The sequence below is a fragment of the Pezoporus flaviventris genome, unplaced genomic scaffold (assembly GCF_033815535.1).
Source record: "Pezoporus flaviventris isolate CSIRO_AGI_PZ_B2104156 unplaced genomic scaffold, CSIRO_AGI_Pfla_v1 ptg000015l, whole genome shotgun sequence".
Lineage (NCBI taxonomy): Eukaryota > Metazoa > Chordata > Aves > Psittaciformes > Psittacidae > Pezoporus > Pezoporus flaviventris.
The window spans coordinates 7,118,107-7,241,383 of record NW_026892563.1 but is presented as its reverse complement, the minus strand read 5'-3'; the positions used below and the strand labels follow the sequence as shown (position 1 = coordinate 7,241,383).

At 41.1% G+C, this 123,277-nt stretch overlaps 1 protein-coding gene across 6 annotated transcripts; it reads left to right on the top strand.

Moving 5' to 3' along the window:
* The first annotated feature begins 69,448 nt into the window (after positions 1–69,448).
* On the top strand, positions 69,449–120,608 carry TAB3 (TGF-beta activated kinase 1 (MAP3K7) binding protein 3). Of its 6 annotated transcripts, none has more exons than XM_061453332.1 (8): positions 69,449–69,569; positions 71,597–71,734; positions 102,760–102,948; positions 105,976–107,428; positions 110,507–110,667; positions 113,992–114,085; positions 115,234–115,317; positions 117,923–120,608. In XM_061453332.1, the coding sequence occupies exons 3-8, from the start codon at positions 102,847–102,849 to the stop codon at positions 118,069–118,071; spliced, it is 2,043 nt and encodes a 680-aa protein (XP_061309316.1). In that variant the 5' UTR covers positions 69,449–69,569; positions 71,597–71,734; positions 102,760–102,846; the 3' UTR covers positions 118,072–120,608. The 6 variants fall into 6 exon arrangements, 5 of the variants coding, with proteins under 5 accessions (XP_061309316.1, XP_061309315.1, XP_061309319.1 ...); XM_061453335.1 differs by lacking the exon at positions 69,449–69,569 and having other exon boundaries at positions 71,025–71,734; positions 105,976–107,110; positions 107,351–107,428; XM_061453334.1 differs by lacking the exon at positions 69,449–69,569 and having other exon boundaries at positions 71,025–71,734; positions 105,976–107,110; positions 107,291–107,428.
* Positions 120,609–123,277: the final 2,669 nt, after the last annotated feature.

The following is a 123,277-nucleotide window of genomic DNA, read 5'->3' as shown; positions in this document are numbered from 1 at the left end:
ATGTATGGGGTGCCACTGGAGAGAGAGCATTGGGCCAGATGGACTCCTGATGGAGTGTTGTCGCTCTCAAGCTCCTGTGTTTTGTTCTGTTTCTCCAAAAAAAACTCAGGTATTTTTAAAAACTACTATTTGGGGGAGGGGTGGGGCTGGGAGTGGGTGAGAATCAAAAGGAAATGAGAAGGTATTGCCCACATAAAAAAGATTTGCAACCATTTAGTTCAGGAGCACGTCCTGCTTCAGGCTGAGGGCTTGATCTTTGAGCCTCACTGATGTCAGAGATGTGGTTTTTTGCTATCCTGTGAAAACCCAAATAAACTGGATGAACACAGAAGAGTTTCACAAACCAGTTCATACATGTTTTTGCAAATCAATTCAGATGCTCAAATGATCCACAGACAATCTACACCCCTCACTCCCATCAGAAGGCGCAGGCCTTCTTCCCACAAAGTGAAAGAAAATGCCTGTGATGGGACACAATACCAATTCAATCCCTTCCACCAGTGCAGGGCTGGGAAGAAATGTCATACAGAATTTCCTCAGCATGTACTGTTAGGGAAAGAACGAAGTAGGTGGAAAAAAAGAAATGAAAGTTGGAAGAGATCTACAATGATCATCAAGTCCAACTGCTTGACCACTTTAGGACTGGCCAAAGGTTAAAGCATGTTATTAAGGGTGTTGTCCAAATGCCTCTGAAACGCTGGTGGGCACAGGGCATTGGTCACCTCTCTAGGAAGCCTGTTCCAGTTTTTTAGTGACTCTCTGGGTAAAAGAAATGCTTCCTCACGTCTACTCTAAACAGGCCCTGGTGCAGCGCTGAGCCATTCCCACATGTCCTATCAATGGATCCCAGCGAGATCAGCACCTCCCTCTCCATTTCCCCTCCTTGGGTCCTTGGGGAGAGCAATGAGGTCACCCCTCAGCCTCCTCCTCTCCAAACTAGAGAAACCCAGTGTCCTCAGCCTCTCTTCGCAGGGCATGCCTTCCAGCCCTGTCACCAGCTTTGTTGCCCTCCTGGATGCATTCGAGGACCCTCATGTTCTTAAATGGCGGGGCCCAGAACCGCACCTAGTACTCAAGGTGATCCTGCGCCAGTGCTGATTACAGCAGGACAATCATCTCTTTCTCCTTTTTTTTTGTCGTGTTTTCTTGTTACGAGCTCCCAGCTTCCTGGATTCATGCCCTTCTCCTTTTCTGCATGCGCTATGGTACACACTTGCGGCCCCTGCACAGTGTGGGTCTGGAGCAAGCAGCCCAGCTCCCTCTCAGCTTCCCTGACATCTTTCAGCTTATTGACAGCGTCCCGCAGCTCAGCCCCTGCTGCAGGAGCACCTCCACCGGGGCGCACCGAGTGCAGCCCTGCCCATTGTGCACCCTCCCCTCACCAGACCGGTGCAGGCACTCTCCTCTCTACACCCCGAGCTCTGCACTGCAGCCTCGCCTCTCATCAGCTCTGTCTGATGCCGACGCTGCCACCGCCGGGGCAGCCAGAGCAGAGCTCCCAGACCGGGCCGGGCTCTGGTCATGAGACGAGCGCTCCCCATCCCGCCCGCTCGCGCTGCTGGCGCCAACCCCCGCGCCTTGTGAGTCCCGGCTCGCCTCAGCGGAGCTGCGGCTCCTGGGCAAGTTCTGGTGAGGGCTCGAGGTTCCCTCGGTGGATGACGCCGCCCAGAACTGAGGCTCCTGGATGCGGGGCTTCCCCTCGCTCCGGTGCTGGAGGCTCCTCTCTGGAGTCCTCCTTATCTTAAGGACCAGGCTATTAACTGGTTAGCTTGTTTCTTTTCCTCTGCTCAGGCAGAGAGGAAGATTAGTTCTTTCTTAATTTTAGCTGCTGTGGTTAACCTGCTGCCACTTACCCATACACTTGAAAACCTTTCGTCTATCTGATAGGTCGGTCTGCAGCCTCCCCTGCCCTCTGCTGCCTGTGGCGGTGACACACTTAACCGCCGAAGGTGCTACATGCCAGTCGCTTGCCGCACTGCCCCTGCTCACCACCTCTCATCCCAGCGATTGCCACCCAGGCCAGGGCTTGCTGATATGACTTAGGAGCCTGGCACTCCTCTGCCTGCCCTGCAGGGCTGCGCCAGCATCCTGGTGCTGCATGATCCTGGCGCCCAACCGCACAGCACACCAGTGGGTTAGCAGCATGCCCACGCCCTGGGTGCATTTGGCTGGCTGTGACCCATTTCAGCTGCCCATGGGCATAGATGTGCAGTCAGGCTGAAACCCAGTAAATCTTCTCCTTCTTGACACAGGCTCCACTCAAAGATTTCACCGGGAATTTGTTTCAGCTCAGAGGAAGCATATCAACTCATTAGAAAGTGACATAAATCTGTGCAAGAAAAATGGGGTTTGCTGAGACCAAGTAAGACGTAACACTTTTGTACATGAATTTGTGTAAGCTGATAATGCTGCTTACCAGCTAAGGAAGGTGATTACAACATATTTAGTAGCTCATAGCGCCAAAAACATGGCTAAAAAGCACTTGTGGTTAAGGCAAGGATGAGAATTATGGAAGTGAACTGTGGGGGTTTCATAAATACACAATGTTGCTGTTTCAGCCTATTGCCTAAACCCTTACTGCTTGTCAACCCAAGGCTCATATTAGTCAATTTGTCAATAGTTTACCAGTTGTAATGACTTCTTTTTATTACTATTTGAGCATTACAACGGATATACCGTTTATTGAATAGCTGGCACATGGTTTTCAGTAGCTGTGTTCAAACAAGTTCTTCTTGTTTGCTGACATAAACACACTACTTTGCAATATTTTCCTCTCTTTCTCTCTCTCACACCTCCCTATGCACATATGCACACATATAACAATTTTTTATGGTCTTTCTTGCTGACTAGAAGAAGTTAGGTTTCTTTCCCACATGAGCATTTCCAGGAATAACATCATCCTTACCCCAACCTACCAGTATGCCCAAAATGTCAACAAGTATTAAAAATAAAATAAGATTTATATAAATGTGTACTTCTGGAATAGGCAATTAGAAAATTATGTTATTTTACCTCTGTTTCCTTCACACATGCTCTGCTTTAATCTGAAGATGATCCAAAACAAGTGCAGTTTTGCAAGTATAATGTCTTTCAGCCCCTTATCAACTGTATTAATGAGGGTCTTTGTAAACACATTATTTTATTAAGGTAAGGGCAAGCTAAAGTAAATCAATCAGACCTCCATGAGGCTGTAGAAAGATGGTTTGGTCCCTGGCACCCACTGACTTGGTACTTCCGCACACCTGTCTGCCATGATGCTGCCATTAGCATCTCTGCCTCTTCCAGCCGCTACAGCTCACCACTCTGCTGCAGGCAAGGGAGAACCATGTTTCCTGATCATCTCCAAAGTGGTGATATCACCTCAGGAAAGCAAAAGCTCTTTTTTTTTTCAGACTCGGAAGCAGGAAATTAACTGAATGGCTGACCTGTGAAGTGGAATGATCCAGCTCAGAAGCACAGCAGTGGCAAAGGCTTCTTGTGAGGCTGGGGACTGCACTAAGCCAGACCTTGCATGGTCATTCAGGGAACTTGAGGGGCACCATGAAATGCCAAAGCATTTTATGGGAAAAGAAGTCAAGTGCTGTGAAGATTTACACCAGTGTATCTTTATACACTAGCAGTGTTACAACATTAACTTGAGGTTAGAGCAATTTCAGAGCCAGGTAGTATGTCCCAAACTCAGATTAAAACTGCTCAGTATCTAAAGGCTTGCTTTTAAATTTGTGCTACTTTAAGATGTCCTTATTGATGACCTATGGCACACACAGAGACAGAGGCATGGAACACCCGGGTCTTCCATGTGTGTGTGCTCACAACTGTGCATGCACAAGCCCTCTACTGTGCTGAGCCTTTTAACTATTCAGTTCAAAAAAGAACTGAAATCGGTTGTGTCAAAATAGATGAAGCTTGACAATGTGCATTAATTCAGCTTTGTTCTAAATCATGACAGCCTGTGTTTTGCAGCACCAGAGCAGTATTTTATTCCACAGTTGCTGAAGTTCTGTCAGGAATTTTGATCCTTAAAGGAAGTGGCCATAAGCACATTGGCTCTATGTGATGTCTGCTCTTCTTGTTCCTCTGAAACACCTGGCAGAGCTGGCATGGCTTTCCAGCCTTTGCAGAAGGTAATAAAGACATCAAGCATATAACTTAGCTTCTTTCATCTTTTCTCCCGCCACACCTTTTGTTTTTTAACTCATTGGCAAGTTCAAAGCCTTCCTTCAGCAAGATCTTGCAGACAGACAAAGGCTGCTAAGCCTTTCAATGATTTATTGTGCATGTATTTTATTCTGCCTGGGTTTTGCTGGCCTCCTCTTCTACATTGAGCAAACTTATGAGACTAAACAATAGATGAAGGGAAAAAACCCAGTTGCGTCTTTAAGCTTTACGATTGCAACTACCCAGATCAAGCCATAGAGTTCCCTATTTTCTTAATGCAAAGCCGCAGTACTGTTAACACTTGCATGATTTTATCAGGTGCTGTGTGTAGGGGTCCCTACCCTCCTGCTTTCTCAGGATATAAGGATTCCTTTAAAGTTCCCTATAATAGTTAGGATACTTTTCCACTCCCAACAGACATATGTCGATTTCCACCTTGAGGACACCCATTTTTGCCTCATGTCCTGGCCTCGTCCCCTGTGGTGCTGGTGGAATGAACCCTTTCCTGCTCAGGTCGAGCCACACGTGCTTCAGCATTAGGACCTTACCACTTCCACCCAGGTTGCCTGTCCCCATCATGTGCCCATCTTCACCCCCATCCCACACTGACCCCAAACTTCAGACCTGAGTGCCGCAGACAGCCCTCCCCTCAGCCCCCAGCACCAACCCCTTAGTGGCAAGGATGGGCCATTCCCACCCTGCTCCTGCATAGGCTGCTGCCAAAATCACCCTGAGCTTCCTGTTGCATGGCTGATGCTGTGGGGCTGTACATGCCACAACTTCATTACTTGCTTTCCCCCTTGTGCCCATATCTTTGACAAGAAAACACGAACCACAGCTGGTCACAAGATCCAGGGAGTGCTCCCTTACAGCACAACACATTTGCTTAATGCTCTGTGTTGTCTCTCCTTCAGTGTCTGGTGTTGTTTTCCCCTCATACTAATTTACCTACTGAGCCTTATTTTTTTGTGCTTCATTAACATTTACCTTTATGCCACTTCTAATACATAACTTTACTGAAATAGCAGGCTCTCCTGCTCCAGCCCCCCTCTTCCATTCCTGCAGGGGTCTCTGCTTGCTTTCCATATGCTTAGGAAAGTGACTGTGTTGGTGCCATTTAGGTCTGGGGTCCCATATAGGTTTCTCTTTATTCGTTAGCACCTTGGACTGGAGTTTCTGACTTTTCTTACTCTTGACTTCTCTAACTCTGAGTGAATAATTTTTCCTTTTGTGAATGAGACTTTCAGCAAGAGACTCCTTTCTTTTAATGCAGTGATGCAGAAGATGAACATACTTGTAGGAAGATAGGCTGGTTCTCTTTTTTTTTTTGCTTAGGGGTTTTTGATAATTTTGTTTTCTTGCTTGAGGGCTTGGGGTGTTTTGTTTAAAAACAGGGATTGCCACCTTGCTTGCTGCTGGAATTTGTGCTGAGGATGGGGGTTGGCCCATACACCCAACAAGGTTGCATAACCCCCATGGACTATGACTGCCAAAGGTAGCCCAATGACTGCCTGCATAGGGGGCTGGAAATTCCACAGCTTACATCCAGTGGAGGTATTTCACTAAGGTGGCCTGTTACTTTTTACCTTGTTTTAAAGAAATAAGCACACAAAGTCATTACTCAGTGAGTTTGTGGGTATCTCTACCTCACAGAATCAGACCACCAACACTTAGATGGCTTATTGCAGATCTGTCAGCCGCACTTCAAGTATGTTACTGAGGAAATTAGGCACCGATCACAGCTCACTTTGCTGCTCGCTTATGCCCACCTGTCAGCACTGAGGGCAATAGGAAAGCTGTGGTCCCTGGACAAGCAAAGACCATGGTGAGAAGCCCAGATGGTTCCATGTCAGGCATCAGCAGCCCTCGCTCTAGGAGCAGGGCTGGCAGTGGCTGTTGCTATGGGCACCAGAGCAGCAAACAATGACAACATCAAGGCACACTAAGGGGAAAAGGGTAAAACAGGATTATCTCTGTTTCAGTCTGAATACAGCTTCAAATTAACTGCAGTGAGCAATTACCTGTGAAGAAATAATAGTGATGATCCTTCAGTTTAGAAGGAAACCCCTTTAACAATGGTCTGCAAGAGACACTTTTGATTTTGTCTGCCATAAAAGGGCATTTCTTTTTCTTTTTTATGAGAAAAGAAATCATGGCCATGAAATATCCCACATCAGCTATTGCTAAGGCAGCTGTTTCATTATGGCATGCACTAGGTGGTATTATTTTTTCCAGACTGTTGGCTGTTGTGCTCAGCTGGCCTTCCCACCCATTCCTTCCAACCCCAATGGAAGGTTTTCATTCCCACAGATAAGGGAACGTTTGCTCAGCTCCCCTGCACTGAATTTTTCTCCAGCTGGGCTCTGCACATAATCTTAGCACTTTGATCCTTGACTGTCACTGGCAGGATAACTTTGCTGACTTTCATCCAATTTATACAAATTATTTGACCTTTTTCCTTTTGCCTTCAGCCACAAAGCACTCAGCTGCCACACAGAGCATGCCAGCATCCCACAGAAGGAGAAGAGCATCAAGCTGCCTGTTGAGGCACTATTGCCCAACCACTTCCCATCTGCAAATCCCTGATGGTAGCATTGCTGGTTGGGATCTTGTCTTTTGTTCACTTTCTTACAGCTTTCTGCTAGGCAGTTACTGCTCTGACCTGGCTGCTTTGTGCCACCCAGACAGCCAGGGCCATGCATGTGCTTTACCTCTCAGGAGCCTATATATCAGAATAGCCTTCTCGTCTGTCAGGTAAAGGTGTTCAAGGGCCACCTTCTTCTTCTTTCTCCCTTTTGCACTGCTTTGAGTTATTTAAGAAGAGGAACAGCACAGAACTGAGGCTGTGAGGACCAGGGGGGTCTCAGTGAAAAGCTCCTCTCTTCCTTTGTGCCCAGTGCCACATCTCAGTTCCAAGGCTCTGCATCTTTCCTTGGTTCTTTTGCTCCCTCCTTTGACACTTTGAAGGATAGTTTGTGTGGGACTGCACAGAAGATGACAGCAGAACCTATAGCCTCTGTATAGGGTGAGACTTCTGGCATTAAGAAACCTTGCACCTTCTTTCTGGTGAAGAAGTTTTAACCTATATTAATGATGAAATCTAAATTTGGCACTTCCTAAGTCTGAGCATCTAACAGTCTCACTTATAAAAGGAAGGCTATTGAAGTTAGGGCTTCTGGTCTTACTCCTTTCCCTTTATCTTTCTCTTCCCCCATTCTCCCTTTCGCTTCTCACTCTGGAGCCATGAGAGCACTGGTCCTGAGTTGGTACCAGCAGCATCACTTATGTCCCTGGGCACTTTTCCTGGCTTTCTCGGTGCTGCCAGAACAAGCATGAGACACCAGATCATCTCAGCTTTATAAAATCTGTTGCATGTGCACAATGTGACACTGCAAGCAAGCTGTGCCTCCACCAAGTCACAAAAGGATTCCCTTAGAGCGTGCAGCCAGCCACAGTCTGAAATACAGTGCAGAGGAGCAGTGCCTGTGTGTCTGTCCTGATATTCTGCAGCTCCCATTTGTGATTCCACATGGCACTGTCTGGATGTAACAAGTGCTTAGGGAAGTGCTGGTTGCATGAACTAGATGGTCACTTAAAAAGCCCTAGATCCTGAGAAACTGACAGTTACATATGGGTTTTTTTTGTGTCATTAACGCATAAGAAATAGATAAATACTGCAGGTGGGATTCATTATGTGCAGCACATTATCCTGTGACATGGAGAAGAGACATGGGATCATTCCCAAAATATCCTTCCCCACTGAGAAATTACAGCAAGCAGGTTTAAAGCTGCGCAGCATGAAGGATAACCTACTTAGGATGAACATGTGCGTGATGCTATCAGCAACATTGATGCAGTTACCAGACCTCATGTTGGGTTTGATGAAGGGTTTATATCAAATCACAATTGCCAGAAACTCAAGGGAGCTGATAGCCTTGAAGCAAAGCCACCTCTCATTTCCCCAAGGCTGGGCTTTTCCATCAGCCTCAGGATGTTTGCTCACTGCATCCTTCCTCTCCCACATAGTGTGGAAATAAATATAGGAAACAGAAAATAGAGGAATACTTTGTGTTCAGATGGTGTTAGGGGAGACCTGATGTGTGTGCGTGTGATGGTTCACACTTTGGGCATCTCCTATAGAAGTACCTCTGACTGGTCCGCCACCCCACAGGGAAATACAGAAAGTCCAGGGCCACTTCTCAGGGGAATGAGACTTTGTGCATCTCTGGAGCCAGACTGGGGACTGACCTCCATCCAGGGCAGGAATTCCCATGGAGGAATTCAAATTTGTTCATCCCATTGGTGCCTGGCACAAGTGCAGGGTGAGGAGGACACACAGGCACAGCAAAGTAGCCAGAGGGCACTTCATCAGTCAGGGTGGCTTGATTTCCACATGGGTCTAAGCATTCTAGAAGATAAATTCAAGGTGGCAGAGGCAGTGGGGCAGTTTGTTCAGCAGAATGCTTGCAGCAGCAAGCTGCAAGCTTTAAGGCGGAAATAGCTGGATTTATGAAAGGTTCAGGTGGGGCTGAGGCAGGAGCACCAGCCACCTGATGTTTTCCAAGGCAGTCATCCATTAACAGGCAATTTCCCCATCCTTCCCTGAACTCCACAGCCCTCTGCTAAGCTCTGATGTGCATCATTTCTGTAAGCACAAACCAGCAGTTTCATTTTGAGCGCTCGATGGTGTCATCGGTTTCACTTCAGTTGCTCTTACAGCCTGCAAGACCCCAGGTTGTGTGTGGTGCTCCAGTAAAGGCAGCAAACAGTAACACAGGGACCAAGCCACTTGGAACTTGAAATTTCTTCTGTAATCTAAAGGGAAGGAAGAAAGAGAGAGAAAAAGCTCTAAAACTGGGGGAGTTAACAAAATAGTCATAAAACATGTCTGTTCTTCCCCCCCCAGGTAATATTTAATATTATGTATAGATATAGTGCTATAGTGGTCTAGTGTGTGAATCCATGACTGATCACACTAAATGCAGCCACACATGATAATCAAACCAGTCTGCACACAGGGAATATTCTCTTTAGTCACAGCTAAGCAAACAACAAATCTTTCTCTCTTCCGCAGGCAGCCCAGAGCCTTTACCACCCTTTGGTGATTGCACTGCAGTCTGCAAAGCAGCTGGGGGCACGTATGTGTCTGCAGGCAGCAGGGGTTATATAGAAATATATATATATCTAATCAAACTTTTATTAACCCATGACCTTCCAGCTCAAAAAGACACAGTCAAACCACTGGTGATTTGTAATGGTTGCAGCCTCCTAACTGAGCAGAAAATCATTTGCAAACTACTCCTGATTTTCTGCTTTTTCATGATGTGCCAGCGTTCACTGGGGCCCTTGGGCAGCTTTGCTGGCCATGCTGAGCATGATGCTGACTTCTGTTTGCTGCCTGGAGGGGATGCACAGGGAACAGTGGGACCAGGTGCCCTGGGCTGTGCAGCACCTTTACTACCCACGCATGGGCCCACGCCGGCTGAGGAGGAAGGTGTCTCTCACGGAGAAGTGACAGAGACTCTGGCTGGGAAGTCTTTATTTTGGGTTGTTCCTGCGGCTTTTTGTTGCATTTCAACACTTTGAGGCACTGAGCCGTGGAGGGGGGGAGCCCATAACACCTTGTGGTTGGCAGCACTCTCAGGCCAGCTTGTAATGGGAATGTCCTATGAAATCAGTGCTTATTGCTCCTGCTGCCAGGCTGGATTGCTGCAGCAAACATCAAAGTGGAGAAAAACAGGAACAGAGAAGCTTTTTCTTTCTTAAACAAGCAAGTAACAGCAACTCTGTGTCTCAAATATTGGCCAGCTGTACAAAAATCGTGAGACTTGAGGATTTACAAAATGTTTCTGTTCTTTATTACGTTATAGTACAATCCCCAAAAGCTAACCCAACCGCTTTGACTCACATCTGCAAACTATTGCTCATTCACCCAGTCCCACCTGCCCCAGCAACTGCTTCTTATTCACCTGCCATCTCCCGGCGTCTGCCCTGGTATCTCCAGGGGTTCCCCACTACAGCTCTCCCATCCTCTCTCCCAACACCATGGGATGCTGTCTTTGGGGTGCTGCGGGAAGGCAGGAGCCTTCTCACGCTTTGTGGGAAGGATGCTGGATACGTCTCTTTCTCAAAAATCTTTTACTCTGCTTTCTGTCTTTGGTTGCCTTATTCCCTCTCCATCTATTTTGTCAGCAGCCTTTATCTTCTTCTTTGTTTTCGTAAAGTCACTGGGGAGTGCAGTGGAAGGTCCCACTGGCTCACAGGCTTTGGTATAGTGTTGATTATACAATACCCAAATTCCCTAGCAAGACATTTCTGTGGACCCACATGGGGTTGGATGAACTAATTACAGCCTCTGCAGTTCAAAAAAGGAATGGGCAGACACATCAGCCAGATTTCACCTTCTTTGGGAAGGCAGAGCAAAGGCTGTTGGTACACAGCAGAGGGATGTATCAAATACAGACGCTTTTCTATTACTACTGGATGAAGGTAAGTGCAAACAATCAAATATCCCCTCCTATTTTCTGTGGCCCTCTGTGACGCTGATAGAGGGAATCCAAATGTTTCCAAGCAGGCAGTGACTATCTACAGCAGGCAGACAATTTCTAAATGTATTAGCAGCACAGAGTCAATAGAGAAATAGCAGTCCAGCATATCATCCAATTTTCAAATATAAATAACTAGACCACTTTTAATTTGAAGGACTACAGCAGGGAATAAAACGAAGCCTGGAAAATACACATGGCAGTGAACACTGGTGCAATGCATTACCTTCAGGCATGCCTGTTATTTTCTCCTGCTGGCTGCTGTGCCCCAGTTCAGAAAAACCTGTGGTCTCATGTGTGAAAACAGGGCTGAGTACCCAAACAGCCCCACCACACGATGGAGAGGGCAGGCCGCTACATGGATGCTGCCATGATGCAGACATGCAGCGCTGAGCACCCTGTGCAGGATGCAGCCCTGCTTCACCTCCCATCTCCCACTCTGGCACTGCTGGAAGGGAGAGGACATTAAAGAGAGGCTCAGGCAGTGCAGCATGTTGCTGGCTATGCTTTTTCTCTCTCTGGAGACCCTTTGTGGTTCCCATCACTGGCCTCACAAGCAGGAGCACCTCAGTGTCCCAGCCCATAACAGGCACTGATAAGGCAGTCACAGGTAGAGTAAGAAGTGGAATGAAGAATCCTCCTCCTGTCACAGCGACTGCCAGCAGGAGAGAAACAAGCAAGAAACCTTGAGGAGATCCTGGAGAAGAGGGGAAGGGATGATGCCTTTAGGAAAAACTCTCTTGGGGTTTGCCACTGTAACCAAAAGCAGATTTGTTCCTTGTCTACACTGACTGCTGAAGGGAGGACTCTTACAATGTTGTCTGTGGCAGGACATGCCACGGCAGGGGGAAGCTGTCCTCACCCTCAATGGCTGCTGGGATGTTCCCACCAGGCACATGTCCCAAAAGAATGCTGAGGACTCTCCCACTGAGACAGGAAAACGGGTCTGACCCTGGGACAGGCAATGACAAAATTGTTCTGTTCAAAGGAGGAGACCAATCAGGAAGGTTATGTCTTATGTAAATCCACCAGTCTCCATTGAACGGAGTGGAAATGAGCAGGCTTAGCCCAGCTGAGTGAGTTCATCCTGGGGCTCCTTATCCTATTTCACACTCTCCTCACTCCCTTTTTGACCCACCAGTGGATATTCGCAGGGTGCATACAAGGAGGAACATGCTGGAGGTGCTAAGTGTCAGTCTGCCAGATTGGGAAGGTCACCTTCTCAACGCTCACCAGCCCATTAAAAGACAAATCCTCTGAAAATGAATGATGAACATCTGCTTTAAAGCCCACCAGAGGTGAATCTGGCCCTATGGTGGAGGCGGAATATTGCTGCTGGGGAGATGCTTCTTTGGGAGGCCACCAGCAATGCCAGGAGGGCTGGCTGCAACACTCCCAACCAAGAACCTCTGCAGCTGGGCTGTGGGAAAAGGCTGGGTTTGCTTTTCTGTAAGAGCAGGCTGCATGGAACAAGGGAGGGTGCATGGCTCACAGGGAGCTGTGAAAGCCTGCAGTTGTGACACTGCCTGTGCTGTCACAGGAGTGGTGCAGCCAAGGTGATCCAAGCATGTGAACAAGGCAAGATTTTCACTACCTTTCATTATAGAAGTTGGTCTAGCTGGAAAAAAACAGACAAGGTTTCAGGCACACACAACTTTTAAGCTTGCCTAAAAGCTAGTCTGCACTGCTCATTGTTCTTTTTTTTTTTCCCAGACTCATGAAAAATACACTGGAGACAGAGTAAAACATCAGACAGAAATGCGGGATGTCCTCAGATTTCCCAAACGCCCGGTGTTGGTGTGAAAGGGAGGTCCCCTGTGCCTAGGGGGGGCCTGATGCTGAGCCCTTCGATGCTGCTTCAGCAGCAGTGGGGCCTCTCGGCAGCCGCACAGTGCAAAACCAGTGTGAAGCTGCAGCTCTGGAATGGAAAAGCAGGAAAACTGAAGGGGTTAAAGCTGCGGGGGTGAGGATTGTCCCCTGTCTGGCACTCACCTGGGGAACGGGTTTTCCTTAGAGGAACAAAAAAAGAGATGCAACAAAGAGTGTGAAAAGAGCAGCGCCCATAACTGGGAACTGGTAAACTCTTCCTTAGACCGTTATCTCTCATCCAGATCAACCCGTGTTTGTCCCCACGTGGTTTGATATGAGTCACATTGTTATATGCTGAGATCCAGCCAAGATCAGCTATTTTGTATAGTCTTGTGCTACCTTGCTACTACTGATTCACTGCAGTAGAAATGACAGTTTTACAGGAGGAAGAGAAGGGGTTGGAAATTGAGAAGCCCACAAGTACTTAAAACAGGGGATGTGCTCCACCTACTGGCTAGGAACAACAAAGTGAGCCGGGATAAAAGGCAGCATCCTCACAGAGAGCCAAACCAGTGCTCGATGTTGCCATCCTCTTGACTTTTTGCCTTTGGAGGAAAGGCAGGGGAAATAAGAAAGGAGAAAAACATGTGAAGAAGAAAGGAGAAGGAGATGATGGCTGCAAGGCAGGAAAAAATAAGAAGAAACAGCTCTTTTGATTTAAAAAAGAGAGATGATTCAAGCATAAGTAAGCTTGAAGCAACCTTGGCCATGTAAGGCCATTTTGATTTATTTTGTAACTCTAAAAGGAGAGTTCTTTGCATGCTACATCCCATTTTTTATTGATGCCAATGGGGTTTATACCTAAGACAGATGAGGATGCATCCCAGGCTGCTGCATGTTTTCTTTGGCTGCCATCACATTCCTCTCCAAGGCCTAGGAGCTGGGCAGGGCAAAAGAACAAAGTTCCCAGGGCTCCTGCCTCCCCTGCATCCTCTGTGTAGCTGCTCCTACTGTCATTGCAATGTGGAGTGGCAACACATTTGTTTCCTGCTCCTGGTCCTTGGTAGCAAACCCAACTTTGGTTTTGTCATCTTCCTTCCACAGTCTGAGACATTTTTTCCACTCAGGTCAATGTAGCCTGTGAGCAGTCACTGTCTACATAGGATGTGGTTTATCTCATATGACATTCAATCCCCACAAAGTCTCCTGTGAAAGACACTTTTCCAGTTGCCAGGGAGGAGGTGGAGACACAGATCAGACTGAAGGTAATGTGTTCAGAAGTACACAATTTCATAGTCTCTGTGATGATTTAAAAGTAGATATTTAAGTACTATTAGGGTTATTGAAAATCAAATTCCCAGTATGGTCTTCTGGGAATTTCTTGGATTAACCAGTATGAAGACCAGGTCTGATTGTTTGTCAACTCCACGGTGGAGCATCTGCTCATACCAGGACAAGGAGACAAGTCACTGCTAGTCCCTCCATCAGTGAGAAGGGTTGTGCACACGACTGTCGTGGTTTAAACCCAGTCAGGTAACCCGTTCACTCACTCCCCCCCTTCTTTCCCTCCCCCTACTCCCAGAGGGACGGAGAGGAGAATCGAAAAGAATGCAACTCCCACGGGTTGAGATAAGAACAGTTTAGTAACTAAGGTATAACACAAATCACTACTGCTACCACCAATGATAATAATGATAAAGGAAATAACAAGGGAAGAGAATACAACACCTCAGCACCAGCCGACCGATAACTCGCCCCCCAAGCCCGACCAAGCACCGACCGATACCTCCTCCAACCCTGCAGTCTCCCAGCCCTTCCGGCTAACTCCCAGTTACATCCTGGGCATGACGTGCTGTGGTATGGAATAGCTCTTTGGTCAGTTTGGGTCAGGTGTCCTGTCTCTGCTTCCTCCTGGCTTCCCCTCCTCCCTGGCAGAGCATGAGGCTCACAAAGTCCTTGGCCAAACCAAAACATCATTGTTATCAGCTCTGTTCCCAAGTCGAAAGTCAAAACACTGCACTGCACCAGCTACCAAGAAGGAGAAACATGACTGCTTCAGCTGAACCCAGGACAACGACATAGAGGAAGAGAGAAAAGGGACCTGCAACTGTTACTCTAAATCCAAAAGGGAAAAAAGCATTTACAAAGTAGCACTGCTGCAGTGCTCTGAGATGTGAAAGAGGTATCTTACTCACTGCTTGCTTCCTCTTGAGGAACCCCCAAACAAACAAAACGCAAACAAACAAACAAAAGCCACCCAACCTTCCCCTCAAAGCTTCACAAAGTCTTTCCTGAAGTGGGATTTTTTTGCATGTTTAAATTTAAGTAATATTTTTAGTACTTCAAATATATATGTGCATATATACAATCACATATGTGTTATATACATTTGTATATATTGTACTCATGCACATGCATACACACACATATGTGCATATGCCTTCACACAGGGGTCAGGAAGATCATTGCTGCCAAGGTCTACTTTTCAAATGTTTAAGCATATGGCTGCATGCACATAGCCAGGTATTCCTGCACCTATGCTGTCCAGTTGCATACTCCCTCTGTCATAGCATCATGCTAATGAGGACATATGGCACTGGGCTTGCAAACAACTTTGAGCATGGCCAGAGCAAGCACAGGTCCATCTATATCCAGCCATATAGACCTGTCTAAAGATCCCTCCTGCCCTCAAAACCCTTCTGCAAAGCAATTGCCCAATACTGTGTAGTGTATTCATGACAGAGCAGTAACTAACCATAGGTTAATGCAATAACAGTATCATTTAATATCTCACAGGGCAGTATCTGAATATATTTCAGACCTGTCCTGAATACAGATATTACCAGGGGTTGTAATTTGTCTATGCCTTTGCCTGCAGCTGCTCTTTTCTATTATTCTAGCAAATACTGCAGAAATGAATAAAAGCTAAGGAAGACTGGTAGGTTTATGAAGTGCACGCCTGCTACCGTTTCTTTGTCCTCATTATTAATCTACTCTACTTTTTCATCATTCTGTATCGTCTGTCTCCTACTGAAAAAAAAAAAAAAAGATGCTTCCTTTTTCCCTTTGCATTGATATGAGCCTTTAATTCAACCCTGTCTGCTGGCTTTGACAGAGCAATGCTAAATTGTAATCAGATTGAGGCTATGACACTGTTCAGCTGCACACAAAATATGAAGGAAACAGGGAAGAAGGAAGAGGGAAAGAGAGATAAATAAAGAGGAAGGATATATGAGCAAACTCACTGTTTCTGATGTTGCATCCAACTTCACACAGTAGCTCACAAAGGGGCACAGGGAAAGATATTTACTTGGGGAGACACTGCTTCCAGACAAAAAACTGCCCTGTTATACCTCAGTGTATTACCACAACAGGACGGGTAGAGAGAAGAAAGAGAGAACAAGGTCAGCTGGGAGACAGGGTGACTTGTCTTGGGGCTGACAGGAGACCAGAGAGCTAGCAGGGACCAAGGGCATGGCTGAGGGTAGACAGACCTATAGGAGATATAGGTGATGAAGCAAGGAAGGGAAGTAAAACAACAGCGTGGGGAAAAGAACATCAAAATAGAGAAAAAATAAGGGGAAAAAAAGCAAAAGAGCACAGAGAGAGCAAGAGAAGAGGAGCTGTCTTGACAACTTGCAGCACAACTCTGCTGCTGGCTGCTTGGGCAGGCAGGAGTGAGTGGCTGGGGCAGCTCGCAAACCCTGATGGAGCATGTGTGGTGACAGGAGCTGCTGAAAATGAAGCTGAAGTACCCTGAGTTCCTTCTTTTCCCTGTAACCTGACAGGGTCTGAGTAAAAGCAGGTAAGGTTTTTGGGCTCGCTTTGGCACTGTGCTCCACATCCTTCTTCATGGAGGCTTGGGACACCTCAGTCCCCTTCTGCCTCGCTCCTGGGCAGTAAGCCTTACAGATGTGTATCCCAAAATTTTCCAGAATGCCCTTTGTCACAAAGGGATTATTCTAAGTGCAGTTAGTTTTATTTTATCATCACTCTACTAAAGGTGCAAACTCTGGTGGCCTTTTTGCATGATAAGTCTCCGATCATCCATGTGATGTCTATTTTTTTCAACTCCCTTGAGAGAAAATACCTCCCTGTTCTGCTGTGCATACAAAATGACTGATTACACATCAATTAGTACACCCAGCACCCAGGCATACTGTATTAAAATTGTAATCCAAGGGCACAGAGATTGAGCATTATAAACTATTGATAATTTTTTTATATGGTTTTCATCCAAAAAATGTGATCTTTCTTATTTGCCATTTAAAAGGACCCAGGCAGAAATAGAATTCAAACCTATTGATTGCAAAAGCTGTTTTCTACAAAGAAAGCCAGGCTTCTCTTTTTTTCTTCTTCGTGAAGAGGTTTCAACAGGGATTACAGCTTTATGGTGCAGAACTGTGTTTTCCAGGTGAGTTGAAGCGGGATTGATTTGAGGTTTGAAAGTCTGTATCAAAATCTTCCTCCAGTTTAGGCAGCACATGGAGAGCTTTGAAGGCTATCAGCATCAGCCCAGCTCTAATCTCAGCACACCATCAGATATTCAGGGGCAACAGTCATGACAGTGCTCAGCCTCCCCACAGCCTCTACCCACAAGGGGCTGTACCTTGATGCCCCTTGATCAACTAAGCCCCGAAAGAGTGACGCCTGTGGGCATGCGCATGCATACACACACAGATGGGTCTGTTGAGTGACCTTCAGACCCTACAGCCTCCCTAGTCATTGGCTTGAACCTCATGGTCCCTCAAGTAGCCAACTGGCAGACCCTCAGGTCTCTCCCTGACTCCCAAGGCACTCAACCTACTCTATGTCAGCCCAGCCTGATGCTTACTGGTGATACATGTACCTTCATACCATCCAGCAGTGGCCTATACGTGCATGGACACTAAGACCAGTGTGTCCCACTCCAGCTGCTGCCACTCAGAAACACACACACACACACCACACAGTCCCTCCAGAAAATGATCAGAAATTTAATTTAATAAGAAAATATGGACAGACCGCACTGATCAGGTGCAGTGCAGGGCCAGACAAGTGCTGTGACCAGCAGCTTATGTACACAAACAACCCATTTTATCCCTTTCCCATTCTGTTTTTTTTCACACTTGTTTCTCCTCAGACTGCCTTGATCCCTTCCCTTGCCCATTTTAGGTTCCCTCCCCATCCCAGAACAACCCCTAAGTCACATGCAGTGCCAAGATGCTCCAGCCTGCAACCCATAAAGAATCCTTCCTCCCCAAAGGCAGTGATGGGGGGAAGACAAAGATGTCCAAGTGCTTTTTCATGCCCCTGTTGTGATGGAGATCCCCCCTGGCTATGGTCCTGGTCACCTCCTGTGACAGCCTGGAGAGGGGCAGGGTCATGTCCCCCTTTCCCATCTGCCTCTGTCCTCTTTCATGTGTGGGAACACCGGTCTTTCATCCAACACTACCAAGCTGTCATCCTTCATTTAACATAGCCCAACACTACCAAGTTGTTGTCCTTCATTCAACATTTACTTAAACCAGGACAATAACCCAATACTAGCCAGTTGCTCTGAAGTTCATATGAGATTTTGGAAATATCATGAATAACGAACATAATGGTGCTCTAATGGAAGGGGAGGTGATATGTTGGGATAAGATGCCATCTCCTTCAGCAGTTGCTGTTACCTACTGCCAGCATGTTGTGCAGGCAGGCATGCACACACCTAGGACAAGGGAAGTAAAGATTTCTAAAGCAAAAAAGGAAGGATGGAAGAGGTTTGAGGAGCAAGATTACAAGCAGAAGGCAGAGACAAGTTGAGAGTTAGGCTGGCCTCAATCTGATGCTTGCAGAAAGGAAGCAGAGGATGAGGAAGGGGCAGAGAAAGGACAGGGAAGCAAACAGGAACAGAATAAATCTTCTGACAGGGAGAATGATGTGGTCTGCAGGGCTAATTTTTCATCTTCAAATATATGCAGTGAAGAAGAATGTGAAAAATAAATAAGAAAGTGGAAAAAGAAATACATATTAAATGAGGCAGTGCATTCAAACGTAGAAATACAAAAGATCAGAACTTCAAGGACCTGTGTCAAATAATATGATTATACTGAAGTAAATTCTCCAGGAATTCAGAGACAAATAGAACTGTACCTAAAAAGGTATCACTTATGAAAAAACTCAGTGTGACTCTAGTTTGCTAAGTATGAAGTTAAAAGTAACCTCTTTTTGGTAAGTAAGTCATATAGTTGGAAATCTTTCCACAAAAGACATGACATTATATCCATACTGCAGGGTTTGGTAGAAACACCTATAGGAATACAGGAGTCCAGACAGGAGGTCTGCCACTTATGACCAGGGAAAATCACCTTACTCAGGCTCTGCTCCCATTTCAAAGCAGTTCAGGGTCCGACTAGTATGGAAAGGGAGGCTGGGAGGACCAGATGGGCAAGCCTGCCCTGCCACAACACCATCGCTGAGTCACCTTCAGCTCTCACTAAGGTCATGTTAAATACTAGCATGAAATACATTCATGAGAATCCAATTTGGATCAGAAAGGACCTTCAAAGACCAGTTAGTTAGTTCAAATCCCCTGCCATGGGGGACTTGGACTAAAACCCCTTCAAACCTCAAGCCTCACTCCCACCTTTTTATATTCAATTTAATAATTTTATTTTTTTTTCCCAAAAGTTGCTTCCAAAGACATATTACACCAGACCCCATCAAACCCCATCCAACCTGGCCTTGAACACTTGCAGGGATGGAAATTGGCCTTTCTGCTCTGAAACTTAATTTCATTACCCACTTTTATCTTTGGCAGCTATTAAAATGAAGAGCTGGTGAATAACTGTTCTTTTCACTTCTTAGCCTGAATCCCAGCTTTTATTTTTTTTAATAAATAACATGAATCTTTTACTTCTTGGCTTTTATTTTCATTCTTCCAGCTCCACTCTTGAAAACAATTCTCTCTCATCTTCTCCTTCACATCTCACTGGAAAAAGAAGAGAAGCTCAACTTATGACTGAATAATTTTCACAACAAACAGACTTTGAGAGGGAAAAATAAAAGCATGATGGACTAGAAGATGATACTCCTGCTGAGAGAGAATCTAAGAGACCTATTAGAAAAATGCTAACAGTTGTGTTATAAGAATACTATATTTTTAGGACAGACATTAAGAGGAGAACTAGATGCTAACAGGTTGACATGAGAAATTCAGAGAAGTAACAGTTTAAATTCATAGAGAGATACAGTTAATTATGAGATTGATTGATAGAAATGCATGAAAATATGAAAATTAAATACTTGCTGCTTCCCTAACCCATACAGTTACCTGTTTCCCTGGCGGTGTTGGACACCTTCCAGTGGCTGTAGCTTTGTTTATTTGGCTGGCTTAGTTGTAAAACCTGTTAGCAGAGCCTGCCCTGGTGTTAGCCCATAGTTAATCTGCAACAAAACCATCTGAAAGAAGCACTGTCCTTTAGTCTTTGCCAAGTGCCACATCAATGACCTTACACAGCTGATTCCTTCATTTGCTTCCAGGGAGCTTTTGAAATCACCTATGTATTTTGTCTTAGCAATATCCCAGAAGTCAGTCCAGGGCTCCTGAAAATTACTGAAAGACTGGGAGAAGGATCAAGGTAGCTATATTCATGCATACACACACATATATACAGAAATGCTCTGACAGTAGAGTAAAAATAAGAGAGGCAAATGGGAGGAGACTGGAAAGACATTAAGAGGTCAGGAGAGGATAAAGGAGCTTACGGAAGAAGTGGGGTTTGGAATTAAATTGGAGAGGCTTTTGCAAGGAAAATGATACTTGAGGAAAGGTTAGGGCTTACTGGAGAAGATTTCTGAAGTGAGAATATAGTGGAATAATTAGGATCAAGTGAAGGGGAACATAATGAGATTGGATGGTGAGAAATGCCATTTTGTTGCTGTGACTGAAGGAGTTAGTGTTCTAGGAGGTTTCTGGCTATGAACAAGCCAGTCTTACAGATAAATTATATCCCCATCCCCCCCGCCCCAGCACAGAGATGTGCTAATACAATTCTGTGTTTCAACACCAGTTTTGTATGGGCTGTAAAGCAATTGGTTCAATGAAGAAAATTCACAAATTAATGAAAAGCAATTCACAAACACCTTCCAGCATCTTCTGAAGACAGGTGTAACTGTGCCTGGATTTTGCTGCCTGAGCTGTTTTGTTCTGCTTGTCCATGCACATCTCCAGCAGCCACCAACCCCACTGCCCCAACAGGACCTTTCTTCCAGCCAGAAACTTCATCCCAGCATTAAAAAGGCTGCCTGGCAGCCATCCAGGCAGTCATCCAGGATTTCAGGCCAGTGGAGGGCTCATTTGGAGCCGATCTGACAGACCTCAAGCCACAGCATACGTGCTGTGCAGCAGAGGTGCATTGACTCCTGTATGCCTAGTGCCAGGCTGGACTCTGCGTTGAGGAGTGTTTCAGGAAGCTCAGCAAAGCCTTGAGTGTCCTGAATACACTGGATTTTATTGTGTATGCACTGCATAATCATGCATACATAAGCCTCCCAGGATTTCCCTGCAGAAAATACGGAAATCCTCCTACTGAAAGTCATTTTTCTTGCGCAAGCTGTTATGGTCTTTTTGTTGTTTTTTTTTTTTTTCTGTATGTTAATTACATTTTAAGTGCATTTGCTGAAGCCTTGTTTTGCTGGGCTTACTAAGTTATTGCCAGGAAGACATTCACTATAGGCAATGAAATGTGAAAATTATTGAAGTCCAAAATATGGTTTTGTTCATTTTTAGCATATGTATTGGCTAGATAATACAAAACCCCAGGGTTTAAGCAATTGCAGAGCTAATGTTTCATAGGAACAGCACAATCTCCTTGCAAAACTCCTGAAGATACGGAACAGTACCTTTTGCCTTTACCACTTATTTAGCATCTTCAAAATGCAGACACCATTTTCTGATCTCCCTTGTGTGCGTATTTGATCACCACCTGGGACGGTGCTCACACGGTGACTGAGGGCAGAACCTTAACCCCTACCATTGTCACCAGAGCTTCAGTGACACAAGTGCTGTGGTACAGGTTAATGGTCAGCCATGAAAAAATGGCACTTCTGGAGAAAGTTGAAGGCTCAGGTCTCCTTCTGAGACCTTGCTCACATCAGCTTATGAAACACATACAGAAATAAGCTGAGCCTTCTTACTCGGACGTGTTATGGTAAAGACTAACAGTGGCTAATTGCATTTTCTGACACTTTCTGATTTATGTCAGATGTAGAGACAGAGATGATTGCTATCAAGCGTTTGCTTGGAGAAAAATATGACATGCCGCTAAAGCAAGGTCAGAATGGCTGCATTTGCATTTCCCAGTTCCTACTACTTAAGCTCACTATGATTCCTCCTACCATCAGACCATAAGAGACACTGCGGCACTGATTTGCTACACATCCCTTCCAGAGGGCATGGGGCACAGAAGGTATTTTGAGGTTCCCAAGCATGCCTGTTTGAGATCCAATAAGCCCCTGCTAATAGAAACTGAACCCAGAAAGAAAAACCACTGTTCACTCTGCCACACATGTTTACATGTCTTTGTAACATGTTACTGACCTACATAAAGATTTTGGTGATGCTTGGTAGCCCTCACTGTTTCTTAAGAGAGAACAGACAGCACCATTTTGTTACTGTCAACTAATGCTGCAACTAGTATTAATACCTAATACTAATAACTCATACTAATATGTCTACTTATACTGGAGCAGGACTTTATTGAAGGTAGCTCACTGGAAACTTTCACTGAGGAGATGAAAAAGGTTAACACAGGTTCAGACACACGAGGCAGAAATGCTGCATGTTAAGAAACATTTATCCCGTAATGACATGGGTTTGCCTGTTGTATATCCTTGAGCCTTTGCTTCCTATTGGCATCTCTGACTGGGACCAAATACCACTTACTTACCCAAACTCACAGCGTGCTGCTCAGCTGACCTGCTATATATGTTGTAATGTCACCACCTGTCAGTTTGCGTTGCCCTTGTTAGACTTCTAAAATGGTAATTTAATAAAGGAAGGTGATATGAATCATCAAGGAACAATCTGAATTATTATCTGTAGATAATTCATTATGCACACATTTCTTGTGAGATCCTTAAATCAGCAGGACTTCTTAATCAGAGACTTAAAAATTTTGTCTGTAGCAGCTAGAGACTTGACCCATAAATGAAGCAGGCAAGCCAGCAGGTCCAGTTCATGCTTCACATTTTTAACCTGTGAGGATGAGACACTTAATTACCACCAAGGTCACAGAAAAGGGGAAAAACCCTGTAACACAGAGTTGGTTTTGACAGCATCAATTCTGGCAGTGCTTTCTGAAAGTGGCAGATGGAACCATAGCCAACAACGCTGCTGCAATATTGCTGTCCTAACAGGATGATCTAAATGAGTGCTGATACCCTTAGAGGTAGCACAATTTTTCTTCCTTTGTCAACGGTAGATAATATTTGCCCAATATAAAATAGACAGTCACCAGAAGGTCCAACAGGTCCAGCCACCTTGGGTGACGGAGATGTGTTCTTCTGCCCCATTTTGACAGATGCAGAGGGGCTGCCAGGGGACCAGAACCAGCACAGCCAGAAGAAAAATGTGTTAGCACAGGTCTCTGAAGTACATTAGCCTACTTTACGATTTCAATCTCTTATTTTCATGCAATGACATGTATTTAGAGCATATAAATCCCTGCAATTTGAAAAGGAAGTCTAGGTTTATAAATCCACACTTACCCCATTAAGTAAATGGCCTGCATCTCAGAAGTGTTAAGCCACTGCCATAGCCCCCTGAGGTGAACAGCACTGAATATCTGGTGCCTCTGAAAGTCAAGTGATAAATTTCAGAGTTTTGCGAACTCTGGGCCTGAGGTTTTGCTGATCAGTCGTAATTGTTCAGATGTAATGAGCTGTCTACTAGCACCTAGTTTGGATGATGAATGCTTGTGTGATCTAGGAACAAAGATGTTAACTAACTGGCCATATTTATTGGATTACATTCAGCAAATAATGAATTAGTTCTGTAATACTCATTTGAAATATAGTTAGGCATTTATGCAGGGCTGTTTTTCCTTTGTTTTTCTTTCTTCTCTTTCTGGTAGTGCAGGTGATACAGTTCATTAGGGTCGGGAAGCCTCTGAATTCTGGTCCAGCTTTTGTAATGGGTGGCTGATCAAAGCAGATCCCCAAGGAGAGAGAGGTAATCAGCTCTTCCCTTAAGGAAAAGGAGTTTTCTGTGGAGAGCAACCCCACTGTGACATCTTGGTGACTGCTGCCTGCACTAGGAATATATGTGTCCAAAATTTTCAAGGGTGCAGCAGATTTGAGTCTTGAACTTTGCATCGGAAGAGATGGTGTCTCCTTTTCTGTTTTATACAACAAAGAACATACCCTTGTTTGTCCACAAGTGGTAATAGTTATTATGATTGTTTATGTTAATAAGAATCATAAACTAATCTCACCGTGAAAATATGGCTGGTTTTCAAGCATAATTACTTAAATATATTTTCACTGGTGGCAAAGCCATCCCAAAAAAAAAAGGTTGGGCTGTAGCACATATGTAAGACCAGCCTTTCCATGTAACTAACTTTACTTGTATCTATGACTTGGGAATCTGCTACAGGTGGTTTTCCAGGTACTCTTGAATAACAGATTTTTACTCACAGTAAGGATGCACCTGAGAAAAGGAGACTATAAATTAGCTGTTCTCCAGCTCCACAATGAGACAGGACTGTGTTGCTATTTTAGTTTCTTCCTGGTTGCTATATGGTAATTTGATGATGTTATTTTACTTCAGCATGCAATTCTATTTTTCCCAAACACCAACATGGGAGATGTAAAGAGACAAGAGATTTATTTCAGGGCTCAGTCAGTTTTGAACATGACATGCTCAGTAAGTGAGTGTATTTTTGGCTGGAAAGCAACAATCACATCAGCAGGTAAGATTCATCTCACTGTCAGGTAATGGACAGAAGATGTGTGATGTTTTGCAAGGTACAGGCAAGTGGCTCCAGCCACTTCAGAGTGGCTGAAGAAAGCATAAAGTTGTCAGATGTCTTCCTTACCTCTGTGAGTGCAGTCAGCTAGAAGCCACTTGCCCAGAAGCAAGGGCTTGAGAGATTACATGCAGCACTATAAACTGATGGTGCCTGAATCTGAGCTGCTCCAGCTAAAGTAGCTATTCTTCACTAGCAAAGATGCATTTCTTAAAAAGTCACTGCTGTATTTACTTTTATTAGCGGCTGGGAGACCATGTCAAACGCACTATGAAGTGTTGAAATAGGTAAACCAGAAAAACGTATTCCCTCCTCAAGTACTACGTTGTTTAATGTAATTATTTCTAGGTATGCTTGAATGGTAAAACCAGGCCAGCTTTGTTTGTATTATTACTACTGCTATGTGTTTCTCTTTGGGCAAGATGCTGGAAATAAGGGGCACAGCCTTCCCTTACCTGGAAGCTGTGCTGTACAGCACAGCCACAATTGAAACCCAGAAAGCCTCAGTGTGAGACCTACATTTTGCCCAAAGCAGTGGCATATCACTCGCTCGCAGCCCCTCAGGAAGGGGGTTTCTAATCGGCTGCTTGTCTGCTGCAGGGAACATTTTCCACGCTCCTCCCTCTCTGCTCTTTTGCAGTAAATCCAGAAATTTTCCAGTCCTGGCATTTCTGAACACTTCCCCTAAATGACACTGGGGCACCTGAAAGCCCTGGGTACTTGGACACAGGGAGACAAAATCCACTGGCTCTGTTAATTTTAACTTGTTTCAGGCTGTCTGCAGTTCCTGAAAGGTGTAATGGTAAAAAGAAGTGGACCACAAAGCCAGCTAATTTTTTGATGAAGCTTGTCTAACAAATGCTTGAAGAAAAAGCAACATGAAATGCAATTTTAAGGGTAGAAATTAGATGCTTTTCTGATTGCTTAACTTATCTGAACCAGAGGGCTGTGAAATGAACAGCCTGAGGTGGGTCTGACCGAAAGGGCTCTGGACCTGGTGTGGGCTGTGTGACTGAATCCAGTTGACAGGGACTCCCTCTCCCCTCCATAAATCTGAAATTATTCCTGTTCCTCTCAAAAAAAAAAAAGCCTTTTTGGAGTAAATAGCATTTGTCATTACCAGGAGAGGATTCTGACACTCCTTTTTTCTTATGGTGGTTGGACTATCAGACCAAGCAGACAGGCTAGCTTACAGAAGGAGTGTCAGCACATTTGACTTGATAACACTTTTTTATTATTAAATAAATAAATCTTCTAAAACTTCCCACGTCAGCCATCAGCAAAATATTTTACCTACTAACAACAATCACATCTAGTCAGTGTGCAGCATTCAGAAAGCATTAGGAATTCATAAAATTTTCTTAAAAATCACAACAAGTGTATTATCACATAGGCACACACACTTCTACACACACATTGTTCTCTGCCCAGGGAACACTCCTTGTCACCTTTCTCAGCAATCGCACACACCAGGAGTATCTTTGATTTTAATGAACTCAAGCTTTTCCCATAACTAGCCGTCTCCAGGGCTTGAAAGTACATACACTCAGGAACGGGGCTCATTTGGCTGCATTGTTGTCGTGTATATCAGCTATTACAATCTCGTTCCTACAGTACGCACTTAATAGCATTGGAGAGCCTCACTATTATGTCATGCATAGATCAAAAGAGGTTCAAAAGCCTTCCACAAGTTTTAAGGCTTGGCTCTCCTGGTAATAACATCAATGATGAAATTGTAATTGCATTTGATAGGAACAACAGCAGGCACTTTGCTCAGGTCTCATCTTGGGAAGTACTGAGCTGCTGCAGATCCCAGGAAGTCCAAGGAGACTAGTTCAGTGTCACACAAAAGCACATCCTTATTTATTAACTATATATTTACCAGGTAGTTCAATTAAACTTGACAGCTTGTTTATAGAGGCTTTCTGCCCAGTAGCTAAACAGGTATCAGCAAACAAACTGTAACATAGCAGCAAACTGAGCAAATGATGCAGGTCTCTTCATCATTTGAGCTGTACATCATTCACAAACATTGATTCGAGTTCAATACAAGTCATAGCACATTTGTGTCTGGCTTTATGTGAAAGAACATCAAAGCCTTTTAATGCTGACAGTGCTTCCCAGAATTTGTATACTTCAAGAACCTGAAAATATTCTGCACCATCATCATCTCAAGGTCAGTATACATTCAATATTCATTATATAAAAGAAACTGCAGGGGTGATAGAAATCTGATGATATAGATTAGCTGATGAGATGTCTGAATTCCCAGATCACCTGACAGGGAAGCAGCCAGGGGAGAGGGAGAAGGGGGAGCAGAGAGCTTCAGCAATTATCTTGTCTGAGTTAGTTATGTCTCCAGTTACAATACACATGTGGCCATAGGTACTTAAATAAGGTCTCAGCTCTCAGTTTCTGTTTCCTCCTTCCCAATACCATGTATTTGAGATCATGACCAGACCTGAGAAGCTTCCCTGTTTCATGTCGTTTGACCATTTATTAATTCTCTTAAGCTTAACTCCTGTCACCTCTTTGACCCTTGATTGCCTCCTCATGGGGTTTGACCTGTCAAGGTGTTGAATGACTCCAGCACTGTTCTGAGCAGTGCAGGAGCTGAGGTTTCGCCATGTGAAGAGGACTCCACACCCCTAGAGACAGGACCCAAAGCCCAAACATTTCAAACTCTGTTCCTTTCTAATCCCTCTTTTTCCTTCATCCAGCAAACACTACTGCGTTCTTGTTTCCATCACTTCCCTCCTTGTCATATCTGCAGTGTATTTTATGTCTAGCCACTTGATTTTTATGTTCAATAACTCACCAATTACAGTGTCTGCTTGGTATGATTCTTACCTACCTTGGTATGAATCTTACCTACTTCATTATTTCACTAAAGCTGGGGCATTGAATATTAATCATATCAAAAACAGTTGTTCATATTAATGTATAATATTCTTAGTTGTGTGACTGGGAGGGGAGGTTGTTTTTAGCATACCTTTAAAAAATGTGCTTATACTAAATCTATTTAAATCAAGGAAATCCCAATGTAAGAAAATCTAGAGGTTTCTGAGCTAAACCAGAAGGATCAAGTATTGTGCTGCTTCTGGAATGGAGCAAAAGCACAACTGCATTTTCCTGATCAGTATATTTATTGTACAATATTTATCCTTCTATCACTCTGAGTTGCTGTTATTCTTAGTTTGCACCTTTGTATTTGAGAATCCCTATTACTCTGCTAAATGCATTTCTCACTAGAACCTTTTACTTTAAAACACCTTAAAGTCTAACCACTTATTTGTTTATACAAATCTGACATTAAGGATAATAGACAAAACAGCAAAATATCAGCCAAGGCTGTAGAGAGTATAAATGGCTAAATCACAACACTGGAAAAGTAAATGGAGGCAAGTACAGAAAACGTAGTAGTAAAAATAGTGTAGCAGCACACCGTAAGAGAGGTAACATATAGCTAGTAAACGAACAAACTCTAATTGTCATCCACTCTCTTTACATACTGTGCTATATATTTTCTTGCTTAGCACATTGCATGGTTCATTCTGTACAGCTGTTTTTCAGTGAGTTGAGGGCTTTTCCAAAAAAGCCTTAATTTTGAGAAGAAAACTTCTTTTTATTAGATTGGCATTTTGCTTTCTGGGTTAAATACTTACCTGTCTGTTACTGTTCATGAATTCTGATATTATTTTGTCTTGGAATCAGTAAGACACCCATAAGAATTTACTGTCAGAGTGAGCAGGCTGAGGAGAAAAATTTAACCTTTTGCTGTGTTTCACTGTAACTTAGAGATGGGTTCTGGAATACAAACCTAAATTCAACTCTTAAAAACTGTAAAATAAAGTCAAATTATAAATTATTTCACCGTAAGTGTAGTTTTAGGCATGTTCTCCTTTTCCAGACAGAATACAAGGAAGTGTCTGGATGTGATTTATACCCCTCAGCTTTGCTATCTTTCAGTAGAAACTAGAAACTGCAGGCCTAATTCAGGTGCCCTGGAGGTAGATAGTGAAGAATGGACCTCACCGGGATCTCAGAAGTGCAATATCCTCTCCTGCCTTTCTGTAGAAAAGCCATATCTCTTATTGCTGTCAGTGGCCTGATCCACATCCATATGGCTGGCGATAGGCAGCAGCTAACAGGCACTGTTATGGCTCCCCATGCAGGGAGCATAGTCCTGCTGGGTGTAAATGGACCCCAGTAAAAATATTAACTGAGTAGCCCTGTTCAACATCATATCTTTGCAGCTGGATTTCCAAAAATGCTCAGGAGAGGCCAGCAAGCAAAAGTAAATATGCAGTAACTGAATGATGTCTAAAATGGGCAACTTTTGCACATTTTAACAGATAAGGGACTAACAGGTAAACATTTCTGGTCCATAAGAGGACTAACAAACATTTACAAAAGAGTGCTATGGTATCGTACGATGCAGACACGCAGAATGGGGCATTTCCAAATACAGAATTCAAAGGTACACCACATGTTCCCAGCCAGAAGCACAGCTCTGTGCAGGGTTAACCCATGCAGAGAGCCTGAGCTTGTCGAACAGGACATTAGGCTGCTGGATCTCAAATGTGCTGTTTGACTGCTACCTCTTACATACTCCTTATGAAGACACGTATCCAGCAGAAGGCCAAGCTTTGTGCCCAAGGCTAGGAAAAATGAACTTGGTCTCTAAAGAGCTGGGATTACAGATAAACCAGAGCAGTCATGTCAAGCCAGCATAATCAACTTTCTCTTGGAGTGTCAATACTGGGTCAGAGTCTCTGGACTATCCAGAATGGCTACTGTTGTCACTGCTATGACAGTACCAATTGATGTGAGAGTAGCCACTGGGAAAGACAGGTCCTGACAAGATTGCTTGCCTTTAGCAAGAATTTGATGAGTTCTTTGCTCAGAATTACTGCTCAAACCAACCTGGGCTAATGACTGGCTTTAGCTAATGGTGTCTTTGAAGATTTATGTATTCATAACAAGAAGCAAACCAGATGATGAACATTATGGACACAACTTTGACTTTATCCACACCATTTCCTACCCTGGCATATTTCTAACTCAAATTAGGATGTTTAGTCTTATGTTCATTATAGCTTCTTTCATTGGAATTTTTCTCTTTGGTATGAAGAGATAATCCACATGAATATTTTTCCCATTATGGGCCACATTATTAAGTCTATTATTGTATTTTAATTGATGTTATTATAGCACATTAAGTACTTTGGGATGGGTTAGATACAGTTTGTTAATAACACTATTAATAAAATACTAAAAGCTGTGTTTCTATTCTGGGTAATGTTGAAGCTTTCAAAATTGTACTCATTCTGTCATTTAGCTTGGGATCACGAATCTGAGCATTATCCTACTGTCTTTTATAGTGCTTTTAACTTCTTTAATAATCTGCTGTTTCAACAATGCCCCTATATTTCACTGAACCAGAGGTGATGCAGAACAATATATCATGTCTGGTTACAGTCATTGGCTGTATCAAACAAAATTTTATCCTACCCAAATGAATGACTTCAATTTTGCTATTTAAATGAGTATCAACAGAATAACTCTCAAGATGTTTATAGAATTTACTTTTGTCAAATAGTGGGGCTTATTTACAGTCTGTTGTGGTTTGTTTTTTTTATTCCAGTATTTGTTTCAGAAGCCTTTGTGCCTCTTACATTCTCAGCAGAACCCTAAACACCTAAACACCTCTATCATCACCAAATCCTTTCCTGAAACACCCTGCATGAATTAGTAGATTGAATTTGTCAGCCACAATATTTCTATTCATCATGGACAAATTTGCAGCTTTCTGTCCCGTATCATGCTCCAGGTTAAACGGAATTAAAGAATGCCAAACTGAACAGGCACCTTCCTCATTTTTAAAAACTAAGCAAGTTGATTTGCAGTGAAATACAGTAAACGGAGAGCCTCTGATTAATGTGTGGGCTGACCTTTCTTTCGAGATAGGACTTTACTTCAAAAAGTCTAAGAATGAAAAATCTGGTAATTCCTATCTGTATGAAGTAAAAAAGGTAATCATTTGAGCTTGTAGTCAATTCTTATGCTTAGGTCTCAAGCAGAAGGAAGTTATACCTATACTATTTAATACTATAAGACGTTCCTGTGCATTGCAACTTAATCAGTATGCATTTAAATTATTACGACAGTCACAGGGACAGTTTTGGCCTAGGGTAACTCATACTCTCCATACTCCGTATCCTCAGTCTATGAGTTAGCACAGGTCAGGGATACCCCAACACAGTTTACTTGGGAGGCTAAGAAAGACCAACAGTGAGGATGCAGACTCTTCGGTGCTGACTAACTTCAGTGCCAGAGTGTGGTCCTCAGCACATTTAATTTCTTAACAGAGATGTAGCCAGCTAGTCCTGTTGAAATGATGGCCACTTTAGCAGGTCATTTTTACATATAACCTTCTAATGTTATCTACAGAAGCCCAAGTCACAGAAAGGAATGAGACAGCCTATTTTCCAGCCAGAATGTGGAAAGACCATTCCATTCAGCTTCAGTGAGAGATGAATCAGGTCTTGTAGGCAGAAAGCTATAGACAAGTAAAGCAACAAGGAAAACTAATCTCTTTTCTCTATGAAACTGCCAGTCCAGTCATGTTAGTCATGAAACTCAAACAGCTCACAAACTTCTGAAAGTTTGGGAGGGGCTATCTGAATTGGACTATTTGACACTCACACCCCTCATCCAAAATACCACAGGCCAGATCAGAGCTGCCCATTCCCGGCTCTTGAGTCATGGTCAGTTCAAATACAGCCCCTATACCCAGGGTCTATGCTCTATGAACAGTGGTGAGGTAATGTGGACAACGGGCCTGTTTTTGCCTTGGAAGAAAGCAAGCCAGTGGTGAAAGTTCATTTCACCATGTTTTTCCTGTTTCCATCTGAAAGTTCAACCCCTTCCCAGACATGAGGGGAGTCCTAATTCACACCATGCTGGGAGCTCTCCTTCTTTCAGTTCTTTGAGACATGTGCTGTATTTTTATAGCTCTCTGTCAATTGGCAATTTTGATGTGCAATGGGACAGGCAGGTGGTCCCTGCCTGGATTCCGTCATCAACAAGTGTGAAGAACTTAAATGTTCCTAAAACCTACCATGTTTGAGCACAGAACTGTTAAAGAGATGATGTGATCAACTGGATGCATGTCTCTCAATGTATTGTTCTTCTTGCCTTTAATTTCTATCATCTTAAGCCACTTCACACTGCCCCCACAAAAAAATACAATAACCTTTTATACCAGTGAAAAAAGTTAAGACTACAAGACTGTTCATCACAGTTAGGTAAGATTCAGAGTGCTGCACAGAGCGTCTTCCTTACAGATTTGTATTAAAGTGATGATGACCAGTTATGCCAGCAGCACAAATGTGTTGACTATGGGTTTTCTTTCAAGAGGAGAAATGCTACTATACCACATATTTCCACTTAACATCTCCAGAAAATTATGGCAGAGATAAGGTATAAAATGCTATTTGTCCTAGAATTTATATGTAGGTTACCGTGTATGTGAGCCCTTAACTATGTGAAATAGATGAAATAAACTCCACATTTGTAGATAAAGCAAGTCAACAGTTACTTGGCTGCATATTTTTACAGACTCTGTCACATCCTTTTCTAGACACAGGTATTTCATCTGACTCTGTAAGGTAAGTCTTACCCTCTCAGGCTTTTATTTGTTTTCCAGATGAGCTTTTCTCCTGTTCTCCCATGTGAGAAACTGCACTCCTCCTCAGATAAAATACTTCTTCCAGGGAAGACTGAGGTGTGTCAGGGTGGCAACAATTGGGGAACTAGTGTGGCAATGCTGGAGCAATGCCATAGTACATGAACCCCCAGATGAATTACCAGCTTCTCTGACCTTTTGGCTGGGTTGTTTTATTTGGTTGTTTGCGTGGGGTTTTTTACACAAAACTGACTGAAAACCGTTTTCAGCAATAAAATCCCAAAAATCTTTTCTTAGCAATATGATGTACAGTAGTCACAGCCTACAGACTACAACTGCATTGATGGCACCCATAGGCATTTATGGAGAGCAAAAAGGGAGAGAAGGGAGAGCAGCCCTTCCTTCTTTATCTAGGCCTCACTCTTTTTTAAAGTCAGTGTTGGGAATAAAGGCATTTTGTAACCCATCTGCTTTCACTTCCCTGCAGATTTTTTTTTTTTGGATTGTCCTGATGACCTTCCCATCACCTTCAGGTTTTTTTTCTGTACTGTACCACTGGATTCCAAGAGCTTCTCAGTTTTAATCCTTGTTCTGCTAGAGGGATCCTTTTTACTATCAGGAGGTCAATTAATACTCCAGTGCTCCATTTCCCCACTAACATCAAGGGATTTTGTGGTAATAATTGGAAGTTTTTCACAGAGCTCTCATTAGCAGCAACTTCATTAAAATTTTATTAAAAAAAAACAAACAACAAAATAAAGGACTTTCCAGTTGATATTAGAAAAGGGTATTTTATACGGAGGAGATGACAATCCTGAGAGAAAAAGGTCCAAATGTGTTCACTGCGACTTCTGTTCTCCTCTGGACATAAAAGGTTCCTCTCTGTTTCAGCACTGTGCTGACTTCCAAGTACCCTTTTGCATGACCCAAGGAAGCATTTGCTAGGTTGGTGCAACAAAGTCATTGGGTTCTCGAGGATTTTATGGTGAAAGATATATGTATATAAATATAATCCCCAGTCACTGTTGTAGGATGCATCCCTTCTTCTTTCATTCACAGAGGTTGAGAAGTTATTGCACATCCTTTCCAGCCTGTATGGGATGGCCACTGTACTGGGAAAGACATAGGAGAAATGTAGGGGTCTCTGCTTCTTCAGTGGCAGCCTAACACCCAACACTCATTGGACCAAACTCAGGACACAGGAGCTGGAGGGAGAGATCACTAATGCCTTGTTTCCTGTGGCATGCACTGCCTATAAACCAGATAAACTGGTTGCAAAAGGCTGAAAGGAAGGAATTGAAATCAGGGGAACTGTGTTCTTTCCAGTCTTTTCCATCTACTTGAGTAGTGCTATGTGTGCATAGCAAGTCCCTGGGCAGAAATTAAAAGGGCTGATGGAATCCCTGTCACGTCTAAGATGTTGTTTAATATTCAAATGAACAGCTGGGAAGCATATCTTGGTAGAAAGATATTAAAAAGCTGTCTTTCCCCAAAGAGGCATCCTGCCTCCTATATGCAATAATCTATTCCTGCTAAAGGATTTGGCAAATGGGCCTTTATTTGCATCACAAAAGGGCACTTCCATGGTTCTTCTGAAGACCCTGAAACTTGGTCGAGTTTGCACATGCTCACTTGCATTCCGTTTTGGAGCTAGGGCCCCTCAGACATACAGTGTGAAAAGAGGCTGACTTAAGGGGAGATGTTATTAAAACCTGCTGCTTGAGTTGCTTAAGTTTGCATTTTCTAAGGGCCATGGATGTTATTTTTCTATTTGCTAATTGCCACCCTTGATTATGGTACTCTTTAATGCAATTTAAATATAGAGCCTCCTTCCCTGAAGAGGGGGATTTGGGGGTTTCTATGTCTTGGTGTGCCTGAACCTGTGATGCAAGATCCTCTACCTTTCAACATTTACAGACCACAGTATTGGTTTATGTTATTATATTGGCTTTGGGTTCACCATCCCCTTGCCAAAAGGTAAGGGCAATTCTAGCACTTCTTTGTGCTAGAAGAAGTAAGAAACAAGAGGAGTGATGCAACGGCTGGTGCTGACTTCATCCCAAAGAGTACAGTAAGGGTTTTTGGAAGATGGCTGAGGACCTGTCTCTGACCTGGCTCTGTAAAGCACGCTCGGTTACCTTGCTGCCACCTGCTCCAGAGCTGTGGCACACAGGCTTTTCTTCATGCTGTGAGCTGCAGCTCCACGCTCGCCACTGTCACTGTGAGTCCCCAGTGTTGGTGCTACTGGTTTCCAGCCATGTGGCAGAGTTGGCTGCTCAGAACAATGTCGCAGCCACTGGGAGCCTATTTGTTTTGTTGGGCTGTGAAAGGGCTGTCAATATGCCACGCTTCCAAAACCAACTCCCAGTGAAGGCTTTTCTTTACTCTCCCCTACCCAGTTATTTATTACTCTTTCCCCTTTGTGTAGCAGTGTGTAAGCCAACCCTCTCCAGCAGAGGCAAGCTGCCCTGGGAGAATGACTGAGTGGAGGAGGAACAAGTAGCTGCAGCTGCATCAAAGGCAGCCCCGCCACTGCCAGCTTTTCACACTCGCAGTATGACACTCTCTTAATTCAAAAAGGAGGCCTGAATGTGCCCAGGGAACCACCCAGAGACCTGGTTCTAAAGGTGGTGAGCACCAATTCAAGGCCATCAACTAACTTCTTATTTCAGCATGAGGCAGCACTGTGCTTCTCAGGGGCTGCTTGGGTTTTACCAGCTCAGATTTTAGATGCCATGTCCTGACAGAAGACAGTGTGACAGCCAAGCAGTAAGAGGCACAAATAACGGTGTTACTCTTTGCAGTCAGCTACTAGATTTTGCTTCTGATAGTCAGTCAGCAGAGGTCTTGTATTAAGTGTTTCGAAGTGCTACCTGTACCCTTGCTAGCCAGCGTGCTCCTCTTCAACACTGCACACACACTGGGGCATCTACAAAGAAAACCTGTGACATTTCCCTGCAGCTGAATATAGAGTGTTGGGTGATAGAATCAGATGAATGCAAAAGGAGGGAAGTGCCTCAAATATTATATTTGAATGTGTTTAAAAGTATTCTTAATTTGACAACTCTCAGTGTCCACAGAAGCAGCAATGAACTCTAACATCTCAATGCCCACCAGTTTTGATGGGCACCAAGAGATGAGCTTCCCTGGCATCTGATCAGGATGTGTCATTATTCCCCCTCCTGCCTCCTTCCTTCTCCTTCCCATGCTCTCTCCCCTTATAGAAATCAATTTAAAAGACAAAATGGCCAGAATGCCCTTTTACTGTAACAGTGTATATACTTCTTTCAAAATTCCCTTTAGAGCTCGTAGTTAATTAACTCCCATTCAGAGGAACCAATTCCTGAGGTCACACTGCCCTGACTTCTTTGCTGTCCTGCATACACTCAAATAAAGAGAGGATAAAGTAAATTCCAGTGCATCTGTGGTACCTGTAGCAAATCCCTTGGAAAAATAAAAAATTGCTGAGCAATATGTATGCCATTCTAGCTTCTCGTTATGTTCAAATGCAAAATGACAGCTGAAAAATATCCTCTGACTACAACTGCTGAGGAATGTTGCAGTAAATCATGCTTATCTGCATTGCTGCTGTTTTCTGCAGTGTTGTTTTCTATAGTGTAGTAATTGTTCCTAAAAGCAATATTGTACAATTCATAATTAAAGGAACAGAAGGTGTTATTGTGCAGTTATTACATGTGTCGGCGTTTAGCCAGTCGGTTCTGGCCTGATGCAGATTTGTGAGTGGCAAGTGCTATAAGCAGCCCATGGGGGATATCCACCTTTCCTGGTTCTGCCAGGTGTGACACGCTGTCATGTGCCCAGACTCTCCTTTCTGCTCAGCCTCAACCCACTGCATCAGTGGGAAGCATAAGTAAGGATTCAATACCTGATCACAAGCATCAGGACAGATTCAGTATCCAATCACACATACCACTTTAACGGAGCATTAAAATGCAGAAGGTCTAATCAGATGGATTGGTATGTTTAGGCAGTCTTTTGAGGAATGCCGGAGGCTGATGGTGAGATCAGATATCACCAATATCTGCAGAGATGCATGCAATTTCTGGCAACACAGACTCTGAAGGCATTGTTTCTGGACATCAGCATGAATGAGTCTTATGGGCAAGCAGGGAAATACACCAAGATGTTTAAGATCCTCTCCTTCTGGAGATATGCAGCAGCCCACCTCAGAGTAATCAACTTTTCAAAAGCAACTTGTAATAGCAATTATTGCATTTAGCTTTTGCTTCATTTGAACCGTGTCCTGGGAAAGAGAGGATTTGGATAAAAGCCTAAACCCAATTAATCCCTTAGCATTTTATGTTTTCTTAATTTGACTTTATTTTTTTTTGTATATTTTACATATAAAATTCTTTTTATCTAGGGGAGCTAATTTTACATAATTTTGCACACCAGTGGCATCTATTGCTAAAGCAGGATGAGGCAGTCTATATATCTGTAACGCCATTCAGTGGTTGCAGGTTATATAGCATTCAATCTGAAGTACACTGATTACTGATGGCATTTTATTTCTCTAAAGCATCACACTTGGAATTTCCCAACAGAGAGCATTTCTGGCTTAAAAAAAAAAAAAAAAAAAGAGGTGTGTAATTATTTTCCCTGCCCTGGCTCTTTGCTGAACACAATGTCCAGAGGCTGTAGTCAGTAAGTCACCATACATCACATTTGTGTGCATGGTAACTAAATCCCAAGGTGAACAAATCCCCAGGTAAGGGATTAAATGTTTCTTAAACACTTTCATGCACAAGGGCACTGGTACTTTTGCAAGACATAAAACCAAGAAAGGGTGTGACAGGAAGGCAGCAAAATCATGGCAAAGTTATCATGCAGCAGCAAGAGAGTGGCTCTGCCAGTATCCCAGTCTGAGCTCGTGGCTGGTAACACCAGTTAGCACACTGCTGCCTCACTTGCGGCATGTTCATCAGCTTACGCACATTCACGGCTTTCATAAATTTTTGTCACATTTAGGAAAGGTTGTCCTTCTGTTCCCTTTTACCCTTCTGTGAACACAGGTGTCACATCAGAGCAGGCAAGAGGCTGTTTCAGAGGCTGCACTGGCCATTTCTTGAAAGGAATAATAACAATCAGTATATGCCCCACCAAATTTTATAGGAGCAAGCAACCAATTGTTTTTAAGATCTCACTCTAGATGCTTACAGCAAACACAGCATCACATGAGCCCATTTGTCCCCTGCTGTTCCTGCTGCTATTTGCAGCAAAGGAACCCTTCAGGTGCTTCACATCTTGATTAAGAGACTGCTCTCTCCTTAAAGGGCCTGCCACTAGCTCACTCAGTGATGTATCACAAATTCATTGTCCTAGACTTACTTATTATGTTTTATTCTCTCCCATGATTCTTGAATTAAAAGAGAGCTTTTCTGCTTCCTGAAGGGGTGAATACTTTCAAAACTGCTGCTTAGGAAAAAAACCCACAATACTTTCAAATGGCTTCTTTGCACTGACTGAAAATCAGAGAGAAATGTTTTAGTCCTGCTAAACTGGGCTGCCTGGCCTGCTACCGAGCCCGGCCTGCAGGCATTATGTATCTGTGCAAACACTGGCAGCCTAGAGGCCTCTCACATGAATACCTGCAACCAGCTAACACTGCTGTCATTAAGAAGCTTGAAAAGCTGCAGTTTCTTCTCATTGCATCAAAGAGAACTCAGATGATCAGAAGCCAAGCAGTAAATCTCAAAAGACGGCTTTGTCTAAAACATCACAGTAACCCCTGTGCTAACACTGAATACCTAATGGACATAGCTAATTCCTATATAAGCCCAGATCAATAAGCCCAGGATGAAGTTTGTGAGTATTGACAAGAGCTTCCTTCCTTTAGTGGCTGCAACACAGCATGGGGCAGGAGGTGGGGGCTGAGCGGGGCTGAGCTGTGAATGCTTCCTAACTCTTGTTCTTGTAGACATCTCCCACCGCAGCAGCGACACTCATGGCAATGACCAGCTAAAAACAGAGAAAACACAGTCTTTTCCAAAGCAGCACATCTGCATCCTCCCTCCCTACCCCAGAGTATCCCCAGAGCACAATATGCCTTCAGGCTCAGGTACCGTTGTGACGGATTTTAGTACAAAACCCTGGCTGACAGGCAACAGATTGAGGGACGAACAGCAAAACCCTTGTTTTTTAAAAACAAACAGCCACATGCCTCTCAGAGGACAGAGCTGCCTAGAATAACGACTTGAGCAGTAGGGGGTTGCCCTGCAGGGAGGAGAAATGAGAGGAGAGGAGAGGAGAGGAGAGGAGAGGAGAGGAGAGGAGAGGAGAGGAGAGGAGAGGAGAGGAGAGGAGAGGAGAGGAGAGGAGAAAGTTTTACCCTAGTAAACTAAAAGGGGAGGAAATATTTCTGCCCCACTGAAATCAAACCTTTCTTTATTGTCACAGCAGAGACCAGCCCCAGCCTTGCTCTGCAGAAGACTTTGTGGGCTATTTGACTGCGCAGAGATTGAACACAAGGAAAGCACAGAGCACTCTCAGCTGGAAGAGTGAAATGGAGCTAAAGGCTGAGCAAAGCAGGGGTAGATGATGGAGTGCTGAAAAATGTATGCTGAAAAGAGAATGGGAGTACAACATTAGATGCCCAGCATTTATCTAAATATTTTTAAAAATGTTTTTACAAAAGCAGGCAAAGAATGTGGAAAAGATCTAGAGAAAAAAGGAGTCCACGTTTTTATGTCCACATCACTCGCAGCCTTTCTTAGGCTATTTAGAATGACATTTAAGCCTGAAAGTCTTTGACGTTACTTCAAACAAGCAGGCAGGCTAATCAAACTGACAACAGAAGCTACAGCAGCAGTTTGGTAGGGAAAAAATATCATTATGGTCTTTGTAGAAACAAGTTTATATTAACTTAAAATGTGGAGAAAATCTTTATTTAGAAAGAAATCATTCCAACCTGAAAAGCAATCATCTCAAGTAAGTCCCATTTCCAAATGACTGTAAGTGCTCTTCTGTGCAAGATTTATCATTTTCAAAGATCTTCAGTACCGTTTGATTTGTTCTGCATCCAGCTGAGTGATCCCCTTCATGAGAGGGCACCAGCAGAAATCAGCCACAGATCTTGCTGCTTGAAAATGACATCAGTTTTGATAAGGCTCAGTATAATTTCACTTGACACTGGTTTTTCTGATAAGGGTCCTGTACGTGACCACAGCGAGCAGAACTAGTGGCTCAATACTAGGCATTCAAATGTTGCCACCCACCTAATGCTCATGTGTATCTATCTGAATGTTACTTTGCTGACTCCTTTTTTGCAGGTATGTGATGACACACTGATTGGGGAAAGCTTAACACAAAAATATGTGACCTGCATAGCCACAATCTTCATGCTTAAAGCACTAAAATAATGCTTTCTTTTTCAAGCAGGAAAGCCAAAGATCTCCAGCTGAACAGCTGCAGTATTGGAAGAGGTGAAAGCATGGCAGAGGCATCCACCTCTTTCCACACAGCAGCTCCACAGTTGATCTACTCAGAGAAGCAGTGTTTTGAGATTGAGTAGGAACTTGTGGAAGAAGAGTTACGGAGGGACTACAGTCACTTAGATTTCACCTGGTTCTTGGTATACAGCAGTAGAATGTCAAAGCAAAAGATTCTGCATTCATTTTTTTCTGACATTCAGGAAAATTGCCTTGGTTACCCATTCTTCTCAAGCCAGGCTCTTCACTGTGATGAAATAAGTTGACTGGACTCTTCTTTGTAAGTTATTAAATCACTACTGAAATTTCTCTTTTTATGCATGTATATATCTCAGCAGCCACAAAACTGCATGAACCCCATTGCATGAAGCTCCCTGCAGCCCCAGAGGGCACCGCAGGACTGGCATCACACGTCTCATCACTACAAGGAGGTGCAGCAGTGGACTCCCAGGTGACTCCATTGTGATAGACACAGCTTTCCAAGCAGCAGAATGGTTGGCATTGCTGGGGTATCCTGTGAATAAAAACACTTTGCAATTACGAACTACAGATTTAGGCCCTGTTTACTTGACTTGTCCTAGGTTGCTGTCACCAATCAACTCTAAATTGACTTTCAGATTGGACAAACGTGCCAAATGTTGTTAATTTTGTCATTTAATACATTGTGACTTTAAAACATTGGAAAATCCCCAAGGCATGTTATGCCAATTAGCTTGCTTTCAATAGCTGAATACATCTGAATAATAAATCCAATTACAGCCCCTGTGCATGTTATGGAAATGAGATGACATGGGGCCATACTGATGTATATTTAGCTGTCTGAGGATGATACACTTCACACAAGAAAAAAAATTTAGAAAAGATCATCTTCATTGCTGGAACAAGGGTGAAATCCTGCCCTTAAGAGGTCCAACTGTGGTGGTGCTGCTGCAGAGCCACAGGGACCTGATGAGAAGCTGGTATTGGCTAGCCAGGGGTTCCCATTACTCTTTGCAGGCAATAGCTCAGGTCCTGGGCTTACACCCAGGTAACATTAATAGTGTTGTGAGTGCAGAGGAAATACAGCCATCAAGACAATTCTATGCAAGGCAGCAGAGTGTATCCCCTGAAAGAGCAATCTGGTGGTTGGTTCAAGAGAGATGAACAAAACCTCCAAACCCTCCTTTTACACTAAATTAAAGGTTTCATCCTGAGAGTTTCCCCCCGTGAGGTCCAGCAACACCCGTTTTTGCTCAGGCCTAAAGGAATTTGCAAGTCCTTAAAAAGTTTGACTGGTTTGTGACAAAGCTGTATTCAAAACTCTGAGGTAGAAAAAAAACCAGACATGCTTTGTGAATTATCATGTGTCCTCTTTCTAGTTTGAATTAACCTACGTTCCTGTATTTTTGTTTTTTTTTCAGTTTCTACTTTTCTTGTTTTAACTGAAAAGCCAAAGGAAAATCAAAGGACCAATTTTAAATTAAACGTGTGTTAATTTGTCATTTTTGTGATACAAGTATATTCATGTTTGTTGAAATTGCTTTCTCTGCGGGTAGATGCATACATCAATTGTATTCTCAGCTCAGAAAGAACACTAAATTGATTACACATGTATACACTGTGAAAACATGAAAATTTGGCACTTTGTTTCACCAATAGTTGACTACTCGGAAGGCATGAAAACACGTCTTTGAGCATTGTCCTCAAGGACAAAGAAAACAGATCATTAAGGAAAATCTTGCATCCCTTACAATTTTTGTGTTATGACCCCTCCTGACCGGCCTGATCACTCTTTATCATAACCTTGCATTTAATTACAAGCCAAATTATTATTTTGCACTAAACATAGCATAAACTTCATGTTAATCAATTTATGCCATTCACTAGAAGCAACTCCTACTGAATCCAAATTTATTGAAGTTACCATAAATAAAAAGCAGGACAATTTAAAGCACTGAATGAAATTAAGGCAATGCTTTGTCTCAGCAGTGTCTGTGCAGCCCTGCTGTTTTTATGCCAGCTCTGAGCTGTCCCCTCGTGGTTGCAACATTAACAGGACCAGCTACTCAATGGACAAAGCCTTCCTGAGAAATTAGATCAAATGCCCCAAAATGCAGATCATGGATCAGTTTACATGCAGGTAAAATATAAGAGATTTTGATTAAAACAAAACAAAACAAAAACACAAAAACACCTGAAAAAGCTTTTATATGACAAAGTTGCTTTTTTCCTTTCTTTGTAGCATGGAGAGTTGTCCACCTCTGTGGGCGTCCAGTGCCATCTAACTCACCCCCTGCTATGGCAAGGACCTAGTGTGGTACCCTGATATTTTTCTGAGCCACATTACACCTGCTTTGGTTATGCTTTGCTTCTAACTCTAGCAGAAGTGCTGGCAAGTATTTTGTGCCCTGCAATGCCTAGGTGTGTGTAGTATAATGCAACACCCAATCATTCTGCTCCAATAGCAGTGGAACACTTTGCAGGAGTGATGGTGGTCCCTTCTGCACCTGCCTTCCCAAAAATATTTCCTTGCAAAAACAATCTGTATGATCTTGCCTTTTGACACATCCTGTGCCAAGCAACATGTATTCCAACAAAGCTTTTTACTGTATTACTGCTTCTCAAAACTGTAAGAACAAATCTAATATAACCCATAGTGCAGCAAAGGAATTGCAGGTCAGAGTTGTGAAGCCCAGCCTCACAGATACTTATTACAGAGAAAATCTCTGTAGGGTAAACGTCATTCAGGCTAAAAGCAGAGGAATATGGACATCATTTTAGGAATACATAACAATGTGAACCTTGCTCCAGCTATACTACTGACACTTAGTTTCTCACATTTAACTGAAAATATGTATCTGAGGCTTGAGGGGAGAGTAGGTATAAAGCTTTTTATTGGCACTCATGTGGTATGGCGCACCAAGAGAAATACAGCATGCAGGTCATCTCCAGTTACTGCCAATAAAACTTTTATGTACTCTTTCCAAGTACGTATATGATGGTCTCATGTCAGTGTTAGTCAAGAACCACGTAGTGTCAAAGTGCCTTGCTACATCACACTGTCACGGTTCTGTATCTGTTTCAGATGTTCTGGGTACTACTGCCCTGGAAGCCACAAGAAGGATGTTCCAAACCAAACTGCATGGAGCCAAGAATGCTTAAACATTACTACTGATGCTATTTTTTATCTCTCTGCCTAGAAAGAAAATGATATTATTAGTCTTGGGTCATGCTGTCCCAACCATGCAAAAAATGCCAAAGGAGGGTCTCCAACAAAGGAAATCTCAATGATGGAAAGCAAAATACCCTCTGGTGCTTTACTATGCTTTTGTGAGCAGCACTGGGACAGACAGAGAAGTAATCTTATCTCAGCCCACTTGCAAAGCCATGGTGCCAGGTCTGCCCTGCTGTTCATAGATAACTAACAAGGAACAAGGAGTTTGAGAAGGTCAAGTGTGCACAGGCAGCAGCGTCCCTCTGACATTGGATATTCAGAACATAATCTTAACTACCCTTACATTGCAAATCTATCCTTAAGGGGCTACTGGGAACTAGAGGGAAACAGAAACAGTTTTTTTACATGTGAGAACATGCTGACTTTAAGATCTACAGCTCCCATATGAAGACAAGCTGAGAAAATTGGGGCTGTTCATCCTGGAGAAGAGAAGGCTGCATGGAGACCTCATAGCAGCCTTCCAGTATCTGAAGGGGGGCTATAGGGATGCTGGGGAGGGACTCTTCATTAGGGACTGTAGTGACAGGACAAGGGGTAATGGGTTAAAACTTCAACAGGGATTGGATATAAGGAAGAAATTCTTTACTGTGAGGGTGGTGAGGCACTGGAATGGGCTGCCCAAGGAAGAGGTGAATGCTCCATCCCTGGCAGTGTTCAAGGCCAGATTGGTTGGAGTCTTGGGTGACATGGTTTAGTGTGAGGTGTCCCTGTCCATGGCAGGGGAGTTGGAACTAGATGATCTTAGGGTCCTTTCCAACCCTAACTATTCTATGATTCTATGATTACAGAAACTGGAAATACCCTTGTTTTGATGGTACTGAGTTATTCTTCAAATCCTGTGCATTGAAAAGCACTGAATTTTAAACATTTGAATAGTGATAAAACAAGTATTGCCTTTTCAAATGTGGGTTGGTATGAAAGAAGGAGAAAAAAAACCAACAGTTTTGGCCAGAATTCATTCAAACCAGTTATCCACATCTGGTTTAACTTACATATCCAGGAACAGGCTCCCTGATACAAAATGGTAAACCCCATTTCTCCTCCATTTTTAATATATTTTTTTCAAAGGAAACTCTTCTTTGTGAAAATATCCCCTAGAAGGGATCCAAACCCAATAAATAGTACTCAGCTGTTAAGCTTAACATCCTCCTTTGGTCTTGCCCTTTTGATTCTGCCCCAGCTGTTTTCCATAGTGCTGTAATGAATAGCCCAATTGATTTATTTTTTAGAATAAGTTCATTGCAATTGCCATTTTTTAGTATGAATGATATCATTGTGCCTGGTAGTCCTTATTGTATCTAATGCCAACACACTTAAATGTCTTGTTTTCAGACGCTCATGAAAGCTTCAACATTTGCATCAAGATTTTTCAGGCTGGAGGCTTGCTTTGGGTTGACTCTTGTTGATTTAAAGTTCAAGTCACAGTGATCCAGCTGTTCCAAGGAATTAAGGGAAAGTGTTGATAGTGAAAAAATGAAATATGACAGAGTGGGTCATGCTGGTGTCAGCAGCATGTCCTGATCACTGCTGGGAAAATCTATCCGCTCAATGTAAGTGACGAGCATTAAAAAAGCAGTCTGTTTATAGTTGGTAAAGATTCATTAGGGGGTAAACACTGAATTTTCCAAACATTACAGATCAATTTTCACTGGCAAATGCTCTGACCACACCACCCAAGTCTTGCAGTACAGATGGAGGGACTGTGAGAATGAAGACCCTAGGCCCACTGTAGGAGAGGATTTGGTCTGAGACCATCTTAAGAAGCTGAACATGCACAAGTCCATGGGACCTGATGAAATCCATCCGTGGGTCCTGAAGGAGCTGGCTAATGAAGTTGCTAAGCCACTGGCCATCATATTTGAAAAATCATGGGAGTCAGGTGAGGTTCCCGACGACTGGAAAAAGGGAAATATAACCCCCATTTTCAAGAAGGGGAAAATGGATGACCCAGGGAACTACAGACCAGTCAGTCTCACCTCTGTGCCTGGCAAAATCTTGGAGCAGATTCTCCTGGAAGGCATGCTGAGGCACATGAAAAACAACAAGGTGCTTGGTGACAGCCAGCATGGCTTCACTAAGGGGAAATCCTGCCTGACCAATTTGGTGGCCTTCTATGATGGGGCTACAGAACTGATGGACGGGGTAGAGCAGTTGATGTCATCTACCTGGACTTGTGTAAAGTGTTCGACACTGTCCCACACGATGTCCTTGTCTCTAAATTGGAGAGACATCAATTTGACGGATGGACCACTCAGTGGATAAAGAACTGACTGGATGATGGCACACCAAGAGTTGTAGTCAATGGCTCAATGTCCAGCTGGAGACCAGTAATGAGTGGTGTCCCTCAGGGATTGGTGTTGGGAACGGACTTGTTCAACATCTTTGTTGCTGACATGGACAGTGGGATTGAGTGCCCCCTCAGCAAGTTTGCGATGACACCAAGCTGTGTGGTTTGGTTGGTAAGCTGGAGGGAAGGAATGCCATCCAGAGGGACCTCTACACTCCTGTGAGGTGGGCTGATGCCAACCTCATGAAGTTTAACCATACCAAGTGCAAGGTCCTGCACCTGGGTCAGAGCAATCCCAGGCACAGCTACAGGTTGGGCAGAAAAGAGATTCAGAGCAGCCCTACGGAGAAGGACTTGGGGATGTTGGTCAATGAGAAAATGAACATGAGCCGGCAGTGTGCGCTCACAGCCCAGAAAGCCAACTGTATCCTGGGCTGCATCAAAAGGAGCGTGACCAGCAGGTCGAAGGAGGTGATCCTGCCCCTCTACTCTGCTCTCGTGAGACCTCACTTGGAGTGTTGTGTGCAGTTCTGGTGTCCTCAACATAAAAAGGACATGGAACTGTTGGAGCAAGTCCAGAGAAGGGCCACGAGGATGATCAGGGGACTGGAGCACCTCCTATATGAAGACATGATGAGAAAGTTGGAGCCTGGAGAAGAGATGGAGCCTGGAGAAGAGAAGGCTGCACAGAGACCTCCTAGCAGCCTTCCAGTACCTGAAGGGGGCTTACAGGGATGCTGGGGAGGGACTCTTCACTAAGGACTGTAGTGATTGGACAAGGGGTAATGGGTTAAAACTTCAACAGGGGAAGTTTAGATTGGATATAAGGAGGCAATTCTTTCCTGTTAGGGTGGTGAGGCACTGGAATGGGTTGCCCAGGGAAGTTGTGAATGCTCCATCCTTGGCAGTGTTCAAGGCCAGGCTGGACAAAGTTTGGGTGACATGGTTTAGTGTGAGGTGTCCCTGCCCATGGCAGGGGGCTGTAACTAGATGATCTTAAGGTCCTTTCCAACCCTAACTATTCTATGATTCTAATTTCAGCATCTCACAGCTTTGCTGCTTACCTACTTACTGTCCTTAGCAAGGAACTTGCTTAGGTCCTTAGCAGGGACCATGTTTTCCCACCAAGCAACAGGGACTAAGCCAGTTACGGCTTGGTGGTTTCTGGCTACCCGAAGCCAGAAAGGTGGAAGAGGTGCTCCAGCACTTGTCCTCCCTCCATCTTCCAAGTGGCGCCTCTGATGCCTCTGCTGTCACTTAGGGATTAACGTGAAATCAAAGGTCACTCATTTGAAACACAAGTGATGAGGACCCAGACCTGTGAAAGGCCAGGGAAAAGATGGGACAAAGCACCCAAGAGAGGGGCACTTGAAAGAAGCATGCTTAAAAATGATAAGCAATTTTACTTACTGCCATCACCACCATTTCTACCTCTGCAATCCTACTGATCTCTGTCAATGGGACGTTCCTTTCCACTTTGTCAAGGTGCCCTCTTGAGTCAGTGCTGGAGAAGCACTTCTTTAAATCAGACTTGCTGGCAAACGTGGCAGTTTGGATTCTCTGCGGATGGGTGGGAGCTGAGAAATGCCACGTGCTTTTGAGGCTGGTATTCTGAAATGGGATGCTGAAATGGCATGCTGGAAACCAGCTTCATGATTCTTGCCCTAGCTGAACAGATGGTACTGGGAGATGAAATATTAATCACTGGTGGAGGTGCTCTTAGGAAGGGAAAAGCTGATGTTATTCTGACAGGGTGATTATTAGAGACAAAATTCTAAGGTTTTTGATTTCTTGCTATACATGCAGAAGATTTCTGTGCTAGTAAAGACTGAGATTTGTCTGTGCAGAATTAAGTCTCTGTATATTGGAAGTGACAACCTGTCTCAGCAGAACCCCTAATCTGCTTCGTAATTAACTATGAACTCCAAAGAGCCTGGATCAGCTATTCAGGTTGCCAGCTGCAAATTAGGGCACAGGGAAGCTTAAGCACCTTGGCATGCCAAGGTAAAATGCTTTCTTTCTTAAATTTATAATGTCTCATTCTTTTACAGCATTGAACATTGACAGATGGATGTGCTTCATAACTAAGGTTTGTATCACAGTCCCCCTTTCCCACAAAAGGAGAAGTGGCAGCAGAGGGAGGTGAAGTAGCACATCCACAATCATCACATCATGGTTGTAGCACATCATGCCCAAGGGCACTTCAACTTTATGCAACTATCAGATTTTCTTTTGTTGGCTAGAAACTATTTTTCACATTGAGTCAGAAACACCATTTAAAAGTCAGGAAAATTACCAGAGAATAGAGTTTGGGGAACATGTAGATGTTGGAAGTGCTTGCAGAGGGATTAGGCCTTGCTTTGTATGCTGCTTTAGCTGGTGGGAAAATGCGCTACAGCACAGGTCAGCAAACTGAGCAAGAATGTGTCAGGGAAAAGCGAATGAACTCTGCAACTTCTTATAGATAAGACTCCTGATAAAAAGAAAAATTCTTTCTCCAGAAGCCAACCCAGCATACTGATGTGGTCCAGCAGGTCGAGGTAGCTGGACAGCACTGACTTACACAGCTTTTCAGAGTCTGGCACTCTGGCCTCTGTCAAGAGACTGCTTAAATTACAGATGAGCAGATGTGAAGCTTTTCAGACGTGCACATCAGACCCTATGTAACACAAAAGGCACTGACAGCATCTTTTCATAGAAAAAACAGCCAACACATCAGGACTGGAGAGCAATTCCCTTGTTTGGCTCAGGAAACCCAGACTGTACTCTCACTGGCCTGTCTCTGCCCTAGCTGCTTTCTCATCTGTGAAACTGTGGCAACACTACCTTTTGGCAAAGGACTTCCAAGTGAAAATGCTGTGAGAGAGCAAATTACCATTATTTCTCACTCACAGTTGATATGCCTGAACTGGGGAATCTGAGAAACAAACACATGGATCCATGGCCAAGGACAGCGCACCCTGTTTGGACCTCCACCCATGACATGGGGTTCAGCAGACATGGCTAAAAGCACTTATTCTACAGTTCAGAGTCTGTGTAGCAGCCTGCCTCAGCCTTAATCCTGATAATTTAGACATTTTTAAGAACTGAATTTCCACAAACTGGTGCAAAAGTACTATTCTGCCTCCGAAAGCTCAGATTTGGATATATGCTAGCCTAGTTTGGCTATTTCAGATTTTGGATATATGCTAGAAGGGTAAATTGCATTTACTTTCAACTTCTAACATACATGTATCAGAAGCTTGAAGAAAAAATGCTGTCCTGTGTTAGATTTCTTTTCTTAATCTTGTTCCGAAAGAAAAGATACATGTAGTTTTACACATCTTCATTGAAAGTGCCTGACAAATGTCATTGCATGCCACCAGTTTTCAACACATTCAGTCAGAAGCACTTTCATGGCAGAAGGAAGCAGGATGGTATGCAATGCTGCATTGTACTGACAAGTCTTGCAAAATAAGTAGCACAAATACCAGTCTAATAAAGGAAAGCAGAACTGCCTTCTCCTACAGCTTTCAGATGAATCCAAGTGCAAGACAGCAAAATGGAAAAAAGAATCAAAAAAGGGTAAAATGAAGATACTATTAGGTAACACAGGCCAAATTACTTTTTAATTTCTTTCCTTTTAGTGATTCAAGATCCATATGCTTCTTAAAACATAGTATAAAAGCTCTAAAAGGAACTAGAAGAATCATAACTCTGTGTTCAGGTCTGCAGCACACAGCTGGTGCTGAGAGTCACTGCGGGCATACGGCCACTGCAACTGAGAGGAGGATTTGGTCAATGAGACCTCAGACAACTGGACTATCCATTGATTCTAATGCCTTTCAGCTCATGACTCCTTCCACTTAAATGAACTTTCTAAAGATAGGGTGAGGATATTCTTTCTCAAGATCTGACATTTACTTTTCTCCTTTTCCAATACATTGAACTAATCTCACAGCAGAGCTCACAACAATGCATGCCTGGATAACCCAGTGCTTCCTGCCTTGTTCTTCATTTTCTAATTTTTTTTTGCACACACCTGAACTCAAAAAGGTCAGCTCATGAACACTGTACATCGCTTCTGCTCACCAGAGCTACATAGGTTTTGAGTGCTAAGCACAGGTTAAAAATGGGTAACCATACAGAGTTACCAGCACAATCTTCACTATGCTACTGAGGATACAGCTGTGCATCTTCTCTGCTTTGACTGCTGCTTCGAGGCTGGAGCACCCTCAGTTTTCTTTCTAACACAGTAGCATACCTGAGGGACTGCCCTCTATTTCCTCATTTTCATCCACGATGTTTTACTTTCATCCACAATTTCATCCACATAAGCCAGATAAACACCATGTCATTATTCTGTCTTTGTGAGATCTTGAGAGCAATCTGCACACTGATTTCATGTCAGGTTGAGCCCCAAATAGGTGCAAACAGCCTACTTTCCATTAACTTCCCATTAACTGGATACATACATTGCAACTACCACTGCCTTTACCTCAGTATTTCAGAGGTTTATCATTAGCCCTGACACAGTGTACTTTCTCCTGTCTTTGAAACAAATCTCCGAGTCTGTAATCATCAAAAAGATGCTTTGCTTTTCCTGATTCTGTTTGAATCTGAAGCATGCTTATTTGGCTTACAGAAGGAAATTTATTACATCTGCAGAAATCAAAACTGTGAGGCATTCTTAGGATTGCATATGACCTACTCTTTATATTATATTGGTTTTGATATTTCCAGACTGAGCAACAGAGTGGAAAATTATTTTTCCTAGCCATTCGATTTTCTATCCTACTATCTACTAAACAAAACTTTCTCAACTGTATATTTCAGCTTGCAGGAATGTAATTCACAGCCATTTACTTGCTCAGTCTACAATGAAATTTGTATTGCATACTTACCTTCTGTCGCATTAAATTCGCTGTTCGTTAAGAAATAAAAATATATATATCTAAAAGTATGTGCTAAACTTGCATTTTTAAACAAAATGTCCTGATATCACAGCCTAAATGACTGTCTGATGTGCCAATATACTATTATCTGTGCAAATTCAGGCTTTGGGTCTGACAGCAATACAAAACATAAAAGATGCCCAAGCCCTGAAAATTTCATGTTAAACCTGAGGTAAGAGACAGAAGTAGTCACTAGAGGGAGATAATGTAATTTCATAGAACACTTCCAGAAAACTTTCCAGTGGGAGAATTTATAACAAGCTGCATAATTCGTGCCTGTGAGTCTCAAGGGTTAACCTGCTGGTACTACCCTGCCTAGCAAATTCAGAACTATAGGATCAATGGCAATATGTGCCCATGTTGGAAGCAGAGAATAGATATTACAGAAAAAAAGAACCTGCCTACTCTTCAGTCATGAACTGTATTCACTTTTAAAATACTGTCTTTGTCTCATCTGGGATAGAATTAATTCGTTTTTCTAGTAGCTGGTGCAGTGCTGTGTTTTAGCTTTAGTCTGAGAATAATGCTGATAACACACCCATATTTTAGTTGTTTAAGAAACATCATCAAGGATAGAAATACATTAAATATGTATTGGATTCAAAATATATGAAATTTTAAGTTTTTTAGCCTAGGCAGGAAAAAATTCACATCTCTGATGTATGATATAGGCTTACTGCTTTGGGTAGAATTACTCACCTTAATTCACCAAAATGAACTCACCTCAGTAGTTATTTCTCTTCTTCATTCTCACTTCTTTCCTTTAGTTCTCTGCTTCATCCCTGTTTCCACTCTTCTTTGCCTTATGCTGCCTGTGTCAGCATCACTGATGACCTAAAGTTTAGCCTTCTGTGTGTGTCTGACTACAGACCAGATGATTTTGATGAAAGATGCTGAGAGGGTCAGCACAAATGTTTACTACTTCACAAACATCTTTATTATGTCTAATACCTGGACAATGCAAATTGTATATTGGATTCTTTGTCAGGACTACTTGGGTCAGTGAAGCCAACGGGTTTCATGACAAGTTGAGAAAATGCAAGCAAAACACCGAGTGAGGAATGGCAGTAGCGGTCACTGGTATGGACTGCAAAGGGATTGAAGATTCTGCTGCTTCAGGTACCTCCTTGCACTTTTTCAAAGGTTTCAAAGGTTTTTTCAATGCAGGAATTTCATATTAGTTTAGCTGCACTGAATTAGCAATATTCTTCCATGAGAAATTGTTTATGCTAATCTGACCACCATTATTAATTTGTAACAGTACTATGTGGAGGCTACCTGGTTTGGCTCTTTCAGTTTTTATAATAATTATAGCTAAAATGATACAAACCCTGGAAGTATGGACCTAGAATATCAGTATGCTGATTTTGCAATCCAATATAAAAGGCACTTTTAAAACGGATGCTTTACCAATATCTACCACTTGAGTCTCATCACCTGCAATTATGCAACAAATGCTTCCTCCCAAAGCTGGCTTTCTATTTATCTTTCAGACTTTCTTGAAAAAAAAAAAAATAAAGCATAATCAGCTTTGAACTAATTTGTGTTCTCTGTCTTCAGGAGAAAAAATAATTCTACATTCTCCTATTTGTGCCACCTGTGACAACACTGAAGCCATCTGGCTTGCTAGCTCTGCTTGCAAGCATCCAGTGACAAGCAACGCAGCAGCTGCGCTCCAGTGTGACAAAGAAGGTTTTCTTTTACCAAAATCAGTTTTACTTTTGTTGTTAAAACTTTAAGAACTAAAATCCCTGTCTTCTCTTCAATCCTTTTATCAGCTTAAATCTGATGAAAATGACAAAGGTAATTACGTGAATTACAGAGAGTGAAATTGACATATTCATTTACCCAGGGCTGAAAATTAAGGGAATGAATATTCAAAGCAGTATGATGCACCATTGAGTGAGGTGAAAAGACTTTAAGCCAAGCTGAATTAATGGTTTATTGGCAGCATCTTTGAAGTGGATCTTGCTTTTCTGAATAAAAAGGTCACCGATCGAGTAGTTCCCACTAAACTCAGCAACCAGAAGAAAAATCCTGTACATAGCAATCTCTCTCCTGCTAAATTCAGAGGATCTGGACGGCCTCTGTAGGAATGAACAGTATTTCTTGTGGAAACCCTCTTTCTAATAAATTTGGTTTAGATGCACTTCACTTCAGCCTCCGCCCCAGGCATTGTGTATTGTTAATAGACATAAATCAATCAATCAATCAATAAATTTTCCAAAGAAACCCTACAGCTGGGATGCCATAAGAGGGTTTTTTTTTCACCTAATCCTTGCTTCTTGCACAAGACTCAGCATTTTTCTTAGTTTGGGAGATCACTGTGGAGCTGCCTTTGATGGAAGGTGAATTGACCTGCCTGATCCTATACAAAGAGCATCCAGACTTTACAATGCTGGATGTGGTATTCAAAAGCAGAAAGGTCAGCTTAACCACAAGTGAACTGTATATTCCCGAAACGGTCTGGACTGGAAATCCTCTGTAAACACATCTTTTTCATCTCAGAGGAAGGGTCCGTTGCTTTTTTCTCCTTCTGCTCTGATTTGTGGGTTTGCTTGGGGCAAGAAGTGAGAGTAGGCTGCTTGAATGATTTCATCTGACTGGTTTCCACATCTTTAGAGCTGCTTGAACAGGTTTCTGTGCCACTACCAGGACTCTGTCTGTATGTACTGTAAACAGTAACTTCTTTGGATGGCAACGTACATGAGATTTGAGTGAGAATTTGTGTGAACTTCCGGTAACTGGATAAACTAGCTGTCTAAATTACTGTGAAGTATACAGATAAACAGCAGATGAACTCTATTCTTGTTGCCATCCCTTTAAAACCCCTCTCTGCAAGGGTCCTTCTTCGGCACAGTAACAAAATTTTACTCACAGAAATAAACTGTTTATTTCAGAGTAACCTTTACAGATTTATTTACGCTCTGGTAATTATATTAGGCACTTCAATATACTATTAATAACTCTGATAAGTAGCAAGAAAAATGCATAATTTATTTATACTTACTTGCTACTCCCAACTAAATTCAAGGCATCATCTACAGATAAAAACTGTTGTCACTAATTTCAGTCCTTCTATATAGAATCATAGAATAGATAGGGTTGGAAAGGACCTTAAGATCATCTAGTTCCAACCCCCCTGCCATGGGCAGGAACACCTCACACTAAACCATGCCACCCAAGGCTTTGTCCAGCTTGGCCTTGAACACTGCCAGGGATGGAGGATTCAGAGCTTCCCTGGGCAACCCATTCCAGTGCCTCACCACCCTAACAGGAAAGAATTTCTTCCTTATATCCAATCTAAACTTCCCCTGTTTAAGTTTTAACCCATTACCCCTTGTCCTGTCACTACAGTCCTTAATGAATAGTCCATCCCCAGCATCCCTATAGCCCCTCTTCAGATACTGGAAGGCTGCTATGAGGTCTCTGTGCAGCCTTCTCTTCTCCAGGCTGAACAGCCCCAACTTTCTCAGTCTATCTTCATATGGGAGGTGCTCCTGCTTCCTGATCATCCTTGTGGCCCTCCTCTGGACTTGTTCCAACAGTTCCGTTTCCTTTTTTGTTGAGGACACCAGAACTGTACACAATACTCCAAGTGAGGTCTCATGAGAGCAGAGTAGAGGGGCAGGATCACCTCCTTCGACCTGCTGGTCACACTCCTTTTGATGCAGCCCAGAATACGGGAGACAGTAGACATTTACAGAGATCATTATGCTGACAATCTTCTCTGTATTCCATGCTAATTCTACCTCTTTATTGTTTCTGAGTGTCATTCACTTATTACTGCGGATACAATCTCTGAAAATGCATTAGTGTTGGAAATCCCTATATTGCTTTAAATCCTTTTATTTTCCATGAGGTGCTATTTGAATAATATGCACTAGAAACCTCTGTGCCCCTGTTGAAAACAGCAACACATTTTTCTCCTCATTATTTGAAAGCATTCATCCAAAATTAAATGCTACCAAATATTAATTTCCTTAAGCCTGTTTTTCCTTCCTACCACAATATTTTGTTCAGTCATTACAATGAATATTCACATTCTTGACATAATTGGCATTATGTTAGCATAGCCTCACATCCTCACTGCTAATGCTCATATTCAGAATAGCTCTTCTCACCAACAGCTAATTTGAGTTAACCTGCTTTGCTGAAAATTGTTGTGCTCAGAGTTGGGCTAGACCACTTCAAGATTATTAACATTAGGCATTAATCTGGCTTTTACCTGCTACGTTTAGAAGCGTTTGTAAAGTCCAGGCTGCTTCTTTTCTTTTGTAGATATTCCTTAGTATAAAATGACAAGTAACAAACCAGCCTGTTCTGCAGTTTCTTCTGCCCTCTGCTGGATGCAATGCTAGAACAGCTCCAGGAATTCATCGTTTTTTATCATGTTGTGCCAGGTAAGGTGTTCTCTTAAGGAGTAGGGTGGTGTTTTGTTTTTCCTTTTCTTTTCTGTACACAGATACAAATGATCACCTGAGAGAGAGAGAGAAAGAGAACATAAATAACAGTCTTTGCTTGGGGAGCAGAAAGAGGGGGTTAAATTCTTCACCTTACCGGGTATTAGGTTTCAGCTTCGGCACATTTCTTACTCAGACTTCAGCATAAGTGCGTTGTCTCTCTGCAATCGCTTTAAACATAGGGGTACCACAGAGGTTAAACTCTGCATGCTTGCTCTCCACTTAATCACAGAAAAACTTGCACTGGACTGCCTCTCTGGAGGTCATCCTGGTCCAAGCCTCTTCTTGAAGCAGGACCAAAATACACTGTTGTACACAGTAATCATGAGTACCTACCCGAAGGAGATCACACCACCCTTCTGGTCATCTGTTCCGGTGTTTGCCCATCCTCACAGTGAAAATGTCCTCTTGTCATTATCCACAAGCTCTCAACCGGTTCATCATGCAGCCACCCCTTTGCACTTCCTCACGGCCTTCCCAGACTGTCTTTGTCAAAGAGCCCATACCCACATAGGCAGCACTCCGGTCATACAAGGTATCTTACTACACATGTCCCAACAAAAGCACAGCTCTGCAATAGTGCACAGGTTTCTAATTTTAACCCTTTGTTTCCCCTGCTCAAGTGTTTGTGTACAAGCACTTGAAATGGACCCCATCACAGTGTTCATACAGAAAGAAGTACAAGACCCTCCCCATCCTGCTGTGACTTCCCCACTGCTCCCTGTGCCTTCAGTTCTCTGTAAGTTATAATAAACTTCCCCCAGCTTATGTAGTTTCAAGCTGTCCTCACTGGGTTTGAGGCCTGACAAAGACACTCTTGCCACACCTCATTAGATGGATCTTGCCCCTGATTTGAAGTCCTTGCCCCTCCAAAACAACTGCATGTGTGCAGAAGCCATGCTCCTCTGTGACACCAGTCATGCACCAAAGTGCTGATCCACTGAAGGTACCCACTCCTGCCCAAATCTCTCCCTCTCACTAAAAGAACTGAGAACACTACTGGTGACACCTCCCACGACACACTGCTGGTAAAAAAAAACACATCTTTTTTTCCCAAAAGCCTATTATGCTGTACCCTTGACCACGCCATGTATGCATAGTCTCTCATGCAGGGGCTGGCATCTAAAACCAAATTAAAAACCTGTAACCCTAGTGGCAAATTTCATAAGCATCAGCAAAGACAACAGTACATTAAATATGATCTTAATTTGTGACATGCCTTTGAAGCTATGCTACATGCTGAGAATGCTGACACCATGTAAGTGGCATGTTCTATGCCCTTATTGGGACTGCTCTGCATTCAAAATGAACCTCCAATCTGTCTCAGATAGAGAATCCAAATCAAAACCAAGTCATATTGCTGATGCAAATTATCAAGGTAGGAAATCTTAAAACTGCAAGAGGTTTGCCTCAAAGTAAGTAAAACAAATCCCCATTCTTATTTTTAATGCATTTTGATTTCTTTTGAAAGATTCCCAACTAGAATTTCCGGACATCTGTTTACTTTCATGTCGCACATACGCTTGACAATACGAAGTCAAAATTTCTTTCCATGACTCACCACTGCAACCAAGCTGAACCAAAATCATCAGTTCTAATTATGACAGGTATGTTCTTTGCTGCTGATACGTCTTTTTGCCTATTTGCATTTCTGCTGAAGCCACTGGTGAGAATGCTATTTATTTAGTTAACTTTCTAGAGATCATTTCCTTTTGTGCAAATGTAATTAACGTCAATCTGGATTGTTTTCACCTACACAATGTACTAAAACATTATTTATCTAATGACTTTTCTTCATCATGACCAACTTAAGCATGTAATCTGTGCGTCGTTCTTTACTGTGCTGTTATTTCTCTTGAATTCTGCTTATTAAGTTTTATTGCTATGCTTTGATGTTTTCTAGGTTACAAAATAAAATAGTCCTGCACTAACAAACTTCTTTCTAATCTGATGGGTATATACAGAGAAAACAGGATACAATGTTAACCAGACATAAGTATGATTTTGATCTCATTGGATTAGTATAAACTTTTACAGCTTTCCTAGGAATTATTTCGGATTTCTACCCATGATTGGTAAAATCTGATTAAGAATATCTGTATAGCCCAACTATCCTGTATGCTGCCCACACTTTGATGGCAAAAAAAAATCACTACTTTCATAAGAGTTAATATATATATATATAAAAAAAAAGGCTTTTTTATGTAAGATTAGAATCCTTACACTATAAGGAGATAAATGAAAACTGAACTGAGCCACTTTTTATGTGGGAAGAGGACGAGGTGATGCCAGACATGGACATATTCTAGGAGCCTGAGTCCAAACTTACACTTTTAACACCACTGGGGCAAAGTAGGGCAACTAAAACAAAGCAACATTTTCAGGATTTCTAGGAAGCTTTAGGACTCAAAACCATACAGACCAGGTGAAAGATTCCCCATAGCCTTCTGCAAAGGAGGCAGCTACTGCAGGATCACAGTTACACAAACATAACCCTCTTTAAAAAGGCTTGGGGTGGAGCTAGGAAATTATAGACCAGTTTGACCTTGGTGGCAAGACCAAGGACCTTAGGCAAGATTCTAAAGATATTAATAAGAGATGAGATCACAAGGAACACAGTCTGCACAAAGTGGTTAAAGGACATAATCTACTTGGATTTCCAAAAAGTATTTGACATAAAACTGCCAAGTAGATTAATGCACAACGGTAGCAAGAGTAACAGAGGAGGTGTCATCCTTGAATGAATAATGATACAATCTGCAGCCACACTCTCAGAGGATGTATGTTACAAAGCCGGATTCATTTGACATACAGGCTGCAGATGTACTACTAACACACATTAAGGCTAATTTGCTGTCCTAACGCTGCTGGTCACTTAAAGATACAGTGGACACATTTTGATCTCAGTTTCACTACTGAAGTCAGAAGAATTGCTCAAGGTACAAAGACAAGATAGACTGGAATCTACCCTAGGCAACTTGCCTTGGCTTAGTGTGTTTCCTGTATTTTGTTAGAGCCAGGTTTTTTGCCTGTTACTCCCCCTCCTCAGTATATTGCACCATTTTTTTACTTTAATGCCTCATCAATACAGGTGGACTGTTTGCCAGCACAGATTTACCACTCAAGGCTATATATATACATATATAGTATCACCTACTCCTGTCAAACTAAATTATTTTGATTTGTCAGTATTGATTTGAATTCACAACAGTGTAGATGACAGAAGTATTCAGCTCTTCTTTTGCAGCACTAAGTTCTTTGATGGCCACTGTCAGGAATCTAATTCTGGATCCTTTGTATGTTTACATCAACCAAAGAAAGCTGTTCCACTAAAATAAATTTAAAATTCTAGCAATAAAAGGATTAAATGTGGGTTTTTTTGGCCAGATCATCTGAAAGTCAACTGCATCAATTACAAGAGAGAATTTGGCTTCTGTAGCTTATTTACTGCTGACCTCTTGTAAAGTCAAAAGGAAGTTCCAACCATTTACAAGCTGACATATATAAAACATGAATACACTGGGATGTTGTAAGTCTGCTTTGGAAACCTTGTCAACATCAACAGGTCAGGCTAATATCAGCAACTGCTGTGATAGTTGTTCAGAACAGTCATTCCTTTTTCCAAGCGTAAAGCTGAAATGGCAAGACAAAGCTGTTGCTTGCACTCGTGCTGTTCCTTCAGTTGGTTATATTTATCCCATTACTACTGGAGAGCTTGGCAGTTAGCTGAAGCACCATGATGAACCAGTTATTGATAGCAGGGAAGCCAGCTCTGTTCCAGATTTGTCATGTGAACATGACGCTGTGTGCAGTGGGCTGCAATATCAATGAAAGGATCAGAAACAAGTCAGCTGATCACTGACGATTCAGTCACTAAAAACTACCACACATCCACTACCGAAACTCTCTTGACAGGAAGAGGCAATCATAATGCATACTTCTGGAATTAGGAGAGACCGCCAGCAGGAAAAGGTCCAGAAGTGTGTATACCAAAGCAGTGATGAATCTCCAAGTGTAGCTGGGTAACTGAAAATGAAATTTGACTCAAATCTGTTGACAGCCATGCACGTACAAGTCACAATGCCATTCAGATGTGTTGTGTGGTGAGTTTGGTTTATTTTGGTAAGAGTGACGTTTCAAAAAATGGTTTAAATTTGTTTTGGACTCTATCAGTACTTCGCAGTAAAAAGTTCTACTAAATTCTCTCTACATCATAGAAAGAATATAAACCCAGTCCTCTGATTTACCAAACCTGTACAACCTGGGTTGGGAAAAATGCCTGTTTCAGCTATTTACATCTACCTTTTTGCTAATCATGTTCCCCTTTTGTTGTATCTCTATCAGCTGAGAATTTCACACATCCCTTCCCAAATGGAAGAGAAAGCAAAAGAAATTATGTATGGATCATGTTCCTTGTCCATGCCACAAATTTATTGTAAAACTCATCATAGGCAGGTTTAGGGCTCACAGTCCATGACCCTTTCTTATGGATGACATGCACTATAAAAAAGAACCTTAGCTTTTATTTTTAATTATGTCTCCAGTTTTGTCAGAATAGTCACAAGCTGTTAGAAATCAAAAGAAAATAATCTAGTTGCCAAGGGACTCTTAGAGATGACAAATAAACACAAAACAATCTTTCCTCCCTGCAAACATTTAAAATCAGCAAGGGAGATGTCTCTCTCCCACTACACACTGGAGGCTGGTATTTCAGCTTCTTCCTTTTCACTGGAAGCCTTAGCTAATTTCCTGGCTAAGGAACACCTTCAATGGTAACACCTTTTTGACTGATACTTCGAAGTTTTTGGTCATTCAGATTCAGCTGGGTTAGAAAGAACATGGAAAGAAACATGTGTACAAACTAATGTGGCAGGGGAACTTAGAAGATGTAACTATGATACTTAAGAGGGATACAATTGCTCTACTACACTACTGAAAGAGAAACCCAAATTCATGGATTCCTTAAAGCAGAGAGAAAATTACCACTGGACAAAGAAATGGCACGACATTTATCTATGATGATCTATCCTAAGACAGAAAAAATGAGAAAAGCCAGAAAGAATAAAGTTTACTGAAATGATACACGAATATCCAATGCATGAGGAGTCATCTCACATGCCAGGAGCTGGCACAGAGTGTAAGACATTTTTGGAGATTCATGGCTGAAACAATTTGCTTTCCCATGCACGAATGGTCCTTTCTATTCTTCTGGACAACACAGTTCACCTCAACATGTTAACAAAAATATAACCAAAAGTGATTTTTGACCCCATGATAAAAACATTTTACATTGGTGCCAAGCTCTGATGAGTTTTATTTTTTCTCACAGATTCTGAATTTTATGCAGTTATGACATCAAACCCTTGAACTCTGTGGGCTGGAGCATATCAACCCAGAATCCAGACAGCACAGAGGCAGCATGAAAATACTGCTGCTCTTGTAAGGGATTCTGGGCGGCCAGTTGGTTTCAGGGGCATTAGTTTGCCATGGTAAAATCTAGGTAAGTCTCTCAGCTTACACTGAGAACCGAGAGAACTGAAATGCAAATGCAAATTGACAGTTTGTGTTTCTCTGATGTCTGGGGATCCTGTCATTAACAACTAAAAACCACACAGCAGTGAAAATTTGCATTGAAGAGAAAGCCCAGTAAAAATATAATTTACCTATAGGAAGAAAAATATGCATGCTTAATTCTCTTTCAACTGTGCCTTCCTCTTGATTCTCAGATATCAAGGGTCTGAGCCTATGTACAACAACTCAGGGGAAAATCTTCCAGCTACATTAGGTTATAAGTGTCCATCCTAAAAATCTAAAAATAAGACCAGCTGTGATGGATTAAAGAGTTAATTTCTCTACACAACATACTTTTTCTATAATTCCTTGAAAAATAAAAATAATCAATGCTGGTTCCATATGAGTATTGCCCCCAAATCTGCCTCATCCTTCAACAAAACCAAACCAAACAACAAATCACACAGCTTTTGCAAGTCCTTGCAAGCTTATTGACTTTGGTACCATTTTTGTCTGAGTGAAGCTGCAGAGCTGACAGAATTCAATAGCACAAGCTCACTCCTGGAACTGTACCAGCTCCCTCTGCGTACACCTTGGCAGACCCATCTTCTGGCTGAAAGGCTGCAACAAGATAGGAAACTGAAGCGGTAAAAATCAGCCTCAGCCTCCCCCACGCTGATGGGTCCCAGAAGATTTATGTCGTTGCTAAGAAAGGCACAGGGCCAGGAGTCTTGTGAACCCTCCACTCCAGGGATACTAGTGGAGTTTTGTCTACGCTTTGAATCTGGCTGCCTTCCCATGCAAACGATGCATAAGGATTAGCTTCTGTGCCAAAGTAAGTGTAAATAATTTTGCCTTGACTTGAATGCTAAGTAGCAGACCCTCTGTAAGTGAGGTTTTAAAGGTAATTTTAAAAAGCAGCTATTTCTTTAAATTTCATTGTTCTTTCTAATTATTGTAAAACTGAATGGCTTTCATTTGAAGCCAGATACAATGTAGCCTGCTAACTCTGGGTGACAGTTTTGGAGTGGGGTCCTTTTTTCCAAGGATGAATATTCCAGCTGTTATACTGCTGAAAGTTTATTTCCAAAGACATATGTTGACTCTGAAACAAAACATTTTCTTGGGGACAAGGCAGATGAAAAACTAACTCTCCATACCTGTAGACCGCTTAAAGCACAGTCTGCAATAGTAATGCCATCAGCCACTGTCTAATGTGCAAAATGTAACGCACGCAAAGAACATGGGTTTGTGTTTTATTGCCATAAAGGATCTTGTGACTCCCCTGTGGCAACATAAATTACAAATAGACAGCTATCTGTGCTTGGAAATGAGTAGCTATATCACTTTACATATCCTTCAAAGTGTGCGTGAAGAAAACAATTCTAGGGAGAGCTGAAAAATAGGCTTCCTTATACGGACATTATTATTAATGACAAGAGAAATTTTTTTACTGTGTCACCTAGTTCCCTAATATTATTTCTCTCAAATACGGACTATTAATTTTTAATTCTCCATTAATCTCAATATAATAGTAAACATTTTCTTTCTTTTTAACGTGCACTCACTGTGTTTACTATTATGTTGGCACAGACTTTGACGTAAAGGAAAATACATTGCCTGGAAAGGACATTCCATTTCTCCAGTGGAAAGACGCATGTCAGATGAAAGGTTATTTAAAAGGTGTTAGTTCCCTGAATTACGTCTCTCTGATACTCAGCATTCATCTTATTTTTTTCTTTTTTATTCCTTCTCTCCTGTGAACTTTGCCTGGCTTTTCAAACTACTCCCCTGAAGGAAATCACCCACCCTGATTTTCCCTGGTTATACAACTCAGGAGAATTGCTAAAATTCTCTTTCCTTTCTTCTGCTTGTTCTTATTCTTGCAGTACCTGACAGAAGGTTAATGAGAACTTGTTTCCATGCTCTGCTAACCTGTGTAAAGAAAAATACAAAGGCTGAACTGGGGCAGCCTTGAATAGTACAGAACAAAAGTATCTAAGTTAAGTCTTACATACAAAACCAACAGCAGTAAGTTCTTCCTTGTCTTCAGAGATTCTACTTTTCATTAAGAAGAAAAATGGTGGACTAAGTTTGAGGAATGCTTAGCTTTAAAGAGAGCAGAAGGTGTTGAATCGTTATTACGAGTCTCTCAGTGAAGATGCTTTTCCATAAACTAGTTGGAATTTCCTAAAAATGATCTTATTCAATGTTAATCCAATTCCACCTGGTGACAGCAGTATTTGTTTCCAGTTTTCATATCCTTAATACTACATCCTTTTACTAGCTTTTCCCAAACAAACAGTGGCAGGTGGATCAAACCAGAATCATAACTACTTGATGCTGTGTGGCTTGATTCATTGATTGCTTTGAAGTTATTATCAAGGAATATGTAACAGCTAGCAAAAGGACTTCAGCAGTGGTAAACCACACTGGAAGTTTTAGAAGCAGCTGCTGCTATGGACCACAGCATCAGGTGGAAAGAAGGGGCAATATTTTTCAGCTAGCTGGAGATGAAAGAAGTCCTGCTTGGAAACTAATGCAGCTCAGCAAACAACTGAAAAAGTATGCATGACCTGATACGACTCTGAGAAATAGAAGCTATGTGCCCCAGGTCTACATAAGACACATTTGTAGCCAACTCCACAAAATCTTGTGTTTTCATACAATAGCCTGCAGTGCCATAGTCTGCAGAAGGACACAGTACTACAAGCACTAAAGTCATATTGTGAACAGTCCTTGAGAACCACCGATACTGTTTCATGCTCTGCTCTGGCCTTAGATTATTGTTAGACCTTTACAGAATTCACAAATGTCACAGGCTGCTTGCTGCCCCAAAATATTTTAGTAAGGCTGAAACTAAACATTCCATAAGTGGGCTATAAAATACAATCAAAACAAACACAGAATGAGATCTGTTGCATTCTGGTTAATGAGTAGGATGCCATGTAAGTATTTGGCTTTTATTAATATCCTGCAGCATGGTTGCAACTTCCTGTAGTATTACAGAACATGGTTTGAAAATCATTTTCTATCATACCTGTGTATCTTTCTAGGAATATAACAAAGATATCAACAGGAAGTATTTGCATCCCAGTCAAAACACACTGTTCCTCCCCTTTGGAAAAACCCAGAGAGCTTTAACACTCTTTATGCCTCTCTTGCCCAACAGATATGAGTAGGAAAGCAAGAAAGAACCTAAGAAATATTTGATCCTGAGACAGTAGTGCTTTTTATATGCTCCACAGAACTTTTATGCATTCCCTTGAGAACAGGTATTTCATTTTTACAGATGGGGTTTTTCTGACCCAATCATTCTGACTGCTCTTTTACTAGCAACCATATCTGATGTGATCTGGTAATCTGCTATCTGCCTGTATTCCTGTTCACAGGATAAGCTGACACTGAGTGATAACTGGGCCGCTGACAGTATGTGATGATGACTTTAGACAAGCAGTCAGTACAGTTCAAAAGTACTAACTCCCTTTCAAATGTCACACCTCAGTGAAATATCTGGGAACTGGAAATACCACCCTGATAGATCTGATTATAGGAACTGTCGCAAAAAATGTTACTCTCATCTTCAATATACTGCAAAACCAAAGTTAAGAAATGTGATCTTCTATCATAATTTACAAATATATGTCTTTTACCCTTAAGATTTTCAAAATCCTTAAAAAGCAATTTTACAAATCACATACCAATCTAGGCATATGTATATAACACATGTAGGTCGTAAATGGCAAAATGGACTTACACCACAGACATTGTGTCCCCTGCGGAAGTACAGCCACACCTAAGATAAAAAAGGACAGCTAATTTTATAGAATACAGTAGTCCCACACAATAGCATTGGCACAGAAGGAGCAAATGACGTCATTCATTTAAATTCCTGCAATCACAACGAAACTCTGGGTATTTAGAAACCGGAATTGACCAGAGCACGAAAGCTAATGGTAATGAAAAATACCCAGAAAGGAACCAATTATATTTATCACCCAAAATATAAATACGGTCTTCATGTAGCTGTAGAAAACAAACCCTATTACAAATAATCTTTGAATTGTATTATTAAAGCCTTTGAACACTAACAAGAAATATGCATGCTCATAAAAGCATACATGCAACCATGTCTTTTCACTTCCCTCACACCACATATCCCACTCACTCACACACCACACCACTTACTCTCTATGTTACTAGTGAGTTGATTCAGCACTCTTTCAGCACCAAGTAGCTCTACTGACAGCTATGCCAGGGCTGCAGCAGTGAAGTTGACTGTGAAGGAGTACTTGAAATTTTCTCTAAGTTTTTAAGGATGCTTACGGAGAACCTGCATGCCTGTAGAATCTAGTTCTTCCAAGTCAAAGCCTAAAGAAGTGTAAAGCAGCAAACTTAGTTATGGAAAATGCAAAGAGAAAAATGGGGACTTCTCTATAGCTTTTCTTCTAGGAGAGGGAAAGCCAACATACGCATGCCCCATATTAGCTCTACTGCTCTTCCCAGTGTCTATGTACTATGTGTTAGATGGCCGCACGCAAAGAGTTGTGGTCAACGGCTCAATGTCCAGCTGGAGATCAGTAACAAGTGGGGTCCCTCAGAGATCAGTGTTGGGACCAGTCTTATTCAACATTTTTGTCAGTGACATGGACAGGGGGATTGAGTGCACCCTCAGCAAGTTTGCTGATGACACCAAGCTGTGTGGCTCGGTTAATACACTGGAGGGAAGGGATGCCATCCAGGGACCTTGACACACTTGTGAGGTGGGCAGATGCCAACCTTATGAAGCTTAACCATACCAAGTACAAGGTCCTACACCTGGGTCAGAGCAATCCCAGGCACAGCTACAGGTTGGCCAAAGAAGAGATTCAGAGCAGCCTTGCGGAGAAGGACTTGGGGATGTTGGTCGATGAGAAAATGAACATGAGCCGGCAGCGTGTGCGCGCAGCCCAGAAAGCCAACTGTATCCTGGGCTGCATCAAAAGAAGCGTGACCAGCAGGTCAAAGGAGGTGATCCTGCCCCTCTACTCTGCTCTCATGAGACCTCACTTGGAGTACTGTGTGTAGTTCTGGTGTCCTCAACATAAAAAGGACATAAAACTGTTGGAACAAGTCCAGAGAAGGGCCACGAGGATATCAGGGGGCTGAAGCACCTCCTGTATAAAGACAGACTGAGAAAGTTTGGGCTAGTCAGCCTGGAGAAGAGAAGGCTGTGTGGAGACCTCATAGCAGACTTCCAGTATCTGAGGGGGGCCTATAAGGATGCTGGGGATGGACTCTTCATTAGGGACTGTAGTGATTAGACAAGGGGTAATGGGTTCAAACTTAAACAGGGGAAGTTTAGATTGGATATAAGGAAGAAGTTCTTTCCTGTTAGGGTGGTGAGGCACTGGAATGGGTTGCCTAGGGAAGCTGTGAATACTCCACCCCGGTGGTGTTCACAGCCAGGTTGGACAGAGCCTTGGGTGACTTGGTTTAGTGTGAGGTGTCCCTGCTCATGGCACGGGGGTTGGAACTGGGTTATCTTAAGGTCATTTCCAACCATAATTATTCTGTGAATCTATGATTCTAAGTTCTAAGACATCTTCATTTTGAGCTCAAGTTCCTGATCCATGATCCTAGTTAAAAGAGTAAACATTTTATACTGTTCTCTCAGAGTCACACACTGACACTAATTTGGAATGGAAAGATAACCAGGATATCCAAGAGAGTCAAACAGTTTTACCACAAAAGTATAAAGGCTGATGCACAGGCCCCAAAAGTTCTGACTAAATATGGAATCTAGCAGATGAACTGTGCTCTAGAAATTGTTTTTTAGGGCATAGAATTTGCCTTAAGATGAGGAAAGGCCAATAATACATTCTTTACAATGCAATGAAAGACAGAGAAATGAGGTGGTCTTATAAATCAGCGGTATAGGAATTACTAAGGAATAGCTAGATGGCTTGAGAAATTGAAACTGATGTATCAGGACTAAAAGTTTCTATTTAATTCTGCAGGCAGAATTAAAATTGTTATACAAAGAATATCCTTCACTGTGAGCTCTGGTTCTATAAGCTTCCACTTAAATAACGCTGCTTAGACCCTTAAGTCTGCAACTTCTTGTACACAAGTGAACTATTACAGCAGTCCACAGGATTTTGACACTAACACAGGGTATTATCACAGGCCTACAGACTACTCTGTTTAGAAGTCATCCCAAGAGAAAACCATCTTCCACATGGAAAATGCTAAGAAAAAAATGGCACCTCCTTACTCGAGGCACACATTCCTGGCTTTATTACAATTATATCAACTACTTCAAGTACACAAAGACCAAAAAATGTTACATTTTTTGTAACTATGCACCATCAAACAGGTGTATTTCAGTGACAAAACACACATTACTGACCACAGTGTAATAGGGAGAAAGAACTCAGTTTGACTTTTTAGATTCAAGACTTAGTTTACAGTGCCTATATTTTATAAAACTGCACTTTTGATCTGTAAGTAGAACTAACTCAGTATAGGATCTATTCAGACAGAAAACATACAGACTACCAGAAGGCCGTTTTATCAAGATACTGTCCTGGCTGCAATTCTTAGGAACAAACATGCAGAAAATTGCTTTTTTTCCAAAATAGGAAACTGGGCCTCTTAGATTGCTGTTCATAAAGAAAAAAGGGGAGCAGAAATAACTACATTTTTGTTCTGCTTAAAATGAATGTAGCATGAAATTTAAATCCCAACCTGAGGCCTTTTAAACACAGACAGTAATAACTGCCATGAGCATTAAATTTAAAAAAGTGAAAATAAAAAAAATCACACAAAAGCCAGGGGCATTTTCATCAAGAAGTCATTACGGAACTAGAGTCAACAGTTAATTCCACTCGACTCTGAGTTACTGTCTGAGCTGCAAGTATGGAAGTCTAGTTTTTGAGCTTTTCAATTCATATATTGCATTTTTTAAAACACACACAAAAAAAAAGGTATTTTAGAGCACTGTCTGATACACTGGCTCCCACACAGCTGTCCAAGAACTGCCCTGATTACTCAGTGCCAGCTCTCCTTGTTTCCAGATGCTAAATCCCATTAGAATCAGCTAAAAATACATGAAATACTTTCCTAATACTATTTTTCCATAAAATCAATTGTTGTAGTTGTCATACGGATAAGAGAAGACAGAAGAACTGGATCAGCAATAAAATGAACTCCTTTCAGATATGTGTTCAGCAAAGTTAAAACACATGCAGTCTTTGATTTCTGGGGTTGTCAGGCACCTAATACACATAGGATTTTCTTCCTAAATTCTATAGCAGAGCACTGTCTCTGCTGTGATTAACTGTGAAGTTTCAAGACTGCTTAATTTGCCAGAAGCACAATCCTGCTCTCAAATCTGTGACTAGCTAAGGGCAGACAAAAAATACAAAGTCCCTGCAATTTCTGTTGCAATGTTCTGCTTTGAAAGTGTGATGAGTGCAGACAAATGAAGCAATTGCTAGATGATAGTCTTCCATTACAGTCTATTGCAGAGGATTACAGAGGAAAAGCATCCTTTCCAAACAAAAGAAAAAAAAACAGACTGGCTGCTGCTGAACTGAAATGGACCCATGGAGCTCACTGACATGATTCTGAACTGGTTAGCCAATATAATCTGGAGCTGCAGTACAGGGGGTTTACAGGGAGACAGTGAAAAACAGTAGAGGAAAGCCTCGACTCGGATGTTGATTTGAAAGATTTGGAACCAATAAATTCTAGGATAAATTAAGACAGTAACTGGATAATATGAAACATGGCTGAACAAGCCAGGGCCAGTATGTGTAATCCAGGGCACAGAATGTCTCATGTGCGTAAGGCTCAAAAGCCATACAAAGGGCTGTTTCTCATATTTTAAGAGAGACTAGAGCTATTGGAACTATCCATTGGGTCTAAAAGCATGCATTTATATTTGGAAATTATGGGGCTTTGCTGGGGAATGTGCACTTCGGCATCTTGATATTAATTGCAATCACAGGATAAGAATCAGTCTCAGACAACAGTACTGTTGAACTGAGATCCTGTTTACTTCTGGTTTTGCATCTTGCCTCTCCAGATATGCTGGTCAGGCTTGGCTTGTTTCTGATATAGGGATTAGGATACAGGAATTCCTTAATTAACTTCACGCAATCTCTGACACAGGAGCCAAGGCCTCTGCATACAGAGGATGATATGGAGAGTCTGTAACAGCAATACAAGATCACCCCTTCACTTCCCTGTTCTCTACCAGAGAGACAGAAGGTGGTTACAGGGTCTCTGCAACTGCTGATTAATTTCAGCACAATGGAGTTCCTATGGTTCTGAGGAACAGCAGTTAAGTAAGAAGAGAAAATAACCCATGTAAGACAGATGCCAGCTAAATATTTGAACGCAAAAAAAGCAGGCAACCTGTGACAGTGTTTTACCACCTTCATTATAACAATTTCTTCCTCATGTCCAGCCTGAATCTCCCCTCCTTTAGTTTAAAACCATCACCCCTCATCCTATTGCAACAGGCCATAATAAAGTCTGCTCCCATCTTCCACATGGCCGTTTTTTCAGTATTGGAAGGCGGCAAATACAGTGTGTCCGCACAACACACTGCAGATGATAATACTCGGAAGTTTCCATAACCGCCCAACCACGCTGAGGAGGTGGCTCCTGCCAAGCGGGCAGCCCCCACAGGGGTGTTAACTCCCGTTCGCTGCCTCTCGCTCCCGGATCCCGGGTGCTCACTTGGCCTCCGAACCTTACTTTCCCCACTCGCCAGCACCTCTGTACAGCATCACGGCGGCCACCCCCCACCTCTCTGAAACCGACTACGGGGAACCTTTATTAAGCGCGCTGAGAAAAAGCTCCCAATGTGGGAACAGGCAGAAGAAGGAACACAAGAATCTCCAGCGACCCAGCACCGCCTCCTCCCTATACACAACCCCTCACCACAACGCCGCCTCCGTTCAAAGCCAACACGCCCCACGCCGCCAAGTCTCGCGAGGACTTAGCTAGGCGTCGCGCGCGGGCCGCGCCATGTCGGAACCTGGTCGGCGCAGGCCGGGCTCCTCCCTCCGGCTCGCGCCCGGCGGCCTCAGCGCCCCGCACTGAGCGTGCGGCGCAGCCGGGCGATCCCGGAAGCGCTTTCCGGCCGCGCGGCGCGCTCCAGGACCCCCTTCCCCCTGTTCCCTCCCCCCCATCCCCTCTCAGAGATCAGGTGCCACACGGAGATTCCCCCTCCCCACTTCCCTTTCCCCTTCCCCCTGCCCCGCTCCAGGCGCCCTCACCGGGGGGGCCCTCCTTCCCCTCTCCCGTTCCTTCTCTCCCCCACCTCCCCGCCGGCTTATCGCTCAGGAGGAGCGGGGGGGGGCCTCGCGGGGCACCTCCTCGAGTGCCGTCCACCACTCCCCCCCTCTCCGTCCCGCAGCCTTCCCCTACGTTCGCCGTCCCAGAGGCCCGGGGCAGAGCCGAAGGGCCGGGCGGGCGAGCGGGCATGCAGCCGCCGCCGGAGCCGAGCCCCCAGCGCAGCACGGTGAGGGGGCAGGCCCCGGGACAAGGGTGGGAAAGCAGCGGGAGAGGTGCGGGGGGGTGAATCTGGGGAGTGGGCAGGGCTGCCCTGCTGCCCGGGGTGTCCCATCAGGGACAGAGTGTTTGTCGGTGGGGGTGATACCCCCGCGCTGTCCCCCTCGCTCCAACCGGCTGTGGGGTGAGCCGCACCCCCCCTGGACAGATGGGGTAGGGGGGAGACGGGCTGCCGCGGGGAGAGTGAGCTGGCGTGGGCCGGGGGTGCCCGCGGAGTCGGCCGGGGCAGGGGTGTGGTGATGGGAGTGTGCTGGTGTGGGTGCTGGTGTTGATCCTGGCGCTTGTTTTGCTGCCGTGCTCCCACGCAGCGAGCAGGGAAAACTTTGGTCTTTGTGTTTTGAAGCCCGTCGGAAAGGGTGTCTGCCCGGAGATCCTGTGCGGGAGTCTGCTTAGCAGGGGCTGTGATGTGTGCTGGGCCGCAGATGCTGCTTTTGCTGTGTAGCAAAGGCATAAAAACCGAGTAAACTCACAGGTGAAAGAGCTGCCACTGCCTCTTCGGCGTGTTGACTGCGATATGACGATGCTGCTGATGTGGCTTGGCTTCTGCCTTAGAGTTAGAAGGCCCTCAAAGGTAGCAAGGCCTTAGTTATGTTCTGTCCAGAGTCTTGTCTTTAGGTCAGATTTGAGGTCTAATCCGTTGTTTGTGTTGGCTGTTGGGAAGAATAGCTTGGGTCTTATCTTGGTTTGTTTTTTAAATATAGGTGGATATGGTGAAAGGAGGCTACTTTTATGGCTTGATACTATTGCAGTACTAGCGTGTGTGGTTGGTGTGTTTTCCCCTTGTTCAAACACGACTTGTAATGTGATATTGGCTGTTCATTCCCTTGCTTTAGCAAGGAGAAAACAAGAGGAAAGGCATTTGCTTAGGTGGCTTGAGAATAACTATATTTGGGAGTTTGGTAGAGAATCCCTTTCACCAAAAATAGGGAATGGCCTGAGGATGTCACACTGGAAGGTAATGGAAAAACTTGAAAGCAAGGCACTATGTTCAGTAAAATATGTGTAAAACTGTCTTTGAAGGTTTCAGTGATAACTAATTTGAAGATGCTGTTAATAGTCTATTGATGTCTTTATAGCTGATGAATACAGTAAATATTAGATAAATAAATTAGCTTAAAAGATAGCTATTTATAATGCTTTTATGATTTTTTTATAAGTACTTTTTAGGATTTTTTTCAGCTTGATATTGTGCAGTAGGTTTCCTTTCCCCCTCTTCCATGCCAACCCATCCTGCTGATGTAGTGATAGGCGCCTGTTTAGTGCTGGTGTTACAGAATTGAGTAGTAATTGTACATAGGCTCATGTTCTGTAGCAGGTCCACAATGGACAAGTTTGGTTTTCAGAGAGCTTTACATGAAAGAACTCTTAAAATTTACAGGTAGAGCCCACATGGTCAAAGGTCAGTGTCTGTTCTGTTAGCTTTTCTTTTCCAGATCTGGGAGAAGAGCAATACTTTCTTTTGCCCTTTTTCCAGTATATTTTCAGTTAACATATTTCATGTAAAAAGAAGAAATGTTACATTCATTTCCTCTTAGTAGTGAGAGACAAACAGAATTCTTAAAAATAAAGTATTTCACAACATTTGTTAAAGCCTGCCCTTTGTCCTGTCTTGTGAAAGGTGTTAGTTGATAGCAGCAATCTGAAGAATGCTGTAACAGCCGCTATTAATGTACATATAGACTGTCTCAGTTCATCCATAAAATTACTGATGTGTCAGATTTTACACACAGTAGTAAAGAATAACAAAATCAGCACTTAAGCCTCTCTTTAATCATAAAACTTTTGGTTTAGGTACAGTGAGTTGGATAAGTGTGATGGATGCTTAGTATGAAACTATTATATTGTGGTTTTGTCTGGCTTGGGTCATAACCTTTACTATAAATGATTGCAGATAAATGTAAACAGGGTATGGTGAGATCTGTGTCCATTCTTTCTTGTTTCCTGGATCTCATCATAGCTTCTTTTTCCTTTCATTAGCTGTCATCTCAAGGAAGGCAAGACAAGTTGAATAGGTGTGAAAATGTGTCTTCTCTTCCACCCAGCTCTGGTGGTATGCCTGTGCTGGTATCTGTCTGCCGAGTTGCAGAGGAGTAATAGTAAACAGTAATCCTAATGGTAACGGATTTCTTTGAAGTCATCCAAGACCATACATTAATGTGATTCTTAAGGTTAGTCAGTAATAGCTTGTCTCTTTCTGTACCCTCTCAGAAATTATGTAGTGCTTAAATGAAGTTTTGGTTGCACTGGACTGTATATGCTTCCTCCTGGTTTGTGTTATGATTCATTTTGTATGTATTTTTAAATGGCATAACTAGCCTCAAAGTATGACCTGCAAAAGTATTCTTGGTTGGGGTAGGATTTACCTGTTTCTTTATGTACTGCAGTACATAATAAATATGAAACTTAAGATGTTTTTTTGAGTTATTTTTCAAATGGCTGATTTTTTAGTGGGATGATAGTTCAGATCTTTACTTGTAGAGCTGCAGTGTTTCAGTAAAATCGCTAATACTACAAGTAGAAGCCTTCGATATTTTAGTGCTGATCCAAATGTTGAGTAAATGACCAAATCCAGTAATTTTTGGGTAATATCAGCTCTATTGTGTACGCTTAGTCATCCAACTCAACTCTGGTATGACACATTCTGCTCTAGGAGTGTCTGTATGGTGCCGCTTTTTCTACTGCTGTAAGCTGAAGTAAGTGTAGCACCTGGTAAGTATGTACCTGTGTACACACATAAATGTATGTGCAGTGAGTTATTTTTGTTACATGGTGCCTTTATAAGGCAAGTGACAAATGGAGAGTGAAACTAACAGTTTGTACAAAGCCTCATGCTTTTTCATACGCACATTTTGGACTAAGTGTTTTAATTTACAAGGTAGAAGAAATAACTGACTTGCGGTTTTGCAGTATTTTTTCCTGTTCCTATTACTGTGTTTTCTCAAACGGAAAAGTAAGGCTAAACTGGAAATTGTTGCTGCCTAGTGCCTAAAATGATACTAGGGTATTACTTTCAAATCCCTGCCAAACTTTTCTGGTGGTATTTGTCTCTTTTTTTGTTTTTGTTTTCTAAGTCGGGGCTATCCTTCAGTTATGTGTATAGTGTAAACTGTCTGTAGAGTATTATTTCTGTATGGGCATAGTAGACTAAAATGCTGTGTGAAGGGTGGTATTAGCTGTCTTGTTCTTGTGAAAGACCAAGAATCATTTTGTTGAGGTTGAATGTGTGGTGATGTCATGGTGCAAATTTGCATGTGTGAAACATTCTTTCTAAATGGAAGGCTGAGAGTTTTGAAATACTTGTTTAGGCTTATGTATGCAAATATTGAAGGTGTTGGTTGAAAATGTTTCTAGAATAGATTCTTAACTGGTACTTGGAAGTATCAAAGTTGTCCTTTGAATGGCTTTCATATTGTGAATATGCTAGTAACACTGAATTTGTCTCTTCAGCTTGAGAAAAAGATCAAAGTCCAGTTTAGTAGCATAGATGGTTTTGTAGTACTGAGTATGCATTTAAGTGTGTCATATTCTGTGTGATGTGGATAGTTAGCGACTTCTGGTGTGTTGGTCAGTGCTGGCACTGTGGTATTAGAGTCAACTATACTCATGCGCAACTATCAGAAAAAAATATCACTGGAGCCTTTTTGTTGACCTGAGAAGCTGAAATGCATCTGGCAAAATTCAGTGTGTAATAAGAAGACAAAGTTACAGTGTTGCTAATAAGCCATACAGATCAAGATGGGCAGTGAATTCTTAATGTTTGGGGGGTTTTTTTTGTACTTTTTCTTTTTGAAGTTTAATTATACTAGATAGGTCCCACCCTGTGTGTGTGTCCGTTTAATGTTGCGTGAAACTAACCTTTCCATATGCTTACACCCCGCTGATTACTATGTTAAGTATTTCTCCCCCTTCAGGTGCTGTTTCATAATGGACAGCACAGCACCATAGTCTAAAAGTGAAAAATGTCGTCTCTGTTAAGGTTATGTGGAGCTTTGTGTTCTTAAGAAGCATTAGTTCTTGAATTCCAGGTGGGCTTTATTTTATTTGTGGCTTGAATTTGAATTGAAGCATCTTCAATGCTTTTAAAATGCTTCAGGTTTTATCCTAACCTAGCTCTATAGTAAGGAAAATTACTTATGCTTTTGCTTTTTTTCAGTGGGTAGTAATAAGCAGAGTGGCTTCATAAGCTATAGAAAGATGTAAAGGTTGTTCTGCTACAGTTAGTTTTTAATAACCTGACTGTCACAGCTCAAGTATAGATGTTTTCCTACCTTCATGTGGGCTTGCTGTTGGAGAATTAAATATGTTTCCTTAAAAACACCTTTCAGCAACTTCAGTCAGTTGTGTTCTACATACAGTATGCTTTAATGAAATACTTGCTCTCAGATGAAATTATGTATCCACTAAAGTGTGTTAATTTGGAAAATGGATCAATTTCTCTGATACCATGGGTGATCTAGGGATACTTTTAGAAAAACAAAATCATATTATATGTCTTGGATGTTGTGGCAGAAAAAAAATTTGATACTTTTCTAAAACGTATTCACTGCCGACTGCTTCTTATCAGACTTGGTAGTGAGTTCCACAGCAGCAGTAGTATCAGTTTTACTTTTCTTTGTTATGTTCTGAGTTAACTTTCCTGAAGTCTCACTTGTTTGAACAATTCATACTGGTTTAAAATGTCGTAACTTCCTGAAGATACCTGGCAATTGGCTTGCTTTGTTCTATGCATGCCATAGCATTTGCTGCATTGGTATAACTATTTCTTTTGTTCTGTAGTCAGTTTGTATGCTTTGGCTTAACTCAACCTGTAGGCTTTTATTCCTAGCACTTGAAAAAAATATGGATTTGTTTTCTTCTTTGTTTTTTGGCATTGGACATGGGATCAGTAATAATTCAGAGCAAGTAGAGGGGGTGGATACAGTTTTGCTTGTGTTTTTTTGTTTGTTAGGTGTTTTTTCTTTTTTACCTGCATATTATGCAAGTTATAATAGCAATATAAAAATTGGCTTTTGTGTTGATGTTTTTGAAGATCAGCTTGCAAACTTAGTAAGCTGGGCATTAAGTCTCCTGTGGAGCATTGCTGTTGAAGTCTATTTGCCGTCTTTCTGGAAATTCTTAAGATTGTCTTGATGCAATAGTAATTCTCACTGTAATCCTGCTAATGGCAGATCAGAAATGACATGTCCAGATAAGGGGAAGCATTAACTTGGTACAATTTCACTGTGTTGCTTCCTGTTTGCTCCAGAGATGTTAATAGGATATGTTTCTATTAGCAAGCCCTTTCACATGAAATATCTTTCTTCCTGCTGCTGACTTGGAGGTGGCAGAAACTTTACTATTTTTGGGGTAGTTCTACTGAATGCCACTGTATGTCCTTTTCTGGTACAAATCAGGTTTCGGCTGCTGGATGATCTAGCACTGTGCAGATGTGCTTTTAGTTATCTTGAAATTGCCAAGCAACTGAAATCAGAACACTTAAATGAAATTATATGTAAAAATAGACATTTTTGTCAGTGCTTTTGTAGATTAGCATGGGTTTTGCAGCTCGTAAGTCTTAAATGGGCAACATGGGGTAACAGTTATTTTAGTTTGGGTCTCTGCTTCATTTCCTGCTGTTAGGACAGCATTGTGAAAATGCGGTTACAAAAGCTTGCTTGCTGTTCCTTCATGAGCATCAGTGTTTTATACAGGTATTTCAAAACATATCTCACTGCTGGTGTGGTAATGTTTCATGTGTTGTGAGCTTATGAGCTTTCTGAGTAATTGTTAAGGGTGATGTATGCAGTTCTGTACTCTTGCTTCTGTATTGAAGCCTTTGGTGCGTACTGGTTTTAGTAGCAGGTAGTGACAGTGGGATAAGCTCACATCCAGCTTCCTTATATGTTGGTTTGAGCTTATTAGTACTTTCTGTAACAAACATATTATCCTACTGTCGTTTTCTTACAATATCCACCTTAAAGGAAGAGGGGAGAGAGGGGGAAAGCACTTAGTACTGTGTCTGTTGCAGTAGAGTTAAGTTTATAAATGACAGAATGTAGCCTTAAATGAAATCTGCCTCTTTGCTTTTGAAGCCCTCTCTCTAGATACAGTAACTGCTTCTGTTGCTTTAAGAGCTCCAAGTCAAGCAAATGTTCTACCTGCCAGTCCTTTCCAGGATTTGGGAGTTGAGGTAAATGAGGCTGAAGGTAGCCTTAGACCTAAGTGAGACCTAGGTAAGATCAACTCTTTTGGTCTGTCTTTAGAAATGATCTTCTACTATGGTGAAAAAAGAGAGGGCGGGGGGAAGGTATGAAGAGAAGAAAAGTCAAAAAGTCACCAAAGTGTTGAAATAGAATTCCTTCATATAGGAGGAAGGGGTCTGTGAGAGGGAAATGAATTAGTGGCTTGTCTAGAAAACAGCTTAAAGTTTTCCAGAGACAAGAAAGAAACTTGCTCTCAGCAACTGTATACCACAGCTCCTGACGCTTTTAGTACTGTTAACTGGATGACATCTTTGTTTAGTAGCGTGGACACTGAGGGGTCTTCACTGATCTTTCTATTATTACTCAGCAAGGCACTAATATCAGCAGCACTGACACTGTTGGTTACTGTGACAAAAGAATACTTCTATTTCTGGAGGAACACGAAAGCTGCTTTTCCCTAACTAAGACCACTTTCTGTAAAAGTTGTAACAAAAATATCATGACACGTCTCCTAAGAGCATATGTTACCCAAGATGTGAGCAGGGCATGTTTGTGTTGTTTGTTTCTTATCTGTACAGTTCAGTCTAGGCTTTTCATTTCCAGAAGCCCTTGTGCAGTTTGTTCTCACGTATGCCTGTTAGTGAGAGGTCAGAACATAGTGTTAGTGGACAGATGTCTTCAGTGTGATGGAGGATTCCTCTCCTAGAAACAACAGAAAAAACGAGGGAAGAGCTCACGAGAGCTCTTCTATCACGAGACCTCACTTGGAGTATTGTGTGCAGTTCTGGTGTCCTCAACATAAAAAGGACATAAAAAGAGGAGGCCGACGAGGATGATCAGGGGCTGGAGCATCCCCTGTAAGAAGACAAACTGAGAAAGTTGGGGCTGTTTAGCCTGGAGAAGAGAAGGCTGCGTGGAGACCTCCTAGCAGTCTTCCAGTATCTGAAGGGGGCCTATAGGGATGCTGGGGAGGGACTATTCATTAGGGACTGTAGTGATAAGACAGTGGGTAACAGGTTCAAACCTAAACAGGGGAAGTTTAGATTGGATATAAGGAGGAAGTTCTTTACTGTAAGGGTGGTGAGGCATTGGAATGGGTTGCCCAGGGAAGTTATGAATGCTCCACCCCTGGCGGTGTTTAAGGCCAGGTTGGACAGAGCCTTGGGTGACATGCTTTAGTGTGAGGTGTCCCTGCCCATGGCAGGAGAGTTAAAACAGAATTATCTTAAGGTCCTTTCCAACCCTAACTATTCTATGATTCTACTCCTCTCATCTTTTAAGGAATCCATATTATCTCAAAGAGAAAATTCTGCTTTCTATTCTGGTGATTAGGTTTTTATTGCCAGACTCACTAAAGCAGTCCCTTTGTGACTGCTGATTGCACACTTGGTTTCTCCAAGAAGTGTATGAAGGGGAAGTGGTGTTAGGGAAATGGCAGAGAAGGATCAAAACAAGTTTGCCTCTATTATTCTGTGAATTCAGTTTTAAAATAACCACAAAACCAGCCCACAAACCCCCAATTCTTTTCTGTCCTGTCCTGTGCCTGTCTCTCTCCTGCATTGATTCCTGTTAAAATCTACATCATACGTCATTGTTTAGTCCATCTTTCTGTCAGAAGAATTCTCTTAATTCTCTTGGTTTCTGGAAAGGTCTGAAAGGTACGGGTTTGGTAAGTCCCTAGAATGCTAGAAGAAGAGCGGGTTGTGGTGGGACTGTTTAAGTATTTTTCTTTGATTTATAGTCTTTGATTCAGGAGGGACAAAAAGTAGCTATGACATTAATGTTTTATTATCTCTTGTTCTTATTTTTTTATTATGTGATACGACATAGATTCCAGAAAATACATATGTGCCTGGACTTACGTACAGTGTAAAGGTTACAGTCTCATGACAGTGGCAAATTCCTGCTTTGGGGCTGTTCTGAATAAATTTTCTTGAGCATAATCATTGGTGTACTGTATCCACTTGTTCATTATAGAATCATAGAATAGTTAGGGTTGGAAAGGACCTCAAGATCATCTAGTTCCAACCCCCCTGCCATGGGCAGGGACACCTCACACTAAAGCATGTCACCAAAGGCTTCGTCCAACCTGACCTTGAACACTGCCAAAGATGGGGGATTCACAGCTTCCCTGGGCAACCCATACCAGTGCCTCACCACCCTTACAGTAAAGAATTTCTTCTTTATATCCAATCTAAACTTCCCCTGTTTAAGTTTTAACCCGTTACCCCTTGTCCTGTCACTACAGTCCCTAATGAAGAGTCCCTCCCCAGCATCCCTATAGGCCTCCTTCAGATACTGGAAGGCTGCTATGAGGTCTCCACACAGCCTTCTCCTCTCCAGGCTGAACAACCCCAACTTCCTCAGCCTGTCTTCATACGGGAGGTGCTCCTGCTTCCTGATCATCCTTGTGGACTTGTTCCAACAGTTTTATGTCCTTTTTATGTTGAGGACACCAGAACTACACACAATACTCCAAGTGAGGTGTCACGAGAGCAGAGCAGAGGGGCAGGATCACCTCCTTCGACCTGCTGGTTACACTCCTTTTGATGCAACCAAGGATATGGTTGGCTTTCTGGGCTGTGAGCGCACAGTGCCGGCTCGTGTTCATTTTCTCATCGACCAGCACCCCCAAGTCCTTCTCCACAGGGCTGCTCTGAATCTCTTCTTTGGCCAACCTGTAGCTGTGCCTGGGATTGCCCCGACCCAGGTGCAGGACCTTGCACTTGGCATGGTTAAACTTCATAAGGTTGGCATCAGCCCATCTTACAAGTGTGTCAAGGTCCCTCTGGATCGAATTTCTTCCCTGCAGCATATCAACCAAACCACACAGCCTGGTGCCATTGGCAGACTTGTTGAGGGCACACTCAATCCCACAGTCCATGTCAGCAACGAAGATGTTAAACAAGACCGTTCCCAACACCAGTCCCTGAGGGGCAACACTCGTTACCGGTCTCCAGCCGGATGCTGAGCCATTGACCACAACTCTTTGCGTGCAGCCATCCAGCCAGTTCTTTTTCCACTGAGTGGTCCATCCATCAAATTGATGTCTCTCCAATTTAGAGACAAGGACATCGTGTGGGTCAGTGTCGAAGGCTTTGCACAAGTCCAGGTAGATGACATCAACTGCTCTACCCTGTCCATCAGTTCCGTAGCCCCATCATAGAAGGCCACTAAATTGGTCAGGCAGGATTTCCCCTTAGTGAAGCCATGCTGGCTGTCACCAAGCACCTTGTTGATTTTCATGTGCCTTAGCATGCCATCCAGGAGAATCTGCTCCAAGATTTTGCAAGACACAGAGTTCACAGAATATTTGAGTTTAAGCCTTGTTAGCAGTTGTTTGTAGTAAAGTCTACTGGTATTTTGAATCAGTTCCTAAATGCTGCATTCTGAACTGACCATGTTTATATACTTTTTTTGCCACTGTTGTATTGCTAGCAGTAAAATGGTTAAGATGACTGCCACATGCTTATGTAAGCTGCACTCATTTTTAAATCAAACTATTTATGGTACAGGCTATTTAGTCTGTTCAGAAAAGGAAAACTCTTAAATGCATTCCCCCTGAGCATGTAGATTTGCTTAGACCTTTCTTATGTCTGACTCCACGAGTATTTTTTTGTTTTCTTACTGTAGTGGGCTTTTTGTGTAGGATTTTCTAAAGTTTTTTTTTTTTTTATTTTGTTTTCCCAGCAAGTGTATGGTACACTTAAAATTGTAGGGCAAGATATTTCTGTGTATAGTAGAATTTGAGAATTATGTAAACATGTTATGTAATTGTAAATAATCTCAGTTTTCATTAAACTGCAGTAAATGTCAAGCAACCAGAAAAACATAATGGTTTGGATTATTTGTTCATGAGTAGTGATGATCCCATCTGATGTAGCATGAGCATCCTAGGTCCTTGGTTACCTGATATTATGTAGAGCATGACAGAATGCTACTAGAAGATTATATTGCAGGCAGATACTCTACAAAAACATTGATGGATTTTTTTTTTATTTTTTATTTTTTTCCAGTATTCAGGAAGTATTGTGGTGGTTATTTCAGGAGTACATTCTTAAAAAGCAGTAAAATATTTGTATTGCAGTTGAATTAAACAGTATTTAACTGGGGTTCTTTTAACAGTTAATTACATTGCTAGCTATGAAAAAAAGAATACTTAAACAGTAAATGAGTTTATGATGGTGTAAACCCCCCGATTGCTTTATAATAGGTTGTTGTTATGGATATATTTGAGTACATGTAATTTGTGTTAGGTTTATGAATTAAGTTGCATACTCAGAGATGAGTAACTTCTCAATGTATTAATGTAATTATAAAACTTTCTGCTGAATAACTTTTCAGGAGGGATCTGTGAAGTTTTCAAAATTTTAAGTGTTTGTTTTAATTCTTTCATGACACTAGGTTAAACTCATATCACTTCTGTACATCTGATATTAAAATACTAAGATTTCTAAGCACACTGTAGGTATTTTTACATACTTTGCCCTGCTGTTTGGCTTGTTTTCTCTGTTTTGTGATTCTTGTTTGCTAACCCCTGATATTCACAACTAATCCAGACTGATCTGTGGTCAAGGCGAGGAACTCTTCCTGGTTCTTCCAAATAAAAAGAAAACGAAGACTCAGGCAGGTTTTCAGGGAACCTGTGGACAATTAACTGTTCACTAAGGTTTAGTTTCCTGGATGGCTTGAATGTAGATGACTTGGATTTCACAGGGATGCTCATTGTTTTCTCATTTAACCTTTAAAATAAGAATTCTAGAAATGTTATGTTTTCCTTCATTGGCTAAAACACCAAGTAAACTATGACCAACCAGATACATTGATTGCAACCAGGACTATTGATTGCCTAGTTCATTGTAACTGTGAGGTGCCTGTGTGTCCCAGAAGGAAAACAGTAAATGGAATCAAAGATTTATGACTTGGACTGCTTCTGTAATGGACTAATTTATAGTAGTTTTTCCTGTCTTACCTATGGGGAGAGTCTGATTCTGAAATCTTTCTGGTGAGATTTCATCATGCCATTTTGAGATTTAACACTTCTGTCTCTCACCCCTGGCTGCCCACTTTTCATTCAGTGTTTTGTATCTGATTATAGCACAAGGTTTCATGGGATTTTGAGGTGAATCAGGAAGTTGATCTAGATTGAGCTAGTGTTTAGGGCTTGTAAATCAAAGTTCAGCTCTAATAATGTTCAGTTCACCATTTGGTCCCTAAACATTTCTGCTGGCACATTGGGAGGGGGCAAGCATTCAAAGGAAGGGAGAAGCAAATTCTTTTTTCAGAATCATTGTAATTTTGCTGGTTTAAAGTGATTATAAAACAGTCGGGTGAGACTCCCGATGTGATAATTTTCTCTTGTGAAAACACCTAGAGTTTGCATTATAGCTAAGCATTTTGTGTCAAGGAATTCTACCCTGGACAAAGAGATTATCTCCCCCAACCCTCCTTCAAAACTGATTTCCTGAAGTTAAAAGGGTTTTGTGCCTAATGCTCGCTTGTTTCAATTTTTTAATATTTTTTCGGAGTTCGGCTACAGTACGAAACCCTACCTGTCTTTTCTGGGATTGCTGCTGTTTCTTCAGTGTTTTCAGTGGTGACAGTGTATGCTGGAGAAAGAAACAGATGCATTTGGATGTTAAGTATTTCTTTTCTTTATAAATGTGTATTTCTGTTTCTCTGCATAGAAGGGAAATAGACTGCAGCCTTATGCTCCCTGTTAAAAAAGTTTGTAAGCAGCTTAATATGTTTGTAATTTTCAGTTTTGTGTATTTTTTTATTTATTTTTTTCCTTCTGTTAATTATTTTGAATTTCTAATGTTTAAGAATTCCCCTTCTTCTCCCTTTTTTCTGGAAATAGCATTTAATACCACCTTAATCAGAAGCACTAATATTGCAGAATTTACTAGTAAGTTAAATAGTTCTGCTTATTCCCAGACTAGCCTAGGTTATGTCTATTCTATTATGTAGTCTTCTTTAAAGAGACATAATTGTTTTACACTAGTAATTTAAAAACTGACTTAAAATGTGAAATACATTTGAAAGTCCAATTTTATTTAGGTTAAAGCAGTTGTAAGAACAGTTCTGTAAATTGCAAAAATGTAATTTTGAATTCCAGTAATGACATTTCCTTTGTTTCTTTGGCTCTTACTTGAAAGTAATAATTTGAATTTTAGAAGTTGTTTTTTGTAGTAAGTTACTAAAAATTCTCACCCTGCATACAATTTAAGCATGCTTTTTATGATTCTTTCATGTTGGGATTCAGTTACTGACAGGTTTGGTAAAAGTAATGAGTACTTTGATGTAAATTAGTAGATAGTACTGGAGTGTTTGAATTTGAAGCTTAAGTGTGTATCTGTTTTTCTTTATGTGCAGTTTGTGTTTATTCTAGAATCTATTCAGTTGAACATGTATAAATAAGAATGTCTTTACACTCACATACTTGAAAATTTGTTGATTATAAAGGTAGTGTCTCATTAGAAGACTATTTTGTCTGTGTCTGATTAACTTTTCAAATACATAAAAAGTTGCTCTTCAAGTGGTTGAGTGCACATGACAAATTAGCAAAATAATAGAACTGTATTTAAGCAAGCATTCACAGAGAGTTGAACATAAGTTTTCTTTTACAAGTGTTCAAATTTGTGTGAAATTTATATTTAACTGATTTGAAAATTAGACAAAATGTTTAATAAGACAGTTGAATTAAGAGTAACTCCATAAGTAAACTGTTGGAGAATTGGTGGGCCTCGAGTATCCATGGTGTTGTGGTTTAAACCCAGTCAGGTAACTCGTTCGCTCACTTCCCCCCCTTTCTTGCCCTCCCCCTGCTCTCGGAGGGACGGAGAGGAGAATCAAAAGAATGCAACTCCCACGGGTTGAGATAAGAACAGTTTAGTAACTAAGGTATAACACAAATCACTACTGCTACCACCAATGATAATAATGATAAAGGAAATAACAAGGGAACAGAATACAACACCTCACCACCCACTGACCGATAACTCGCCCCCCAAGCCCGACCAAGCTCCGACCGATACCTCCTTCAACCCTGCAGTCTCCCAGCCCTTCCGGCTAACTCCCAGTTACATCCAGGGCATGACGTGCTGTGGTATGGAATAGCTCTTTGGTCAGTTTGGGTCAGGTGTCCTGTCTCTGATTCCTCCCAGCTTCCCCTCCTCCCTGGCAGAGCATGAGGCTCACAAAGTCCTTGGCCAAACCAAAACATCTCTATCAGCTCTGTTCCCGAGCCGAAAGTCAAAACACTGCACTGCACCAGCTACCAAGGAGGAGAAACATGACTGCTACTGCTGAACCCAGGACATTATCCACCCCTTATTCCATACCATTCACGTCATGCTCAGATCCCACATTTTCAATATACCATCACTCTTATCTCGGTGCACTCTTATCTCAGTGCATGGACCAGTCCCTATAAAGCTGCTGTGTCCATCTGGTCCATGTCAGGCTCCATCTCTTGTAACAGTCTTCCAGAGCAGGAGAGGCTGTGTGCAGTGTTCACACTCGTGAATAACCTGGGCAATAGTGTCCATTGCTAAGTCCACCCCTCGATCATGAGTCCATCTCTATGTTGCATCTCTGCTCTGATGGCCTGAAGTGCCATGGGCCCACCAGGCTTAAAATAATTCACTGTCCCCTTAAGCAGTTTCTGCAGCTTGTTGCTGGGGACTCCATACAGCTGCCTTCCATCTCCGACGCTTCCAAAGCACTGGAGGGGCCCAGTGGACTAGATACTTGCCCATACTGTCCCACACACCCTGCCACTCATGACTCTCCAGCCTTGGGGAAAATCTCTTGGTCCCCCTATATTGTTGTCTAACCCCAGACAAGACCCAAATCTGACTCTGCTTAACTTTTGAGATCAGACAAAATGGTTGTGGGTAGCACACAGCCTGTGTGTGTGCCAACATGCTGATCCCCATCACAATCAGCAGGCAGGTCCCAAGGATACCCAAAGGCCATTCAAAACCTTCAGAACTCTCACACGATGCTGCTGTACTTGTCACTGGGGCTGGTGTAGCTGCTGTGCTTGCCGGCTCTCCCACCGCCAGCTTCTCTTTTCCTGAGTCCAGCTCTTCCTCCTCTGCCTTGCTGGGAAATGCTGCGTGGTCTCCTGCATCCTCCTGGGGCTCGGCGGGCGGCTGCCGGGGAATGCTCTCGGCCGTCGCGGGGCTCGGCTCGGCCGCGGGGCTGTGCTCCTCCGCGGGCCTCGGCTCCTCCGCGGGGCTCGGCTCCTCCGCCGCCTTCTCCCGCTGCTCGGCAGCCGCTTCCTTCTGCTCCTCGACCGCCCCGGCCTCCTCCACCAGCAGCCGTCCCCTCGCGGCCTCCGGCCCCGCTCCCGCCGCCGCTTGGTCCCCGGGGCCGCTCTCCCGGGCCGCTTCAGCCGCCGCCGGCTCCCGGGACCGCTCCCCCTCAGTTCCCCGCAGCCTCACGAAGATGGAGACGAGGGCGAGGGCCAGGACGGTGAAGAGCAGCCGGACGGCCAGGTACAAGTCCACGGCCACGTCCGTCCCGCCCTGCTGCTGGAGCCTGCCCGTATTACAAGCCATTGCCATAAAGCACAGTGAGACAAGAACCTTAGCCCAAGCCCCACACTTGATAAACACTAACACAGCAAATACCGGCTCTACGTAAGTTACAACATTCTGAAGCTGTGAGATCAAGAGAAACAACTCTGAGAGCCAATAAATCGTCATTGTGATGAGTGACTATTAATCCAGTCAGATCTGTCGTTATCTCAACCCTTCGTGCCCCACGTTGGGCGCCAAAAAGAACTGTTGTGGTTTAAACCCAGTCAGGTAACTCGTTCGCTCACTTCCCCCCCTTTCTTGCCCTCCCCCTGCTCTCGGAGGGACGGAGAGGAGAATCAAAAGAATGCAACTCCCACGGGTTGAGATAAGAACAGTTTAGTAACTAAGGTATAACACAAATCACTACTGCTACCACCAATGATAATAATGATAAAGGAAATAACAAGGGAACAGAATACAACACCTCACCACCCACTGACCGATAACTCGCCCCCCAAGCCCGACCAAGCTCCGACCGATACCTCCTTCAACCCTGCAGTCTCCCAGCCCTTCCGGCTAACTCCCAGTTACATCCAGGGCATGACGTGCTGTGGTATGGAATAGCTCTTTGGTCAGTTTGGGTCAGGTGTCCTGTCTCTGATTCCTCCCAGCTTCCCCTCCTCCCTGGCAGAGCATGAGGCTCACAAAGTCCTTGGCCAAACCAAAACATCTCTATCAGCTCTGTTCCCGAGCCGAAAGTCAAAACACTGCACTGCACCAGCTACCAAGGAGGAGAAACATGACTGCTACTGCTGAACCCAGGACACATGGTCATGTGTGTACCTGGAATGGAGCCTAGTAATCCTTCTTGGCAGAAAAGTTTGCTACAATACCATACTATTACATAAATATGGAAACTGGGGACTCTTTTGGTTATGGTTCTCAGTTCTCAGGTAAACATTGTTTTAAAAAAAATTCCACTCTTCTTTTTTTTTTTTTTTTTAGCCAAGTAAAACCCCAGACTTTAGACTGTACTGGCTTTGATTTGCTAAAATGGAAAACTGGTGATGTAAAATAGTCATTAGCATGAAGCGATGACTTGTGCATTATATGAGTTCTCAAAAATAAAATTTTTTTTTGGTGTGTTTTTTTTTTCATTTTTTTGTTTGTTTGTTTTTTTAAATCTGATGCTGAATCAGAGGAACAGGTAACTCTGGAAGGTATCCAAATACTTAATGTATTTGGATAGGAATAGGAAGGAATGAGAGAACCTACATACGATTATATAGTCCAACTTAACAGTTCTGATGCAGTATTGCTTAGCTCTTCTGGCCATTCAAGTATGGAAAACAAATTTTAAATACACAGCAGAATTATTCTGAAAATGTGCTTATTCATAGCATTTTAGAAGTATGTTTAGATCTGATTTTCAGATAGGTTTGTATTCTATTTCAAAATAGTGTTTAATTGTCCAGAAGTGTAACATTGCTTTCCATCCTGTAGGGAAAGAATGACACAGAGAACAAAATAGGCTTGTGCTTAAACAGCAGTATATATGCCAAAGATTTTCAGCTCCTTCCCTCTCCTCCCCTTATCTAAAAGCAGAGAAAACTCAAATCATACACTTGAGTCCAGGTCATGGAACTGCTTGGAGGTCCAATTTGTTTGTTTAATGCTTCTGAGAACTGGGAAGAAGTCGTTGGTCTGTTCTGTTAAGCAGAGAGTGTGACTACTTGTACTAGGATTTCAGAATCAAAGTGTCAGATTACAGTGCTATTTTAATGTATTTTTGCTTTCAACCTCTTTTTTGTTTCCTAAATGTACAAGTCTGTCACTTTGTGCTGCTTGTGTCTAGGGCAGACACTATGCATTGCTTATCTGCTTCAGGGGAATGCTCTGGTGGTAGTGTGTTTGGCTGGCAGGGCCATGACTGCAAATTTTTAAACTTCAGATTTTTCTGCTGTCTAAACCTCTTGTATACAAGACTGCATTTGATTTGTGAGAAGATACATGACCCTGATTTTTTTCCTCTATGTCCACCTCAAATGATGCTCTTCTAAAACATCAGGGAGTTAGACCAAAATACGTGTTTCAGATTGAAATTCTTAGTGTCTACATGAAGAGCTGGGCCTTGAGCAACCTGGTCTAGTGGGAAGTGTCCCTGCTAAGGCCAGGGGGCTTGGAACCAGATGACTGTAAGATCCCTTCCAGTGCTAATTATTCTGGGATTCTGTGCTCCCTATCGTTACTCTCTACAAAACATATGGACACTGCCACTTCCTACAATATAGAAATCAGCAGATTGGTTAAAGAACTAATATCACATCTCCTTATTTGCTGCAGCATCTAAGCAAAGAAAACACTGTACCATGTGTACTACTGCTAGTAATAATAATGATAAGGGAAATAACAGGAGGAAATAATATAAAAAGGGAAAGGGAAAAAACAACACAAGTAATGCACAGTACAATCGCTCCCACCCACCAGCATTATACACAGCCTGAACTGAGCAGCAATCTGTCCCTTCCAGGTGACTCCCCACAGTTTATATACTGGGCATGACTTGCTGTGGTATGGAATATCCCTTTGGCTAGTTTGGGTCAGGTGTCCTGTCTCTGCTTCCTCCTGGCTTCTTGTGCCACCCATCACTGGCAGAGCATGAGAGACTGAAAAGTCCTTTATCGGGGTAAGCATTACTTAGCAACAACTAAAAAATTGGGGTATGATCAGCACTGTTCTCAGACTAAAGCTGAAACACAGCAGTGCCCCAACTACTAGGAAGGAGAAAAATAATTGTTACAGATGAACCCAGGACACAAGTGAAAAGACATCTCAGTTCTTGTACCTTGCATCTGCACCACTCAAACTATTGGATGGATATTGGTTACACTCTTCAGTTCTTGTGAAGATGAATATCACTGAGCACGACACAAATAGTAGGGCAATTTTAGCATAAAGAGCATTTCAAGCAGTTCTTTTACTAAAGCCTTACCAAGTTATCCACAAGATGTTGTATATCCCATAAGAACGGAGAGGTCTGTCAAAACAAAAAGGAACAGCTGTTTTGGAGCATGCAGCTACCTTGAGCTGCTGGACAGCATCTTGTTTCAGGGAAGTAAAATAATCCAAACCTCTTTAAGAGCAAAATGAGTTAGCAACTATTTTAAGTTGGAGCTGTCTTTGAGCCCTTTGTATTTTTTTTTTTCTTCTTCTAAAGCAGGATTATGAGGATAGCTTTCTAAAAGGGAAATGAAATCAGTGCAGTTTATCCGACCAACCTTAATGGAGTACAGTAGGGCAGATCAGTGCAGAAATAAGAAATACCGATTGCTCCAAGTGTTGTAACATGAATATTTATCTTACATTTGGAAGCATATTTGTCATGTAGAATAAAAAATAAGGTATTTGGAAAAGCAAAATTGTGAATACAGACTTCTGGGTGAAATCCTGTGGAAATCCAAATGTGTGCTTCATTCATTTTGTCTCATATTCAGATTTAGACTTTTTTTTTTTTCCTGTAGCTGTATCTGATCAAAGTGAAATTTGCTTCTGACTTCACCATTAGCCCATGCAATGTCAACTGTGGGAAGACTGGCTAGTAGTGAAGGACCTGTTTCACTTTGATTTGTATACTGTAAGCCTGGTTTTTTTTTTTAAAGCCATGGAGTTGTTTAATATGTCCCAGCTGTAGCCTGTGATCACAGGCAGTGTGAAAGAGGGCTCTAGCTCCATCAAAACAAAATTGATCTTTTTATGCTCAGCTGTATGTGAAAAGTCATGTGTACTCCAGCCAGGAATTGCGTTAATCTCGGCACTTGGATCTGAAACTTTCTGGCCTGGTACTAGACCAACAAAAATAAACAAATGTTATGACTAATGACGTGAATACCAGCAACCTGCCTGCAGACAGTGTCACTGAGTAACCAAGGTGTTAGGACTACTAAACACAGTTTTCTTTAACCTACCAAAGTCGTGACTGAAAGAGGGGTACTGTGTTCTTTGGAATCAGTTTGTGCTGTTATATAGCTATGAGTGACCTATGAGTGATTGTAATTTATAAAGCTCCTGGTTTAACATTCAGTTGTTAGATAAATCAGTTTCCAATCCCATCCTCTGCTCACAGCACACAGAAGAGCACAGAAGTTACTTGGCAATATGAAGTAGAAATGAATATACTTTGGTGCTGGTGGCTGCCCTTTTACAGCTGCTATCTGTAGTTTTTCAGCCTGCATTTTCTGGTGTTAAAACACGCTATTTGGTGCCAGGCTCTCTGTAAGGATGAGGGCATGCTAAAGCTTTTATCAAGTCAAGCTACTGGATACTGTTCAAGTCCTTTGAAGCTGTACAATAATTTTGGCAGGAATGCATCAGTGCATCTTAGGATGAACAGTTGTATTCGTATTCTTGTCTTTCCATTATCTGTTTTGGCTTGTCCTGTTTCTGGCCTAAGATCATGGAACAAGTGGATCTGAAATAATCTAGACTTCCTAATGGAGATAAGCCATTGAAGCAATTGAACAGAGGGCAGCTACAGCTTTATCTGAGTGTTGATGGTTTAAACATTACCTTATACTACCAAGGTTTCCTGCTGCAACAGTTACAAGGTAGACCTTGCTTATGGAAAGAGGAAACTCACAGCTTTCCTCCCACCAGACTTTTTTTAATCCTATTAATGTTCTTTATAGAGAATGCTGAAGTGAGTGAAGAATGAAAACATTTCAAAATGTTTTCTGCATTATATCATATCTAAAGCACATCTTCCCCAGAAAGTCAGTCTGGGGCTAAGCAGAGATAAAACTTTGTCTTAAAATAACGTTAACAGAAGATGAATGTGGCATTAAAGGAAAAAACCACTGCAGAAACAAATGTCTAATTTCAATGCACTCTTCCCTCCCTGTTCCCAAAAGCAAAAAGAAAAAAGAGAAAAAGTTTAAGCTATGGCTTATATGACATTTATATATGCACAAATATATAGCTACATACACGTGTGTATATATATGTAGTTGGCAGATAATGTTCTAATTTAAGGTATCTTTTCTGTTTCCCTAGGAAATTGGGTACAGCGAGTCCTTAACTATGGCCCACACTCAAGTGTCTTTAGATGTACACATGATTATAGATAACATCAATGTACTAATATGTTCTGCTGGAATAAACATGTGCAGATAAAATACAGTCAATGCTATGTGTAACTTCTTAGTAGGACCTCTTTTTGTGATACCTTTGTGGGTAGATATTCATGCAATGTCTTATCAGAAGATACCACAAAATAGGCAAGATTCATTTTATGTTTCCTTATCTTAACAAATTCTCATGGAGTGATAGAAAATACTTGTGCAGTGTATTTTATAGCAGTTAGTTGTCTCAAAGAAACTTACGCAGTCTGGCCACCAAAACTTAATTCAAAGCTTCAAAAGTGGAAGCTGATGTTTTCTGGTGCGTAGGGAGTATGTGGTTCATATTTTTCTGTACTGTCAATCATTTGCATTGCTCTGTATTGACTCCTGTCTGTTCCTTGTTTTTTCTGTATCTGCTCTCCTAATTTCTGTCTTATTTTTTGTTGCTGTTTATATGCCCCTTTCCACTTCCCTCCTCTGTTTTCTCTGTGTGGAGTCATATCCTCCATCAGTATTTTTTGGTGGGGATCTTCAAATCGGTTTTCTTATTCCCTCACTGAATTCCACTTCTTTCTAATCTAGGGTTTTTCTTCTAGTTTAAGGTGGCCAAAGTGAGGAGAGGCTAGTGGTAGTCAGGTCACAAAGTGTTGCATAGGTGTTCATGCTTCCCAGTACATTTTCTTTTCTTTCTCAATTGTTCATCTTGGGTATAAGAGTTGTAGTGAATATATATATATATATATTATATATATAAAAATTATATATATATAATTTAAACTAATGCTGTTCAGTATCTCCTTTTATCTCTGCAGAAAAGTGAATACTTCTTTACAGGTGTAAGTATGCTTTAGAGTAATCTAATCACTGATGCAGAAAAATGAATGTTTAAGACAGTGTGTGTTACAGAAATTGTCTGTGTCCTATCCACTCTTCCATATATTCAGTTATCAGCAAAACAGAAACCTTTGATTTAGTCAGTGTATTCAATTCAGAGTATTTTCAAGGGTTGTCATGTAAAAACTCATCAGAGGCTTGACAGGGAAATCATACTGGTGTGGTTATTTTTAACTTGTTTACAGCACTGTCACTGTTAACCATCGCAGAAGTCTGTCAGGGATATTTCAGAAGCAGAAAACTTGATGTTTAACCAGCTGATTCAGAACTTTTTTCTCCTCTTTCTACCATAAGAATGGCTTAATTCGAGCAGTTTAGATTTTCTTTGGTAGCATAAACAATTTAATTTTTTAAAGTTTGTGTTGTCATAAATCATTGGCTCTATGGGTAATTCATAGCATGGTTGACTAAAAGGAATGAATTTACACTTCATAGTTCTTGCACAGCTTCAGCTGATTCTGAGGGGATGGTCACACCTTTACTTCACTGTGAAATTGTGTGCTGAGTCACCCAAGTAAATCAAATAAGTGGTTAAAAATTCAAATGGTATAGCCCTTAATGCATGAAGTGCAATAGTGTGCCTTTTATGGAAGTACCAGCAGGCTCTGATGACTAATGTGATTGTGTTGCTTTTATTCTGCAAATGGGCAATAGTCTCTTTTAGATTTATTGATAGCAATTCATTTACTTGGAGCAAATGTTTTTAATAGGAGGAAGCCCAAATCGAAGAGAAAGTGAAGAGAAATGAGGGAGACGTTTAGGCTAACCATGTGAATAGCCATTTGTGTGTGTAGCAATTGATTTATGAGTGTAGTTAATTCTTGAAATTTCAGAAGTTCTGTGTTGGTAAACCAAATGACAGTTTGGTTCATATTTTTTTTAAATTGTGATTGTTGTCTTCAGACTTGTTGAAACTTCTGACTTTAGTGAATACTTACAGCTGTGAACTCCTGCAAAAGTACAGTGTTTCATTTTGTGGAAGTCTCCTTGAAAGGACTCTGTATTTTGACCAGTGTAAATATGTCTTGCAACAAAGCCTGTTCTGAATGTTTTAAAAGCAAATTTGAAGTGTAGCAATGAATTTGTGATGCAGAATCAGGAGCTAATGCTGAGAATCACCTTGTGTAGGAGCTATCAAGCATCTCTTAGGCTGGAACAGTGTTAAATTCCTGTTGAGATGGTTGAGATTCAGACTAGTGACCTGCAGATAAATCTCTGTTCATAGCAATAGGTGGAGACATTTCTTCAAGAAGTGTTAGTCTCACAGTTCTGAGAGGGAAGCTCACTTTCTGAGACAACTTGTGTATTAAACAATAGTATTTTTTGGAGTTTGCCAGCTCAGTTTCCCTCTAGTATAAACCTCAGGTGCTAGTAATTGTTTAACTTGTAAATAAGAATAGTAGACTGTACTTAAAAGTTGAAGTTTATGATCCACAGATTTACAGTAGACTTTTTCCCATGTTTTATAGTATATACACAGTTTTCCATTTTCTTGAATCCTTTCTTGGCTCATTTTTATTCCAAAAATAGGATATAATGAAAAAAAAAAAAAAACACAAGAAAAAATTTAAAAGATTTAATAATTTTAAAACTGCTTTTAGCAGAGCCAACACTTAGAGTTTACAAATTAAGAAATCTGACAGTGTGCTGGTTCACTGCCCCAACCCTTATTTCACAAATATTCAGTCATTAATCATGCATTGTATGCCCTGGTAAGAAAGCCATTTCATTGTCCTCATAGCTTTTAATACTAATGTGATACTTGTGACAATCTTGGGATTATCTGTGAGATACAGAAACACACTTAGGTTTACAACTTTTAGTTGCACCTAGTATTCTGCAGAGCTATTTTGGAAATTAGTACTTGTTACATAGTAGCATCATTCCTGAACGAGCTCGCACTGCCTGGAAAGCCTACTTGTCTTGTAACCTTTATTATGTAGCAAGAGCTGCTTCTAGTTGCTCCGTGGAGTGAAAGAACCATAAAATCCTAATTTAGTATTTACTAGTACCTGTGGTGGCATTTCAGTGTATAAAAGAGACTTATAAGAAAGATGGAGGGAGACTTTTTACCAAGGTCTGTAGAGACAGGAGGAGGGACAATGGTTTTAAACTGAAAGGCGGCAGGCAGGTTTAGATTGGACATAAGGAAGACTTTTTTTTTTACTGTGAGGGTGGGTGAAGCACTGGAGCAGGCTGCTCAAAGAAGTGAATGCCCCATTGGGAGACATGCTCAAGGCATTTGGATGGGGATTTGAGCAACCTGATCCAAGGAAGAGTGTCCCTGCCCTTGTCAGGGGGGTTTGAACTAAATGATCTTTAAAGGTCCCTTTCAACCCAAACCATTCTCTGATTGTGATCTACTTAGTAGAGGAATTACTGGCCAAGAACCTGTTAGCTACTTGCTAAAATGAGTATCAGTGTTCCAGTTAAGTGGTGTTCTTATTATCATTCAGGTTTTAGTATCTGCTAGTGTAGTGTACCATGTAGCTGTTAAAAATAAATGCTACTTTGTGGAGACATACATAGGGTAGAGATGACTTTCACTCCTTTTGCTTCCGAAGCAGTGGGATAAATAAGGGCTCTTATTGTCTAATACTAGTCTTACTTTAAAGCACAGAAATTTAATCATGACCACAGAACAATGTGTGACTTATTTTGAAAATGTTAGATCTGTGCAAAGCAATACTTCCAGATCCTTTTCCACCTGGCAAATTGGTCTCTTGGTGCCTGATTATTTATATATTTTTTGAATCTGTGTAAATACTAAACTGTCTGTATTGTTCCCATGACATTTTTTGCTGTCTTCTATCACAGATGGAAGAGGGAGAACAGTAAATAGATAACACTAGTCCCTTTAGATGTTGCTGGATCACAAGGATGGCAGACCATAATGAAAAGGATAAAAGCAAAGCGAATGCCAAAGTATGTGAAGCAATACAAAATATATGTCTAAGAGACAGTAATAATTGATCATGATTTTTTGAATTTTAGTAGCAACCTGTGTCATTAACATGCTTGCCCACAGAGCACAGGTGAAACCTCATGATGCTTGAGTGCTATTTCTAGGCAGTGTCATTGTTTCAGTTGTACCAAAAATGGATTTCCTCCACCCAGGTTTCTCTTACCTCAGAATTGCATATTGCTTTTTTATGATGAAGACACACCACTTTATATCACAATATTCTTCATTTACAGGATCTGTGGAAATAATTTCAAACATGGGTAAAACTGATTATTGCTGAAGTTTAAGCTAATAAAAACAAAACTAGCCACCATCACCCCCACCAAAAACCCCATAAACATACAAATAAAGAAAACCCACATGAAACAAAACAACAAAAACCCCAACCAAACAGAAAAACCCAAGAGAAGGTATGTTTTCATTGCTTTATGCTCCTATTTCATCAGTGTGATATAAGAGTATTCTCATCATGCTGGCTTTAATGAATTACATGCTATCTCAGCACTCTCAGCTGTTCTAGGCCATCAAATGATACATCTGTGTAACTACTGTATGGCTGTGTAACTGTGTTCTATGGCTAAGTGGACAGGGATATTGAACCAAGAATTGTCAGATGACCTTGTATAACTTTATCATATGAGTCTTATTTTGCTCGATACTTCTTTATTATGTACGGCTCTGGTGTCCTCAACATAAAAAGGACATGGAACTGTTGGAACAAATCTAGAGGAGTGCCATGAGCATATCAGGGGGCTGGAGCACCTCCCCATATGAAGATAGGCTGTGAAAGTTGAGGGTGTTCAACCTGGAGAAGGCTGTATGGAGACCTTGTAGCAGCCTTCCAGTATCTGAAGGGAGCCTATAAGGATGCTGGGGAGGGACTTCATTACAGACTGTAGTGATAGGACAAGTGTAATGGGTTCAGACTTAAACAGGGGAATTTTAGATTGGCTATAAGGAGGAAGTTCTTTACTGTAAGGGTGGTGAGGCACTGGAATGGGTTGCTCAGGGAAGTTGTGAATGCTTCATCCCTGGCGGTGTTCAAGGCCAGGTTGGACAGAGCCTTGGGTGACATGGTTTAGTGTGAGGTGTCCCTGCCCATGGCAGGGGAGTTGGAACTGGATGATCTTAAGGTCCTTTCCAACCCTAACTATTCTATGATTCTGTATTGGCTTCTTGCCATCCAGGAGCTTTATGAATCTGTTGATCTTCTGTACAAGTGAAAAAAAAGTTCATCACGAGATGACTTGCCAAACCATGAAGTATTTTTAGGGATGCAGGCATTCATTCAGAGCAGTAAAAGCAGCATGCTGAGCTCAGCTTTCAATATTGACTGCTTTTCTTTTGTTGAATTTAATATGTCTGTATGAAATGGCAAAATGTCTTTGAATTCTATTGTACCTATCTTTCTTACTCTGTGAAGCAATACAGCCCCAAAGCTGTGGGATATATCACCGTGTAGTAAAAAAGCATCCGTAACAAAAGGTCATTGTGATTTGTGAGATGAGAGAGTTGTTCTTAGTTATATGTAATCCTAAAAATTATTGTAGCTGGACTACTGCAGGGAAAAGTATTTCTTTTTCTTTTTGTCCTACATCCTGTTTAAACAGTGAGTGTGTGACTGAAGGTAAATGTGAGGGAAAAGTTGCTCCCAAGGCACTGTTGTAACAGTTTAGTTTCTTGTATTTCTGAGACTTTAAGATCTTCCAGCTAGCAAATCTTTATAAAGGTCTCACATTACCATAAAAGTATTCACAGGCCTTTGCTGCAAATGCAATCCAAAGTCTTGGCTGGATTGATGTGTTATTTGTGGGACGAGTTAATTGGTTTCATTTGAATGATTAAATAGAAACTGAGTGTACGAAATTGTTCTCTTTATTATTCCCAATACCAGTATAGCCTGATTTCTTTAAGCCATTTACAGTCAGTTTTATATTATACTGCAGGCCCCTTTGAATTTAGGCCAACAGTGGTTCCAGAGGCTGCTCAAGGATTAGAGGTGAGATTATGTGATTTCATCTGCAGCCAGGTCATGTGCCAGGCATGTTTACAAGGCTATAATTGGGTTCAGATGCGTTAAATAGTAGCTATGTGTGGGATGGGATATTAAAAAAAACCATGTTTTTCCCTAGTTAATGTTTTGTGTGAAGCAACTCAGTTTGAATCGGCATCTTCAAAATCCATGATCTTATACAACCTTATTTACAAAATTGTTGATGTAACAATTTTTCTGCTGTGGGTTTGCAGTTATAGTAGGAAGCATCACAGTAGTTATATACCTTAGCATCTGCATACGTATTGAAATACAGAAGTGGCATAGGGATGTAGCCGTGACTTTGGCTGAAGTCATACTTACTTGTTAAAACCACTGTGTTAGGTAAAAATCAAAAGATATTAATACTTTGTCTAATAAAGTACTTTCTAAATCTGTAAGATGAGCTAATTCCCTTCTTGTCTTCTTATATTTTACTATTGGCACGGAGTGTATGGAGGATATTCTAGCCTTTGGAAGAATGTAACCAATGTGTCAACAGAGATGTAGAAGGCATCATCGTATCGGTGATGAAGAGCTGTCTGCCTGTAATCAGTTGGTCCGCCATGGTTTTCAGAAAGAATTTTTGAAGAGAACAGTATTGCATGGACTGTGGGGAAGTGCTGTGGAGTTTGAAGTACAGTTTCAGTTCTGACCTCTTGCTGGTGTGCCTGCTGGGCACAGCTGACAGTCACCTTTCTTGCAGTACCACAACCATATTCTTTAACTCCAGTATTGACACTTTGCAAAAAACCCATTCCAATTTAATGCTGTTCATACAAGAACAGCTTCAGTTCTTTCATTCTAAGTCTGCTTCAGGTGAAGAAGGTGCATTTTTGTTACGGCTTTTATTGATCGGTTGTCTTATCTTTGCTGAAAACAGGGAGGTGATATTCCTGGTCCTGTATCCCTTCCTACCTTTTCCTCTTTTCCTTTCCACAGTGGTGTGCTATTCAGTGGGCAATCATTGTGCAAGGTAAGCTTATTAAAATAGTAAAAAGTGGTTTTAATTGTTTTAGTAGGTTGAGTTAGTTCAGCTGAGATGGCTGGCATGGGAGGAAAGGTGGAGAAAACTGTTGAGTGTATGAGTTGTAACTCACTACAGCTGGCCTCATTGCGTTTTCATGCTGCCTCATATACAGTAAATCTTTGCAGCCTTGGAGGACTGTAGCTGAATCTCTAAATGACTCTGGAGGCAGTGAAAGTTTGTCCACATCTATTCTAGAGACTAAATTGATATCTACCTCCTAAGCAGCCCTTTTTTATAGGATAACTTCATTCAAGAAACTAACAAAAGCATAATTCACTGAATAGTTTCAGTTTGTATACATGCATATGTAAATAAAACTTTGAAATCTTTTCCCAGTAAGACAGTTTCTAGTGACTTAGCTTGTCCAAATTGGGGGGGGGGGGGGGGGGTATTTGCAAATAACATAAATGCTTTGGACTAGTTGCTGAATGTGAGTGCTGAAGCTGGAATAGGTGATATTTTACTTTTGTGAGAGGTGGAATGTTTTCACCTAATTTCTTGGGCCATAGGGTTTAATAAAGACAATTGTAGTAAGGAGGCTAATCTTTTAAATGCAAGTTAAATCTTTGTTTATGTTATAGTAATATCATTTTCACAGTTGGGAAAATAATAACTATTTGGAGGATCTGTTATGCACTGTGGCTGGTAACGGAGTACATTGTGGTTCAGTACCTGGATGACGTTTTGGTAGGATTATTTCAATACAATACAACACCTTTAATTTAAGAATCTAGAAGTAAGTAGTAATGAAACATGAATGTCCTAATATATGTTATTAATAAGTAATGATTTTTCAATTATATAAAAAAGTTCTGATCTAGACAAAACTTCTTTACTTCCTAAACACTCTGTGTAGTCTGAATTTGCTGTATGCTTTAGTAATATTACTTTGTAGAGCTAGACTAGTAATGCTGGGGTTTTTGTGCTGCAAGCATGAACGGTCTGTTCTGTAAGGCTTTTCCAGTGCCTCACCACCCTCACAATAAATCGCTTCTTCCTTATTCTAACCTAGATCACCCCTGTTTATTATTAAATAAATATGTTATTATTAAAAATATGCTTATTATTAAATAAATATTATTAAAGTATGTTTATTATTAAAAAATAATTTTAGAACCGAAGATATAAAATGTCACTCTGATTCAGAATCTGTGCCGTGGAGCCAGTTAGTTAGCATGGCTTTGAAAACAAAATGTCATGTTTTAGTAAAATCATTACAAATGAGTGTTAGGCTTTTATTTTTGTTCTTCCATTTAGGGAACATCATATTTTTCTTTTGGACATTCTCTCATTTTTTATTTACCCTGCTATTTTTGGTGAAAGTAAAATTCTGTATTAATCCAGATTAATGAAACAGAATTTTAGAATTCTGTATCTTTTTCTGCTTCCTCAGATCCTGTCTTCACAGTTCTTCCACTGTTTACTAGCAGAGAAGAAAATAAAGTTCCTCCTGTTCATGGAGGATATTCAGACTGTTACTACTCTTCTGGTTTGGCTCAGAGCAGGACTAAAGTTCTGAGTAGCACTGATACCAGTGTTACTCAGAAGTTTAATGCCTAGGTGCCAGTAGCAAATACAAACAGGAGGTGCTGCTGTTGGGAAAGAGAAAACAATTAGGAATTACTGTCATGAGCTTGGATTATGTAACTGTTTATTGGATTTGCTGCTTTATATTTACTGCAAATGAGTTTAAATGTCTCTTAAAGTCGAAGTCACTTTTGGTTGGTGAAGATGTTTATATATTTTAGCTTTTCTCTTAGCTTACTGATTTGTGTTAATTTTGTCCTTTCTGTTCTGGAGATTCTACTGTTTTGTCCACCTAAATTTCATGGTATCTTCATACTCCAGTTCCTGTAATGTTTATGCAGAATAGAGCATCCAGCTTTCCTAGCTTTCCCTGAAGCCTTTTTTACCTCTTGGGTAAAAAGCCTGTCAGTCCAGTGCAAGTATTTGAAGGAATTGCCCTATGATTGCTCAAGTAAAAAAATTCTACAGTATTTATGAATCTGAAGACCAAAATTCATCTTCAACACTTTGATTTGATATAAGGAGGAAGAAAGTAGATTAATTTACAAATACTGGGTTGGGTTCATTTGAATGTTGTTCAATAAGTCTACTTTTTGTCTGTAGGCATCAGCATGCATTTGACTAGAAGTCAGGACAATGAAACTTAAGAATTACATTTGTGTAGTATTCAGAGGAAACAGTTTTTTATTGGCTGTGCTTAAATCCATCTGTGTTTTCTTATCCTTGTAATCTAAAGGAGACTTAAATATTTTGAGATGAAAGAATTTATGTAATAAAGCAGGACGCCTCTGAGGTGTTGCTTTTATAAACTGACTTTTTTATTATCGTGTTTTGTCTTACTGGGTTTTTTTTCTTCTTTTATCCTTCAAGGCCCAACTGCTACTATAAGACTCTTAACAATTAACTTTAAATTGATGAGGCCTGTCTTCTAGCTATCCTCTTTTCTGGAAATTCACTCAGGAATTATTTTAGTTGCTCCAAACATTGTAATTGCGTAAGTGCATGCCAGTACATAATTTATAAATGCCAGATAGTATCTGTTGACCTCGTTTATTTTTCACTTCGATCTCATTACTGATGATTCATGTATCTTCAATTTAGGTGATTTAGTACTTCAAAAATAACAGTAGTGAAATGTATTTCCTTTAGCATATATTTGAACACATCTGTGGGGAATATCAAGAAAGTGGTAACTCTACTTATTTTTAATTCATTCTTTTAGAGAAGAAGCATCGGTTGATTGATGAAACTGTTGACTACTTCCATAACTTGCAGGGTACACAAAGAGTTTAAGGAAAGAAGATAAATTTAAGATAAGGTTTTGCTGTATGTATAATTTGGGCATCTAAAAGGTGTGGAAACCCGATTAGTACTTGTTTAGGGCTCGAGTAATGCTTTGCATAATCCTCAGATTCGCTAGTGGCTCCCAAGGTCATCTGTGTGTGTGTTAACACAGCAGGACCAATTCTGCAACAATATCCTTTGGTTTTGTCATTAGAACTGCTGTGTGTGTAGCGGTGTTAATTTATTCCACCCTCATGAAATACTTTTCAGCTGGAGTTTGGGTATTCTCAGCTCTTTTTTGAAAGTTACAGGTGAAGTGGCTTGCTTTTATTGTGACTGGATTGGTTTTTGATGTGTTCTGCTCTGTTAACTTTCAGCAATTATAAGGCTGGTAGTGTAGTGCACCTCAGCGTGTCCCTTAGCCTGTGCACGCTGTGAAAGAAAGAAGCTTTGAAGGATTGCTTTCTTAGTCTCTTGTGGCTCAGCAGGAGTTCTTCTCTAAGCATGTTAGCTGTGTAGTCTGTGCTGTAAGCTCTTGGCTCTCTGAACAACTTGCTTCTCCACCTGCTGGGTGCTGTGGAGCAACGTGGGAAGCAAGTATTGTATTCCAGCCAGTTGTGCTTGCTTAGAGTGGTAAATGTGCAGCCGGCTGTAGGCAGGTCAAACAGAATAGGCAGGACAAAATGCTGGATAATGGGTACAACAAAGTGCTGGGCTCCTGGATAAGGCAGTAGTGAATTCTATGGTACTGGCTGAAAAATAACAAATTTCCACAGTACTGTAAGCATGGAATCCAAAGAGTTCTGAATAAATGTGTGTTCATGCTTCTCAAGATAACTATTTCAGGTTTCTTACAGTCTTTTCAAGGCTATCTGTGTCACGAGAAGCTTCAGCTCTTCAAAGTGATTTTGTGTGTGTGTGTGCTTAGAAGAGAACTCTGTGATAAAATTCATAGCTGGCCAGTAGCCCATATTACATTTGCATATACATTTGAAGAGAGAAGTGATACAAAGGTTTTTGTTCATGCAAATTAAATTATTAAAATTATTATCTTCTATTTCAGATTTTTAGATACTGTCATTTGTTATTCCACAGAAGTTTTTAACTGCAGTTTATTCTAATAGGGTATTCTTCATTACTGCACTTTATTCCCTGCCTCCTGGGAAAAGGAGAGTTGTCTAGAAACACATAGAGCTTGACAGCTGTAGGGTTTTCTTTGAGAGTCCTTGTGCTGGTCTGCCTTTCAGAATATGATGTTTGTCATTTATGAAAAATAAGTTTTATAAAAGGTCCCCTACTGTGAGTGTAGGTACAAAGTTTCAGCTTGCTTTTGTAGTTAGTGGAAACTTGTTCCCTTTTAAAATAAAAGGGGTCTGCAGCTTTACTGGAGTGGGCAGAGCTGAGCTGCATTGTGATTATACTTTTTTACTGTAGCATTTCTTAAATCACAGCGGGGTAGTTCACATATCTCGCTGTTCTTTAAATCTGTCTCATTTATCTTGAGAAAGTGAGTGATATGACAATTGTAACACTGTATACTAGGATTTATCAGATATGACAGAGAGAAAGCCGTCCTGTAAGCCTATGAGTTATTTAGTGAATGCTAAAAAGCCAGTAAAAGGGTGTCCACATACAAAGTAGTCGCATAGTGGAGTGGACTTGACTTCTGTTTTTGTTGTGGTGGTGGTGGTTGTTTTGCCCCTTTTCTGAGAAAAGAAGTACTGTTTTGAAAGGGGTGAAAAAAGAAAGGCATGGTTATTAAATACTCAAAATAGTAATTAAAAAAAAAAGAAAAAAAAACCCAACAAAACAAACACCAAAGCTTTTTTACACTAAACCTGACATTTTGTATTCCTTTGAAGCTGTAGGAGAGATACAGGAAACTTTTGGAGTTTATTAGTGCTTAAAGTTATATATATCATTGTGCTGATCTGTTGTACTGTTCTAGACTGCTATTAGAAGTGGAGCTTAACAGGTGAAAAACTAGCTGTAATACATTGAGGTTGAGATAGCATGATACAAACATGGGACTTCAAGTAGCTAATACATTACTTAAACACCAAGTCTGCTGGTATCTGACTTTCTGTTCTTGAGCACAGGTACTACATTCTCAGCAGTTAAGAATTCAGTTGAGTAATGTTGGAAAGTCTTTGAAGCTTAGCAATAATAGATGTGTTACAGGGGCTATTGTGCATCACTTTCATGCAAAGTGAATCTTTACTTAGACTTCAGCTACTTTTTGGATACTACTGTGATGATAAGACACAAGTGAGAAAAGCATTTGTTAACTCACACTTTATTTGCCTTCTAGCAGTCCTCGGATATTGAAGTTCTGATAGAATCTTTTTGCTGTTGAATACAATAATCATGAAATGGAAGGGAGGGGTTTTGTCACGTTAGTATGAATGTAATAGGTGCTTTGCAAAAATCTGAAATAGACCCTCATCATAACCCTAAAAAAAAGACTCTTTAAAGTCTGTTCAACTCTTGTTGCGTTTTACAAAAATTGCTTGCAGCTTCTTGGATTTGTAGTGATGTAACAAGCAAAGAGTTTAAGCCCTATTCTAGAGGAATATTTTTGGCTAATTGTGCTTCTCAGTTTTCCAGCATGTGTCGTGGTTTAAACCCAGTCAGCCATAAATCAGCCACGCAGTCTCTCTCTCACTCTCCCCCCTTTTCTTATCCCCGTTCCTGGAGGGATGGGAAGGAGAATCAAAAAAATGTAACTCCCACGGGTTGAGATAAGAACAGTTTAGTAACCAAGGTATAACACAAATCACTACTGCTACCACCAATAACAATAATGATAAAGGAAATAACAAGGGAAGAGAGTACAACACCACCCACTGACTGATAATACCCAGCCTGACCGAGCAGTCCAACCCCGCAGTGCCCTAGCCCTTCCAGGTAACTCTCAGTTATATCCTGGGCATGACGTGCTGTGGTATGGAATACCTCTTTGGCTAGTTTGGGTCAGGTGTCCTGTCTCTGCTTCCTCCCAGCTTTCCATCCTCCCTAGCAGAGCATGAGACTCAGAAAGTCCTTGGTCAGACTAAACATTTGATCAGTAACTAAAAACTTCGGTGTTATCAGCAGTGTTCCCAGGCCAAAAGTCAAAAACACAGTGCAGCACCAGGTACTAAGAAGGAGAAAAAAAATGACTGCTGCTGCTGAACCCAGGACAGCGTGTTATTCCTAGCACTTTGCAAATAACTAAGACGTTTATGCTTTGTGATAACTTCAGGCTTTTCTGCAAACTTTTCACAATTTCACTGGCAGTAAGTATATTTCATGTAGGTCAGATTAAGTTATGCCTACATGGTACCACAGGGGGACTCTGTAAAGTCCTGTACTAGCACATTCCAGGGAAATGTTACATAGGTATACCTGTGATATATTAAGTGTTTTAATATCAGATTTTGAGACATAATGATTCCCATTTTTGTGTTTAAGCCGTTGTCTCCCTTGATATCTAGATCTAAAAATGTAATCCAGTAATTCTTTCACACATGCAGCTGGGGAAGGAAGAGAAGTTGTTGTGGTGGCTTAGAAGAAAATTGATTTTGTGTTCTTTCTTACAGAAAATGCAGGAAGCCTCAGAAGACCATAATCATTGGAAGGCCTGTTGAATTCCATTTTTTGGTAATCTGGGACATCATCAGTCTGGCATGGCGCAGAGCAGTCAGCAACTCAACGTTCAGGTACTCCATGATCTCCGACAACGTTTCCCTGAGATACCCGAAGGGGTGGTGTCTCAGTGCATGCTTCAGGTATGGTAAAGGGTTTTAAGAGCCTATGTGTTTTATTTTTGAGGTATAAAAATTCATTTTAGTAGTGTACATGGAGCATAGATTTTCATTCTTCTACTTTTATTTTTAAACAGTGGAATACTGCACTACTTGAATTTGTGTCCTGTCTTCTATGTAAAAAGATTTTAGAATTCTTCACTTATGCTTGTGGGGGTTTTCCTGCTGTTTTTCCTGGTCTGTGTGACCTGTGACCCTATGCATATAGGGAATAAGGGAAGTGGCTAATAGGATGGTTATTGATGATGGCTACACAAATAACATACTGGGAGAGATTTTAGCAAATAATGACTCATTCTGCTGAGATGAGGAACTGCCCCTAGCTAGGAATCTAAAGGTTTTCTGTCTTCATAGTGTCTTTTTGCCATGGCTGTCCATCCAAAGGTTTATTTTCACTTCTCTGTTTCCAAATCAGGTGGCAGTTCTTTTTTCTTTTTTTTTCTTTTTTCCTTTTTTTTTCATTCTCTTCTTTTCCCTTTCCATTTTTTTCTTCCACCTCCATCTAAAATCATAAATTGGAAGTGATGGGAAGTGATAGTAAGCGATCATACATAATCATTTTCATAGTCTTGGTCATCTGGAGATACCTTCCATTAATGGGAAGATTTAGGAGAAGAATAGGGACATACAAGATCTTTTGGCTTTGTGTGTCTGTGGCTAATGTAGAATCTAATGTGATAAACTGCTGGAGATGAAAGTAGTGGCAGAGGAGTAGATTTACTTATAAGCGTGGCTGTAACGTTTGCATTGTGTGTCTTCTAAACCATACAAATACGAATTAATTGATTTCAGAGAACTGTGAAGCAGGGGAAGCCCTGCAGTGTAAAGCTTTACTTATCCTGATGTTCATCTCTACTGTTAAGTACATTATCCTTTTGATGAACTATGTTTGTCATAGACATCTTTAAACTGATAAAATTAAACTGCCCCTAATGCTGCAGAAGCATATATGTATCTATAATAGTGATATTATATATTATGTATATTATATATTACATGTATAGCTGGGTAATGTTGCAAATATCTGTCATTTTTTTTCCAAACCCACTTTATATTTGTTTTAAGATACATGAGCTGGTTTCCATTACATTTTGCAATACATGCTCTAGATGTAAACCAGTGTGTGTTTTGGACATATCAAAAATTGAGGGTGCTTTGAAATGGCAAATATATTCCATACTCTGAGAAAATCACATTTGGGCCTGTCCCTTCTACTTTCTCTCTACCTCCACCCTGATGAAATGACTTTAGGAAGCTGAGGAGTCTATGAAGTTCAGTTTAGAAATTAAGTGGCTTTTTATAGTGGTTAGGTTTTTTGAGATTGCTGTCTTGGAACTATGGTGCTGGTTATTATTACAGGGTCTGATTCCCACATATTCTGGTTTTATTTTTTACTGTGATATGTCTGGATATTTTCATTGACCATTGGAGTCGAGAAAGAAAGCTTCACATGGAAGGAAAGTAGTCAGGGAAAAGTATCTATAGGGTTCATCAAACATAATTGCTAGACACTTCTGTCATGTTCAGTAGTAAGTCTTTGTCTGAGATGCTTAATATGTATGTTTGCCTGATAGTGGAATCATATGAAATTTTGGGAAAGTAATCTTCACTTTAGCATTAAGACTGACTAGGTATCAGTAAAGGACTGATATGACTTTTCAGTTAGTGTGTAGGCTGTTGTGTTACAAGGTCGTGTGAGTATTAATATGTATACAAACTTTACATAGTGATAGTATTTGAAATAGAAGTGAAACCATTAGTGGCATATATTCCTTAAGATGGTAATCTTAGCACACTAAGGAAGGTGGGGGTGTATGCATCTGTATGTAAATATGTACACACTCGTTCTGGTAGGAAGTGCTTTATGTCATAAAACATACCGATCTTGGATCACCTAACAAAGTTAGGGTCCTGAGGGCCAGATGTAGTGGAACTTAGAGTGTGGTGTGGTTTTTTTGTTTTGTTCTTTTTTTAATTTAACTACTGTTTAAATTAAAAACTGAACCCCAGCTGATCAGCTGATACAGACTGTTGTATGAGAAACTGGGGAGAAAAAAAATACACAATCTGGATGGCTTTCTAGTGGTCCTACTCTTAAAGAAAAGCTATCATTTATGTCATTCTTTGAGCAAGACTAGATTAAGCTAGGGAAAGATTAAGGGAAAGGGAATTCTCCATTATACTTTTGATTTGCTTCATAATATGTCTGTATAGTTTCAGCTGCTGGCACCGAAGAAGACATGAAACAATTTCAGGGGTTATTTGGTTTCCTCACTGATGTATTGATAAACATTTTTATTTATTAATTTTGATTTTTTTTTTAACCTTGATTCTGAAAAGCAGCTGAAATTATGTCAGAATTATAAGGTGCTTTATGGAATTGCTGTACTTTTTGAAGCAATACTGATACTGACTTTATTTTTAAGACACTACATTCTGCTGTACCAAGCAAAACTGTGGTTTGTTGGTTGTTTTTTTTGTGTTTTTTTTTTCTATACTAAGAAATTCCTGGGCTTTTAAACTTTCATGTAAAGAGAAATATTCAGGTAAACAGTAAAAAGTGAGAGCAGTAAATGCTCAGGTAAACATTAAAATGTCATCCGCATTTTGGGTTCATCTTTACAGACTTTGCAATTTTGATCTAGTTCAATTTGATCTGTGTTGCTGCTATTAGAAGCATAGATACCTGTTCCTTGCAAAAGATGCTGAGACTTCTAACCATTGCTTTCTCCAAACATGGACTTGTTTTTCTTCATACTGTAGCTAGTGTAACCATAACATTTTGCTAGATGCCATGTGAGCTATGTACTACTTACATACTGTGACTTGGTAGGTATTACTTTTATTTCAAAATTTGTGTTTCTGAGATGTTATCTGTAGTTGTGTTCAAGTTGGGCTTGACTGCAGCTTCAGCTGAATGCTTGTTGAATGCTAAGCAGTGGCATTTTCTTTTGCCATTTGACATTAATATGTGTCCATTCTTACTCCTAGAACAACAACAACCTAGATGCCTGTTGTCGAGCCCTCGCACAGGAGAGCAACAAATACTTATATATGGAGTACCATAGCCCTGATGATACCAGAATAAACAGAAATAGCCTTTTGCACATTAATCTGGGTATTCATCCTCATACCAGCTATCATGCAGGGGATGGAACTCAACTTAATGGTGGTCGTACACTGGTACATAGTTCAAGTGATGGACATATTGATCCACAACGCACAGCAGGTAAACAGCTGATATGCTTAGTCCAAGAACCACATTCTGCTCCTGCTGTTGTGGCAGCTTCTCCTAGTTACAATCCATTTTTCATGAATGACCAGAATAGAAATGCAGCTACTCCTCCTCCACAGCCACCTCCACAGCCATCTTCCATACAACCAGGAATGAACACGTCTGCTATGCAAGGCCCTCCTCCCACGTATATGCACATACCTCGGTACAGTACAAATCCCATTACTGTTACAGTATCACAAAACCTCCCCTCTGGACAGAGTGTACCCAGAGCTCTACAAATTCTTCCACAGATTCCAAGCAATCTCTATGGGACTCCTGGTTCTATTTATATAAGACAAACGTCTCAGAGTTCTTCAGGACGACAGACTCCTCAGAATACACAGTGGCATTCATCACCACAGGGCCCAGTTCCACATTATTCTCCCCGTCCTCTACCTGTGTATCCCCATCAACAGAACTACCAACCTTCTCAGTATTCTCCTAAACAACCCCAGATCCCTCAGTCAGCTTTTCGATCACCACCGGCATCTCAGTGTCCCTCTCCCTTTGGCTCTCCTCAACACCAAGTTCAACCTCCTCAGTTGAGTCATCAGAGTTCACATGTTTTCATGCCTCCTAGTCCTTCAACTGTCCCACCCCATCCATATCAACAAGCATCCCAGACTTTTCAAAAACAAGGTGGTCACTCTGTATCATATCTTCCTACTTTTGCTGGACCGAGTTTATCCAAAGGTTCCATGAATAAAATAGAAATTACAGTTGAACCACCACAAAGACCTGGGACTGCAATGAACAGAAGTCCTTCACCAATAAGTAATCAACCATCTCAACGAAACCAGCATCCGCTGTATACAGCCACTACTCCTCCTTCAAGCTCTCCATCAAGAGGTATGTCAGGTCAACCCAAACCTCCATTTAGTGTTAATCCAGTATATATTACCTACACTCAACCAACTGGACCTACAGGTGCACCAACACAGTCTCCTCGGGTAATGGTATCTCAGCCAAACCCAACCATTTTTAAAATCACAGTAGGTCGAGCACCGACTGAGAATCTTTTAAATTTAGTGGACCAAGAAGAGCGTTCTGCAGCACCAGAACCTATTCAGCCTATTTCTGTAATCCCAGGATCTGGAGGAGAAAAAGGAAGCCATAAGTATCAGAGAAGTTCTAGTTCTGGATCAGACGACTATGCTTACACTCAAGGTAAATGTTTCACCCTGCAAATTATATTAATGTAAAATGGATTTTCAGCTTGATTTTGCTACTTTATAAGTGAGAATTTTTGAATCTGTTCAGAGGAAAATAGGAATTGCACCAAAAATCTGTTACTGAGTTTGGTTTGATTTTTTTTTTTTTTTTTTTTTTTTTAGAAAATTTGCCAAGTTTCAGTCTAATACATAAAGAATTTCTGAGTTTCTTAAAATTGTTATGCTTTTGATATTGGGTGTCTCCTTAAAAAAAGACATTACTGCTAACAGGAGTAACTAGTTTGCTCAAATACTGTTTGTAAATTCTGAGCTGTCAATTTATTTTATTTGCTCTGTGTTTGGATGCTTTATAAAACCTGAAGCACCAACTTCTGCAGGGAATTTGAATTCAATTTATTTGCCTTAGATTAAAGAGTACTAAGTGAAAGTGGAGCGTGAGGTAGGATTGCAGCTACAGTTACATCTGGTGTCAATAAAAATATTTTTGTTTTCAAAGGTATTAAAATAATTATTTTTAAGAACTTAATCAAAAGTTCACTCTTTCCACATAAAATTTTCAAACAGGAGAAAGTGATTGGCAGACAGATTTTAGGACATGTGTTCTGGGTTAGAATGTGGTTAGATTTGATGCCATGTATAAATGAAGAATTAAGTAATTTAGTAAAAAAAAAAAAATTCTGACCTTTAGCTGAAAACTCTTTTTCTCAGAATAATCTGCTTTATAGATTTGAACATTTAAAATTGAGCAAAGGAATCAGTCTGCAAGCAAACCAATCATTTGGGTTAGTGACAGAATGATAATCAGTAACAATTACTGAAAGAGTGTGCTTTGTTTTGTGATTTGTGTTTGGAAAAGAGAGTCTATTCCTTCATTGTTCCTTCTAGCTTTCCTTTCCCTTTAGAGAGCTGATACAGTGATTATAATGCTGCCCTGTAGTTATTGATTTCTTATTTTGTTTTGTGTCTTTTGAGCTGTTCTAACTCATCAAAAAGGAACTGTTCTGTACCTGTTAGACCCAATTAGAGTGTTATTTAGAGAGAATGAATGCTAGCAGGTGTGTAACTCATAGGCCTTATGTTTTGTTTGATGATGTTCCTATTACAGCTTCATTAAAGATTGTAGTTTACATGAGAAAACTGTAAGTAGCTTCACATAACTGAAAAAAACATCATGAAATGTAGAAATCTGGTTTTACCTTTGCATCTTTGATGGGATTTGCGTATTTGGAAAATAAAACCAATAAGACTAGTTAGTATGTACTTTCTGGGGAGCATCTGCTTTTGTGGCAATATCTACCACAGCTGGGACTTTATAGAGCCTTTGGTATTGTTGCACTCTGAACTCTTGATGGAAATAAATTGTAGAAGAATAAATGTTACATTCTTTATTACAACAAAGGACTTATAAAGAGGATTATATTTAACAGCTTAATATAGGGAACAAGGTTGTTTAATTTCCTTTTGAACATGAACCATTGTGAAATTTATTGCCAAAATCCATTCTGATGTCAGCACTTCCACTGTTTCTTTGTAGTGTGAGTCATGTTTGATGACTTGGTCTAGAGTATAATGCAAAGCTATACAATATAGTCATACTGGGTGTTAAGTTGGAAGAGTCACACAAAACCAAGGTTTGATAGCAATAGTGCAAAATCATACAGCCTGGCATCTGTACTTTTGTGATCTCTTAGACTACTTTGACTTACACTACTTCAGCAAGTAGGGAACAATTTTGTTCAGTAATAGTGGTATCTATATTATGAAAACTTGTGATGTTATCCTTTGATAGGATTTTCAGTGCACAGAATACTGACAAACCCCACTCATTTTTATGCTGCTGACTGTTTGGGTTTAGGGGGGTTTGGGTGGGGTTTTGTTTGTTTTTTTTTTTTGTTGTTCTGTTTGATTTGTTTTGGTTGTTTGGAGGTGGTTTTCTGCTCCACAGTAAATTGTGTCATATTGTTGCTAATTTTTCTAACTTTTTTTTTTTTAATTAAAATATCCATGAGGTATGATGTGGGTTTTCTCTCCCTGTGTCGGATAGGGGTGAAGAAAAGAGCAGGTACGGGCCAGTGCTTGTCTGAATACCCACAGCAAATTTCTTTTGCTTTTCTCTGTCCTGCTAGACTTTAATCAGGTAAAACCAGCCAGATCAGAAAGTGCAAAGTATCACACTAATTGTCTTGCCCAGTTTTTGCATCATGATGAAATACTGAGAAATGCTCTTCCTGCAGAAACTTGAGTATTATTTTCTAGCTAGTCAGAGTTTGTTCTTTGGCTTCTCTGGGAGCTCAACATCAGTTTGTGACTGAGAGTCATGAATTTCAGTACCAAACCAAAAATGTCAGAGAATGATTACCAGCAGAGAGAGGTTAAAGGACAGTGAATCAGCTCTAATGTAGAACTGAAGACCCTGAAACACCTGAGCTGCCTCTGCTTTTCATTTTTTGGATTCTCTGTCTGTTTTATTGAAGTTGTATAGATTTGCCTTTGGGTACTGGGAAACATAGAGTATTGAGAATTACAGTACTCTCTGAAAAATCTAAGACTACTTTAAAGTTGTTATAGCATAAACTGTAATAGCAGTGAAAAACTCTGTTCAGGACTGACGTTTGGCTTATGTCTCAAGGCTAGTGTGTCAGCTGCTGTTGAGCAGCATATACGAAGTGTGTTACCTTCTGATCTTACCTCTGGTATTTATTTTTTTTTCTTTGCCAGTACAGTATTAATATAACTAGGTTGCTGTTGCATCCTGAGAAGCTGTCTCCTTGTACAGGTGCCTTTGTATTTTTGAGATGAGAAAGACCAAATGCAAAAAAAGAAGCTTTGACCAAAATGGTAATATCAACTTCAAGTTACTGTCTAAAGCGTGTTTTTATTCTGGAAGAACTTTGTTCTAAATTGTAGTTCATTTGGCATGAAAGCATCTTCACACTGATACTTGGCTGCATGTTTATGGTCACTTTTTTTTTTTCCGAGAAGGGTCACTCATGAATATTAGGCGTATGTTGACAATTCAGTTTTCTGGGGTTTTGTGTGTTAGTAACTCTTTCTTTTCCATGTACAACATTAGCCTTGCTGTTACATCAGCGAGCAAGGATGGAGAGATTAGCAAAGGAACTGAAGCTTGAGAAAGAAGAGCTAGAACGCCTGAAAGCTGAAGTCAATGGTATGGAGCATGATCTAATGCAGAGGCGGCTTCGAAGAGTTAGCTGTACAACTGCAATTCCAACAGTAAGCAATTTGTTAGTATTTTAATTCAAGATACAAATTTATTTTTTATATTTTCATGAACTGCAGTATTACAAAAAAAGAAAAAAAACATTTTGGGGTATAAAGTCTTCGATCATTGAAGGTGATTTTTTGTAACTTCTTGGCTTGTTGTAACCCAGTTCTTGTAATTTAGAAGCAGATATATGTCCAGATTTCTCAGTGTTCACAACAATTTCTGAAACTTGCATATATGTGCTTTTCTGGGCCACAGAGCTGAATAGATAGTTACTTTCCTAGCAACCTATACAAGTATGTGTTCAAGTCTGTTCAAAAAGCCCATGCCATATACAGCTTGGTGTTCATGAAGCAAGGTTTCACTTTTTTGAAGTTGTTTTGTTGTATTGAAACATTTTGTTGTTTGAGGAGCTGCATCTCGTATGCAATCTATTTCCCATTTGGTATATGCAGATTATGCCAAGTGACTTTGTGGCCAAGTGGCAGCGTTGGCTCAAGTAGTTGGCACCCCTCTCTCACCTTTTCCGTGTTGATATTTTCTATCTGTATGGCTTCACACCTGCAAGTGACTTTAGCCCAAACACCTGTATGGCTCTGATAAGAGAATTCATTTGACTGAAAAATACCTTCCAGTTTGAGCAGTTGTTAGCCAAATCAGTTCAGACTTACTATCTGTATTGACGTGAACAGTGCACACAGTTGTAGGCTGGAAGGCATAGTAGGGGCTTTTAGCTGCTATGTATGTCTCCCCCGTTTCAGGGCAGCTTTCTGCAGATATGTTCCAGGGAGGAGTACAGAGGTATTGTCTTGAGTGTGCAGGGAGGAGGTTAGGAAAGCCAAAGCCCAACTGGAGTTGAATCTAGTACAGGATGTCAAAGACAAATTGAAGGCTAGTGAAAATGTGGGCCCATTGCTTAACAATACAGGAAGCCTGGTTACATAGGACATGGAAGAGGCTGAGATTGAATGCCTTCTTTACTTAAGTCTTTACAGGCTTTCAAGAATCCTTACTCCAAGAGAACCCCAGGAAAAGTCCAGAGCAAGGAAGGTATACCTTTGGTGGAAGAGGATTAGGTCAGGGAATACTTAAGCAAAGCAGATACACCCTGAGTTCATGGTCCTGGATGGGATGCTGAGGGATCTGGCATATGTCATTGCAAGGCCACTCTATATAATATTTGATTGATAATGGTGTTTGGGAGAAATGCCCAAAGACTAGAGGAGAGAAAATGTCACTTCTGTCTTCAAGAATGAATACCCGTGGAACTATAGGCTGGTTGACCTCACCTTGATCCCTGGGAAAGTGATGGAGCAGCTAATCCTAGAGACTCTTTCCAGGCACATTAAAAGCAATCAGTAGTCAGCATGGATTCACAGAGGGAAAGTCAAGTTTCAGAGTTGAATAAACTTCTAGGATGAAAGTACTTTCCTGGTAGATATGGGGAGTGCAGTGGTTGTTGTTTACCTAGACTTCCTGTAAGGCTTTCAACATCATCTTATTTAAGATCTTCATAGAAAAGCTGATGAAGTGGGGGCTGGATGAACAGCAACGTGGATTGAAAATGGGCTGAATAGCCCGGCCAAGAGTGTGGTAATCAGTGGCACAAAGTCTGGTTGGAGGACAGTGCTAGCAGTATACTGCAGGGGTCAGTGCAGGGTCTGACCCTGGTTCACATCTTCCTTAATTATCTGGGTGATGGGGCAGGGTGTACCCTCAGCAAGTCTGCTGATGACACAAAACTGGGAGTGTTGTGCTGCCATTCAGAGCAACCTCAACAAACTGAAGAAATGGAGTGGCAGGAACCTAACGCCATTCAGCAAGGGGAAGTAATAAGTCCTGACTTGGTGACAACCCTATGCACCAGTATAAATTGGAGGGTGGCCAGCTGGAAAACATTTTTTCAGATAAGGCCCTGGTGAGACCAAGCTGAAAATGGGCCAGCAATGTGGCAAAGGCTAACGATACCCTGGGCTGCGTTAGGAGTGTTGCCAGCAGCAGGGGGGAAGTTACACTTCCCTTTTATTCAGCACTGTTGAGGCCACACTTGGAGTATGCTGTCCAAGAGTGGGCTCCCCAGTGCAAGAGAGAGGTCATACTGGAGAGTCTAGTGAAGTGCTGCAAAAATGATTTACCATCTCTCCTGTGAGGGCTTGCTGAGAGAGCTAGGACTGTTCAGCCTGGGGAAGAGAAGACTTAAGGGGTTCTTGGCAATGTACAGAAATACCTGAAGGGACGGTCCAAAGAGAGTAGAGACAGGCTTTTTCCACTGGTGCCCGCTGGAAATGGACACACACTGCAACACAGGTTGCAGGTGTGTTAGTAACTCTTTCTTTTCCATGTACAACATTAGCCTTGCTGTTACATCAGCGAGCAAGGATGGAGAGATTAGCAAAGGAACTGAAGCTTGAGAAAGAAGAGCTAGGGACGGTCCAAAGAGAGTTTCTGCAGAAACTGGTGGGCAGAAACTGAAATACAGGATGGCCCCTCTGAACATAAGGAACCATTTCTTTACTATGTGGTTGACTGAGTACTGCCACAGGTTCGCCCCGGAGGTGTGGAGTCTTCATCTCTGGAGATACTCAAGAGCCCTTTGTCATCTGGGTGGAGGTGTTGGGCCAGGTGACCTCCAGAGGTCCCTTCCAACCTTGAACTCTCTGTGATCTTGTTGACTCTGTGATGCTAGAATATATCCTAGGATAAGATGGTTATTCCTACATATGTGTTAATAATCACTGCTGCTAGCACTAAGAGCGCTTTGTATTGCAGTAACTTTGGGTTTCTTAATGGTATGCAAATATATGGATTTAAGTAACTGATTATTCTATTAAGAATAATTACTGCCTTGCAGCATTGAAGTATTTAAATATACTGAGTTAGAAGGTTTGGCGTGTTGGAGCTCTTTGGGGTGATGCATATAAATAAACCTCTGACCTTACTCGGTTATAATCAAATAATAATTAATGTGAACTGCAGCTCATATGCTGTTTCCTAATCATCTCAATTTAAGCTCACATAGCAAGTCATCTGTTTATGCAGAATTTTGTAAGGTGCATGGTTTTATAAACTTGAGCCTAGCTGTATCTTCTTACTCATTAATTTTAATATTAAGTAACTTGTTAACTTTCCTCCTCAAATGCCAGCAGAAGAATATTTTTTGAGAGAATAAATTGGGTTGGGGGAATGGGACAGAGTGGGCTCTTGGCTTTCTTTTCAGTGTCTTATCCATATTCAGTTTCTAATAAGGATGTTACAGATGTAGCAAAGTTATTTCTATGTCAGATAAGATACTAACTTTCCCACAACTACTATTTTGGGTTGCTTCTTTCTAGCCTGAGGAAATGACCAGATTGAGAAGCCTCAACAGACAGCTCCAAATAAATGTTGACTGCACACTGAAAGAAGTTGATCTCCTTCAATCTAGAGGTATACAATTGATACTTAAAAAAAAAAAAAATCCACCATAATTTGTGGGTTTAATAATAATGACTGGGAGTGTTGATCTCCTTGAGGGTATGAAGGCTCTACAGAGGGATCTGTATCAATGGGCTAAGGCCAGTTGTATAAGGTTCAGCAATGCTCAGTCCTGGGTCCTGCACCTGGATCACAATAACCCCATGCAACAGGCTTGGGGAAGAGGTAGTAGTGAGGTAGGTACCGATCTCTTCTCCCAGGACAAAAGGAAACTTTCACAGTCCATATACCTCAGGCTTAGAAATAGGCTGCCCAGGGAAGTGTTTGAGTCACCATGCCTGGAGGTATTTAAAAGATGTGTGTGGGATTTAACAGACATTGTTTAGTGGTGGGCTTGGCAATGCTAGGTTAAGGGTTGGACTTGATCATCTTGAAAGTCTTTCCCAACCTAAACTATTCTGTGATTCTAATATAGTATGTGCTCAAATTTGGATACTTGGACTCTTTAAAGTTCACTTTTGTTTATCAATATCAACTTCTTTTTCAGTTGCAACCTGATAAACTTGACTTTCCAGTATTTCTGTTGGCCAGGTTAAATTACGTTACCAAGAAAGTGGTGACTTAAAGTGACTTTGTCAAGAGCAAATGGAAAAAAAAAAAAACAACCAAACTGAACACAAACCAACCAAAAAACGACCATTAAGTAAACGTTCTTTGCTTAAATTTTTACCTGTTTGCTGATGAAAGCTCTGACCATATAATGCAAAACAGAGGTACAGGTTGCACCCAAGAAGCTGGCAAGCAGAAATCTACTTTGGTCTTTTAACGTCCTTTTTCTATGACAGAAACTTTGACATAAATACAGTCAAATAGATTGGAATATGCATACCAGGAATGCTTCCTGCAGAAAAATTTACATTTTCACATATTTTTAAAGTAATACAGAATGTTGAGCTGGAGTTGATTCTTCAATATGGGATTGTCCTGTGGAAAAAAAAAACTAGAATCAACACAAAACTGAAAATATGTGACAAAAGATTACTTGGGAAAAAGCTAATGTATAGCGGCATAATAAAAAGACGTTTAAAATCTGAATCTCTACATGTTCATATTGCTGGCATATGTATGTAAATAACCTTCTCACTTGTCTTCTCTGACAGGGAACTTTGATCCAAAAGCTACGTGTAACTTCTATGATAACATAGAGCCTGGTCCTGTTGTGCCACCAAAGCCATATAAAAAGGGTAGGTCAACAAACAAGCATCAAGTTACCTAATGTGCAGGGAGAGCTTTTCTCCTTTTTTAAAAAAATCCCTGTGATGACAGAAAGCAATTCTAATGTTTATAATTTTTCTCTATATATGAACCAAACCAGAATGATTTTGTGTAAGTACACGAACCCTGGCTACAGCTTGTTTTCCTCAGGCAGCTTTTTGCAATGAATGCTCTGTTGATGTTGTTTCTAAATACTGTTATTCACTACTAGAAAGGGAGTGGAAAGTATATAAACTTTTACATGTTAACTTGAGCTTCCTAATTAAGTTTTTTTTAAATACTTCAAGTTGGAAAGTTCTGTGTCAGGTTTGTTTTGCTGTCCTCTAATATGTGTTTAGTTTTTATAGTTCAGTTGGTTTATTTTATGCAAGTCACAGCAGCTTTTAAAATTTGCATTGTATTTTAACTTACCTGGTCACACTTTCAATATTTTTGTTCAAAGTACGGATTTCACAGTAGCCCTGAATTTTTAGCACAGCAAGAGCATGAGATGTCTTTAAGAACCAAGACGGAACACATTTCCTCACGTGGCTCTAAGGAGATAACAGTGTCCCACTTGTACAAATTCATTAGTGGTTTCTAAAGTTTTCTGGGCTACTTGTATAGTATCTAGGACTCATATGTATAGTGGGACACTTAAGTTTTATGTATGCACAGGAGTTAAGTGTTTAGTCTCACTTCTTGTACAGTGGAGATTCAGTTAGTATATCCCAAAGTGACTCAACACCTAGTCACTGTTCAGTAGCTTTCTGAACTCCACTATATTTAGTGGTAATTTTTGTGCAGAATCATACCCTTTGTCGGGGGGGGGGTTGGACCTTTTGGTTTGATTTTGTTGTTTTGATTTTTACTTTTCTTGCTGGAATCTGTGAAAAGAATGGTTTCAAATGTTAGTGGAAGTTTTTAAACACTTTCTGTCTTTTTGCTGAAATAGCCAGTCTGGAATCTTGTGCTCTGATAAAGAGAAAACAGTGGTCTCATCACATATAACATTTTCAGATAAAAGATTTATAATATTTGTTTGGTTATGTAGTTAAGGCCTTGCTACTTCATGATACGTAAAGAGTTTCTGTTTATTGCATTAGCCTATTTGATTTATTACAAATAACATGCAAAATAACATGCAAAACTTACATGAAATAAATGATTTTATTTGGCAGTTGGAAAGATAATGTATTGTACAGATTTGTACAATTTTTATGACTAGCTTTCTGGTTGGCTGTGAGCTTACTAGAGGTAATTTTAGGGTTAGTGTACTGTCTTCTGAGTTTGGCTTTTAACATGGAGTCATCAAAATTGTTTGGTTTGTTTTTTTTCTCCCCTTAAAATTGCAGTCCCCTAATACTCAGTTGTTGAAGCTGTGGGCAGGCAGACATATCTGAGCAGACAATGGTTTGCTCTGTGCTGCTCTCTGGCCAGTCAGCATGATGCAGTCTAGTGTCCCGCTACTTGCTTGCTTAGAAGGAATTTGTGGAGGCCAAGCACTGTTAATGTAACTATACCACTTCTGGACTGGAAGAAGGTTTACATCTAAGCAAGGAGGTTACTTTTGTTTTCTTTAAGTATGCCTCTCAAGGCAAATGTAAATACTGTTTGCGTTAATGTTGCCATCAGCCACCTACTAGACTTCTTAGCAGATGACAGCAGTGTGTGCACTTTGAATTAAAAATTGCAGTTCTTTTTTTTCAACATGAGTTTTCTTTTAATTAGGCTGTTCTACAGATGTTTGTTTAGCAGATGCGTATCTTAACTTTACCCTCTGGGTATGTGTGCAAATGTTGTTTTAAACATTAACATTATATAAAATGTTGTTTCCACATCCTAGGAGTATTTGTCACTTTTAGTTGATTACCTGTGGTCTTGAAGTGGTGGTAGGAGAAATCAGGTAACCAAGTCTGTGGGTTAATACCTATGTATGATTTGCATATGGGTTGACTTTATGAGTGAAAACACTTAAGTGCTGCTTCACATACATACATCCCTGCTGCAGAGCCATGAGGAATTAAAACAATCATCTTGTTTTGGAACAGGCCTTTCATTTTATTTTTATGTTGTAGTTTCATCAGCCAGGATGAAAGCTAGATAAAGATGCAGAAAATAGATCATCTCTCAAACTGTTTGAAGGAACTAAGTTAGAAATAGTCTTTTACTTTAGGTAAAGTAGGGTTATTGGAATTTAGAATTTGGTAAGAGACTGCTGTATGTAAAGCTGTGAAGTCATTCCTTAACAGGATGGTGTTGCAGTGCCAGTAACAAACTTTTCAGTACATTTTAAGCTATTTAAACCTTTGGCAGTTATCAGTGGCCTAACAGTAGTGACTGCTCTTTTTGTTTTTATTGTAGTATGTTGACTACTTTCTAGAAGTGAAATACTTCAGTATTTCACAAACTGAAACAGAAATGCTTTCGTGAAAAAGACCTGTAATGTTACCTAAGTGGAAAGGTTTCAACCTTCACTTTAAGACAGAATGTTTAATGAGGTGACAAACCATGGTAGTGTGATCTTGCCTATCATCCTTCTCTTCTGGAAAAAGAAAAAAAAAAAAATGCATGTTTTCCTTTGCCTTTTTTTAGAGCATCAAAGCAGCTCCAAACAGACTCCACGGACTCACCCAAGAGATGAAGATTTTGAAGGGGCTCCATGGAATTGTGATAGCTGCACCTTTCTAAATCACCCAGCACTAAATCGCTGTGAGCAGTGTGAAATGCCGAGATACACCTGAAAATCAGGAAGGGGCTGCATTGTGTTGAAAACAGGCTCTCAAGCCAACAGCTGTAGGAGAAGGAAACACGGGGAACCTTTCACTCCATCTGCCCGGCCTTTGCTAGTCAACAGTCTTCATACTGCAAGGGGTGGGAGTAATGTGGTAGGATGTTTCTGCTGGTGCTACACTGAAAATGAACTAATTAAAGGTGAAATTCTTTCTTATCCCATTGCAGTGAGCAAAGCAGAAAATGAAACCTGAAAATGTAAAAGGATTAATTTTGGGAAGAATGTATACAGGAAAGCAAATAACTACTGGTGTTTAGTCCTGTGGTTATAGTTACTGCTTAGTGGCTCAAGAAAAAAAAAAACTTTTTTTTTTTTTTTTAATAAAAAATTATAGGATGCTTAGTAATGGTGTGAAATACTACACTTAACCAGAAACTGAAGAGCCAGAGCTGACTTAACCTGGCCACAGCTAGCTGGAAAACAAAGGCTCCCTGTGCTTCTAGATTGTAAGCTACTGAAAAAAGGAGACAGGTAAATGCAATGATAAATTTTACAATGTATAAAAAAACAAGGAGAAGGTATTTGTAATGCTGCTTTTTTTCAGGGTAACTTATGTCTACAAGAAAAATTGCTGTTTGAAATAGTAACCTAAGGTGACTAAATGAGATACCGTATGAGTGTTAAAGAGTTTAATCAGAGGTAATTTTTTACAATCCCTTTTGCTTGTACAGTGCTCACCTGGCTGTGTCAACACTGGTAATAAACTAAGAATGAATTCTACCATATTACAGACAAAACTACTGCTGCATGCTTTCATTAGGCCGTTGTATTTCAAAGCTAAAAGTATTCTTTTATATACAACAATCTTCTAAGCCTGTGCTATGTAGCAGCACAGCTACATATGCCAAACACAGACTACTCCAAATTCAGTTTGGAAGACTTGAGCTCAGCCATGGTTGCGTATGAGAAGAATTTTACCCAGCTCTTTAGGCCTTCTCAGCTTCCAATTCGTGAAGAATTCTTGATGTTTACAGCACAGAAGGTACTTTGTGCCCCAGTTCAAAGTTAGCTGAAAAATAATTAATCAGTTAGCTCTTCAGTAAAGGTTTATTTGCACATTGTTAATAAACCAGCCTGTATAAAATAGCAAATGCCAGATCTTGAAAAATTACACACCGCATTCTTTTTATTTTGTTCAGGAAATACTTGCCGTAGGTTGAAGAACACAAGACTTGCAACTGAAAATCACACTGGTACTTTCATGCATACGATATACTGTATTATAAAAGTGATGTTCAATTTGTTTGAATGCTTCAGGTTGCTGTAATAAAGCACTCAATACTTGTGAAATCGAACTTGGGTTTGGGCAGCTGAATGATTATGTTACACACTGTGTGGCTGAGTAGAATGTTCTTGTGTACTGGTGAGAAGCTGGTACAGTGCATTTGAGTTTTTTGCATCTGATTCTTTGTCAAGAGATGCAACCAAGCACATCAGCTGAATCATGGTAATTGACTTTGCAACTGTGAGGCAAAATGTGCTAGCTAAAATTTAGCAGAAGACTACTTCATTTTAAATAGTTTTTAGCTTATGGCAACCACATCCATATGGTCAGTTATCACAATTCTCTTGATGTGTGATAAGATGTTAAGCTGTGGTAGAACAATCATGTGTCTGAATCCTTTTTTAAAATAAAGCAGCTGTTACAAGGGGTGGGTGGAAGAAAACTCATCTTGACTTCACTGCTCAATCTGGTGTCTTCTCTCCCTGCAATTTGTAAAGGTAACAGTAAAAACCAAATTGTGATCTTAGATGAGGAACCAGTATTTTTATCTAGCATTTTTTCAATATGTTCTTGCCCTAATTAAATCTTCAGCATAGTCTTAAATAAGCTAAGAGAACTCCAGCAATCAGTGTGCACCACTGATGAGCAAAACAAAGTCAAAGGCATCAGAGCTAGTTTTTCTTCCTTCCTAATGATTTATATTACTATGTGGGGAGCTCATCACATGTGGAAAGGAATAAAAAATTCAGTGTCAGTTGAAGTTAGAAAGCAAATATTAATTTTGGTCATGTAGGTGGACAGTTTGACAAAACTGAGATAAATAGAAAGATGAGCAGAAACATTACACCTAGGATGAGCAGTGCCATTGCTGTTATCAGCTGTATAATGAATTACTCAAAACAATACCAGTAACTTCATGACTTTTCTATTGTGATGCCTTTGCCTTTGTATTATTTCAATTTTCTGTTCATTTGTACTAATGCTGAAGTTCTAGAAGCATTTGTTTTTGCTGGAAATACAGAATGATAACAACTGAAATGAGAGTTAGCAAATGAGAATAGGTGTGTCATGCATCAATACAGTTGTGCCGTTTTCAGACAGAATAAATGCTACTTTTGAAGAGGGGCAGGGGAGGAATATATGTAGTCCAATAATTCCCTGAACTGTAATAACCATTAATGGAGGCTTGGAGTATCTTAGTTGTAGTTTCACCAGAGGAAGAGAAGGAAGGCTGCCATGACAGCAAAATGCTTTTTGGAAGACTGAGTGAGTGCAGTTAAATTTCAAATGAATTCCTTCATACCAATAATACTCCAGTTTTTCAATTACTCTAATTTTTTGCCTGTACAAAAAAAACCAAACCAATGAATGCTTCTGTTCTGTTCTTTTCTTGTAAATGCCCATCCTTAAATATTAATAGTCAAGACTTTACATGGTGCTTGAATATTCCTAGTTTGTTGGAATGTAAATTGTATTTTGAATATCGGAAGATCCATTTTCCTTCTGAAAGAAGGTGGCGCCGTACACACCCCAACTGAATTGTAGATTATACCAAAAAGATTGGTTTATGTAATATTTATTGAATGCACATAATGTCAGCTGGCATATGAAATGCACTGTATTGTATAAAACGTGTGTGTGTGTGTATGTATGTGTGTGTGTGTGTGTGTGAATGGTGGGATGCTGATGCCATTGTGTTGAGTTAATGCACTACTTGTGTTTTGTTTTTTTTTTCTTAATGACTGAGCTTTCCCTCAACCATGCTACTAGATTGATAGAGTTTGTAACTGACTTGGACATTCAGATATTCAAAATTACTTCACTTTTCATGGAAATTTTATAAAGCTTATTTTGTATTTACTGTGCTATTAAGAATAATTCCCTTTTAATTATAGAATACTACTGTAGTTCTTTAAAAGTTTATTTAGAGTGGGGCTTGTGGAAAATGATTCAGAATATAGTAAACCAAAAGAAATCCTGAACTTTGGATCTGTTTTTAATTTTATGTAATTATTAGTCTTTTTATGGGTGAAGAGGAGGAAAGGGGTGGGAAGTCAAGCGAAAGGAAGTCCTTTGTAAAATGTAGTCTTAGATCAGATTGAATTGTGTATCTGTGTGTCTGTGGTATGTGTGTGTTTCCCTTGAAAAATGGGAGGTGTGGTGAAAAGGTGTAATAATTCTTAAAAGAGCTGGTCTCAGTACTTAATTATGATATGCTACTAAATCACATTTAAAGAAAATCCAACAACTTTCCATTCAGTTACTTTATCCCAGTTATACATCTCTCATTTCAATTTCTAAGTACTTTTACATTTAATGTTGATTGTAAAACCCCTTGAAACTGAAATAAAAATACTTGAGTTGAAGTGGGGACAAAACCAAACCAATAAAGAATGTTTTAAAAAAGAATGTGAGAATATTAAATATGTTGAAAACCAGCTTGTCATCAAGATGATAGTTTTTGTTTTAAAATTCAGTGGTGTACCCTAGAATGTGAAAATGACTATCCTGATGAGAAGTGGACAGTTGGACATAAACAATTCATCAGCTTGTTTGGTACCACAGAATTTACATGCTCACTACTACAGTGACTCTAAATCCCGTAAGGAAAGACAACGTGTACAGGTATCACATCTCATAGTAGTACTGTTTCTATGTGCTGCTGCATTTGTTTCGTTTCAAAATGTCAATATTATACAAACCTAGACATGACTGAATTCTGCCAGACTTCTTCAGTTTGGGGCTTTCACTGCTGTTTATGTCCATAAATATTAATGCAAATATTTTTCTTGGGTTTGAATAATCAGAAATCAGTGGAGTTAATGCAATATTATAATCCTGGATTTTCACCTTTGAAACTGATTTTAAAAGAAACCTATGTTCTTGAAACTTATTTATTTATGGTGACACCAGTGTATCTGATCCATATTTCCTGCTGTGTGAAACCCTGTTAATTTTTTCATTAAAAAAGAAGACACAGTCTTGTTTAATCCTGTATATATGGTGTCTACATTCTAGATTTGTGTATGCTGTGAATGAACTTATTACTAAGAGATGAAATTGTATAAAAGCATTCAGAGGCTATGCATGCATGGTACCTCCAGAAAGTGCATACTCCGAGTTGCAGATTCCTGCAAAAATAAATTAATAAAACTAAGCAAACATCACATCCTGCATTTGTTCTTCTATATAGTAGGAAACATTTAAGAAGTACAGCCTTTTTGCTTTCATAGCCCAATTATTTCTGGTCTTTCACTAGAGCCCTTAGCAATAGCAAATTTGTTTCAGGGCTCTTGGGGTTTTCTTTTGGTGATTGATATAATTGTCATTAGGCAATTGCTGAACAGAGAACTGGGGTGCAGATCTTGTTCCTGTGAAGGTAGACAGCTTTTATAAGTGGGAGTCCCATTTATATGATTGTATTCTGTGAAGCCCCTGGTGTAGAAACAGGATATAGGATGTTCAGAGTGGGAAAGTGGGCTCATCACTTTTCTCTTACTTTGGAATGGAAAGCTCTCATTAAATGAAGAGCTTTCCCTGCTCCAGCAGATTGTCACTTTTGGTTGGGAGCCTTCACTGCAGGCATTCCTGCTCATGCTTGTAGTATCTGGATTGCAAAAATTCCATCTTCTGCTGTAACCTCTTGCAGAAAGGCACTGCTCTAGGAGAGGATAGAGAATTTGAAACGCATAAATCAGTTTGCAGGCGATTTCATTAGTGTGCCTTCTCAATTATCTTGATTGCATCAGCTCATCATAATCTAAAACTTGGAAGCTGTGCCTCAGCTGTGTTTTGTTCACATGCAGTTTCAGTCATTAAGCACATTCTGGTCTAACAAAACCACTGCAACTTTGTGTTTGGGCTTTTCTCAGCAAACGTATGTAAGGATTTAGTTTTGCATTTCTTTTGCGAAATTGAATTTATAAAAAAA

Bases quoted from the DNA above. Each gene is read 5' to 3' on its own strand.
- TAB3 (XM_061453332.1), top strand. From the start codon at position 102,847: ATGGCGCAGAGCAGTCAGCAACTCAACGTTCAGGTACTCCATGATCTC. The intron at 107,429-110,506 runs GTAAATGTTTCA...GTACAACATTAG, and splicing joins CGACTATGCTTACACTCAAG to CCTTGCTGTTACATCAGCGA. The intron at 110,668-113,991 runs GTAAGCAATTTG...GCTTCTTTCTAG, and splicing joins GTACAACTGCAATTCCAACA to CCTGAGGAAATGACCAGATT.